The sequence below is a fragment of the Gobio gobio genome (assembly GCF_949357685.1).
Source record: "Gobio gobio genome assembly, chromosome: 23".
NCBI lineage: Eukaryota > Metazoa > Chordata > Actinopteri > Cypriniformes > Gobionidae > Gobio > Gobio gobio.
The window spans coordinates 23,005,989-23,127,884 of NC_137119.1; the positions used below are offsets into that span (position 1 = coordinate 23,005,989).

At 36.6% G+C, this 121,896-nt stretch overlaps 5 protein-coding genes across 8 annotated transcripts; 2 read left to right on the forward strand and 3 right to left on the reverse strand.

Annotated features, from left to right (window-relative positions):
• Positions 1-43,571: 43,571 nt before the first annotated feature.
• On the reverse strand, positions 43,572-75,473 carry mtrr (5-methyltetrahydrofolate-homocysteine methyltransferase reductase). The gene is made up of 15 exons (XM_079805773.1): positions 75,369-75,473; positions 72,735-72,888; positions 72,481-72,634; positions 72,291-72,408; positions 71,824-72,202; positions 71,515-71,628; positions 68,785-68,938; positions 67,797-67,885; positions 67,412-67,592; positions 65,043-65,085; positions 64,356-64,542; positions 63,915-64,033; positions 49,466-49,558; positions 44,644-44,829; positions 43,572-44,553 (listed from the first exon to the last, which is right to left on the reverse strand). The coding sequence occupies exons 2-15, from the start codon at positions 72,876-72,878 to the stop codon at positions 44,409-44,411; spliced, it is 2,106 nt and encodes a 701-aa protein (XP_079661899.1). The 5' UTR covers positions 72,879-72,888; positions 75,369-75,473; the 3' UTR covers positions 43,572-44,408.
• A 323-nt stretch (positions 75,474-75,796) lies between these two features.
• Positions 75,797-86,220, forward strand: cct5 (chaperonin containing TCP1, subunit 5 (epsilon)). Its single transcript, XM_079805747.1, has 11 exons — positions 75,797-76,034; positions 76,516-76,576; positions 76,648-76,812; positions 82,326-82,524; positions 82,627-82,819; positions 82,915-83,064; positions 83,579-83,698; positions 84,569-84,754; positions 84,869-85,006; positions 85,084-85,264; positions 85,961-86,220. The coding sequence occupies exons 1-11, from the start codon at positions 75,930-75,932 to the stop codon at positions 86,086-86,088; spliced, it is 1,626 nt and encodes a 541-aa protein (XP_079661873.1). The 5' UTR covers positions 75,797-75,929; the 3' UTR covers positions 86,089-86,220.
• Positions 86,219-89,965, reverse strand: cmbl (carboxymethylenebutenolidase homolog (Pseudomonas)). The gene is made up of 6 exons (XM_079805748.1): positions 89,831-89,965; positions 88,662-88,873; positions 88,473-88,580; positions 88,242-88,384; positions 88,048-88,139; positions 86,219-86,585 (listed from the first exon to the last, which is right to left on the reverse strand). Exons 2-6 carry the CDS (start codon positions 88,871-88,873, stop codon positions 86,406-86,408), a joined length of 735 nt encoding a protein of 244 aa, XP_079661874.1. The 5' UTR covers positions 89,831-89,965; the 3' UTR covers positions 86,219-86,405.
• A 2,721-nt stretch (positions 89,966-92,686) lies between these two features.
• On the reverse strand, positions 92,687-106,915 carry klhl15 (kelch-like family member 15). 4 transcript variants are annotated; one of them, XM_079806666.1, is made up of 4 exons: positions 106,674-106,915; positions 101,534-101,615; positions 99,218-99,929; positions 92,687-95,965 (listed from the first exon to the last, which is right to left on the reverse strand). In XM_079806666.1, the coding sequence occupies exons 1-4, from the start codon at positions 106,732-106,734 to the stop codon at positions 94,856-94,858; spliced, it is 1,965 nt and encodes a 654-aa protein (XP_079662792.1). In that variant the 5' UTR covers positions 106,735-106,915; the 3' UTR covers positions 92,687-94,855. The 4 variants fall into 4 exon arrangements, with proteins under 4 accessions (XP_079662792.1, XP_079662793.1, XP_079662794.1 ...); XM_079806667.1 differs by lacking the exon at positions 106,674-106,915 and adding an exon at positions 101,072-101,168 and having other exon boundaries at positions 101,534-101,668; XM_079806668.1 differs by lacking the exons at positions 101,534-101,615; positions 106,674-106,915 and adding exons at positions 101,072-101,168; positions 101,484-101,508.
• On the forward strand, positions 106,498-121,572 carry eif2s3 (eukaryotic translation initiation factor 2, subunit 3 gamma). Its single transcript, XM_079806670.1, has 13 exons — positions 106,498-106,597; positions 107,661-107,729; positions 108,503-108,566; positions 109,943-110,070; positions 110,342-110,463; positions 111,131-111,225; positions 111,323-111,481; positions 113,861-113,995; positions 114,081-114,175; positions 119,274-119,418; positions 119,543-119,712; positions 120,860-121,032; positions 121,228-121,572. Exons 1-13 carry the CDS (start codon positions 106,583-106,585, stop codon positions 121,289-121,291), a joined length of 1,434 nt encoding a protein of 477 aa, XP_079662796.1. The 5' UTR covers positions 106,498-106,582; the 3' UTR covers positions 121,292-121,572.
• Positions 121,573-121,896: the final 324 nt, after the last annotated feature.

Genomic DNA, 121,896 nt, shown 5'->3' on the forward strand with positions numbered 1-121,896 from the left:
GGGTTTCCATGGCCGAGCAGCTGCATCCAAGCCTTACATCACCAAGTGCAATGCAAAGCGTCGGATGCATTGGTGTAAAGCACGCCGCCACTGAACTCTAGAGCAGTGGAGATGTGTTCACTGGAGTGACCAATCACGCTTCTCTGTCTGGCAATCCGATGGATGAGTCTGGGCTTGGCGCAGGAGAACGGTACTTGCCTGACTGCATTGTGCCAAGTGTAAAGTTTGGTGGAGGGGGGATTATGGTGTGGGGGTTGTTTTTCAGGGGTTGGGCTTGGCCCCTTAGTTCAAGTGAAAGGAACTCTTAACGCTTCAGCATACCAAGACATTTTGGACAATTTCATGCTCCCAACTTTGTGGGAACAGTTTGGGGATGGCCCCTTCCTGTTCCAACATGAGGGCGTGTTCACACTTGACGTCTTTTTTGACAAGAAAAAGTACTCTTTTGGTAAAAAAATAGCAGCCGAGGGCGTCTTTTTTTAACAACAGCCGCAACATGAGTGCTGTGTGGTGCAGAGATACAAATTGTCTTGATGACAAACCCTGCGTAATTTAAAGATACTACTGTTAATGTGTGACGAAATGTAGTTTTAAGACTTTTTCAGGCGATAATGTACTTGTGTAAAGCTCAAATCTGTGGTTTATTTATAAAGTGAGTGTTTTTGGAATTGTGAGATCCAGTCGATCAGCGGGCGCTCAGCGCTCGTTAACCCCCCGAGAGCAGCCTTTCCTCGGCTAGTCTTTCTGACATTTGCCGCTGGCTCTGATGTCCTGTGGTGGTTAAACACGAGATATAATTCGTATTGTGTATATGTAACGGGCGATCTTTGGTCTCATGGATATATAATTTGTTCCCTGCCAAATCGTTTAGGCTGAGGGTAAAGTGAAGTTTCATTACTTTATATTTTTAGGCTATTTAACTTTACGTTACCGCTGTAGCCTTCTAGCGCTGACTTTGTATGTTTGACTGAATTGTTTGCTTAATTTCTTGTATAGCTTCTTATACCTTTTACTTGGATATTTATAATGGCTATTATTGATCATACATAAACTTACATTTAAAAAAAAGAGACTGGATTGTGTTTTATGTCATATTTAATTTTATTACAGTGATAATCATATATGCACACTTGTCTGAACCCCATATTAATATATGTAATATTGTTTTAAATGTAAACGAAAAGAGGCAGGGTTTTGTTTTTATCACATATTTCGTTTTATTGTAGACTAAAATATACATACAGAGATAACCGGCCCTTCTCCACTTTCAGGTCTTGCTACTCGCTTGTCATTGGTCAGCTGTCAAAAAGGCTCTTGACGTAGGGCGTTTTTATCAGCAAAGTTGAACTTTTGTCAACTTGAAAAGACGCGCTGAGCTGCAGAATAAGACGTTGGCATGACTTTTTTGAAAACACGGTTTACTCCATAGGATTATAATGTAAAACAAATGTTGGCAGCTTCAAAAAAGACGTCAAGTGTGGACATGTCCTGACTGTGCACTAGTGCACAAAGCAAGGTCCATAAAGACATGGATGAGCGAGTTTGGTGTGGAGGAACTTGACTGGCCTGCACAGAGTCCTGACCTCAACCCAATAGAACATATTTGGGATGAATTCGAGCGGAGACTGCGAGCCAGTCCTTCTCATTCAACATCTGTGCCTGACCTCACAAATGACCTCGCTTCTAGAAGAATGGTCAAAAATTCCCATAACATAAACCTTGTGGAAAGCCTTCCCAGAAGAGTTGAAGCTGTTATTGCTGCAAAGGGTGGGCCAACTCCATATTAAACCCTACAGATTAAGAATGGGATGTCATTAAAGATCATGTGCAAGTAAAGGCAGGCATCCCAAAACTTTTGGCAGTATAGTGGATGTTTGCGTGATGGTTAGATTTAGATTTAGTATCTTCACTGTATAAAAAATATTGCTTCTATAAAGGTGTCCTTGCTAATTCAGTGAAATGTGTGCGTGTGCATGTTATCCATTCATTATTCTGTGCATCTTTTTGTACTTGAAAGCCCTACAATTAAATGCATCTAAAAAAAATAACCTAATTTAAACCTGTGCGGACCGGCCCACTGCTGTGATTATGCTATAGAGGAATTTTTAATTAGGGTCTTATTAAGAGCTTGACAACAAACATGATTCGATTTAGAATCTGCATGTGGATGGTAATTATAGCTCACACTTCTGCATAAACTTGATTGAGTCAAGGACTTTTCTGAAGGGACCTTGAAATATCCTTTTGCCTGCATGAGCTGCATGTGAAACTTAACCGTCCGTTGACAAACATCCAAGAACTTCAAAGAGGTTGTATACATGTGAAAGGGTCATTTCTAGTGTTGGGTAGTTAGTTGTCAAGTCACATATATTTATATAGAGCTTCCCCAGCTAACAAAAACATTCTAAACTTTTGCTAACGTTCCCATTAAATTATTAAAACATAATTTCTGAATTTTCTTAAAGTTTTTTCTTGGTTATACGAATGTTAATAAAACGTTCAATTTGATCCTTTTGCAGATATTAACGTTTAGAATGTTTTCTAGTTTGAAAATGTTAGACAAATATCCAACTAAAATGTTTTAGTACATATTTATAAATAATGTTTTTGTGCTGACGTTTTAAATTTAACATTATTAAAGACCACATACCTTTGAACGAACGTTTTATTAATGTTGGAATAATGTCATTGTCATTGTTTTTTCATTAAATATATATATATATATATATATATATATATATATATATATATATATATATATATATATATATATATATATATATATATATATATATATATATATATATATATATATATATATATATATATATATATATATATATATATATATATATATATATATATATATATTATTTTAATAAATTGTTAATCATTGTCATGGATCACAAGATGTTACAGGCCATAACAATATAATATTTTCTGTAAAAAAAGCAGTATAGCTACATTTTCAGCTTATATGAAAAAACTTGATTTCTTGTTGTCCGAATTAGTCAGTGTATTGTTTTATATCATGTATCATTGAGTAATCAAAATAGTTTCTTTTACTTTTACTTTTATTTTTATAATACAAATATTTGATTGATTTTATTTATAAAAGCGCCAAATAGTAATTTTCCTAATTCTACAACATTAAGTTGTTTAAAAATAACTTTTATTTTAGAAAAACGTGTCCATAAACACGTCAATTCTGTTACTGTTCCATACTTTTCCTTTAAATTGGTGGAATTATCTCCCACAACTATGTAAGATACAGCACTGTATCCCTCATCTGAAGCACTGAAAGGTATGTGTGCTCTCTCTATCAAAATATTTGGAGTTATTTTGTAAAATGTCAAAATTGTTACCACAATATCAAAAAGAAAACAGAAATGATCACTGATCACACAGTGGGTTGTTTAAAAGTCTTTTAATCATGATTTCATTCTTGTCATGTGCTCTTATCGTTTATGCTAGCAAGTGGAGTTTTTGGCTAAAAAAGTTACCGGCGTCAACCTCTGTTACCAAGGTAGAGTAACAATGTTGCCTAATTTGTCTGTAACAGAGTTGACAAACAATACTATAAAGAATTATTTTATTTTTCAAGGGAAAAATTATTAAAATGTAATGTTTTCAATAAGCTGGAAAGAATTTAAAAAGGTTAATTTCCTTAACCTTTTAAAACGCAAAATGTATCTCCAATTATAGAATCACTCACCTAAACATTAATAAAATTAGGAAATAACTGTTAATATTTTGAAATGTATCAGTTATGAAACAAAATCAATTTTGGCTGTAAAGCAGTTCTACAGAAGACAATGGTGTCATTATTCAGCTCAATTTAGTTCAGTGTTGTTCCAATTCAGTTCAATAACTGTGTTAATGTTGCAAAGATCATCAATTATGGAGCTATAATTCAGCTATATAAGCAGCTCTACAGAAGGCTATAGTGTCGTTGTTCAGTTCAAGTCAGTTCAGTGTTAATTCAATTCAGCAAAATTGTCAATGTTACAAATTTAGTGTCATTATCCAGTTCATTTTTTTGTTTCATCCAATAGTGTCTCTGTACAGCTATATCAATAATACTGAATATTAATTGTCTTTTAAAACCCCCAAAGAAATGAGTGAAGAATATCTTTGTAATGAGGTTTTTATCCATCTTTTTTATCTTTTATAAACATAATCATTGTGAATAAAAATCTAAAACAAACATGTCAGCTTGTTCCTTGGCCGTTCTCTTTAAGAGTGTCAGTGAGATTGAAGACGTGCATTTTGCACATCTGACGTGCTCTAACCCCTGCCTGGTGATTTATTGAAATATGCGGCTAATGTTCATTTATAGGGCAACCCAAAGGTCATGTTCATAAATCTGCCTCCTGATTAGCTACTTACTTTCAATTAACAAACTTTAATCACTTAAAAGTATGCCCCAATGAGAATGTTACGTTCTTTGCACTACATTAAGTATTCGTTTTTATGATGTGTTATGGGTGTTCATCTTATTATATTTTCTGGTGTTGATCAGAAAGTAGCATTTTACATTTACGTGTATTCATTGAAGAGAGTGTTTTTAAATCATCAAAAAATTGTCATAAGAGTAAACAATATAGTACACAATGCCAAGATTAGTCAAAATTATATATATATTAGTGCTGGGCATCGATTAAAAAAATTAACTAATTAATCGCATTTTTTTCTGTAATTAATCGCGATTAATCGCAAGTTTTTAATATTTTAAGTTTTTAATATTTTGATATTGTAATAATTTCAGTTACTCTCCAAATTAATGTATAAACAATTTAAAGACAGCATATTTTAAATATGTGTTGTATTGTCATCTTTTTATGAATGAAGGCCAGTATCACTGATACTAAAGTCTCTATGAAACATTAATGACGTTACATTACAGTATAACTGAAAGCTCCCAATTTCAACATTTATTAGTCTTTAAAAAACAACTTTTAATTTAAGTGAACTTAAAACAATCTTTACATAAATCCAAAATAATAAATGTTATATTTACCCATGGCCTTCCCTGTTATATATACAGAAATGTAATAGTTATCAAACCTTCCTTAACTGCATAAATAATAAATTAAATATAGATGAATCATCATTAAAGCTACAATTTTCTCTGTTCCCGTTGTTCTTTGATGAACATTAATGACAGGCATTTGATTTGTAGGCATATGTATTCCTCCAGTTGCGAGCCTGTGCGCTTTACCTGACGTTGGTTAGGCCCGGCAGTTGCGCACGGACTGGGACTGAAAATAATTCAGACTGACAAAATAATAAAAATGAAATTCTTCTTCTTTTAAATAATAATAATAAAATAAATAATAATAACGACATTCTTCTTCTAAATAACAATAAGCGTCATTAATAATAAAAATCATAATAATAACAAGAAGAATCTTACAAATTGTCATGCAATTATTAATGTGAATGAATGGTAGGCTACTCCACATCACATCATCATCATCACTATTGTACAACCCAATACATGTGACGTGATACGAAATTAAATGCTAATTTATTTCAAAACACTTGCTGTAAAATAATGCAGGTAATTTCTCATCCAAACAGCCATTTAAACTGGATTTCCACCGTAGGCTACACCAATTGTCAATGATGGCTGACTCTGGCTCCTCTTCAGTGCCGAGACGTGCCTCTTTGTGGCGATCTTTATATCTGACCACTTTTTTTCACCTACAATAAACAAGAAAACTCATACTTAACTTGATCACTATTGGTCTATATGAAGCAATAAAACATTACCTCTGCTGGAGTGCGCTTCTCAACCCCCACACTATTAACAGTACTCGTAATTTGGGTCCATATTTTGTTTTTGTGGGCGCCTTTAATCCCACTCTTTAAACTCCCAAATAAAACAATTTTGTTTTTTTCCACTTCCCTGGTGATGGTCTCGATCTCCACGTCGGAGAAGTTTCGCTTCTTTGCCGTCTTCCGTGTGTCCATGGCGTAAAATGAGGGCGTGGGGGAGGCAGAGACTTGAATATATAGGGGCGTGTTAATCTAATGACGATCGTTTTCAGCCGCGGCATTTAATCAAGGGCAGGTTTTGCGTACACCTGGATTTCAGAGGTGCGCACAGCTTCATAAATCAGGCGGTGAGAGGAGTGTAAGCATAATCTTACGCCAACATATACGCCCGTTTCTACGCAAGATTGTGTAGCAACAATGAGTTTTGGGGAATAATTAATTCAAATGGTATGAATATTCATGAGTCTATGAATATTATTTGCTTGTTGTACAGACAAAATTTACGTATAACGGAACCTTTAATCATTTAAAAGTAACCTTTATCCAAATTGATTTCTTCATCAATTATCAATCTTACAAACCTTAAGAAACATTGATCTGTTTGATCAGGACAAATAATATCTCTTATGTTTGTACCATTTGTATCACTGAAGGAGTAATACAAGAAAATCAAGCTTAAATGGGTAGCTAAAATCTTACGTCTCATTGACTTTGATATCTGTGAGCAAAACAATACGGATTCAATTTAATGCAATCATTGGGTTTTAATAAAACAACTACAGTTTACAAAGCTACGATTCATATGGGGAAATATGCATATATATGTAGGAGAAAACAAACAATATGGTACAAACAAGGAAACATGAAACTTAACGAATAATAAAAAGGGAGGAAGAATTAACAAGAGAGACAGAGAGAGAGAGACAGAGAGATGCTTCACAGTCCTTTCGCAAGAGCCCACAAGAAATTCATATAAATTCATAATTCAGACAACCTTTTCCAAGCAGTTTGATTGTGAAATAGAATACTTGCATTACTACGGCTTCTCGTGTAAGTGTCTGAGTTCGAATCGTCTGGGAAGTTCGCTAAGGATTTGCGAGTCCCAGGTGAACTTCTTTGAAGTTTAGGAAAGTCCAGAAGTCTGCCGGTTTCTCTCTCCGTGCGGGAAGGCCTTCTCTCAGGATTGGGAAGACCAGGGTTGGTCTTCCCCTTCAAGGCGAAATGCCAAGAGGTCCGTTCCTTGTGGTGGCGGAAATGCAAAGAGCTGATGGTCGGTTCCAGTTTTTATAGAGGGGAAGGCCGACGCCCAAAGAGTTCAACTCTCCAATCTCTTGCGGCTACATGATGCGGTTCGGATCTAATCAGCGTAACACACAGGCCCTTTGTTTAAGTATGATTTGATTAGACAAGTCACAAGGGCTGTGAGGTGTTCAGACTTTGGTCTATCCTGCCACATGACTGATTGAATCATTACTGTTACAATTGATAAATGAGGGCCAATGAGCATACTGTTTCAGGTAATGGAACAGCAGAGAGAGATGCTTCCTCAACAACAAGATAACTTCAAGTGCTTTGTCCAGCAGATAGTAGATGGAACAAAAAAAAGATTGGATGGAGTGATCAAAGATATGTGAAAACCAGGTTGGAATTTACACAAAATAAAGTGGATGGATTGGTGACTGATATAAGAACATTGAGTTAAAGGCAGATTAAAAAGGATGTCAGTAAATCCAAGGAAGAATTGGATGGACTTTTTGTCAAATTGAATTATGTTGAAAATCAGATGAGGAGAACAAATATTATTGTGGATGGGATCAACAAACACGATCCCATTAAAGATAAACAGACTATCGTGTCCTCAGCCAAGAAGTTGAAGGGCACAAACATTTTTATTAATGAAGATTTTTCTGAGGCTCTTCAGTTGAGAAGAAGGGAACTCCTGCCCAAATTAAGAGCTGCCCAGGGGGAAAAAGCCTGTATTATGACAAGTTAGGGCTTGTTCACACAGAATGCGTTTTTGCTTGGAAAAACGTGAGACGAGGGTAGTGAAATGGGGAAAAAACACAAGGTCTCAAGGCAGGTTTTTAAAAAAAGTTTAACTGATTTTAACTTGAGCGCCACGTTTTTAGAATGCCGTGTCATGTGCGATACGATGCAAAAGACACTAGACTCAAGCGCAATGGTTATACACATCCGTCTAGCACGTGTTAACATAGGAAAAACAATGGAAAAGTAGTGCATTGGAATGGAAATACGCATATGTAAACTCCCCCTCAGTCAAATTCAGTGCAACATTGGAATTATGTGACTGTTATTTCTCATTTTGCTCACTGTTTATAAATGTTTTATGAATCAGGATAATATTACATCCTCTTTTTTTAATTGCACATTTAAATATATGTAGCCTTAGAAATAAAATTCATGAGGTGGCGAGAATATGTATTGCAGATAAAATTCAAGTCTTAGCATTGTGAGAAACACATCTTGATACAATTATGAGTAATTCTGAGCTTATGATTAATGGATATAAATTCTATAGGAAAGATTGGGATAAATGTGGTGGAGTATAGCGTTTTATATTAAGGAACACTTTGGAGTGATTTTAAGGAAAGACTTAATGAACAATTACATTGAATATATAGGTACAGATTTCTGTTCCATATTGTAGACCAATTTTAGTTGGTTGTCGTTATCGGCCTCCTATAGTGCTCATGTGCAGTACCGGTATTTGGACAGCATTTGTGGAAGTATGGAGTAACAGATGAAAACAAGAATATGTTGAATTAATATTGATTGGTTTTCAAAAAAACCTGCTCATTAACAAAGTCAAAATCATATGGCTAATTATTTTAACACTTTTTTTTATAATAAAGTGAATAATTTATGATCTAGCATGTATGGCAATGATTTAAAATTAGTGTGTAATCCTGTTGTTAAAATGATGACAGATAAAACATGCTGTTTTTATTTTAGGCCTGTTGATCACAAGACAGTGGAGCAGATGTTGCTCTCAATTCCAGATGATAAACCCTGTGGAGTTGATCATTTAGATGGTAAATTGCAAAAAAATGGTAGCTAGTCAGCTTTCTCATCCAATCTGTCATATTTTTAATAGATGTTTGCTTAGTGGTGTATATCCAAATCTTTGGAAAGAATCCAAAATCATACCACCACTTAAAAAGGGGAAAATTGACTTTTCAGGTTCTAACTGTGACAATTAGTATACGTATAGCTTTTGGAGAAGATTACTTTTAAGCAAATATTATATTATTGTAGTATAAGAGGATTGCTTGCTAATGCACAACATGCTTATAGACCAGGACACTCTACTTGTACTGCTCTTATACACATGACAGATGAATTGTTAACGGATTATAGGAAATTGGTGGATGCTGTTCTTTTAGGTTTTACTGCAACTTTTGATGTTATTTACCATGATATTCTTGTTGCCAAACTGAACTGTTATGGTTTTTCACTCACGGCCCTTGACTGTCTGGATCAGAAGTTATTGTTCTAATAGAAATCGGAGAGTATTTTATAATGGCTCTTTTTCTGAGGCCATGCAGAATACTTACTGTGGTGTTCCACAAGCACGTTTTAATAAACAAGTTACCATAATTATGTTGTATAATGCTAATATAGTTATGTATGCAGATGATTCTACAATGTTTTCTGCAGCACAGTAGCTTCAGAAGAACTTAAGTGAGGAACTTAGAACTAATACATTCATTTTAAAACTACATTTATCATTTTTAGAAACAAAAATAATATCGCTAAGGTTGCTGTTGCAGTATAGTGAACGCGCATTTAGAGAGAAATGCAAATTTCATATGGATTACATAATTAGAGAGTTTTTAAAAAGTAGACATTTCAAGCTTTTACTATATATTTCTTATGTCTGTGAGGACATAAGACAAGAATGTGCTGAGTTTCGGTTCATTTATGTGACGCGCTGCAAGTTCACCAAGACAGCAGAAAGCACATCCTGTTTGTTTTCTTTATTTTACAAAAGCACGTTTTGTTGTTATTGTGAGTGTTTATTGTGAGTGTTATTGTGAGTGTTAATGTGAAATTTAAGAACACAATTAGATGATGCCAATTTAGGTCAACCAATTAAGCAATGCTTAATTTAGTTCAGTATGTGTGTAAAAGTTTGCATTAGATTAAAGAAAAAACACTGAAGGCAAAACATGTTCAGGTCAAAGTGTCTGAATAATTGAGGTCCCAAATTTGTATCAATTTAACTGGTAGTCCACTGTATGAAGAATTATTGGGTATAATATGTCAGTTTAATTTATTTTGCTATCCTCACTAACATAAATTAACTAGTGTCCTGCACCCACTAGTAAAAAATTATATCTGGTGTCTGAATCATTTTTGGTTTGACTGTATGTATTTTAACTGTGTTGTTCTATAAAACCATAAGCTTATATGATTACCATTGCCTAGATAACCATATGATTTCTGTGAATAACCGACTAATAAAATCTTGGTCGACCAAGCTTCTTCTCGTCAACTAACGTTTAGTCATTTTTAAAATTTTCACTATTGGGGGCAACCCTAAAAAATAAATACATTCAAGAATTAACTAAATTATACATTTTGATAATAATAAAAAAAGACACTCTGTTATACAGAAACCATAATGTGCTGGGGGTTTTTTCAGTTTAGTGATTTATGAAAATACTTTTCAGAAAGGAATTGATCAAAAGTGACAGTAAAGGTGTTTCTATTTCAAATAAATTCTATTCTTTTGAACTTTCTATTCATCACATAATCCTGAAAAAAATATATATTGGCCAGCACCAAATATTAGAATGATTTCTGAAGGATCATGTGACACTGAAGACTAGATTAATACTGAAAATTCAACAGGAATACATTACATTTTAAAACATATTGAAATAGAAAATAGTTATTTTAAATTATAATAATATTTCACAGTTTTACTGTTTTTACTTTAGCTTTGTTTCAATAAACGCAGCCTTGGTGAGCTTAAAAGGCTTCTTTCAAAAACATTAAACTTACTAATTTCAAATGTATCCTATTTCATGTGATGAATGATTGATTGATTTGTACAGATAAGACATACGTCCTGATTGAAATTAACAGTAGTAGAATTTAACAGTATTTGTTAGGGCTGCCCCTAATGGTATAAACTTTCAAATGCAACAGTTATAATGTAGCTTATCTTCCATTGTGTATTTATCATTACTCTGCTGTTATCTCCGATTTCCTCTAATGGAGATAAAGTGTTTCATCCCCTACAAAACCAAAATACTATGCTTTAGTACAATTACCAGATGATTTATTAAACTGCTGTTGTCCACTTTGCGTGTAGATAACAATCATTAATCCAATTAGTGATGAGCCACTAGCCTGGACGACTCTGGAGAACAGGTTTCGTCATTAAAATGATTAAGCCCACATATAAGTGTCTCTTACGCACATTTAACTGTGATGATTAAGGGAGTAGATAAGATGAAACTTGTTTCAGAGAGTTTTTAGGTGGTTGATTAGACGTTTAAAAATATAGATGCTCATTGCGGATAGTTATAGCTGTTACAAACGGAGAGTACATAAGTGCCTCTCAAGCTATTTCTGTTTCACCTAAGCACTCAAAGAACAAAATGCAGCTGAAATAGCTGTTAGCTATTTTCCTGCTGTAAGTGCAAACTTTTTTAAGTACAAAAGCAAGGTGAAGTCTTTTTGATAGTATACATCTTTATAATCTCTACATCAAAGGTAAACTGGACAATTGGTAAACGGGACCAGACACAGAATTCACTGTAAAAAAATTTTTGGAAGATTACTGGATTACGTTTTACAAGAAAATTCTAGGTCCCACTTTATATTAAGTGTCTTTATTAACATATTAATAAATTGATAATTTGATGCAATGCACTTATTGTGTATATTTTACATTGTACTTACATTGTAATTACTTGCATTCTATCTATAAATTATATATAATTACACTGTTGAACCTTCCCTTACACCTTAACCCACCCTTTAACCTATAACCATACCACTAAACCTGTTCCTAACCACATCCATATCCCACCTCAATAGCAGCAAAAGTGTTTTGCAATACAACATGAACACAATAAGACATAGAAGTCACCAAATTATATTTAAGCATTTTACTTCAAAATTTCACACTTAGTTCAGTGTGTTACTTGTCGTTTCTTTGTAGTTAATTATGCAATTTATAAGCAATTTCTGAGTGAATTGTTTTTAGTGTACTTCTCAAACAAGGTCGTAATAAACCACTAATATTGATGTATTCTACCAGACCAAAGACAATCATGATTCAAAAATGTTCAATAAAGACTGCTTTACTATAAATCTACAGAATGATTTAAACGTACGTTTAACAGTGTTTACCCTGTATGAGAGGTGCACACATTTTAAAAGGGACCTATTATGCCCCTTTTTACAAGAGGTAAAATAAGCCTCTGATGCCCCAGTGTGTGTATGTGAAGTTTTAGCTCAAAATACCCCACAGATAATTTTTTATATCATGTTTAAATTGCCATTATTTTGGAGTGAGCAAAAATGCAGCGTTTTTGTATGTGTCCCTTTAAATGCAAATGAGCTGATGCTCCTGGCTCCCTTTCAAGAAGAGGGCGGAGCTTCAAGAGCTCATGCTCCAGCATACCGGCAACAACAAAACAGGACAATATCACACACTGACATGTCAGAAACTGTCAGTAGCAGTGTTCAGCTTTATATTTTCGAACCGAAGTCAGACAATGATGGAGAGACTCAAGAAGAAGTGACATAGAATGCAACAGGACGTTTCTGAATGGTTAATTGATGATGTGGAGCTAACTATCTTCAAGTCATTGATTAGCATTTTCCGTCATGATTAACTATAAATCGCTGTGCAGGTGCTCGTGTGGGAACTGTTGCAAGATGCAAATATATTCTGCATGGAGATGGAATAAAGATTGTTTAGTTTAATTACGGTTATAATTTGTGTTGTCATTTTGCTTTTATGACACGCTATTGCATTTGTGTTTCGAACTGTATTGCAACAGGTAAATAGACGGAAGCGACAACTTGGGCAGACTCCCAAATGTATGATTGAACATCCTGGACTGGAGCCTGTTTGTTTAAATATGTATTTTCTTCAGATCGCATGTTCAGCGAGGACAGGGCCGTTTCTAGCCATTTTGACGCCCTAGGTGAAATCCTTATTGGCACCCCCCAGCCAAATCTTAAAAAGCAACATGGTATTACTGGTATTAATTTTAAGCCTTATTAACAAATACATACACACATACCATTTTGGAACTGTAATCTTTATTAACAAATATATACAAATACAATGTGGAAACTACGTTTCCTAAAAGCTTGACCAGTCACATGAAAGTAACAAGAATAAATATTGATTCAGTGTGGTCTTTGTTTCTCATTGATGCTTGAACTTCCCCTTTAAATAACGCAACGCTATGCCCTGTACGACTCTATTAGAACTGAATGAATCGTTTCAGCATTCAAAACCATCCGTAAAGATGCATTAAATTCGACAAAGCGGTTTAATAAAGGATGTAATAAATATTGTGAATTAGCACATTTTATTATACTATTTTTAAATTGGCCGTTAAAGTTTTATATGGGACAATTACACACTGATCCTTTAACAATGCATTAGCGCAAAAACACACACCTTTTGGAGATGCAAGTAAGAGAAGAAAGCTTCATAGAGTCAAAATATAATAATATAATGAAATGCTAAAGTGAGTGTGGTTAGCCTATATCTTGCCTCTATAATACACACCGAGCAATATTACACTATCTGCCCATTTCACAGCGTGATTTCTCGACTGCCATAAAAAAACGGCCCTAACAAAATATAGATTTGTTCACTTTTTATTGTACCTGTTTTTTTAATTGGCCTTTGAATTTAGCTTTATTGTGTGGTTAAAAAAAGCGTTACCTTGCCAAAGCTTTCACCGAGCTCTTTGATCTAATGGTGTTGAGCGCTCCAAATGCAAACTTTACATGCAACATTCAGACAGTAATTGACAGTACTCTGATCCAATATAGGAATCGTCTGATTGACAGTCCTCTATTCCAGTGTTTCCCAACCTTTTTTCAGTCATGGCACCCTTTGAAAATGTTCTCCATTTTGTGGCACCCCCTTGCATACGTTACGCTAGGGGTATAACGGTACAGATTGCTCACGGTTCGGTTTGTATCACGGTTTTAGGTTCACGGCTTCAGTCCGGTTCAGTATTTGCTATGTTCAGGGAAAAAAGGACTACTGTCAAATAAAAATAAAGAAAATAATAAGAACAAATAATTTAAATACAAGCAGCAGCACAAATAAATACTATTGAGCAAAGATGCTAATAAAATAAACTATGCTTTTTAGGTTTTTCAGGTAGCCTACGTCTAACATTAGTTTTCAGGTACAGAAATTGATCAAATGTAAAATAACATTGCATATTTGACTGTATAATTTAAAGATTAATCCTATTAAACTTACAAAAGCATTTAAATGAAGAGCAGTGAGGGATGTCCTTGTCTTTTGTTGTTTGACATTAAACAGACAGCAGTAAAGGCTACTGCCCCTTTAAGACCTAACGCATGGATATGCGTCGTCTTTCTCGACTGTATAAAGTTTACTTAAGGCATATACAGACTATGGGCCCTATTCTAACGATCTGAAACGCAAGTGTCAAAGCGCGAAGCGCAAGTAACTTTGTGGGCGGGTCTCGGCGCTGTTGCTATTTTCCCGGCGGGATAAATGGCTCTTGCGCCCGGCGCAAATCTAAAATGGGTTGGTCTGAAGTAGCTTCATTATTCATAGGTGTGGTTTGGGCGTAACGTGAATAAACCAATCAGAGCGTCATCCAACATTCCCTTTAAAAGCAGGTGCGCAAGTTCCATTATGGATTGCTATTATTATGGCGTATTTACCAAGCGCACGCCAGGAGCAGTTCACAGCCGAGGAGATTTCACAACTGATTTCACAGTCTTTTTTTTTTCAGTCTTTCAGTTTTTTCAGTTTTTCAGTCGATTTTTTTTCCTGGTTCTTGACGGACAAACCAATTTGTCAGATGTCCTTATATACATATATGTCTTGCCACTATATTGGGCAAACAGGTCTTATCCTTAATTATTACAATTAGCCTGAATAATTTGTAAGCTAGATTTATGCCTATTTTTTCACATCTTCGTGGCACACCACAATGATTTCCGTCATCTCATGTGTTAATATTTTTTTAGTGTAACAATTTATGATTTGCAAAAATAACTGTTGCATCTGTGTAGATTACATGAGCAAAGTGTATGCGCGTTGTGCACGCTATACATTATGGTCAAGCATGCGCCCTTAAAATAGCATAATGAACAACGCGCAACGCGCCACTGACTTTAGACTAGGTTTTTTCTGGTCAGTGGCGCAATTGTTTAATGGAACAGCAAAATAGCACCAGGGATTGTTTGCGCCGGAACACGCCTCCTTTTTTGCGCTGAACCGCCCAGGGAGCGCAAGTTCATTCACTAGTTTAGCGACGTGCTTCTGTGGAGGGAAAAGCGCGATTTGCGCGGGTGCAAAATAGGAATGACACATGCGTCGGTGTACAAAGTCAATTGCGCTGGGTGCAAGATAGGGCCCCATGTCTGCTAGAATACTAATCAAGATGGACATGTTGACATACTTTTTGTGTGAGTTTGTCCGTTCAAGAGCGAGACTTGAAAGAGAACTCAATATTTGCGCGCTGTGAGACGTGTACGCGCTTTCGGATGAGTGCACAGAGACACATTTTCTCACAGCGCGTGCGACTTCTCATTCGCGTCTTCTGGCACTACACCCGGGTGATGTTGGCGAAAATGACTGGTCATATTCGAACATACGGCAGCACTCGCATGCATTGAACAAAGTTTACAAAGAGAGAATTATTTGAAAAATTTGAACAAAAAAATTTATTTGAAGGACATTTACACGGCACCCCTGCTATCGTCAGACGGCTCCCCGGTTGGGAAACACTGCTCTATTCCAATAGTGTTAGGGGAACCAGTGGGGTCGGCAATCATATTTCAGGGTGGCCGTGACACCCTTTACACACACCCCTGATATGCGTTCATTGGCGCCCCTTCAGCTGATGGCGCCCTAGGCGACCGCCTAGTTCGCCTATACCTAAAACGGCCCTGAGCGAGGATACAGAAATGGCGGACTCTGTGCTTCTCACTCAGGACTGTGTCTATGCTAATAGGGCAGATCATCACTGGCTGCGGGCGGGGCTTCTCCCAATGACGTCATTGTAGGGGGGAATCTGAATCAGCTCATTCAAAGAGGCTGCTTTTGATTTATGCGAAAAAGGAGTGAGTGGATTCTTACCGGCTGGTTGTTCTTACACACTGAGGACACATCAGTGTTCAAACCTTATAAAAGTGAATTTTGCATAATAGGTCCCTTTTAAAGCAAATATATTATGCTCATTATTTTAAATAATGTTAGGGAACTATGCGTTTTCCTGTTTGTTGTGTATGTACTTGCTTCAAAAGTTTCTGTTGTGTCAACATATCTTTTTTTGCCCTAAAGCCTCAAGTCCAGTTGGGGTCAAGGTGGCCTATAGCCCATGGAAAGCGGGTCACAGAGAGTAATTAAAGTACCCTGTAATCTGTAATGGCTTTACCAACTGATGGTGTTTGTGGCATTTCTGCTGTCCAGACTAATCTCTTTCCTAGTAATTTTTTTTTTGTCTGTCAAATTGCGGGTCAGAGACATGAATGTGTGAGATGAGGTTAATGTTCTGACCTCTAAATGGCATCTAAAAGGATTTATTGGGCTGACAGGCTTTCTTAGCACCTGCTAAAAGGACAAGAACAGCTGGGCAAAGAGGGAACATTATATAATTTGCTAGCAGAGAGAGTGCAACATTAAAGGGGTTCATATCATGAGAATTTTCCTTGATGATTTGAAATAAGAGCTTGATGTATTATGAAAACATAATGTAAAAACTTCCTAGTTCATTATGAAGTTCTGTAAATGACTGATGTCAGACAGATGAATACATTGATTGACACATGAGCAGCATTATTATAGTTAACTGAAAGGAAATAAAATCAACAAAAGGCAAATTGAATTTGTTTATTTATGGCAACTAGCTGAAATATAATACGTTTATATATATAACTTATTTGTTATACAATATTAAACTTATTTTATTTCAGCTAGTTGCCAAGGCATTTGCAATTTCTAAATTTAATGCAATTTAAAAATTATTAAAAACTTAAGGCATATTTTAGAAAAACAAACTTATAAAAATGACAAAAACACAACAACATTTCTAAAACTTCAACTAAAATGTAAATGCAAAATATAAAAACTATTTCAAAATACTAATAAATATAATGGCATATAAGACCGCCACTCACATTTGATCCACATTGAAATGATTTATTTAAATTGAAAGAACAAATTATTTAAGAAATAAAAAATATATATTTTATGTAATGTACTCTAATTGAATGTGGTTGAGGCTAATTGAGTGAGGTTGCCTGGAGAGGAGAGGAATCCCAAGCACATCAACTGACCACGGGGGTTCCTCAGGGCTCAGTGCTTGGACCTCTCCTTTTCTCCATTTACACTACTTCATTAGGTCCCATCATACAGGCACATGGCTTCTCATATCACTGCTATGCTGATGACACTCAGCTCTACCTTTCATTCCAACCAGACGACCCCACAGTAGCTGCACGAATCTCCGGCTGTCTGGCTGACATCTCTGCATGGATGAGTAAAAATCACCTACAGCTCAACCTGGCAAAGACTGAGTTCCTCATCTTTCCCGCCAGTCCCACTATGCAACATGACTTCACCATCCAGCTAGGTGCATCCCTGATCTCCCCTTCAAAATCAGTCAGAAATCTTGGAGTTACATTTGATGACCAGTTGTCCTTCAGAGAACACATTGCTAAGACAGCTCGCTCTTGCAGGTTTGCGCTCTACAACATCAGGAAGATCAGACCGTTCCTAACAGAACACGCAACACAGCTTCTTGTCCAGGCCCTGGTTATTTCTAGACTGGACTACTGCAATGCGCTTCTGGCTGGTCTCCCCTCTTGTGCGATCCAAACACTTCGAATGATCCAGAATGCAGCGGCACGTCTGGTCTTCAACGAGCCCAAAAGGACCCACGTCACACCACTCTTCATCTCTCTGCACTGGCTACCACTCGCTGCTCGCATCAAGTTTAAGTCGCTGACGCTTGCCTACAGAGCCACCACGCACTCAGCTCCTGCATACTTTGACTCGATTCTACGTCGCCACACCCCCACCAGAAGCCTTCGTTCAACCAAGGAGCGAAGGCTTGTGGTACCTTCACAGAGAGGCAAAAAATCCCTCTCCAGAACATTCTCATTCAACGTTCCCTGCTGGTGGAACGATCTGCCCACCGCCATCCGAAATGCGGATTCATTGACAACATTCAAAAGTCAACTAAAAACTCCGTGAACACTTAACCCTTAACACTTAAACACTTATTTAAAAAAAAAAAAAAAAAAAACTTTCCTTTCCTCTTTTCCTCCTCTTTCCCGCCCTACTCTAGCCTGTGCTACACTGAGAAATGTACACGGACTAAGTATTTCAGGCACTTGTTGCGCTCACTCGACTCTTCACGACCAATCGCTTATTGTACCCCCAAGTTGTAAGTCGCTTTGGATAAAAGCGTCTGCTAAATGCATAAATGTAAATGTAAATGTAAATGAATGTTCTCTAGAATATCTCCCTAAAATGCCAATGCCTTTACCCTCTTTACATATCAATACTTTCCAGAAATGCATCATGTGAGGTATCTTTTTGGCAAAAGGGTAATTAATGCTATTTTTCTTGTCTAGACTGGTCTTATAAATAACGTTATGGAAGGAATAGTTTTTATTGAGCAAAAGAATAGAAGTCGTGCACAGTGCCCTTTTCTTTTCCTAGCTGGCAATAAATGGTTTTGCAATGTTATCAATATTTCATTGTGGAAGTTACAAATCTTCTCAGACACAATGCTTCACTGATCTGCTCTCTCACGCTCTCTCTTCCTCCATTCTTTATTTTTCTTGCTGTAAATATAACAAGGACCGTATGAATCAAGGAGTCTCTGAGTCCCAGGCCTTAATTAAAGCTGTTTGTTTTGTTTTCATCACATTCCATCATTATGCTGTGAGCAGAAATAGCCGCAGAAATGGATAAAAGAGATTCCTGTATGCATTATGGGAGTTCATGCTAAGCTGGATTTCATTTTAACACAAGTATAATTGGCTCACTTATCAATCTTTGATAATCAATCATATATGAAAACCCATTGTTTCATATCAGTTTTTATAAGGTTGAAAAAGACCATATGCTTCAAATTGCTGCCTTTGTTTAACCGTAATTTGTCTATCTGAATGATTTTTGAGAAGTTCAATGTTCTAGAGCTAACTATGTTTAATTGTTTTCATTTGAGTGAGATTGAAGTAATTGTCTTGAAATGATCCATGTGATGTTTTTCTTTTCGTTTTATATATCAGTGGAGAAATTTGACATGTCTAGATACAAAGGGAATGACTGATGGGAGATTCAGCATAGATTTAATTATCAAAGTTACCTCAACTTCCATATGTTTTTGAAATAGTAAACAAAAATATTAAATATAAAAAAGGGTGGACACCAGGCTTGTGCGTCATACAGAAATCAATTGAGATGAGGTAGCAAACAGGCTTAAGGAGTGTAATTTGAATAAAAGTAAAAGTAAATATTTTGTTTTCTTTTTTTTATTATTATTTAATTTCATTATATTTAATTAATTAACTTGTATTAAAGATGACATATTATGCCCTTTTACAGTCTTGGTTTTGTTTTTGGGGGCTACTCGAAAAGGTTTTCATGATTGAATGTTCAAAAACAAATTATTATTCATTTTCACATATTTTATATTGTTGCAGCACCTCTTTTCCCAGCCTGTCAGTAACACACTGTTTAGTTCCGGTCTCTATGAAGCCCCTCCAGCCGAAAAGCGAACGTGCTCTGATTGGTTGGCTGGACTAGTGTGGTTGTGATTGGTCAACCGCTTCAAGTGTGTTTCGGAAATGTCATGCCCCTTAGTATAATCGCAAGTTTCCACATACTACTAACGCAACTCAACCAGTCTTCACCTGGTTTATTTGGCATGCCTTGCATTGGGATTATTTAAATGAGGAATATTGCGAAGTGTACATTCCTGAAAGAAAACTCAACATTAAAATCGAGGCGTTTCAAAGTGCTTTGTGCTCATTGAACTTTTTGCTTTGTAACTTTTGTTCATGCTCAAACAGCAACATGTCATATTAAAGAAAGTTGGAAAAGTTAAAAAGCATTATAGGTCCTCTTTAAAATGTATGACTATAGTGGAAGAAAGATGTTAAGCAGCTTGCATGATGGAAAATAAAACAACGTTCTTGCCCATTTTGTCATTCTGAACTAATGAATCTCCTCAGTAGACTGGTGTTGGATTTCTTTGAATTGCACTTTAGTCAATTCTTTCTCCAACTCAACTTTGTCTGAAATGTGGCCAATTCAATTGAAATTCATATCATGAATGGAAAAACTGACATTTTATTTATTCTGAATTTTGCAGACCACTGTTAAACACCATCCAAGGTAAAAATGATCAATGCTCAAACTATCTCAGTATTGAAGAGCATGAAGTGATGGAAAGTCGACATATGACCCAAAAGGTCACAGCTCACCCACTCTACAGCCTCTCTCTGATAAAATAAATTCTGCTCTTATCAGTACTAAGAGACAAATTCTTCTCAAACATCTGTCTGCATAATGAGGTGTTTGAGACGGTTTCATCGTGGCCCAGTTTCTGTCTGGCCTGCCCGCTTAATGACTTGCAGAAACATGAAGAGGGGAAAAAAAGAAAGGACCATGGAAATGAATAGAAGTGGAACCTCTCAGACTCCTCCAGGCTTGCATTTGAAATGTGTGAATAATTTTGGGGGGAAAATCAGACTTAAAAGAATTGGTTGGAACTACACTTTAATTTAATGTCACCTTTCACCCTAAAAAATATATCTACTCTCTATAAATATCTACTCTCCAGCACCAGCAGTTAATGTATAGGGAAGTATGTTCTATAAAAAAATATTATTTGTATTATCATTAAAGTCCGGCCCGTTTATGGCAGGCATAATTAGACTTTCCACATAATTATCCTTGGTAAAAACAAATTTTAGTGAGCATAACTGAAAATACAGTCATAACACCCCAGAATATGCTCTTTTAATTTACTACTACTACTAATAATAATAGCAACAATAATTTTATACACACACACGGTCCAAATAATTGGCACCCTTGGTAAATATGAACAAAGAAGCCTGTAAAAATAAATCAGCATTGTTAATCCTTTTGATCACAAAAATTAAAAAGTAAAACAATTGAAAATGTGGGGAAAATCTCTTTATGAATAAATATTTTTCTCCAAAACACATTGGCCACAATTATTGGCACACATTTATTAAATGTTTTGCAACCTCCTTTAGCCAAGATAACAGCTCTGACTTTTCTCCTATAATGGCTGATTCCTCTATACAGAATCTCTCCAGATCCTTTAGATTCCAAGATCCATGTTTGTGCTTCTTCTCTTCAGTTTACCCCACTCATCTTCTATAGGGTTTAGGTCACAAGACTGGGACGGCCATGGCAGAAGCTTCATTTTGTGCTCATTTAACACATTTTTGTGTTGATTTTGATGTTTGTTTTGGATCATTGTCCTGATGGATGATCCAACCTCTTTTATCTGTTGGTATTTGATAGAATCCATGATGCCATGTATCTGAACAAGAAGTCCAGGACCTCCAGCAAAAAAATAGGCTGACAACATTAAATATCCAGCGCTATATTTAATCGTGGACATGGGGTTCTTTTTTATCCCTGATTGCACCAAACCCATCTGATGGGTTTTCTGCCAAAAAGCTCTTTTTTTTGTTTCATGATGAAACTTTCATCTGACCACAGAATCTGGACCCTTTCGAAGTTCCAGAGTTTGTTTGAGAAGCTGGAGTGAGGAGGATTTTTCTTTAAACCCTCCCAAACAACAAATGGTGATGTAGGGCCAGATTTACTAAACAGGGCAAATCAGTATGAGAGCGCAATTCCAAAAAATTGTTGATGGGAATGGAAAGTTCTGCATGTGATCTACTGACGACACGCAAATTAAAAAAACACATACACAGCTGGATCATTTCCATAATAGCAACACAATCTACCAAGAGCAGCACAAATTAGCGTCTGGTTTAAGACCTGCTTTTATTGGCCAGTAAATAATGAAACAAACACCAGTAAATTAACGAGCGCAAACCTTAGTAAATTACCTTGCATGATTCATTTAAATACTCTCCTCCCATAAATTTTGCATCTGAAAGGGAGACTCCTACAAATGCAATAAGGGCAGCCACAAAAATAACTCTGTCTACGCCTTTTCAGCGCAAATTTTTCACTGCGTGTCTTTAGTAAATCCTGACAGTAGTTTCACGCCAAAAGAGGGTTTGCGTAAGCTGTTGTGATCCTTGGAGAGTCTTTGGCCACTTAAACTCTCCTCCTCGCCATGCATTAGGACGATAAAGAGAAGACACATGTCCTCTTCCAGGCAGATTCGTAACATCTTTAGTTGATTCAATCTTCTTAATCCTGATGGTGAAAATGGGGGTTTTCAATGCTTTAGCTATTTTCTTGCAGCCACTTTCTATTTTGTGAGGCTCAACAATCTTTTGCTGCACATCAGAACGATATTCTTTGGTTTTACTCATTGTGATGAATGATTAAGGGAATTTGGCCTTTGTGTTTCCTCATTTTATACTTCTGAAACAAAAAGTCAATTTCATCTTCACCCTGGTGTGCTAAAAAAATGTAAATACACAGAACAAAAAAGGTTCTATATGGCACCAAAAATGGTTCTTCGTCGTAATCATAGAGGTACCACTTTTGGTGCTATATAGCACCAAATCTTAACATGTTCTGTATATGGTAGCGATGCTATATAGCACCTTAGTCAAATAACCGGTGAAGAACCGGTGAAGAACCACTGAAGCACCAAAATTGGTCCTAGGTCCCCCTATGATTACGGGCCAAGAATAATTTTTGGTGCCATATAGAACCTTTTTTTTTTTTTTTATAGAGTGTACGTGAATATACTTCAGATAAAGTAGTAGTCTTTTTATTAGTAAAAGATCAAATATATTGAAATTACAGCATTGTAAATATTAAAAACTACAATCACTCCATGTACAGTTTAACTTTAGTTAAATAAAAGCCCTTTATTGCAGCTTTGACCTTGAAGACCCCCCTCATGCTGTGCTGTAAGAAGCTTGAAGTTCATCTTAATTAGCACTATTAGATGAGTTGTCTATCTAATCCTCCTCAATCCCCAAAGAATGTTCTACACAATATGCTCAAAACACCATAATTAGATCTTCCTATAGAGTAGCCATATATATATGATTAAGGCGCAGGAACTTTATTGCTTAATACTTTATTGATAGTGACAGGTATAATTAAATCATGTCAAACATATCCTGAACATGTCCATGAACCCTTCCAAGTAGATTAACATAACTTACACTTTATTATGGTTTATAAACTTTCAGGGACCCTCTAATGATATTTTAGGGATATCCTAAATGGTCAAAAAGAGTTCCTTGAAATCAACCAATATTTACTTTGTTTTCTGAACTGAATTTTATCATCTTTCTTGCATAGATGCTGTAAAAAATAAAATACACCGATTTTTTTGGGTCACAGATATTAAGAAATATGGATCTACATAAAAACAAATGCTAGACCAACATTTCACCAAATGCTGTCCAAAAACAGCTGCTTGAACAAACGTTTTATTGAATAATCTTGCATTTTAGGGTGTGCAAGACTGCAACATAAATTTTGCTGGCTTTTTAAGTATTAGTTTTGTGCTGAAAAGCACATTTTGATCTTGTTCTTTGTAGAGTAATTTTATATTAAAAAGTCACATATATACTATAGAATAAAATAAAGTTGTTTTGCTAGATGATAAAATTGATTTAAAAAAAAGACAAAAATAATTATTGGTTGAATGTAGCATTCTGCATTCAGTGAAACAAATATAAAATTGTAATTAAAAAAACGTCATTGGCTAAACAAAGTGTTACTGAAATGTATTAATGCACTATACTATTATACACTCTTAAAAATAAAGGTTCTTTATTGGCATTGATGGTTCCATGAAGAACCTTTAACAGTCATGAAGCCATTCCAATTCACAAAAGGTTCTTTTTAGTTTTTCAGTTCTTTAGGGAACCAAAAATCCTTCTATGGCACCACTGCGAAAACCCCTGACAAAAGTGAAAGTGTAGGGGAGAACCGGGGCGAAAGTAACACGGGACGAAAGTAACAACGCGATTTTCTCCGAGCCCTGAATACATTTGCATTTCAAGCTATGACAGCATGTTCAGCACACAACCCTTGACGGATCTGCCAAATATCATGTGATTCCGCCATCGTTTCCCACGGTTAGGTCCGAAATGCAGTTTTCAAGTACATCAAGTAAATAAATGAAGCGGTAGTTTTTTTTCACAAGTTGTGTTTCTTGTTTTATGTGTCACAGTAATGATCAATCTACAGGTTATTTAGTGCTGTTACACACCCTGAAGGTTTGTCTTTTCAAGGTTTTTCAGTATAAAAGTAAATCGTGTTTAAATGTCAGGACTTCCTGTCGGGACGAAAGTAACACTTGTTACTTTTGTCCTGCTATTATATATATAATGCATATTATGCACATTTAATTTAATTAAATGTTTATATTGTTCATACTGTTGAAGAAAAAACGTATCATATAGATTGACATTGCAAATAAAAAATATTCTAAACAATTCAAGTTTGTAGGGGAGACCGGGGATGGTTGTAACACGGGTCAGTTTTAACAACTCCAATCTGTCCAATCAGGAACTAGTTACAAATCACCTGATTCACTTCGCACATGCTCAGTTTAGTCCTTATTCCACATGTGAAAAAGTAGTGCTCTGTGGCAGACATAGCAGATGCTAGTGAGAAAGAAAAAAAATTGAGCTAAGAAAGTTACTTTTTTTACTTTTTTTATTTTTGTTATGGGAATTTCTGCTTTGTAGTTAAACTCATCAAATGTAAATTATGTTTATTGTGTGTCTGTGTAGATATTTTTCATGCAAATTGTTAGTGCTAATGTTTTAGCTGTTAGCTGTAAGGTGAGCTAGTTCATGGCTACATGACTCTGGGTTAGTTGTAACAACAAGACTCGGGGTTAGTTGTAACAATAATGAAATGTTACAACCTACCCCAAGAAAATTTTGTTGAATCTATTTATTTTTTATTCGAATTTCAGTATGCCTAAAGTCTATAAGATCTGTGGCAAAGTTGTATGGCATTTGCCATGTAACCTTGTACAGATTCTGTAGAAAGAGGAGGATGTCAGAAGAGAAGGGTTCAGCTGAACTTCCAAGAGTAGGCTACCACAGTGGAAAGAGGGTCTAACACATAGATGGGGACTAACACCTTACACACACACACACACACACACGTTCAAGTGGTCAATTTCAATATTTTACTATGGCCAATACTATGACTTACAGTAACAAACGTGCTTACACACAATGTTTGTGTTCAAGTTCAATTTATTATGGTCAATTACTATGACTGAGATGACTGACAGTTATATTGTCAGTCAGTGTTGAATAAAAAGCTTTCAAAATATTTTTTTTGTCATAATCCTTATTTCATTGTGTTACATATCACCCCGGTGGATATCATAATGTTACATCTCACCCCAGGGTATGTTACAACTAACCCAGGCTATGGGGTGAATTGTAACATTTCACTCCTCGTGTTTAAAACTAAACCATGCATTTTCTGTTTGTGTTGAGAAAATAATAGCTATGTAATTTAATAGCAGACACTTGTAACTAGTTTAAATCACATTTTGAACACACTAGCTTAAAAGTACTATAAGATATAGACAGAAAGGTAAAAAATGTTACAACCATCCCCGGTCTCCCCTACTGTCATAATACATTTGAAACATTTGATGAACTTTAACATATAAAATGAAAATGTAATTTAATATTTTATTTGCAAAGATAAAGGACAAAATATGTTTGCAGTTACATATTAACAAGGTCATAGTCAGGTATGTTTAATAAAAACAAGAGTAGCACCAAAAAATCTAGCTTGTATTGTTGTGTTACTTTTGACCCACCTGTGTGTTACTTTCGTCCCACCTGAAAGTAACAATGTGCAGCTTATGTTCAAAGTGAAATTATACTGTAGTCGTTCTACATTTGTACAAAATACCACCTGCTATTGATAGACCACACTTGTGAGTTATTGGCAACAGCAAAAACATATCTCGGTCTAAAACATTATCTTTTAAAATTACGATTTTCTGAAAAATGGTACTTTCGTCCCTGCTCTCCCCTACTGACCTTGAAAGTTTTTCAACATACAGTTTTATACAATGTGTGTAGCAGGTGGTACTAAAGCAACGACATACAAATGAATACTGAGTGGATATGTTTTTTCTTCAGCAAATCAGTGAAATGGAAACTCAATATAAAGTCATTTATATGAATAATATTTTCAGTGTAACATATGAAGGTAGAGACCACTATGCAGGGCTACATGTTCCTTCTTCTTTTTTTTACAATGATTGCATTAACCTGCAGAAAGAGAGAGTCGGTGAGGTGTACATTTTACATCTTATTATGTAGGTCAGCCCGTCCGCTGAGGGAAAGTGAATTTACCTGTTTTCCGAACCTGTGGAAAACAATAGTATGTCGATCAACATGAGCCACAAAACAATATATGCTGTAGTGATCCTTACAGTTTGCTTACAGTTCATGCCTCTTTTGCATTGAAAAGTCCAGCAGCACTTGTGCACGATTAAAAAAACCTTCTCATACTCAAGGGCCGGCTTTCTCCATTTCACTGTCCTCTGATGATTTCATTTGACCTCATCTGCTGAGATGGCAATGTCCTTGCATGAGGGAATGATTGGTCAATCCATCTTATTTTGACTGAATGGTGACCAATGAATGATGGCAGAGCTGATATTATTCCAAAATGAGGAAGCAGGGCTCCTCTGAACGTCAGCAATTACAGTGTTATCATCACCTGCCCAGACGGTATAAGGACTTATGGCCATAATCGCAACCGATGCTCTGAGTGAGTCTAACCAGGGGCTATTTTCCACACTTCTTCACCAAATGCTTTATAGCCATATTGAACAATGAAGTGCTTAAGCCTAGGTCTAATGACCACATCACACATGGAGAAAAGGAAGGTTTAATATCTCCATTTCTTTTCTTTTCCTGTCACATTTTATAAAGCTGTTCAATTTAAGAATATGACTGGGGTGTTTTGTCCCACCCGACAGTGACTCTAAAATTGAATGAGAAGATAAATATATTACGACATATATATCAAATAAAGTGTAAAGCACTCTTTTTTTTAAAGTAACACTGTAAATTTCTCTGCAGACAGCATCTCTTTTGCCTTCATTAAAGGGATAGTCAATGTGAGTATCCATCGCTGTCTGGCAGAAACCTTATCTCCATATTTCAAGTTTAATTCTTTTGAAGTGATGGTGCTTTATATAATGTTATCTAGTGTACATGATAAATCCCCTTTGATATTTGTATTTGCTACTGCATACAGGCTACCTGGGCACCACACAGACTTTTTCAAAGAATTTGCTGATTTTTATTTATTTTTGATCTGAATTAATACTGGCGGCAGATAAAGTCTTAATTGTTGGTGATTTTAATATCTATGTAGATAATGAAAAAAAAAAAAACTTAATCAATCTCGAATCTCCTTTTTCTGTCAAAAAGGCAGTATCCTGTTCCTTTTAGAATTAAATGGTATCTCTCTATTGGTGTTATCTTAGTGCTGTGTTTGATACCATCGACCATCATCAACATAAACATTCTTTTGAATATATTTGAAAATAACATTGGCATTAGTAGAATTGCATTGGTATGGTTCAAATCATACTTATCTGATCATTATTATTTTTAGCAGTAAATGAAGAGGTATCATATCGATCACAAGTTCAGAATGGTGTACTGCAAGGCTCAGTACAAGGACCCTTTCTTTTCACCCTGTTTATGATACCCTTGGGATATATCATTAGGAAACATGTTATTTTTTACTGTTACACTAAAGATACTTAGCTCTATGCTGCTTCGCAGCCTGACGAAACATAACAATTCACAAAAATAGAGAGAAAGGCATCTGTATTAGAGGTCCTCAATTTCTTTGTCTGAAGGAAACATAAACAGGCAGGCCCGATGGCAAAGAGATGCAGTGTCTCGTTCCCTTTCTTAGGGAACCGTGGTTACATGCGTAACCTGAGATGTTCCCTATCCAATGGGAACTCGCACTGCATCCTATAGACTTGGTCAGTATTACTGGGAATGCTCACAAAACGTCATATTCGCCATATGCCGTGGGGGAAAACAAGCCATTAGAATGAATGCACGTAGATCTTGTTAGACGCTTTATCTTTACTCTTTGTAATGATTACGATTTATTTTTGCTTGATGCAGTCCTGAAAAGTTGCCATGTGGCGTTCTGCACTTTAGTAAGTTAAAAAACACTGATCTGAAGTTTTATACTGCTAAATAAACAGACGGAGCAATTCCGAAAGCCTGCATTGATTCCGTTGGGTTGTTTATCAGTTACAGATACTGTACAGACAATCTGACCCAATATGGCTCAGTTTTTCTATATCAAAAGTGATTCTACACAGGCTAAACTGGGTTAACCCCATGCATTTACATTATGGGGGAATGGACTGGTTTCTCTGGGGAGCTGAGGAATCAGCAGAATGACCCTTTGAATGAGGGGAGTCCAATGCTCCAAGACGGTGATCCCCAACCTTGACTAGGCTAGAACCAGTGATGCTAGACCCTTTAAAACAAACCCCCATAAGGGGAAGGGTAAACTACTGTCCCTTGACTAGTAAAGAGCTTTCAAAGTGTTAGCTGTGCTAGAGTCTCTGAAGTCTACCTGAGTCAGAACAGAGCGTGGGGGACTGTATACCAGTAATGGGGATAGCCTCTGCAGTCTGGGGATCACCTCGTCGCTTCAAAACAAAGAGTCTCCTGAAGACAAAAAAGATGATGACGTCTAATACAGGTACCCTTTTATACTCACGGTCGCATCGGTAGTGACGTCATGGACTGGTGTCGGCCAATGAAATTGTCAATTTTAAATGCATGCTTCAGACACTGGTCTGGAGTATTCTGGTACAAACAAGTATGGTTGTGCAAAAAATTGCATATTGTCTAGTGTTGCATCAAAATCATCAGCCATTGGTATGGCTGGTACTTTTAAACAGCTTTAGACATTTGTATTGCTGGTGAACACGCCATCCCACCCTATAGTAAACAAACCAACATCGTCGCCTCGCATGTGCCAAGGCTGTGGATTAGACATAATAATGTTGTAAATAATGTTCAATTTCTTGCACAGACCGAATGTTTCACTTCTTAAGACCTCAATGTATCGTCAGGAGCCACGGGTATTAATTTAGTTTTGTTGGCATATGTTTTGTTTTGTTTTTTCAAAGTGAAGTCATTGACATCCATATTCTATAATATAAATCACAGAGGAGAGGACCACGGTTATTGCTACTCTTCCTGCTCTTATCCATGCTAGCCTGCATGGATGTGCAGGGGAGTTCTTGCCCAGAACAAACTGTATGCTAATCGTCAATCATCCTTGACGTTAGTGGTCCTGACAGAATCTTCTTTACTGTTCTACTGGAGAAAAAAAGGTCAGCTACATCTTGGAGGAGAGTAAATTAACTGCTAATTTAAATTTGTGGGTGTACTATCCCATTAAGTCTTTGTCGTCAGTTAGGAACCTGGGTGTGCTCTTCGATTGCAATCTTTCATTTGAAAGCCACATTTTTCCATCTTAAAGGGGTGATTCCGTGTTTTTTTTTCTAGGCTTGGTTGTGTTTATGGGGCGCAGTATAACATGTCTTAATACTTCTTTTTTTTTTAAACGCCGTATTTTTCTTATATTTTACCTTTATTCCACACTGCCGTCTCCACTGTCCTTTGAACGGGTCGTTTGCTTTCTGCTTCTATGAAGCCCATCCCTCCGAAAAACGCAATGGTCTTAGATTGGTTAGATGGCCTAATGTAGTTTGTAGTTCTGCAACAGCTCTCTCTCTATTGTAATGACTGCGACGTGGCCTCGCTCACTTTGTTGCGTGTTCGCGGGGGCAGTGTTTATGTTAATAGCAAGGGTTTATGATGTCACCAACCTGGGAAGAAGCTTGTTGTAGTCCAAACCGGCCGTTTTTGTAGGCAATAAACTGCCATAACTTTAAAAGACAATATCTCCTTTGCATTGAACTTTCAGCGCTGTAACTTCGCAGATACTGTTTATGCTCAAGCAGCAACATTACACACTAACTAAAGTTAAAAAAGTGAAATCGCATGCAAACCATCCCTTTAAAAAATATCTAAATTACGACATATGCACTCAATGACAGAACAGTTAATGCGTTTCTGACCTCAAGACTAGATTATTGTAATGCTCTACTGGGTGGTTGCCCTGCATGCTTAATAAACAAACTCTGGTCCAAAATGCAGCAGCTAGAGTTCTTACTAGAACCAGAAAGTGTGACCATATTATCCCGTATTATGCAATGGCTCCCTATTAACACTGCATACATTTTTCCTACATCTTGCATCTTTGCTAATTACTTACAAAGCTCTAAATGGTATATTATAGTCCTTCAAGCTTATCGTAAAAGGAATGGCATCTAATTGGCTAATATTAGTTTATCTGCCTCATCCTAACATCTCAATGTTACCGTAGGCAGTCGGATCCGGGCCATATCCAGATCAGATGGTGGACCTGCACTAGGACACGACCAAATGCAGCCCTGAATGTGATTTTGGCTTGCTTAGTTGGGGACACTCAATATTTAAAAATATTATTGAGTTTGATTGCACTGACACTATCGGATGAGAACTGAACTGAGCTGAATGATGACATCACTGTTTTCTGCAGAGCTGCTTTATAGCTGAAATTAACTCATTTCATAATTGATGTCCACCCGTTTTTTGAATGCAACTGAATCAACACCGAACTGACTTCAGCTAAACAATAGCACCATTTGATGAGAACTGAACTGATCTAGATGATGACAACAAAGAAGAGTTTTCTGAGGAGCTGATTTATAGCTGAATTGAACACATTTAATAATTGGTGATCTTTACAACAAAACTGAACTGACTTCAGCTGAACAATGACACTATTGACCCCATTCCTTTTCATCATATGAGCAAAAGCAGTTCAAATATCTTCTTTTATCTTCCACCAGAGTAAGTCATACTGGTTTGAAACAACATGAGGCTTCATTTCAGAAGTCCAAATATGGTTATTCACAGAGCCAGCCTAATACAACCAAACATTTTTTTAAACCATTCATTTATTTATTCCAATGGTGGGATAAATACATTAATATATGCTCTGAGTTTTTGAAAACATCAACAGTTGGTCTGGTAATTGCACCAGAAGAGTGCCCAGAGACAAAACCAACACTAGCTCTCTGCAAACAGTCAATAACGCATAATTATTTATTTGGAGCTTCCTGCACTTGTGTGAACCCCAGAAGCATAATGATGTAATGTCCATCTTCTGTACGTTCAGAATATAAACCCTGTATACTAATCTCTAGCCTCTGAGCGTTAGACCCAGAGTCAACAACTAATTAAACACATCTCTAAATAGAAACTCCATTGCCTCTCTCCACGGAAGGAGATGTTTTTCCTCTTCTCATATTCATATCATTAAAGACATTAAATGCATTGGGAAGGATGCTGATATTATTCAGGACCAGTCTCTGCAGACTACTCGTCAAAGAAGAGGATGTTTTAGGGAGGTGTTTTAGTCCCAGTTCGTGCAGATCGGTCTGAATGTGTGTCAGATAAGATGAAAACCTGAGGCTGTTCAAAAACCTGCAAGTAAATGGCGGGATTAAAGCCAACTGGAAAGGCACGGCGTCATAAATCACAGTCTCGCTGATGGAGTGCCACAGTGCCGAGACAGGAGTAATGCATTCTTTACATGCATGTGCAGCAGAGCCAGTGGATTAGAGTTGAACATAGTGCCGGATCCAATTCAATACAAGCCACATGACTAGCTGCACTGCACTGCAGCTCCACTTGACAGAATTTACAACCCCCATATTTTCTAAGCCCACTAATATTTTTAATATAAAAAATTGACTGGACTGGTTTTCATGATTGGTGAATCATGAATGTTGTAAAATAATACTTTTTATTTTAACCTCAAAAATATAAATACAAATATTTATAAATAATTGTATAAATATATCACAAATTACTGTGTTGTGGTGATGGTGGTGGAATAAACTTCTTGAATAAAGTGACCAACTCCACCTTGATAAAAAATTATTTCATAGCTAGCAATGTATGCATCCTAAATACAGGCAATAAAATAATATTTTCTCACTTTTTGCATAATTGAAAAAAACAATACTGCTTGATTGGAGATTATGCATTACAAATATCCTGTTCACAAACTAAACAAGTACACAAATCCTTGACAACTTTATTTGTATCAAGGGCAGAATTGTGTTTTATTATAAATAATATTATAACATATAATGTAAATACACTATCGTTCAAACATTTGGTTTCAAAAAGATTTTATTTTTTGAAAGAAATTGATACATTTAGCAAGGAGGCAATACATTGATCATAAGTGACATTAAAGATATTTATAATATCACAAAAGATTTCAAATACTGTAAATGCTGTTTTTTTTTTTTTTACTTTCTGTTCATCAAAGAATCCTACAAAATGTATCACTGTATCCACTAAAATGTTTTCAACATTCATAAGAAATCAGCATCAACAACAAAATCAGCATATTAGATTTCTGACGAATCATGTGAAAATTGAGCTGACATCACAGGAATAAATTACATTTTAAAATATATTTTAATAGAAAACATTTATTTTACATTGTAACATTTCAAGTTTAAAAAATGTCATAATATTACTGTTTTTACTGTATTTTTATCAAATAAATGCAGTCTTGAGATTTTAAATGACAGTCCAAATGACTGTCTATAAACACAATAAATATTGATATCGTTGTGGTATTACTTTGTTCTTTGTTTAGATTGTCAACATATAAGAATACAACATATTTTTATAATGTATTATATTTTAAGATTTAAAAACTGGGTTTATAAGATGCAATTGTTTGTGTCCTAAAACTTTACATTTGTTTAACTAATAACTACTCAGCTTTCTAACATCAATAAATCCAGCAATTTGTGCATGCTGTTGCCCCAGCTCTGGTTTTACATCAATAAAGGTGTTCTGTTTTTAGGCTTGACTACAATTCACATGTATCAAGTGAAAATTAGGTTACAGCATTAGAAAGATGGAGTGTGTCTCACAAGTGCATTTATTTATGTGACATGACCTACCTTGAGATTGCAAATTAAATATTAAATGAGAAGTTGAGAAAAATCTGTTTTCATCAACAGACCTAAACGTCAGATTAAAAATAAACATATAACAATAAAAAGGCATTTGTGTATTCCAAACTCATTTACTCGTTTTTTAAATGAGTACATACAGACTTCTATCATTTTAGAAAGCTAATTAGAATTACTAGTGATTAGCTTTACGCCTAAAATTGTCACTTTCAACCTGTTATCACAAAATAACAGATTTCCCAAAATAATTTTAATAGTCACAGTGTACAATAATGATATTATATAGTTTACTTCACACAACAGCAAAAGCAATGGCTTAAACCTGCAAACATCTGCATTATCAAATACCTGGATTTAAAAGGCTTGCATAAGGGTTTAGCTCTCAATTTTACTTCTGTTTCAGTTTGTGCCATAAAATCGTTAAATGGATGGTGGGAAGGTCTGATAGCTCTCTCCTCCTCGGTGAAAACTATGCTTTTACACAAGACGAATGATGAGAGCATTAACCCAAACCCCCTCAAAAACATTCTGTCCTCTTGGTTTCTTTATATGAAGCTTACAACCACCATTTCAGGGTCATTACCACTGCACTCATTAAATGGAAAATCAATTAGCTTTGTACTGAAGGCCTTTTAGTAATTATGAGGACTAATTGACTCCCCTATCGCCCTTTTTACACTGCAATACCTGAGATGGATGTGTTGTATATTTCATCTACTGAGATTTTAAAAAAAAAAAAATGCTTTAGAATTTGTTTGCTTTCAAGCTATTTGCCTTTGATGAGAAACTTTAACCAGTTGATTAGTTTTTTTTCTCCTGTTCTGGTTTTAAATTGAATCAATCTGCTGGAAAATGTCACATTGACACAGAAAACTGCTTGTTTCTCATGGTATGAAGTCAACTATCCATGGATATCAACAGTCAAAGCTTAAGCCATTAATTTTATAAGCTTATGTGGCAAAGAAAAAAATCAGTATTTCTGTGTTTTGTCTTGTTTTCCAGTAAATTTAATCAAAAAATCCTTAAAACAACATATGTGACCCTGGACCACACACTGTACAAAATAATCGTGATAAAAGATAAAAGACTGTAAAAATGCTAAGGTTAAAAACAGTTAACTGGTTAACAGAAAGTTTCCATACGGTGAGTAACTGTAATAGATCTAACCTTGCTTTTAATTTAACAGTAAAATACCATTATATTTACCGTTTTTGGAAGTGAAAAAGACAAAACATTGTGTAATTTACAGTGAAAAACAGTAAATTGACATTCCCAGAATTCCCTGCGTGACACTTCACATTTGATGTATTTTCGTTGAAATAACTGTTTCTTCTTAGTTTTTTTCTAATCAGTTAGTACATTGGGGCTTTATGTTACATCTAATGTTTATTGCATTTTTAAAATGTCATGTGTGTTACCTTGATGGTGTTTAGTGTTTGTGTGAATGACACCTTTCATATATTGGTATTGTCTTCCTAAAAGCTGCTTGTGATGAGCTTTGATTCATCATGTGACTCTCATCTCCACTGTGATTGGTGGTTGTCAGTATATATCAATGGTACACAACAGATATTAGTATTTCAATAGGTTTGTAATTTAACATTATTTCAGTTAATGAAATGTTTTTTTACCGTAAATTTATTATACTGTACACGTAATTATTACAATATAAACCTTTAAATTTTATGGGTTTGAACTGTAAAATAAACAGTTCGTAACTGTAAATATTACATTATAAACCTTTACATTATGCTGTCCCGTAAAACCACAGCTGCCATTTTTTTTACAGTGCAAAACCATGTCATAGGGGTCAAATTGTTTTTCATTAAGATTTAAATATCATCTGAAAACTGAATAAATTAGGTTGGTTTATTAGGATATGACAATATTCGGCCGATACACAACTATTTGAAAATCTGTAATCTGAGGGTGCAAAAAAATCGAAATATTGAGAAAATCGCCTTTAAAGTTGTCCAAATGAAGTCCTTAGCAATGCATATTACTACTAATAATACATTTTGTATATATTTATGGCAGGACATTTACAAAATATCTTCATGGAACTTAATATATTTACTTAATATCATAATGATGTTTGGCTTAAAAGAAACATTTATAATTTTGACCCATACAATGTATTGTTGGCTACTGCCACCAATATACCCGTGCGACATATGACTGGTTTTGTTGTCCAGAGTCACATATATATTTATTTAAGTTGTAAATAATACGATTGACATGAATATGTGTTCAGATTTGATTTAAGAGAATATTTATTTTACTTACCATTTACTTGTTTTAAGAATAAACCTCCCTAGATTTTATTAGATTTATGCTTAAAATAATGCATTAAAATATTTGGTAATAAATATATGATATATCATCTTAAAACTATAATATTAATTAATAATATATATTCATATTTTATGTGATCATAACGATACTCAAAAATAATGATTAAAATAAATTGTTGCTGTCTAGGATGATTGGATTAATAACTGGGAAGTAACAGGTAAGCTGCAGCCCTTTTCTTTGTAAAATTGGAGGCTAGTCTTAGTGGAGTATTTTACTTTTGACCTCTTTTATACAAAAAAGCTCATTAATAGTTATAATTATTGGGTAACCTACAACTGAGAAATCTCTACTGAAATTATTTTTGTATATGGTCTATAGAGATCATCAAAACCCTCTTCAACTCTTGGCAGACTTGATGATGTAATTACCCTTCCCCTTACAGTGGTGATAAAATGTCAAATCTAACCATATAATTTCCCAGAAACGGTCAACTATGGACATGGACATACTATGATAGAAACTGTGCTGGGCTGAAGCAGAGGTTCCTCTAATGATAATCATTACCTCTAGCACACATCTTTCTGCTTCATTTAAGCCATTCTTAACAGGGAGATCTATCATATCCACCAGCACGCTGCAAGTTTGTGGCCTTTGTGATTTATTCAGATTACCATTTCACTTCTATGCACCACAGTCATAAAGGCACCTTGAACCATTTTAATTAAGAGCATCTAATTTAGAAGTAAACCCATCATTAAAGCAGCACATTCATTATGGGATTCATTTATGTGCCTTTGCAGCGCTGTCCTGAGAGCTATTCCCCAGTACAGACGCAAATAATACTCGTAAACAAGCAGAGAGGCTCATGGGATAGAATAGAAGGAAATTAAAATCAGACAAAAATCTGATGATTCAATATCCCCTCGCTCTTTTGGCTTTGTCCGTTTTTTAACAGGGTCAGCTAAATCAAACTTCACTTTTTTACGGTGTTTGTACAGAAAACACCTAGGAATGCTGTTTACAAAGAGTTCATCATGTCGTTCTAAACCTGCATGACTTTCTTCTGTGAAACACAAAATATTTTTTTTTTCTTCTATAGAGTGCAAGTCAACACTGGCCCCATTGACTTGCAATGTATGGATGAAAAAAAGAAAGTACATAAATATAGATATATGATCGAAGATGGCTAAAAATAAAAATAAATCTGCATTGTGTATCCTTTTGATCTTTCATGCAAAAACCTTTCATTGAAGTAAAAGAACGTGAAAATGTGAAATAAATGTTTTTCTCCAAAACACATTGGACATAATTGTTGGCAGCCCTAGAATATTTTATGAGTAAAATATCCTATTTTTAGCACACCAGGGTGACGAGGAACATGAAATGGTCTAGCCATGACCACCTGTTTCACAGAAGTATAAAAAGAGGAAACACAAAGGCCAAATTCCCATAATCATTCATCACAATGAGTAAAACCAAAGAATATAGTTCAGGGGCCGTATTCACAAAACATCTTAAGGCTAAAAGTAGCTCCTTACTTGCTGATTTAGGAGAAACTTTTAAAAATAATGTCAGTCCTAATTTTAGGACTCCTAAACTTCTGCTCTAAGAGTATTTCACAAAGCATTTTAGTGCTAAAACTAGCTCCTAAATCTGTGAAACGTTAGGAGTAGTCAAGAAGACTCCTGAGTCACTAAGACCAAATCACAAACAATCCTAATGGCTGTTGCGGACATTTGCTCCCCTTTCTAACTTCCTCTTCGCTTCCTGTCTTCTCACTGTCCTGTCATAATAAAAAGTCAAGTTCAGAGTTCTCCCCGAATCTCCGGCTGGGCCGAGAGTGAGGAGTCGGGGTGGCGGAGGGATGCAGAAAGCTGTCGAGGTAAGGTGAGCCAGCTGTGTATATACTCGAGCTGATTAGATAGTGCTCCTCCCGAACTTTGTTTATAAAACATCATTTGTCGCTTGAATTCTGCAATCTCTCGAGATGAAGACATGTAAGAGGCTGACAATTAGCTGAACATATACTTGTTTAATTAGTGACACTTAGCCTACTTTTTAAAATCTTTATTTGAATATGGTAAACATTTTATTTAAAAATCTTTATTTGAATATGGCAACATTCTTATTTTAAAACCTTTATTTGAATATGGTAAAATGATACCTCATTATACAATATTTTTTATAATTAAATCACTGACAGAGACCCCTCCACTTTCAGCCAATCACTATGGCCATAGTTTGGAAGCATGATGACATCATCCATAGCAACGAGGTCAACCCTGCCCTTACTCTTAGCCTTAGACTTCTCTCTATTCCTTAGTAAAAGTTGGTCTCAGCAGCTTTGTGAATAGGTTTTAAGCGAAAACCCTTAACTTTTACAGCTATTTAGGAGAACTTGTTGTGGTAAGATAAAATGTTTTGTGAATACGGCCCCTGATGTGCAGCAAAAGATTGTTGAGCTTCACAAAATAGAAAGTGGCTGTAAGAAAAAAGCTAAAGGATTGAAAATTCCCATTTCCACCATCAGGGCAATAATTAAGAAGATTCAATCAACTAAAGACGTTAAGAATCTGCCTGGAAGAGGACATGTGTCTTTATCGTCCTAATGCATGGCGAGGAGGAGAGTTTGCGTCTCTCAAAGGATCATAGCTGGATAATTGCAGGGATTAGTTGAGTCTTGGGGTCAGAAAGACAAAAAAAAAAAAAAAAACAGCCCCTACAGCACCACGTTGTTTGGGAGGGTTTCAAGAAAATCGTCCTTGCTCATCCAAAAACAAACTCCAGCATATTCAGTTGTCAAACATGACTGAAACTTCTAGGGACTGGGTCTGGGACCATGGATGGCTTTTTTGGCAGCAAACCCACAAGATGGCTTTGGTGCAAATAGTGGTAAAAAGAACCCCATGTCCACAGTTAAATATAGCGCTGGATCTTTAATGTTGTGGGCCTATTTTTTTGCTGGAGGTCCTGGACTTCTTGTTCAGATAAACAGCATCATGGATTCTATCAAATACCAAAAGAAAGAAAATCCAAACCTGACGGCCTCGGCAAGAAATCTTATAATGGGCCGAGGTTGGATCTTCCATCAGGACAATTATCCAAAACAAACATCAGAATCAACACAAAAACGTGTCACTGATCACAAAATGAAGATTCCCAGTCCCCTGACCTGAACCCTTTAGAAAATGAGTGGGGTGAACTGAAGAGAAGAAGCACCAACATAGGACCTGGGAATCTGAAGGACCTGGAAAGATTCTGTATGGAGGAATGTCAGGTGAATGTCACTTGTCAGATGTTCTCCAAACTCAGCAGACATTTTAGAAGAAGACTCAGAGCTGTTATCTTGGCAAAAGGAGGTTGCAAAAAGTATTTTTTTTTAAAAAAAGGCTGCCATTAATTGTGGCCAACTGTTCCCCACATTTTCAATTGTTTTACTTCAGTGAAAGGTTAGATTTTTGTGAATTGTTTTGAATAAAATATCAAAAGGATTAACAAAGCAGATTTATTTTTACAGGCTTGTTTGTTCATATAACTCAATAATTATGACCAGTTTCTTTTCCTTTTATGAACATGATACCATACTTTTGTTTGCATTTTTCTGTGTAGAAACATAATTCACTGCTTCTATGCAATGTCATTGTTCCCATAAAATTCCAAGCGCTTGTTTTAAATTTTAAGTGCCACACGTATAAATTCATGACCCTACCAAATCACTGCGCCATCATTACTCATCGCTGTTAAGTCTGAAAGCTTGGAAACCCTCTTCCCGCTCTGAGAAAACATTTATAATCCCTAGGATTCCTAAATTCACAACTGATCCTAAAGGGGTTGTGTTCATAACTTCATAACCTCATGAGGTGATGGATTCTGTAATTATTCTTCCATGATTACACTGCCTCATTAGCCTGCTGACCCTCCGGAGTGTTGACGTGAATCATCTCCTTCAAGAGTCCTCGTGCACAATCAGTGTTTACCAGACACAGATCCACAACAGTCAGAAAACTCTTAAGTCTGTTCTTTATGCAATAACACTTGAGACAAAAGTGGTCTGAGACGCATGTAAAAAAAGGTCATGAAGATGATTAATGCCACCTAGGGAGTACAGAAAGAAAACTGAAATGGAACTGATGTTTAGCCATAGAAAGCTTTCAAAAAGAACGTTACGATTTTTGCTGTTGTACCGAGTTCTTTTTTTTTTCTCTCTCTGGAGAAATCGCGTGTAAATTGTTGATGCTTATACGGTTGTGGCTCACATTGTGTGAGAGGAATTACAAGCCGAGCCGAGTAGTTTACAAACACCTCCTGACCTCTGGATAATTTTTAAATATATAAAAAATATTCAGGGAGGCAACCTGATTTTGACCAGTTTATAGGTTGTTCCTTATTGCCAAATCATACAAAAACAACGTCACGTAGGCTAGATCTATGAATTTTATTATAGCTCAGTGGCTTCAACTCTACAGTGTGCGCATACACTAACAAACACACACACACACACACACACACACACACACACACACACACACACACACACACACACACACACACACACACACACACACACACACACACACACACACACACACACACACACACACACACACACACACACACACACACACACACACACACACACACACACACACACACACACACACACACACACACACACACACACACACACACACACACACACACACACACACACAAACAGACACATGCTAGTTGTTTTGTTGAAAGGAATGGCCATGTTGTTCTTTGCTTTTTAATTGTTTGCACACTCTTTCTTTCTTTCTTTTCCATCTGAAGCTTTAGCAGCAACATCGAAAGCTCCAGTCTCATGAGATTGCAGCCGACTCGTCGTGCAGTACGTTTGTGCACGCAATAGGATAGCGTTACAACCAACCAGAGCAACGAAGAAGGTGAAGCGGAGCTAGTTGAGAGATTAAACATTCGCCGTATCCGGTCGGCAAAACTCTGAACACATCTTCCTTTCTTAAGAATGACTTCAGTGCCGTTCTTTGTTCTTTTCTCAAAGAGAAGCTTAACTCCAAGTCTTCCAGAGTCACGGCCAAAGCCGATTCGAAAGACCTCTGTTAGCCAGCTTCTTTGTTTACGAGTAGCACCCGGACCCATCACAACTCTGCAGTCATTATGTTAAGCCCGCCCACCGACTCTATACACGATGTGATTGGCCTGACCAGAGTTTGGTTTTTCCTCGCAAACCAACGAAGAGTTGTTAAACTACCCTGGCTGCAAATAAGATTTGCTCCCGCTAGGGTGCGTCTAGATTTCTAGGCTACCAGACAGCTGTATAAACAAAATAATTATATTTTAAAATATTTTTTATGAGAAAATATACACCTAATAAAACTGAGGAAAAACAATTCAGCTAAACTTCAAACTTATATTTTTTGTGGAACAAAAATAGACATAAACGACAGTCCATTAAAGGGATAGTTCACCCAAAAACGAAAATGTGATGTTTTTCTGTTGATGTAGGTGAAGATTTTTAACTCCAACCGTTGCCGTCTTTCAGTCGTATAATGCATGTGAATGGTGTCCAATTCTAAAAAAAAGCTTTAAAAAAAAAAAAAAAAGAGTAAAAAAGACATGCACAGACAACTTCAAATTAAACCCTGCGGCTCTTGACGACACATTGATGTCTTAAGACCAGTGTTGGGCACGTTACTTTAAAAAAGTAATTAGTTATAGTTACTAGTTACTTCTTACAAATAGTAACTGAGTTAGTAACTGAGTTACATCATTATAAAAGTAACTAATTACCAGGGAAAGTAATTACTGCGTTACTTTTTTTTTTTTTTTTCCCAAATGTTCAAATATGTCAAATAACTTGGATGCCCCCAATATTAGATATGTTAATTGAATGAATTGGACACTAAATAGAATAAATTATTATTATAAAACATTGTACATTAATGTACACTTTTGTAATGTTGCTGTGGGACAATGTAAGAGACACCTATCAAATTCAATGCATTATTGTAAATATTATCAGTAGGCCTACTATAGTGTAAATATTGTGTAAATATTATCAGTACTATACTTTTCTTTGGTAGTGGACCTCACGTTTTCACCTGGGTTTTTAGCCACTAATTTTGTGGCATATGATGATGTGAGGCGCTTCAGAATCACTTGCCACCGGCGTGGAGAGACTCTTTCTTCCTGGGCATAAGTTGCATGTTACATAAATATTCTTACCTTTCACCTCAACGAGGGAAAAGTAGCGCTTAAACTTCCAGTTTGCGAAAGCTACCTTTGAAGTCGTTGGACCATCGCTATGTGAATATGCATGTGCGTCATTGGTGTGTGTGTGTGTGTGTGTGTGTGTGAACCATAGACCGTGAAAAAAATAGGTGTGAACTCAACCTATCAACTTCAACCTTGTCTCCCACCCACCAATCATCATCAGTTATGTGTACCACCGCACCCACCCCCAACACGCATGGCTGGTGCACGCGCACGCGCACACACCCACACACACACACACACACGTTGCAGGTCCGACTGACAGAGAGCCTGTTCGGATGAAAAGCGCTTCAGTGAGCTCAATTATAGTAACGCGACTAACGCCGCTTTTTTTCCCTCAGTAACGCTAACGGCGTTGTAACGGGCGGAACAGTAATTCATTTGATTACTTGTTACTGAAAAAAATTATTCCGTTAGTAACGCCGTTTATCTGTAACGCCGTTATTCCCATCACTGCTTAAGACACGAAACGATCGGTTTCTGTGAGAAACCGAATGGTATTTATGCTATTATTTCACCTCATATCAGACGAATGTCATCAGCTCTCCAGACCGCCATAACTTCCTGCGAGTAAGGTCAAAATACCAGCACGATCATAGAATTATATACGTAGATTCCTCATTCGAGGCACTAATGAGGCATCTATGTATATATCTATGACCACGCCGGGATTTTGACCTTATTCGCAGGAAGTTAACACGGTCTGGAGAGCTGATGACATTCGTCTGATAATAGGTGAAATAATAGCATAAATACTGCTCGGTTTCTCGCAGAACTTAAGACATCAATGTGTCGCCACGAGCCGCAGGGTTTAATTTGAAGTTGTCTGTGCATGTTTTTTTTACTCTAATAGAATTGGACCCTATTCACATGCATTATACGACTGACAGACAGCAACGGTTGGAGTTAAAAATCTTAATTGTGTTCTACTGAAGAAATAAAGACACCTTCATCTTGGATGCCTTGGGGGTAAGCAGAAAAACATCACATTTTCGTTTTTGGGTGAACTATCCCTTTAAAGTCAGCATGAAACGGAAGTTACAATAGTCTTTGCTTCCCTATTGTGACGTATATCCCATGAAAAGGCTTCTGGAATAAAAATGTAGGGCGGGGCTTGATTTCATCCTTCAAAAATGTATTTGATCATATAGGAAGTTGGGCATTTCTAAGGGTACGTTAACACGACAAGTAAGTACTAAAAACACATTTTTGTCCTTTGTTTTTTTCTAGTACAATTGACAACGTTATCAAAACATTCCCCGTTTATACGGATCTTCCAAAACATTTTAAAAAGCTGTATTATCCTGCCCGGCCAGTAGTTGGCGATGTCAATTTTGTAAAGAAAAATGATGTGCCTATAAACTGAACACGTAAAGCGCATACGCATCACCATTTTCACACATTCACGTTTTTGTAATTTACACGGAGACGATAACGATATCGCTTTCAAAAGTTTGCATTTTCAGGCCCCCAAAATGCCATTGTCGTGTAAATAAACGGCCAAAACGCATTCAAAGTTTTCCATTTTAAAAGGGCCCCTAAATGGAAGCAGATCTGAATGGCAGTTTGCAGTCGGTTATGGATATTTAGTCCCAACCCTCCACCGAGACACATCATGAAGAGATGTCGTTTTGGGGGAGGTTAACGTTTTTTTTTATTAAAAAAAATGTAAAAAATAAATGATGTGCAGGGATAAATCATTTATTTAAAAAACACATTGCACATAGCATTTCTTATTTTTTTACATTCTGTAAAAAAATAAGAAGAAGAATGGTCAAATTTGATTTCATGGTGACGTTAAATACCCAAATACTCCATCACATTTTTCGTATGCATTTTATTTGTGTGTACTTAAATACAGATATTGTGATATCGACAATTAATTAACATGTTTGACAGATTCAACAAAATATTGGGTTGCAACATTAGATTCACAGACTCTGTAGACTGGTATAATTGCTGTGGATGCCTGAGATGAATTTCAATCCTAAATGGCAAAATGTTTGTCGGGAAGAAAATTGATGATTCTATACTCTCTAATCTTACAAAAAAAAAAACAGTTGAAATTGGGAAAAACGGAAATGCTGCAGATGATCCTGGATTTGGCAGCTTCTGACAGTTTTTCCATTCAGTCTGTCATGTTTTGGTTTCTCGTGTCTAGCATCCTCCTGCCTTCTGATACTGATGCATTATGCATTTTTGACCAGAGCTGTATCTAAACCCAACACAAACGGTCCACAAAGAATGAAACAGTCCTCTTTAATAATGGCATAAAAGGCACAGTTAAAACGTTTTGACCAAACATATCTGATCTAAGTGTGTTTCCCTGTCCCGTCAGATTATTCTCTAAAAGCTTTTATAAAGCCTTGAGACTTAAGGCAGTTGAAAAGCAGTTTGTTAATAAGTTCAGCTATCACTCAATGGCACCTGTGGTGCAGATTTGAAATGAAACGGCCAAAAAGTAGCTTGCACATCTGTCTGTGAATAAGATTTTATTTGTTTGTGTATAGGGTGAATTCTCTCTTAGCTCCATATGTCCTGTAGATATCGCTTCTCCTCACGAAGTCCTGCTACTATCTTCATAGCATCCAGTTTATCGAGTTGAAGTTCATTTCCTATGATCTCCAGTAATGTGTCATTCACATCTTTTGCCATGTTCTTGGCATCCCTGTAAAACGTGAGATATTGTTTCATTCCTGGTGAACAAAATGGGGCAGTACGCAATAATAAATTGTGAACAATGGTATTTTGTACCCACCCACAGACATAAAGACAGCCTTTGTCTTTAAGAAGGATGCCGGCAACATTTTTAGCATGGAGAAGCAAGTTATGCTGGACATATGTTGGTCTGTTAACGGTTCCCGCTGCATCGGGCTCATCTCTGGAGAAGCACACGATCAGATGGCTCAGGGTTCCATTATGCACAAATCTCTCCAACTCCTCTCTGGAAAAAAAAAAGCAGTAATGTGCTTATTACAGTGTTTCATCAGTCAGTGGTTGTTTTTGCGGTGGTTAAACTAAAATTATGCATTAAAACATACAAATGGTACAAATGGCAAATTAGATTCTCTCAGATTTTGCCGTGGTTAAGTAACAACAATGGAGCTCATTAGTGTGCTGCATTTGAAACTCAAATTTTCATCTTCTTCATCCATCTGGCAAGAAAGTTTTTAAAACCTCAAGGCTGCTGTTGTAAATCGTTTCTGTAACAGCTTTTATTTCAGCTCTGAATAAATGTTTGGGTGCCATTTCAACAAAAAGGAGAGATGGAAAAATGTGAAGTTAAAGGATAGGGTCAAGCTCAAGATTTGAGCCTCTTTTCCAATTGATTGCTCTGCTTGTCTGTTACCTCGAATGTTCACTTGCCAAAGCCAAGCACTTCGATTTTTTTTTAAATTGCCTTAAAGGAACAGTTCATCCAAAAAATTATATTGTGTCATTATTTACTCACTCTTCACAAAAGGAGAAAGTATCATAAATGTGGACTTGTTCATTAAAAAGACTTGGTAGTGCACAAGTCATAACCACTGTGACCAGATCATTGAGTCAGTAGCTGGGTTTCCATCCAAACTTGAAGCAAATCTTTAAAAAAAAAAAAAAAATGCGAGTTAGGTGCATTTCCATCAAGTTGTTCGAGCGGATGACGGTGGTATTGGTAACCTAGTAATCAATAGTAAATAAAACACTATCAGCGGAAACAGCCGATTAGTCACGTGGGTTTAATGTTCGCTACGTCGAACGAATTTATTGGACAAATACGTTAGCAAAACTATAGCAAAAAATAGTTGTTGTACAACTTTTCAGGTATCTACTATAAATCTCAACTAAAGCTACAGAGAACAGGAGGATTGAGTGAAATTTAAACAGATGGATGATGGATGAAGCAAGCGTTTGCACACATCTGAAAATAGCTGTTTAAATAGATCACAAAAACCTGAGTATTGGCACGTACTTTGAATAAGACCACCACTTAAACAGAGTTTCCAAATATCTGAATGCAAAGAACTTCGCAGTGACCTTAGAAATGTAATAGCACACCTCTGCTACACTCCCACACACATATACAATGATAATTTTGTATGTATTTTAATTTGCTATTTATTCCGGTGATGACAAAGCTGAATTTTCAGCATCATTACTCCAGTCTTCAGTGTCATATTTTTTCAGGATTTTTTGAAGAATAGAAAGTTCAAAGAAACATATTTTTGTAGAAAAAAACTTTGTATATATTTATTTATATTCTGTAAGAAAGCTGCTTCATACATCAAACTTTAAGATTACTGCAGGGTCCCGTTTCAATAAGGAGGTTCAACCAACTCTGAGTTTAAACTTGAACTCTGAGCTTTGGGTTTCAGAACAGCTGAATTGAGTAAGCGCGTACACCACGGCTATGAAAAGCCATGATCAATGGAGCTCCGAAATTATGATTCACCATGGCAACAGCACCTGACAAAAGACATCTGCATACTTCTGGGTCAACATGTAAGTTTAATTTTTAATTAAGTTTAATTTTCATGGCATCCCACAGGCAGCTGCAAAAAATGAAGTATAAAAACATAATTGAATCAGGTGAAGATTTAAGCATAAAAGGTTCATGGGTGAGGGTTTCATGACTTTACAATCATTTGACATATTAAATAAATATCATTCAGTGTCTATTTCAATGTGCAGCAGCTTTTCCCACATAGTCTAATGCTATTTTCACATAATTAAATGTTCTATGATCCCACCTGGTACATTTATTAATTAGGGTAATGAAATTGCCATTTGACTTCTACTCAGGCCAGCCAAACACCAGCACCACTGACAGATGAAGAGGAGATGGAGGAAGAATATTAAAATCCAACAGGAAAAAGAATAAAGTATTTGTAGGAAATAAAGATGAGCATAAAATTGTGAATAATTTGTATTTATTAAACAGCTGTGGTGGTGGTTACAGCATATATCTCAGACTACCCATCCATCTGATATCCTTCCATTCCATACAATAATCGGTTTCCGGAAAGTGTGATGCTGGGAATATACATCAATGTCAAATACGTCATCAAATATGCATCCAACCACTGGAAATCCTAAAGGAAATTCAAATTATTAGGTTACGTCTAGAGGTGTATCAAGTGAACGTCGGATCCTGTATAAAAGGACATGCCATTTTTTTGTCACTTTGACCGCGTCCTCATGATGAAATATGCGCAATGAATGAATGTACCTGCACTGCAAAGAATGCTTTTCTTACTTTGTATTTTTGTCTTCTTGTTTCCAGTCAAAATATCTAAAGATTCTTAAATCAAGATGAAGTTTCTACATAAGAAAAAAGACAAGGTATTGTTTCCTGGGGGGGGGGACTAATTTAAGTGCATTGTTCTTATTTTGCTAATTATCTGTGGGGTAAGAAAAATAATCGCGTTTCTGTTTGCGTAAGGATTGTTTTTCTTATCCCAGTGGAAGATAATTTTACTTGTTTTAAGTAAAATGCGCTTACTTTAGATTTAGATTGAATTGATAATTTTTAGATATTTGTACTTGAAATAAGACAAAAATACTCAGTAAGAAAAGCATTTGTGCAGTGTGAGTGAATGAATTAAGTATTTAAACACCACTGATGCTTTAAAAATGGGGAGGAGAACGAAAGAAACTGAGTTTACGAAAGAAAACCTGCTACAGACCAGGTTAGGTTCACATAGTAAGTTACCATGGTCACTCTGAGAATAAGTTACCTCTCTTTCAGAAACTGGCTCGACTTACCCTGCTTTCTGGGGTTTGACATACCTCGCATTCTGAAACAGAAAACTTAACCTCCTTTCTGAAACGGGCCCCAGGTTAACTAAGCAAAGCCAGGAATTCAGCATCTAAATTATGAAACTACTTGTCATTAACAATCAGGTATTTTTATTGTACATTCTTCATGGTTTTTGAGCTTACGGGGTCCATCTGGGAGCCACATCCATCCAAACTGGTCCAGGCGAGCTAACTTTCTGGTCCCAGATATCATGTTTTTTTAAAATAGGACTTAAGTGATCCTTTGTCATTTTTCCAGAATATAAACCACCCACTACCCCTCCTTTTGTAATCCAAATCCATAAAAACAAAGAGAATCGTTGGTGATGGATGGGCTAAGACAAGTGTTCTTTGTTTCAACAACAATGATTGAAGCTGATTTCACCCTTTTAACACTCATATAAGTATCATGTTTGATTAGAATTGATTGCAGACGCCTTGTTTTCTTTAGCAGGCTGCCTGATGGCTAGCCGGTTTGCTTTTTGTGTTTCAGTGAGTGTTGAGTTTTGCAAGCCAGGTTCAGTCACTTTCTCATCTCAAATGCCACCGGCACTTTCTACTTTGCTCATTAAAGCATAGCAGACAATGAGGGTGTTACACTGAACAACACAAAACTCATTTCATTGATTGGCTTAATCAATGCAGAGGGGGAAAATGATAAATGAAACTAGTACGCGTTTCATTCATTCAAACGTGAATAAGAAATGTTAATAAACAATCCTTTGATGTTCGGGACCAGTGAAGGCAAAGATAGATTGAAATGGCGTGTCAGGACCTTGACTTTGAATCTTGTTTTTATTAGCTCTTGTGTCAAGTATAGCCAAACACTGATACAACGTTGTGTGCCGCCCCTCGGTCACAACACACTTAATACTCACCAATCCAGACACCAATGTCATTACTCAGGACCTTGCGCGTGAATTATGACTGTGTGCCTATGGGACAGCCAGACCCCAATCATCTTATATAATGTCTCGTATCATATGGCCCATACTCTCAGAGGGAGCACTTTAATTTCATTGCTTTCCCAATCATTACTCTCAAGGACAGTGCAACAGGAGCCTCTGGCTGATAGCAACCAAGAGAAGACAAGACGCCAAGAGCCTGTGTAAAGCTGGCAGATCGAGTGAATAATACTCTCAGGTTATGGAGATAACATACGATCAGGTTGCAAAGGGGGCAAGGAGGAAGAATTGTTGTGTGTCTGTCTGCACTGCGAAAAGTCATTTTCTAAATCAGTATATACATTTTTTTTCCCGATTAAAAATATCTGAACATACTTAAAACAAAAACACTTCAGAAATAAGGCTTTTTAGAGAATATCTTAAAAATAAATTAATTTTTCTTAGCTTTTCTGTTTTATTTTTAGCTTATATCTCGTATATATAGTTCACCCAAAAAATATATATATTCTGTCATAATTTACTCACCCTCATGTTGATCCAAACCTGTACGGGTTTCTTTCTTCTGATGAACACAAAACAAGATATTTTGAAGAATGTTTGTAACCAAACAATTGTGGGGCCCCATTGACTTCCATTGTATTTTTTTCCCCTACTATGGAAGTCAATGGGGTCCATCAACTGTCTGATTACCATTATTCTTCAAAATATTTTCTTTTGTGTTCAGCAGAGCAAAGAAATTCATACAGGTTTGGAACAACTTGAGGGTGAGTAAATGATGACAGAATTTTCATCCCTTTATGTACATTTATATCTTATTAAGGCTTTTTTAATGTTTATTCTGGAAAATAAGACAGACAACAGATTAAGTTTCCAGTGTTTCGTTGCAAATACACTCACCTGAACAGAAAGTCTTTGTCTTTGTGGCGGCATCCAAAAAAGAGCCATGTCTCTCCGAAAATTGCTTCCTGGTTCGTCTCATGTTCTTTCTCTCTGTCAGGTCAAAACAGTTTTGCAAAATTTAATATAATGTCTCAGTGAAATTAAGTGTTATAACTAACATTGAATACTATACTAAGCACTTAAAAATAAGGTCTATTTAAAATTACTTGTTGATGATGTCTATAAACCTGGCCAATGGCTAAAATAATACAAATTAAGGATGTTAAAATGACCTTCTTTTTCCAAATCAATACAAAAAACAAAAAAAAAGCAACATAAGCCTTTCTGTCGGTTTGGTAATACAGAGTGCAGACTCAATTCAGTAGCCAAGGGCTGTCTGACTGACAGGCGGCTGCTCTCTAATGCTCACATGCATATTTATGTGTTCATGCCTCACGGTAATATGTGCAAATGGTCAAATGTTCTTCTTATTTAAAATGTCTCTTGGTGAGTTATTAATGTAAATAAGTGAATGTAAACAGTTGGGTGGGGTCTGGTTTGTGTCAAAATATGAAATCATGCATTAAGTCATGTATTAAGCCTATTAGATCTGCCACTATCTATTGTGTTTATGATAATAATAATAAAACTACTGTATCGACAATAATTAGAGGAAAACACTCTCTGCTCTAAATCCATCTATGTTTGTTCTTTATAACTGAAAAATCACTTTTTAAACTGTAAGCAACATTTATTTATTAAGTAAAATAACGGTAAAATACTGGCAGCAGAGTCACCAGCAATTTACTGTAATTCTATTTCTTTGAATACTGTGAAATTGCTTTACAGCGTATTACCGTAAAAATGAAATACAGTATTTTCCAGTATTTTTTGTAAAAATGTTACTGCAATTCTATGGTACTGATACTGTGAAATTACTATACAGCCATTTACTGTAAAAAAAAAAAATAAATAAATGCAGTAGCCTGCATTCCTGGGATTGTTTCAATTTTACAATACACTAAAAATGGTGAGGTCAAAATAACCCAATTTGGGTCTTTTTGGCAACACAGCTCTAGGTCAAAACGGGAACCCCCCCAAAAAACAGTAATAGGCTAATAAAAGGTGAACATTTATATATAAGCAATAACAACCAAAACGGACGAAAAATATAGTAAAAGCATTCTTAAAAAAAAGCATATTACCTGAACATTTGTAAGAAAAAGTGCACAAAAGAATTCAAACTCAAACTCTGCTGTATAGCTTATACAGTTAAACAACACTGCATTGTAAATTAAAATTGTAATAATCAATAATGTTTCAAACCAAATTTGACCAGTTATTTCGTTTATTTTTTTCTCCCGCCAACAAGCACTTGACGGCCAAAACCATCAGGCTGACTGCCACCAAGGAATACACAGTCTGAAAGCCTTAATAAACACTGACATTTGGGAATAAATTATGTATTACAGTGAATCGACAGGATTTTACACTCTCTGTTTAATGCATTTATAATCACTCACTTCACTCTTAAGCACTATTTCAGCTTGTTCAGTTCCAGCTCAGTCACCGTTTGAGTGATTTGGATGTGAGAGAAAACACTCCGACCAAAACCCCCAGTTTTAAAAGAGCACGCTCCTCGCTGCAGTCAGTTTCAAAGTTCTCTCGATTCGAATAAGTGCCACAAACAAGTTTGTTTCAGGCGCCGTTTCAATTCCAAAAATAATTTTTCAGGTCAAGTCTTCGGTGTCACATGATCCTCAGAAATCATTCTAATATTTGGAAACATTTTTATTATTATCAATGTTGAAAACTGTTGTGCTGCCTAATATTTTTCTAAAAACTTTTCTTTGATGAATAGACAGTGTAAAAGTGACAGTAAAGACATTTAGAATGTTACAGAAGATTTCTATTTCAAATAAATGGTGTTCTTATGAACTCCTATATTATCTCATGGCAACCCATCATGCCAATATACAGGGAGTGCAGAATTATTAGGCACGTTGATTTTCTGATCATATTTTTTTTCTAGGCACATTTGACCAATTCCAAACCACAGTAATCCTAATAACTACTATTGATTTAGTATTTAATAATGTATAAGTGATATATAATTGTTCATGAAGGCTGGAAATGAAAATCACCTTATATTCAGGTGTGTAGAATTATTAGGCATGTTTTCTTTTACAGATAAATTGAGCTAAAAAAGAGATTTAACTCAGACTGAAAAGTCAAAAAGTATTAAATGCCCATGAGAAGGATGCAATACTAATGCAATACTAGACATTGCAGTTAAGGCATGACCATTGGACAGTGAAATGCTCGTTGGGTCAGCAGGATCTGACAAAAACAGGTGGTGAAGAAAAGACACCTGTTAACTGCAAAAGAATTAAGAATTAAGGTGAAGAATTAAGGGTGAAACCATCAGGAACCCTTTAGTCTCCAGTGCCACCATTTTCCAAAGCTGCAACCTACCTGGAGTCTCCAGAAGTGCAAGGTGTCAGGATCTCAGAGACTTCAGTTAGGTAAAGAATCCTAAAAAATGACCCCCACTAGATAAGAATCACAAGCTGAAGTGGTGTAAAATACATGAAGAAGGTTTTTTTATAGGCTTTATGGACAGATAGGTTGAGAGTGACTCTTGAAGGACCAGCACCACATCCTCTAGTACCACTGTTTGAAGAATTCATCTTCCAGAATCTGGCAGTACGTTTTGGGAGTTCATTTTAGTCCATCCTGAAGTCCGTTTTGCAGAGATGGACTAAAAATGAACTCCCAAAACGTACTGCCAGATTCTGGAAGATGAATTCTTCAATTTTAGTCCATCCTGAAGTCCGTTTTGCAGAGATGGACTAAAAATGAACTCCCAAAACGTACTGCCAGATGGAGACTAAAGGGTTCCTGATGGTTTCACCCTTAATTCTTCACCTTAATTGTTAATTCTTTTGCAGTTAACAGGTGTCTTTTCTTCACCACCTGTTTTTGTCAGATCCTGCTGACCCAACGAGCATTTCACTGTCCAATGGTCATGCCTTAACTGCAATGTCTAGTATTGCATTAGTATTGCATCCTTCTCATGGGCATTTAATACTTTTTGACTTTTCAGTCTGAGTTAAATCTCTTTTTTGGCTCAATTTATCTGTAAAAGAAAACATGCCTAATAATTCTGCACACCTGAATATAAGGTGATTTTCATTTCCAGCCTTCATGAACAATTATATATCACTTATACATTATTAAATACTAAATCAATAGTAGTTATTAGGATTACTGTGGTTTGGAATTGGTCAAATGTGCCTGGAAAAAAAATATGATCAGAAAATCAACGTGCCTAATAATTCTGCACTCCCTGTATATATAAAACTACTTAATAATGGCAAAGACCCACATTTATTCAAATTCATTAAAAAAAAAACTGACATGTTTATTATTCATAGACAGTCAGTATATTTTGGAAATATAATTCCAAAATGTATATACATTTAATCCAATTCAGTTTCACTATGAAACCATAAAGTGGCATGTGGCCTTTAAATACTCTTTTAACTGCTGTGTTACCACAAAATCACTCTTTGTAGAGAGAGGACCTTGATATTTATCTGGATGGGTTCTTTGAGAGCAAGTCCACCAAAAGATCTGGCTGTGTTCCCAGAATTCCCTACACTAAGGTGACATACAGGTACCAGGCACTATCTGTACACTGCACCTGCTAAAGGTTGACAGACTTCTCCATAGATATAAAAGAGAAGGTGTAGCACAAACACAATCTAAACAGTCTTCGGGCCCTGGAAAGAAAAAAAAACAGCACACTGTCTACTCCACTGCATCTTTACTCCAACATGATAATAGAGGAAGAGATCTGTTAGAGACGCATTACACAGACCAGGAGCGAACTCCACTGTGTCTATGCCTTTAGCCATCTCAGCCAACCTAAATAAAGCATTCAGAAATAGAACACATGGTCTGAAACTTCCAGAGAAATTAAAAAAGTGGAATGTTGAAACCCCCAAAGGACTTTCAGGGTGAGATGCCCTCCATCATGCTGATATCACTCGAAACACTGCAGTGAGCAGAGTTTCAGACACTAAGCTCTCCCCATCTGCTGAACGTACAGTTTAATTGCGATTAGAATACTAATGAGCCATAGTGTGGACAAGATGACCACAGGAAAACAGAACAGAGCTTCTCTTCAAACATCTACAATCTGCTCTTTCTCATTTCATGTCCTTGCTTCAGTGACCCATCACATGAAATGAACAACTGGCAAGCAGAGCAAAACACTCACTTTTGAGTCGTGCTGTCAGACAGTTGTTATTGTGATGCATTTATATTTAATTAAGTGGTATATAGAGGCAATAGAATACTAATGGTTTGTTTACCGACTGATGTTAATGAAATAAAACATGCATCTTTTTATACTCCAGGTATATGGATGTTTTATGAGTTGCGTGACATTAATAAACAAAATGATGGCTATAAATTAGTTGCACATAAATCACGTCCCTTGAAGCAAGTCAGTTGTACTTAGCAATCATCTTGGTAGGCAAGTACTCAAGTACTTGAATGCATAAAAGACCAAAATATACCTTTCTTACAATTTCTCACAATTGTGAATTTATGCCTTACAATTGCGAAAATTGCACATTTATACCTCACATTTGTGACTATCAAAATCACAACTTTATACCTCACAACTGTGACTATTACTGAAAATTGTAACTTTTATATCTCTCAGTTGCGACTCCTCGCAATTGCGATCATCTCTCAAAATCGTGATCGGCTCCATTCACACAAACTGTTATCATTTACATTTGTGGAGCTCCATCTCTGCTTATGCTGAGAGTTTGGTTGGCTTATAACATTCATCTGGGAACGCAATGTGCGCCATTTCAATAGATTTGTAAAGTAAATTGTTTATAAACCTATGCCAACAGCAGAATACATCAATATGTTTCTATGTTATGTCGTCCTCTGCAGGCATTTGTTAAAATATGTAATGTACATAAGTGTATTGTTTATATTATTTATATTACAGTGTTGTTCAATAAAAGCATATGATTACTTGCTTTTGATACTTTATTTGAACCAATTATTATTGCCTTGTTGTATTTTAAGTAATTTTAAAGGCTATTGTTTGTTTAGGTTTGTTTATTACTAAACAAAATAATCGACAGATTACTCGATTACCAAAATAATCGTTAGTGACAGCCCTAATTGCAATTTTCTACCGCACATATGCGACTATTTCTTAAAATCGTAACTTTATACCTCACAGTTGTGATTATTTGTCAAAATCATTACTTTACACTTCCATCATGATTATTTCTCACATTTGCAACTTTCTCAAAATCACGACTTAATACCTCAGTGTTGTAGTTATTCCTCAAAATTGTGACTTTACACTATTCCACAAAATGATGTGGCGTCCACACAAAATCAGCAACAAAATCTGACAAAAATGATATTCACAAACAAATTATAGAGCAAATAAACTACCAAAAAGGCAACTGGCTCTGTTAACTGACCCTTGAATTTCATAGACTTCCTAAAATACTTTCTCAGTGTTACACAAAAAATTACAGCCACTAATTAAAGGGTAAATGAAACAGACAATACATGGGTAATGTTTTTCATTGAGATTAATCACTTTATGCATCGTTTTGATTTGAAATTGAAATAAACATAACCAAACACAGCCTGTCACATCCATTTCTCTGCTGTCCCACTCTGCAGGAAATTATATTTTGTGAGGGTTAAAGTTTTGGATGCTTCTTTTGGTCACGCCCACCTGCTCAAAGCTTGGCTCAACTGAGTTTGGCATTTGAACAAACAGAGGGTCCACAGCAGAGCCATTAGCATCTGGGAGTTCAATATCCAATCTGGAAATGGGCTTCAATAAACTAGCTTTAGTGGGGCTTTATGCTGCCCCAGAGGGGCCGGTACCAATATGAAAAACCTGGATTCCATTTTGTAACACCATGCAGACCAGCTCCCATCCTGAATACAAATCACCTATACTGCGACATCGAAGACGACATATCCACATCCCCAAAAAAATTACAGCCTGCAGTTGGGTAGAATAGGAGCTAACACAATAGCTGGTACCTTTTCATACAATGAAAGTGAGTCAGTGGCCTGCTCTGAACATTCACCTTTATAAATCATACAATGTAATCCTCCTCCTCACTCTCCTCTGAGATTATGCGCTGCATTGTGAAGGCAAGGGACATACGTGATAGCAGTACGAACAAAGAAATGGATGTGCAAAAGTATTTTATGCCCCTTTATAACATTTAACGTTTGACTTTTTCTACAGATCATGCGAGTGAACTCTGTGATAGGGTGTTTGGGGTGATTGCCAGGATGGTGGAATGTTGTCCTGACAATCACCCCAAACAACCACTAAGGTGTTCCAAGTTATATTTATTTGGTGCATTGCTATTCTGGATGGTTGCCAAAGTGCTGCTAACAAATTGCTACAGTGTTCTGTGAACATTTATGCGTTGCTTTGCAGTTGCTACAGTGTTCTGAATGGTTGCCAGAGTGTTGCTAACCAATTGCTACAGTGTTCTGAGGACATTTAGTGCGTTGCTATGCAGTTGCTACAGTGTTCTAGATGGTTGCTAGAATGTTGCTAACCAATTGTTACACTGTTCTGAGGACATTTTGTGCGTTGCTATGCAGTTGCTACAGTGTTCTGTGGACATTTAGTGTGTTGCTATGTGGTTGCTACAGTGTTCTGGGGGGTTGCCAGAGTGTTGCTAACCAATTGCTACACTCTTCTGTGGACATTTAGTGCGTTGCTATGCAGTAGGGATGGAACGATTACCGGTTTCACGATAAAATGTACTAAGGGTTAGTAATATAGTTTAAAATTGAATTATATATTATATAATAATATAATTATAATTAAAACCGCGTTTGATTATCACGAATTCGAAAACTCTCTGTAAATCCTATCCAGCCAGCGTCGGGCTGGTGCAGGCGCAGTGCGCAACATTGTTTTTTGAATGAGAAGAAATGGCAGAAGGCAGTGACAGCACCGGGAGATTTTTCAGCCTTCTAAAAGGACCAAATCTGAGGTGTGGTCATATTTTGGCTTTTACAAAAGTCCTGAGGGAAACTTAATCGAAGATGGTCACTCTGCCTGCAGAACATGCCAGAAGAAAGTCACTGCTATAGGGGGAAACACTTCAAATCTGCGAACGCAAGGCAAGTGGACTTTGACCTCAGTACTAAAACTACGTCTGGGAAATAATATCGTGAAGATTGAGCCAAAGACGAACGAACAAGTTCAGACAAGACTAGGTTGACATTTAAGGGATGATAATGTATATTCTAAGTACACTTATTATACAGATTTTCTTAAATAATTACGGGACATATTGAATTGAGATTAATGTTTTAAATCATACCTGTTTATAAATAAATCTTCACAATAAAAAAAGTGATTTAAAAAAATCATGTCCTTTTAAGGTGAAGTATGTAAGGTTTTTTTACATTAAAATGCATTCTCTTAACTCTTTATTGTTCATTGACTGACTATTAGTATGTCATTCTTGGGTTTATTACCCCTGTGATGGAGAGCCTTTGAAGTTGTCTTCCATCACTGTTTTTAGTGTGTTCTTACTGTTAAAATGCATTTTATAATATTGCGAGGTGAATCACAACACTAAAAATTTTTCATTGAAGCAAAAAAAGTGAATCGGACAAAGGGAGGGAACGTGAGGGAAAGAACTACAATCCCATGAAGCATCACAAACAGCATAATCAAATTAAAAACTATGGAGGAATATAAAACTGCCCATTTAAGAACATTGATTATATGTATAAAAACCATATATTTTAGATACTGTATATAGCAAAATATGCATATCTATACAACATTTCAGTATTTTGAGACCGTAAGGAGATCGACTCGATTACGTCATTTGCAATGCTTTTGGGGGGTGGACGAAACTAAAGAGCTATTTTGGAGAGTGTTGATTTTTTCGACTATGATTGGTGTAACTTTCTGTACAGCATCATAGGTTATGTAGTTTTTCACCAGAAATTCCACTGTTAAACATGATTACTTTAAAAATAAGCTGAAATAATGTGGACTGACAGCTTTAGCAGAAGCAAATACCATGGATTAACAGCCTTGTAGCTCACAGTAGATCTCTCTTTAAAGGTTTATAAATTATTGTTAAAAATCAATTTCCTATGTGAGTTTGAATGTGAGTTTTTACCCTCAAAACCTGACTGTTACACTCTATAGACTAGTGGATCTCAAACTGTTTTGGTCATGCCTACTATGGAAGTCAATGGCTACCATTAACTGTTTGTTTACCAACATTCTTTCAAATATCTTCTTTTATGTTCAACAGAAGAAAGAAACTCATACAGGTTTGGCACAACATGAGGGTGAGTAAATTATGACAAATTTAACATTTTTGGGTGAACTATCCCTTTAAATAAACAAAAAAATGTAATTATCTGTTTTTTCTTTTGTATTCCACTGCAACAATATAGAAAAAGGCAACCCATATCACTTTCCAGGTTTTTTTTTACATGAAAGCTTTAAAATGTAATTGTCTCCCCTTTTCACTTCTAATCCTGATTAGAATGGAATGTTTCTAAAGCAGGTAAATACAATATTTGTTATCCATCCAAATGACTGAAATATTATTACTCCATGTTAATTTTATTGAATTATTTTGATTTAGGCAATGTATGTTGCATAATATATACATATATTACTACAATGTTATTTTACACATCTGAAATTATTGCAAGGAAAATCAAGCTTTTGGGGTTATTCATGGTCTGTTGTAGCAATTTGTTAATGCCTTTACATTTTTTTTATTTCCTTTTAATGCTCGATTGCTGTAAAGTGAGAAGAACAATGTCACATCATTGTATACATTTTAAAAATGCTTATTGTGTTCAGAACAAACATTTCGCTGATTGCTACCATAATTTGCGCATAATTCATGCGGGTTTATTGTAAACGGACACGGTTTAATCTAATCAACTGCTTACTTATGATGCATAGTACAGCTAAAAGTATGTGTTGGACCTTTTATTGAACGTAGCCTACTTTTACCTGTTGAGACATGCCTTTATAAACGCCGTCGGTAGGGTTCCCACCTGTCCCGTGAAATACAGAATCGTCCTGTATTTACAGGCAAAATGACGCGTCCCGTTTCAAATCAATACGGGACGCAATTTGTCCCGTATTTTACATAGGTCAGCCCATAGTTGAATAAACACATAAGGATTGTGCAGTGTGGAGAATACTAATAGCAAATATTTTTTTAAAAATCTATTTCACAATAAGTAGTACAGAAGCTCATTTGCATTGTTTGCATTTTAGCAGCTTTGTTACCATAGTGACAGTCTCGAGAACATGCGCTGTCATATAAAGTTTATGACATTTAAAAATATATATATTTAGATAAAAATGGGACAAATAAAAGCCAAATAAGTAAATTCATTTAAAAAAATCTAACATTTTTGAATTTCAGAATTGTCAAAAAAGTGATTACTGGTTCAGAATTACTGCTTAAAGGGACAATGCACCCAAAAATGAAAATTGTCATCATTTACTCACCCTTAAGTTGTTTCAAACCTGTATAAATGGCTTTGTTATGTTGAACACATAGGAACATACATTCCTACCATGGAAGTCAATGGTGCCCCAAAGCAGCCTGGGTACAAACTTTCTTCAAAATATCTTCTTTTGTGTTCAGCAGAACAAAGAAACAAACACAGGTTTGGAACAACTTGAGGTTGAGTAAATGATGACAGAATTTTCATTTTTTGGGTGAACTATCCCTTTAAAGTGCACCAAATAGGCTACTAAAGAGTTCTTTAGAAATAAAAAATAAAGTCCCTTCTAACATACAAACCGAAATAACTAACTGTTCTCATGTCATGTAACACTGTAGGTCAAAAACACAAAGGTCTACATTTCAGTGCCTCTCCATATTAAACTTGTTATATGTAAATTAATTTAATTTTAGATATGTTTAAGGTCTACATTATCTGTCTTATAAGGAGGACTCCTATTTTGATGGGTATTATAGTCTACGGCAAGTGAAAGGAAGAGCTCACACGCAGTTTATCGGAGTTGTTTTGCAGATACAAAGTTTACCAATTATTAACTGCACCCTCGAAAAGGCATACGGTCTGTATATGTTTGTTTACTGTTAATGTTAATGTTATGTTAGTGTTTTTATGTAATTTGCTGTGTATGTTAATGGTAATGCAACGGAGAGAGATAGTTTGTGAATGAGACGTTAATGCGCACTTCTTATGCTTTGTTTGTTCAGCTCTTACAATGTTTTTTTTGGAGTGAAAAAGGACATAATAAACTTCATAAACCATCAGTAAAGTTTGGCCATCATTCGGACGGGGTATACGCTACATTCTGTGTCCAAAAACATCTTGGGATAAGGTTTTCACACTGACAGCTGTCATTGTAAGATATAGCAACTCCGTTTGTTTGTCCGAGTTAGCAACAGTAACTAAGGGGGGCGGGGCTTACCGATAGGTCAATTGTTTTTGTGTTTTGTTTTTTGTTTGGGTGTCGTGAATGGTTGTCCCTTATTTTGCCACACTGAAGGTGGCAACCCTAGCCGTCGGAGCTGTGTTTGTGATGTTTGAGTTGGGGGAGGCGTGACGTGTGAAAGGGGCATTTGCAAGGTTGTTTGAAAATATGCTTTATTTTTGTTTTGAAGGCAGTCTTATAGTTTTGTTAAATTATTTCTGTAGATGTCAAATCCTTTCCTCCTAAAGCTCAGCCTGCAAACCGATGAATTGGCTTTGACCTTTTGTGAGATTCTTACCCAGTCTCACTCATTCTCCACAGCACAATACATTTCCGGCTGTCTGTCTGCTGCCATTGATTTACAGATGAGGAAAATCGAAGCATCCCATGCTGTTTGCTCCTAAAGAGGAAACGCTGAGCTTTGTGACACAAACAATGTCCTGCTGACAGAATGGTGATTGTTATCTTTAATTGAAAGCTGGCATTAGGTGTAGCTGTATTTAGGAGAATCTCAAGTTAAGAACCGCATGGAAACAAAGTTCGACAGCACGCATTGATGGTAAACCTGCATGTCCAGGTGTAATGTAATCGGTCTCATATTCTTGCACAATTGCAAATGCTTGTGTCGAAGGAAATGCTTTTGTGCTTGAGAATGGAAATGTGTAAATTACTGCCATATCATTATCTTTCAACTGAGAAGGTTATTACTTATGTAATAACTGTTATAGAACAAAACATTTTGTTAACAGACAGTTCAGTGACCAATGATTTCAGTTTGACACACACTGAATATGAGAGCTGAACTGGAGGTAATATTCTTCCCTAATATGTAGGGATACATTGAAATGAATGAAGATGAATACAGATTGTAATATACATGTTGTGATTCTTGGTTCCAATGCATCACAAAATCATAATTAGCTTTAAATTTGCTGTAGTTTCGTCCAGTAATCAAACAGTACGCTCAAAATAATGAATTGGTTTGAGTAGAGCCAACTCAAATTAAACAAATTAGTTAAAAAAAAATTACTTTTATAAGCATTTAGAACTTTATTTTTCTTTTGAGTTCTCAAAACTGACACATTTCAAGTAATCTGAATTGTTTAATTGTTTTGAGTTTTATGAACTTGTTTCTTTTAATTTAGACAAACTTAAATTTAATCAAAACTGGGCTGGGATTTCTATTTCCCAGCATGCTTTGCCACGGCACTCAAAGGGGACAGTAAATGCCAAAATTAAGTGTTATATCATGTTTTTAGTGCAAGATTAACATTAAGTGGGAGATTTAGTAGCGTTTAATGTTTATGCTAGTTTAGAAGAATTTCTGTTATGTTACCATCATGGTGACGAGTGCAGTATGAGCTTAGTTTAAGAACAGATATATGTTAAATGTATTATATTTCTGTCCTCATTCAGCAAGTGCTATGCTAGGGCTACCAAAGCATTGTGTAACCAATTAGCATGGTGGCATTTTTTGAATTGCTAGTCAAGTTTCCACTACTAAAAATTTGAGATTACATGATATTTTAAGTGAAATGTATAAATTAGCTTACATTCAATTTCTTAACTTGAACAATTTGAGGTAACTTATTGCCTCAAAAAAAAAAGTGTCTTGCCAACTTATTTGGGTTTATAGTGTAATAATAAAAAATAATTATGCTACTTTTATTATTACTATACAGAAAATACTACAACTATGAATAACATTAATACTAATAATTAATGCATGAAAAGAGAAAATACTCTTACTACTACCACTACTACTAATATTATTATTATTATTATTATACATTAAATGCACAAATATATTTAAAAAAAATATTAATAAAAAATTAAAAAATATAAAATTTAAAAAAACGAATCTGTAATCTGTTATTGGTCCATGGCTTGGGGCCAAACCAAACACACTCTGCTGCATGACTGCCTCGACCTTGACGTTTTGGAAGGTGATGTGGACAACTTTTGTCATTCATCATTAATGTCTCATCCCACTCTCACCATCCCCCAGACATGTCTGAAACATTCATCAACCGCGTTCGGCTCGGACACTAGCCCCTGTGATTACCTGTGACCCTTGTGTCATTTACAAACTATTCGTGTGCACACACAGCAGGCATCACATCACCAACCGTCCCTGCACCAGGGCAGACGGCTTCATTCATATGTAGTCCTGGTGTGTCACTCTTCATGGGCCCCTGGCACAGAGTATAAATCACACACGCTGAGATGACAGGCCGCCACAAGACACCTTTACAGCCAAATCCTGAATTTATGCCCTTCTTTATTGTAACACCAGGGTCTTCAGAAACACTATTAGGCATCACAGATAATGTGGCAGGAAGCAGGTCAATAGCACATTTACACTTTCTCTTCCTCCTTCAATCTTTTTAGATTTATCATTACCCTAGAGGTGTTTTTATGTTACTTTTACACTTGAGGATCAATACTACGAAACTTCCTTCCTCTTTTAAAACCTGAAGATGTGTGATAAAAGGTTGTTTTGTAACACTTACTGCTCTGTGGAGCATGGAGTGCTTCCTCAAATAAAAGACTTTTATTTTTGTACTGACAGCTATGTTTGTGTCTTTGCAATGTGTAAAAGGTACAAATTAATTGATTATTTTAAGACCTAATGTAATGAAAACTCAGTCTGTTCACTATTTTGCTTAACATCATTACTCCAGTGTCACATGATCCGTCAGAAAGCATTCTAATATGCTGATTTGGTGCTCAATTAACATTTCTGATTATTATACAATGTTGAAAACAGCTGCATTGCGTAATATTTTATCAAAATAGCATAATTTATTAATATAGTTAAAGCAAAATTGAATAGAGAACTGGCGTGATGTCATTTAAAAAAAAAAAGATCATTTTGGGAGTTCGAAACAGCTCACCAAAGTGAACTTCACAGAAATGACTCTTGGTCCATAATGATTATGTAATCTGGGGCTCCACCTTCTTTGACGTGTAAAATCACCTCTGGTTCCAGTCCGTCAAGGTCAGACATGAGTTAAAACATGAACTTACTGCAGAGCTGCTTTACAGTTGAAACTGAAGTTCCTTGAAAGTGACATTGACGCGGTTTTTTTCATGTTTAATACTGTAAAACGTCTTGCTTTAAAGCAAACTATTGTATAAAGTGCTATATAAATACACTTGACAATAGAGATGCTCTGATTGATTGGCTGCAGATCAGTATCGGCCGGTAATCACATTCTATGACTCTGTAGTCACAAAATTTGTCTAATCTCATTAACCGATCCCAATTTGATGACGTAAAACATACGATGACATCAAACTTTAGCACTGCAGTCACATCCTGTTCTAAAGAAATATCCTGTGGAGGAACATTGGCTAAAGGATTTAATACAATGAACCTGATTCGCTGCCTCTGTCACCTCTGTCTGCTCTCGGTGTCTGAGCCAAACACACACACACACACAGAGCAGACAGGGAAACTGAGCGTGTGTGATTACCTGTGTCTGTCCTTCTTCAGGTCAAGACATAAATTCATGAAAAAATCAGTTTGCCATAATTTTTCAGAAGAAGAAATATCTTTGTCATAGTATCCTTTCACACGTAAGTTTAAAATATTCTAGCTGACCATCCAGAGTTTAAGGCGACCATTATTTTAGAATGTATCACCTTATTATTATTATAATTCTTTAAAATGATTGTGTCAGCTGATCTATAACGCACGATGGGCGCCGCCATGTTAGTTTGCAACGCATTTCAGAGAATCGGACCTGATGGATTTACAACACGTCAATTCATCCAGATAGATTATAATATTGCCATTATATGAACACCATATCAGCCCAAATTTTGGAATCCGTGCAAAAATGTTGTATAGCATTTCACACTGCTCTACAATATATCAGAAAAACGAAAGGGTGGAAAAAAGCATTATGATAAACCTTCTGGATGTACCTTTGTTGAAGAAATCCAATGAAGGGGGCCACACCTGTTCCAGGGCCCACCATCACTACAGGAACAGAGGGGTCGGATGGTAAGTGGAAGGTGCTGCTGGGGCGAGGTCTGACATGTACCTGGACATGACATTTAGATCTAATCAATTCTAGGCGGTGATGGAATGCCTATACTCTGTAATCCTCCTCACACAGCATCTATTTAACCTTAACAAACCCAGTATCATATATTTTGTAGATAGCATCTAAATCAAAAGCTTTTATATGTTGTTGGCGTTGTTGTATTCTGCTGCAAGGATCAGCACACTTTCTCCAGAGCTTATTTCTGCCCAGCTTTTACCTCAATCAAACAACCCAATTCAGCCCAAATCCTCCCAGGGACTGTGAAAAGCTAATTTGTAGGTGAAGGGGTTTGCTAATGTGTAATGCCTACAGTGCTAACCTTCGGCAGGGCTGATGTGCCTAGACACTCTGAAGCCGGTACCGTCCCAAGGGGCTGCAAGATTGAGGAGACGTGATCAACCAGCCAGCCTGTGCACAACCCCGTCCTCGCTGGATGCTCAGAACATGCAGGGACCTCCACAACATTGAACACGAAATGAACTTTCCCAGGGTGCTGAAGGCTGGAGCTGAGGAACGAGACAAAAATAAGAGAGTAAGTGCTAACAATCCAGAACCAACCCTGAACATGAGCAAGCCGGTGGACCTCATTATCTCTCTCTTAATGGCCTGCCTGTATCGGGCCCTGGGGACCCCTGCTGACCGGACTTTAATATTTCATAGCCCTAATGTTTCTGTGTATTCTACCAGCATCAGTGCACTGAACATAAGACATTAGTGTAGATGCCCGACCACTTACAATCTGAAGGAGCTGGGCAGAAAACAAATGAAAGTGGCAGGCGGTTCTGAAAGGCATGTCCTTTGCATCCAATGTTTGACTTTGATCACAACAAATAGAGCATCATCAAGCAAGAGTAAGTGACACATTGAATTCGTGTCTGTCTATAATAAACCACACAACATCAAAGGAGGATAGAGACAGAAATAATGACCTAAAACCTGGATATGTCTCTGCTTTAATCTGTGTGTCCAAATATAAAACACAGGTGTTTCAAACAAGGTCTCTTACCTGGCAGCAGAATAGGCTCTGGGTTGAAGCTTCGGCAAATGTTCTGTAATAAAGCAGAGGAGAAATCAGAGGAGATGGCATTGTGACCTTGAGGCTATTCGACCGTGTCTTGAGTTTCTCTTTTAGGGCATCCCCTCTCTAGATGTTACCCAAGCCTCTTGAGTTTACCTATAGAGGGCCAATTTCTCAGAATAGCTAAATTCACAATGCAGTGTTTCATTTTGTATACCTTTTTAGGACAAGCTTGATGTTAAAAGCAAGTTCAGTACATATAATCAATGAAAAATTAAGTTGATTTTTTAAAACATACTACTAAAACTACTTACAAACCGAAATTTCAGCTAGGCCAATAATTGCACTATAGGCGATGCCAATAATTGATCATTTTGCTACTTGCATTCATTTGGTTTCCAAAATGTCCTTAAAGCCAATGGATTTTGAACATATATCGTAATATTCAGTAAAGATTCTATTTAAACAAATCTATAAAAAAAGGATTAACATTGATAATAATAAGAAATGGGCCTTTGACTTCTATAGTTTTTTTTTCCTTACTATAGAAGCCATCAACTGTTTGGTTACCCATATTCTTCAAAATATCTTTTGTGTTCAGCAGAAGAAAGAAATTCATACAGGTTTGGAACAACTTGAGCGTGAGTAAATGACAGTATTTTCATTTTTGGGTGAACTATTCCTTCAAAAGCACAGAGGTAGTTGTTTCTAAGCTCAAATAAAGTGTTTTGCCACAAAAACTGCCATACCATTTTCTCCAATCCACTGAAATGATGAATCAATTCGAAAATATTCATTTCAAGCACACCATATGTGGATGCTGAAGGTCCACAATATTATCCATTAATTACAATCAAACATTCAATACAGTGAGCAGCTGTTGCAATTACAGCTTCTCGTCAGCGCAAACAAATGCATCAAAAAGGCACATGGTGTTTTGCTGGAAAAACTCTGCACTTTAATGTCGGAAAAGCCTGAAAGTCAGGAGAGAAACTGTTTGACTGATGACAATGATCTTACTGTCAGAACACAGCAGTGCAGAGTGATTTTGGAAATAAAATGAATGTGCCGTCAGACGCTGCTCAACCAGCATCTTTTGCCATGAGGAATGACCATGTTAATCCTTAATTTGCCAAAGTCGCAGTAATATTTGCGCAGATTAAAACTTTACATGTATACGCATCCAATGCAACAATCCACTGGCCAGCCACATCCGCATAAATCAGTGAGGGTCACTGCATTATGATTATCCTGCAGTTCTCTATATCTACAGTATGGTATGCATAAATAATTTCAGCTATACCAGCTTTTTCTCAAAATCAAGGTGACTGCACATTTCTTACCTTGATGGAGAATTTTATTGCATTTCACAGCAGAGGCTTACTTTACAACAAAGGAAAAAAAATCTCCAAAACAACATATCCCACCAAATATTGTTCAAAAGATTAAATAAGGTTTATTATTAGAAAATATAATATTTGTATTGACAAAGCCAATTACATGGCACATTGATTTTGTGTACAGTGTGCTAAACCTACACTACCGGACAGCAAATATTTTTTCTCGTAAAGGATGCATTAAACTGACCATTAAAGTAACAGCAAGGACACCATTAATGTTGCAATTCATATTTAAAAAGTAAATGCTACTCTTTTGAATGTCCTATTAAATCAAAGAATCCTGAAAAAATTGATCATGTTTCCACAAAAATATTAAGCAGCACAACTGATAATAAGAAAGGTTTCTTGAGCACCAAATCAGCATATTAGAATGATTTCTGAAAGATCATGTGACACTGAAGACTGGAGTAATGGCTGATTTGACATTACAGGAATAAATTGCATTTTAAAATAGAAAACATTTAATTTAAATTGGAATAGTATTTTGCAATAGTACTGTTTTTACCCTATGTGTATCAAATAAACACAACCTTGGTGAGCATAAGAGACTAAAACATTTAAAAAAAATATTATGAAATCATGATAATTTATCTTAATTGACTGACAGCCTTCATTTTTTCGTTTATATGTCCTAAATGTATCATCATTCTCCTTGTGTGCCCTGATATGCTTTGGTAAGACTTTCAATACAGCTATTGCAAAGTTTAAAATGTATTTTTTCAGAGGGTAAACTTGCAGTTAGAGAACAGTATTTTGCCTTTAAAAGGAGAGCAAAAAAAACAGAGCTGGACCTCTGATCTGATGTTGTTTTACTGCCACCTGGTGGTACCACTGCAAATACTAGCAAACATCGGGCACATTTACCATGCAAACTGCATATACTGATAGGAAATGTATGAAATGCAGAAAACATCCCCATTCCAGTGAATTCAAAGCAGATCACGCGTGTTTACTGACCAAACAGGAGGCTGAGCGGAGGTAGGCAGGATGGGAAGGCCTGAAGGAGATCCAGCACACATATGTTGGTGTCCCTGATAAAGCTGTTGTAGTCTGCTGAGCCTTGTTTGCTACACAGTTCCAGAAGCCTTCTTTTCTCTGAACTGCTCTGAGTGAAGTCCGCCAACGCTCGCACAAACGCCTGAAAGCACAAGAGAACAGCATACAGGGTCTGTCCAGGAACTTCAGACTACAGATCACAGACCATGAAAGCTAAACAAATCCTTCTCACGGTACATCAAAAGCACCGTTGCGTATAAAGTAAGCGCTAATGCTAAATCAAAGGTTCAGAACTTCAACAGCACTGAAACTATAACATTAAATGCAGTTAATAACACAAAATTACTTTTTTTGGAATGCTCCTTATCTCCAAACACCAGGTGAGAATAAACTGCAAAGAGCCGTTCTGTGGGAAGTGAAGTGGAACCTTTGCTGCTGTAAAAGAAAAAAAAACTGGCTATGTATTTATTCAACATTTCAGGTTGTCCAATCTTAATCTAGTTCTCTGACTTGTGGGCAGAATACATTATTTTATCTCTGTACTAGCACAGTTTGAGGAGAATGTTCCTGGGGCATGTACCATGAAGCCAGTTTCGCAGGCTAGCCCGGTAAGTTTCAGTTTAGATTGCGCCAATCCTGGGTTTTAGGTACCATGAAAGTGGTTTGGCTTTTAGCTGTGTTCATCATCATAGTAACTAAAACTCCACAGCTAACCAGCTCTGGAGCAGGTTATGTTCTGGATAAGAGATCTCACACTGAAATTGGACCAATCAGCTGTGAGCAAATTGACATGTCTGATGCAATAAAGTCACTCCCCCAGTTTCTCGTGCTCCAAATTAAAGGTCACTATATGATTTAAAAAAAATTATTGTCTGGCTTTAATGATAATTACTTAATATAACTTTAAATTATTTATAATTGATTGATATAATGAAATATATATAATTCATATACACTTAATCCATTACACACAAGCAATTTTAATTCATAAATGATTAAGCATTTCGTTTTTAAATTCTTAACTTCAATCTCTTAATCTTCTGCAAAAGAGTTTTGAATCATGTTGGCTCTCTCGCGAGAAGTAAATCACTTTCTCTGTGTTGAAAGGCATGTGATTGGCTGTTCAGTACTGATGTCACACTTTCATGAACCACAAACTCAGGATCAAAGCCTGAGTTGACAGAGAAAGTTGATGATCAGCATCAAGGAACCAACAAAGCCAGATTGGATTGGTTTGGTTTTGTCAACTCAAAACTAATCCTGTAACCCTTTGTTCAGCTACCATCATGGTACAGGCCTCTGGTGTTAATGTGTGTCAACAATGGCTGCAGTACCTTTCTTGCTGCTGTTTTTAAGCAAGGTGACCTGAACAGCAAAATTCTTTTGCATTTGCAGATCCAGTCTGAGCAGCAACTCTTCAACTTCACTAGCTCTGTTTGGACAGCGAATTTCAAAGGAGTCTCCAGGCTGATAAGCAACATCCTGCTCCTGGAGAGACAACATTTATGTGAACTCTTACACATATAGAACAAGACATATATATGACTGATCCAAAAATACATTCTAAGTCTCTTAAGCTCATCAATGCTCCATTTAATTGATGAAAAAAAACTGTAATATTATGTAATATTATTATAATTTAAATTAATTGCCATCACATATTTCTGTGATGGCTAGCTGAATTTTCAGCATAATTACTCCAGTCTTCAGCGTCACATGATCCTTCAGAAATCATTCTAATATGCTGATTTATTATCAATGTTGGAAACAGTTGTGCTGATAATTTTTTTTGGAGCCTGTGATACTTTTTTCAGAATTCTTTGATGAATAAAAAGTTAGGAAGAACAGCATTTATTCAAAATATAAATCTTTTCTAACAATATAAATCTTTACTATCACTTTTTATCAATTTAACACATCCTTGCTGAATAAAGTATTAATCTTTTTTTATTATTATTGCTTTTGAATGCTATATTGTTACAAAAGATTTCTATTTTAAATAAATGCTGTTCTTTTTTTACTTTTCTTTTTTTACTTTTTATTCATCAAAGTATCCTGAAAAACAACAAAGGTTCCAAAAAACATTAAGCAGTACAACTGTTTCCAACATTGATAATAAATCAGCATATTAGAATGATTTCTGAAGGATCATGTGACGCTGAAGACTGGAGTAATGATGCTGAAAATTCAGCTTTGCCATCACAGAAATAAATTATATTTTAATGTATATTAAAATAGAAAACCATAATATTTCACACACACAAACACACATATATATACACACACACACACACACACATATATATTATATATATATATACATATATATATATATATATATATATATATATATATATATATATATATATATATATATATATTTTTTTTTTTTTTTTTTTTTTTTTTTTTTTTTTTTTTTTTTTCATATATACCTCATTTCCCCCAATTTTGTTTAGATTGCCTTTGTCGTCATCTAACACTCAATGAAATGTATATTTTAATAAGACTGTTAAATGTAATCTTTAGCAAATTCCAATAATTAATAATAATAGTGTTGTGATGACTAAATTCCCTTGTAGCATTTAAAGTGATTGATTTGAGTTTTTAGGGTATTTTTTGGGCAACTTATTTAGGCAATAATGTATTCTCTACATTTACTTGTTCAGGGTTCCTACACAATTTTCATTTCAAAATTCCATACTTTTCCAGACTCAAATTTCCAGACTTCCCTACAGATTTTTCCGACCATATTCAACTTGTTCTGATAAATTTAAAATTCAACTGCTAACAAGTATGTTACATTCTAAAGATTTAGTATTGGCGGTTTTGCCTTTTATTAGGATAGGATAGAAAGTAGCTAGACAGGAAGTAAGGAGGGAGAGAGAGGGGGGCGGGATTGGGAAAAGTCCATGAGGCAGGACTCGAACTCGGATCTCCCGAAGCACAATGCCCACAATGCTATCGGCTCCGAGTCAAAACCTCTATGTAGGTTATCATGTTAAATTTGTAAATTTTAAAATTGTAGCTACTGTTGCTTGTACAAGTCAATTTAACACCAAACCCAGTCAAGTTCAAAGCTCTAAATCAATACAATGTTATTCATATTTGTAATTTTGTACATTTAAATTAGAGATGCACCGATTGATCGGCCAGGGATCGGAATTGGTCGATTTTCTGCATGTTCAGTCTCACGTGTCTCTAATTTTGAGCCGATCCGTCTACATGCGGCTGTGAGCACGAGCGCGGCTGCGACGTTGATGTCATGAACGAACGAAATGACTTGAAAAAAGATTTGTTCATTTTGCTGAATGAGATTCAAAGAGCCGAGTCAATAAATTGATCCGAACTTCCCACTACTATTTTGGCCTAGCATATGGCTTACAATTGCCGCCTCCCCCATGTTGGAGATGTCAAATGATTTGACATAAAGTTTGCAAATAGCTTTCTTTGTAAATTTGAATTCTTTGGCTAACCAGGCTTTATATTTAGGATCGGCAAGCCAGCCCTCGGAAAACTTGCATTTTCCCATTTTGTTTGCCGTGAAGTCCACACTCAAATGAAAAAATCAAGCACAACGTTCCAGGTGTTTTTAGTCAAGCAGTTTGAGGTAGGGGCGTTGTGATGGCAACTGCCGCCTAACAACCTAACAACCAATCACTGCAGACCTAAACTCCAGCAGATCAAGTGTAAAAAATGATCGGCAGCGCTGGCAGACTGATCCAAACGCCATGAAAAAAAAAACAATTGTATATATTATATATTTATTATATACATTTAGAAATTCTTAATTTTATTTTTAGAAAACTAAATAGGGACAATAGTCTGGAAACATAAATATTTTTCCATTCTCTGATTAATTTTTTCCATACTTTTCCAGACCTGGAAATTACTGAAATCAAATTCCATACTTTTCCATACTTTTCCAAACCCCGTAGGAACCCTGCTTGTTATTGGTCATAACAATTATATACAAATAATTTGTTTAGTATTAAAATAATTATCGGCTCATTTATATTATCCAGAATTATAATATTGGAGCATCCTACTTAAGAAAATATGCTTACCGAAATATCAAGCTCCAGTAAGATGGCGGATTTCACTGCATCATCTTGAGTTAATTTAACTGCTTTTGAAATGGGAACTTCACAATAACCGTCTTTACCAGATGGGACCGCCTCCTGTGAACGGAGTATGTTAATTGGTAGATTAATAGACATCATTTTAAAAATTACATTTGATCCCATACTATCTATACCAGTGGTTGTCAACCTTTTTGACTCCAATGCCCCCATTGTCCAACACATTTATTCAAAGCCCAAAATTAAGATTAATCTCTATACTTTATAAATGTTGATTTTCCAGGAAGTCCATACCCCTTCAGTTGATGCCTGTTCCAAAACGACCTCTAGATACGAAGGGGGAAGAGCAGGAACATTAAGAACACACTCTGACAACGGTGGTAAAGATTTCTTCAGGGATGCAACCAATGTGGTAGAGCGAGTCTCGGCATCACTGCTGTCAGATGTAACGGTTTTGCCATTTTCCGAGTCTATTTCACTCAGCTTTAAAAGATGAAAATCAACTTCTAGATCTGACTTGTTTTTTTCCTGGCCGGATGCATTTTTATGATTATTGTCTTGTGTACAGTCACTTCGGGCAGCTTCCTGTTGATTTGAAGCGGACATGTTAGAGAATGTTTTTTTCAGAGCGTCCCAGAGTCCCTCAATCCAAGGATCTACCACAACTTCAAGTCTGAAAAGAAAAGTGTCCCAGAGTTTGACAAGGCAATATATCAGAAAATCAGATTTTTTTTATATTGTTATTTAACATGCATGCTTACCCGGTGCCATCATCTGCATGCCCAGTGGCATAGAAATGTTTTCCACCAAGTTGCTGCAGACGCCTGTCAATGGTCTTGCCCCCGTTGCAGAAATTTGCATAGTTTGTGTCTCCCAGAGCTGCATATATAACAGCATGAAAAAGTGCTCATGGGAAGAGCGCACGCTTGCATAACAGAAAGATCATCTTACCTAAAAGTGCATAACGCAGATGGGACAGGTGGTCGTGCGGCAGAGATTTATTCTTGATCTTTCTCACAAACTTCTGAGCAGTGTCTGGAGGATCACCATCACCGGTTGTGGAAACCACAAAAACAACTGGGCGGATTTCTCTGTCAACGTTGTACTGGGGATGCATGGGAATGCACAAGTTACTACATCAGTCAGTTCTGATATGTGACTGTCCAAGATTTGATATCCACAAAAGTAATGATAAAGAAACAAACCTTGTCCTGGTTGCTCAGACAGTTGATGTCAGCTGTAAATCCATGTTCAGCTGCTTGTTCGCAGATCTCTTCAGCTATTGACTGAGCCTGACCGCGCTGAGATCCATACAGTATCAAGAAGCGAGCAGCAACTTCACACGGCATATTATCATAGCTGGACAAAGGGAGTTCAAATGTATTTTATGTAGGTACAAAAGCTGTCACTGGGGCAGTACACTTTCAAAAGGTATACCTTTGTACCTGATTTACCACTAATGTGTGCATATAAAGTACCTAAAAAGTACATATTAGTATCTTTTGAAAGGATACCGTCTCAGTAACAGCTTTTGTGCCTTTTTTTCTGAGAGCGAAGCATTAAAAAAAAAGTTTTATATTATGTAACATAATTTAACAAACAAAATATGATATATTGTGTATACATTTATAAATTATTATTTGTTTTAATAAAATAAGTATAAATATTATTTAATAAACAATGAATTAAAACAGTTGGGTAAAATAAAACTTTGTATAAAATAAATACATTTATCAGTTTGGATTCCTCAAACCTGGTTTCAAACCAGGGTGTTGTAATAATAATTTATATAAGCATTTATATTTAATTTACATATTTTTTTCTTTTAACTGTAATGTGAATTAGTATTTTGCTTATTCTAAAATAAGGTTCGGTATTTATATTTTTTAACAATGTGTTTACATGGCTTGTGATCATGATTTATGAGAGAGCAATCTTACATTCACAAAACAAGCATTATATACTATAATGGAGTGGACAACACATATACAGTCATGTGAAAAAGAACACCCTTTTGAATTCTATGGTTTTACGTATCAGGTCATCTGGTCATTAGCAGGTCTTAAAATCATGTAAATACCACCTCAGATGAAGAACAACACGACATATTACACTGTAATTATTTATTTAACAAAAATAAAGCCAAAATGGAGAAGACATATGTGACAAACTGCTTGTAGAGACACTTTTAGCAGCAATAACTTGAAGTAATAGTTTTCTGTATGACTTAATCAGTCTATCACATCGTTCTGGAGGAATTTTGGCCCGCTCTTCTTTAAAAAGGAGCAAATCGTTTATAATAGTTTGCAGGCATTTGTTTATGCACAGCTCTCTTAAGGTCCCGGCACAGAATTTCAGTCGAGGTCTGGTTGAGGTCTGGACTTTGACTGGGCCAGTGCAACACCTCGACTCTTTTCTTTCAGCCGTTCTGTTGTATATTTGCTGGTGTGTTTGAGATCATTGTGCTGTTGCATGATCCAATTTAGACCAAGCTTTAGCTGTCAGACAGATGGCCTCACATTTGACTCTAGAATACTTCGGTATACAGAGGAGTTCATGGTCGACTCAAAGACTGCAAGATGCCCAGGTCCTGTGGCAAATCATCAACCCTCCACCAGCGTGCTTGATCGTTGGTATGAGGTGTTTGTGGTGATATTCTGTGTTTAGTTTTCATCAAACGTGGAGCTGTGCATTATGGACAAACATCTCCACTTTGGTCTCATCTGTCCAAAGGACATTGTTCCAGAAGTCTTGAGGTTTGTTCAAATGAAACTTTGCAAACCTAAGCCGTGCTGCCCTGTTCGTTTTAGAGAGAAGAAGCTTTCTCCTGGCAACCCTTCCAAACATGCCATGTGTGTCCTGTCTTTTCTAATTGTACTGTCATGAACTTTAATATTTAACATGTTGAGGCCTGTGGAGTCTGAGGTGTAGCTCTTACGTGTTTTGCAATTTCTCTGATCATTGCACGGTCTGATCTTGGGGTGAATTTACTGGGACGTCCACTCCTGGGAAGATAGGCAACTGTCTTGAATGCTTTCTACTTGTGTATAATATTTCTCACTGTAGAATAATGGACTTCAAATGGTTTGGATGGCTGTATAACCCTTCTCAGATTGATGGCAGCAACAATTGCTTCCCTAAGATCATTGCTGATGTCTTTCCTCCTTGGCATTGTGTTAACAGACACTTGAATACTCCAGACCAGCAAACTTCTGCTTTTATAGAGGTGATCACACTTGCTGATGATCAGTTAATCAAAGACTTTTGATTAGCAGTGCCTGACAGCTACTTACCCTCTTATTTCCTATGTTAACAATAAGGGTGTACTTAGTTTGTCACCAATGGCTTCTCCATTTTAGCCTAGTTTTAGTTAAATATATAATGACACAGTATGTAAGATGTTGTTCATCTGAGGTTGTATTTATCTAATTTTATGTCCTGCCAAGGACCAGCTGATTTTTTTATTATGTCCTGAATCTGACACGTAAAACCATAGAATTCAATAGGCTGTCCTTTCATTGTCAAATGACTGAATACTAATTGCTATACATACTGTATATACTTTTATTTAAATATGATCTGTATGATGTTTATGGAGCAAAAACATAATTTTTCATATGTGTAAATTGGAATTTAACAGCTCCGATCATGTGACTATTTACATAAGCCATGTAAACATGCCAAATAAAACAAAAAAGTCAGCAGTTTCATTTAGTTGACAGTCCTGCGTTAAATACATCAACAACTCTATTTAGACTATCCAAACTTCAAAACAAATGTCGGTCACAAATGTAAAATGTAAGCGGTGGGGTTGAATTGATTAAATTAATAAAATTTACCTTGATTTTATAAATGATAACTCCAACCACGTCTTCGGCCGAGACACATACTGAATTCCTCACTAGCATGCTTTCATAAGTATGAACTGTTGGAATAGGTAACCGGATACACATGGCCTTGCAGAAATAAACAACTTGTAAATTAATTGATACACTAGTCAATGACAGACCTCAATATGTCTAGTCAATTTGCATGGAATATAAATCTGTGGCTGAACTCGCGTTAATTGTTGGAGTTATCGCGATAGTAGGATAAACCATTAATAAACTTCAATTTTTCAAATCGGTAGATATGTTTCTTTCTTTCTCTTTCCTAAATAATTGTATTATTTAAATTGTTTTATATGTTTTCTTTAATTAATGACTCTATGACACTAATACATTTACCCCAAAATGCCGCGGATGTTATGACACACTCCACTTGGTTTGATCCGTCCCGCCCCAAGATTCTTCCAGAACTAGCCGGCAGATCCGCGCGGCGAGGTGCACGCAAGAGGATTAAAGTCTCTTATATAAAATCATTTTATATTGCTGTGCATTTCACTGGGCTGGAGATTAAACATGTCCGCACTTGGGACCCTTGCCTTCGATGAATATGGAAGGCCTTTCCTCATCATTAAGGACCAGGACAAGAAATCTCGCTTGACTGGCCTGGAAGCGCTGAAGGTACAAAAGCTAACGGGCTAGCGGCTCTCAGAGCTTTTTTAACAGTTCATTTAATCATATCTGTAATCCCGAAAAGTTCAACCGTTTTCATGTTTTAAACGGTCACTTATAGTAATGTGCTTTTGTAGTCTGACATAGAGAGAATTACTTCCTTTATTGCGTATTTTATTGTCTAATGCGACAAATAATCAATGCGCCTCATGTCAAGCAGCGGATGGTCCATGTGCTTCCTCTAGCGGCGTTGAGTCATGATGCGCAAACAGCGAGACATACAACAAGAAATATAGTTTTTATTCATTAGAAAGCTATAATTGTCTCTTGACTTTATTTTCATGCAAACTACTTATTGTTCTTATTGTCAAGAATCACATCAAGAGTATTGTTGTTTGTGACGCAGCGTACTGTCTGTCAGAACAATGAGATCTGTTCTTTACGTTATGTGCATATATTTGTATTGTAATGTTATTCTTGTCCGTTTCAGTCTCACATCATGGCTGCAAAAGCAGTTGCAGGCACCCTGAAAACATCACTGGGGCCAAATGGTAAGTCCTCAGTTCTGCATGTTGTCTTGCTAGTCCATTCCTTGCTGTTTCTTAATGAATGCTGTTTACAGGACTTGACAAGATGATGGTGGATAGGGATGGTGAGGTGACCGTGACCAATGATGGTGCAACGATCCTCAGCATGATGGATGTCGAACATCAGATTGCCAAGCTCATGGTTGAACTCTCCAAGTCTCAAGATGATGAAATTGGAGATGGAACCACTGGTGTTGTTGGTGAGTTTGCTTTTCTTTGACACCTCCCTTTTCCTGACTAAACTTAATAACCAGCTAACTGCACATGGGGTGCAGAATGTGGCTTTTTAATGCTTGTCATTGATCAAACTCCACACATTTCTCCCCTGCATGTTTGTTTATTAAATATTTTGGTTTATTACCTTAACTTCCTTAAATCCTTTCAGGTACCATTAAATTGTATCAGGGTCAGAAATGACATGGGGCTCAACTAAAATGACAAAAAAAATTATTTGAATAAAATATATATGACCATATATATATATATACTACCCTTCAAAAGTTTAGGGGTCAGTAAAATCTTAAAAAAAAAATATATATATATATATATATATATATATATATATATATATATATATATATATATATATATATATATATATATATATATATATATATATAAATTAGTGATGGCACAATAGTATAGCTATAAAAAGCTAAATCCGCTCTATTAATGAAATGTGTACAATGATTGCAAATCAATAACCGCATTGCCATCTCTGCGCGTCTCTACGAAATCAGCCTGCCAGGAGAAATATCAATTAAAATGCTGCATCGTACACATTTCCTGCAATTTGAAATGTACATTTAGACTTTTTTTTTAAACCTTGTACAATATGATGCATGAATGACTGATTGTAAACTATGAATAAAATGAGCACAGCATGGTCATTATTAAAAAGCTGTGTTGCTGTCTCAGTATTTCACAAGAAATAAGAGCTCGATAAGAGTAATGGGCATATCAACTAAAATACTGAATCATACACATGTTCTACTACTTGACACGTGTATTTAAATATTTTAAATCTTGAACGATATGATACAAAATTCAGTGGGTCACAGAATTCGTCAAGCATTTTGTATTCTTCATAATTTGTTCAGATTTACATTTGTATGCATAGTAAAAGTTTTTTTATTTTTAGCAGTTTTCAGCCTCTCAATATTTTCTTTCAATGTCCATGTTCTCTAATCAGCTATTTTATATAGAATCCTCTTATTTGAGGTTGTGGATGATGGTCTTTTCTTCCCTATTTGCGACGTATACCGAGCGAAACGGCTTCTCAAGCATTCTTTGCTATTGCTGTGGTGTCATGTGAGTGACAGGTGGTCTCACCATTGCGCCAGTGAACACGTCATCAGAACAAAAGAGATGTCACTGCAAGAGGAAGGGGAAGTTATTTTAAAAAAAGATTAAGAGGGCAAAAAGATGTGCACAGATAAATATATGCTGTATAATAAATACTGCAAATAAAAATAAGAGTGGTCAATTTTGATTGCATGGTGATTTTAGTACTTTTATTCTGCAAGGATGCATTAAAGGGATAGTTCACACAAAAATGAAAATTGTCATTTACTCACCCTCAAGTTGTTCCAAACCTGTATGAGTTTCTTTGTTCTGTTGAACACAATATATGATATTTTGAAGAATGTTTGTAACCAAGCAGATAGAGCAACCATTGACTACCATAGTAGGGGGAAAATACTATGGTAGTCAATGGTTGCTCTATCTGCTTTGTTACAAACATTCTTCAAAATATCATATTTTGTGTTCAACAGAACAAAGAAGCTCATTAGGGTTTGGAACAACTTGAGGGTGAGTAAATGATGGCAGAAGTTTCATTTTTGGGTGAACTATCCCTTTAAATTGATCAAAAGTGACAGTAAATACATATGTTACAAAATATTTCCATTTCAAATAAATGCTGTTCTTTCAAACTTTATATTCATCAAAGGAATCATGAAAAAGTTTCCACAAAAATAGTGATCAGCACAACTGTATTCACAGTTGATAATAATAAGAAATGTTTCTTGAGTAGCAAATCCGCATATTAGAATGATCATGTGACACTGGACTGGACTGGAGTAATGGCTTTTGAAAATTCAGCTTTGCCATCATAGGAATACATTGTCTTGAAAGTAATTGAAAATAATAATAAAAAATAGTTTTTTAAATGTTATTTTTCACAATTGTACTGTTTATACTGTATTTTGATCAAATAAATACAGCATTCGGAGAATTAGGGGTGTCGCAATATACCGGTATTGACGATAACCGTGATATTCAAAGCACAAAATATCGACATCGTGTTAATTTTGGGTGTGGCAATATACCGGTAATGGCGATAACCACAATATTTAAAATGAACAGGACTGGTCTGATAACATGATGCGTAAATACTCCGGTGTCCCGAGTCTGACTGTAGCCGTGTTTTTTCCTCCCTCTCTATTACACACTGTTGCAGCCATAAAAATAGTTCAGCTTTGTTTATAATGTCAAATTTGTTATATTTTGTTTCGTTTCTTTATTAAGTTATTTTAGAAAAAATGTATGGGGCAATTTTCGTTAGTTAAATTAAAGTTTTTGTTTTTTTCCTAATGACCAAGCGGTCCGCGGCCGACAGTGAGTTAACCGCATGTTTAATCAATTTATCCTCTCAAATCAACACTTGACTTGTCTTGCCTATAATAAAATCCATATATATAAAACACTTCAAGCATATCACAATGTAAGTTTATATGTTTACTATCACCACCACAGTAAAAATGCATTTTTGACAAGCTAAGGCAGGCTCGCACGCAACGGCGCCTGCAAACGAAACGGGCTACATCTAAACTATAAAAATAAAAACATGCATGGTCTTACCTTATACCTCTCCGCAAAATGAATATAAATCCAATCTTCAATTTCCACTCTATTGGCTATGCAAATTCAGTTCACGACAACGAAACAGAGTTGTAGGCTATTTTATTTATCGGCTCATTTCAAGATCAAAGGCTGTAATAGGAGAACGAGCGACCTAAGCACTGGTAAGAGCATTTAGTGTCATTCGTTTTAATGGAGATTATTGTGTTTTTGAGCATCTGATTCTGAGCCTTGGGCTACTTTCAGTTTCACTGGCGGCCGTTTGCGTCTTTTCTTGCATCTTCTTGTCCCATCAGCACTCGGTGCCCTGCGCGCAGCGCGTGGTGGGAGCGGTGGATCTGCACGATCGGATTTAAATCCGCCTCGAAAGAATTTCGGAAGACATTTACTCCTGATCTCTTCACAATATGATAGATATATGATCAGAGAAAACGAAGTGAATGAAGTGAGCAGGTGTAAAAAGGCCATAACTCTTGAAGCTGCGCTGAAGGAACACGGCGGTCAGTCACCACTCACCAGTCAGAGCCAGTCGACGGTCGCGGGCTCAGTTCTTTTAAAGGTCCCATGGCATTAAATTTTCATTTTATGAGGTTTTTCAACATTAATATGAGTTCCCCTAGCCTGAATATTGTCCCCAAGTGGATAGAAATGTTGATCGGTGTAAACCCGACTTCTGGCTGTCTCTCTCTGCCTTTGAGAAAATGACAGGCCAGACGAGCCAATCCTGAAGTCTCCTGGTTTGACGTCCAAGCAGGAACAGTTACCTCCCTTTCCTCCGCCCAGAGAATCTGGCACGCCCATGCAAACGCTTGCGAGATCATGGGTTGTGAACGCTGGCAGTTTCTCAGTGTTTGGATGTACAAATGAAAACAAAAGTCTTTTTTCAGTTCCTTCTGATCTGTGATCAGTGATTTCTGATGTGTAGCTAATTATTTATTATTCGTGCACACGCTGCTTCTCTCTCTCCAGACAGAACGGTGTTTTCGTGTTTTCTATCTTGTGAGTCAGTGTTTTTGTACGTCCTCGTCGCGTCTATCGGTTCTAAAATGTGCATACAGTCATGAGTTTCTGCTCAACATCGGCCTCACACACGCCGAAGCTCGGGCTGCACTGGCCGGTTGGCCTTCAACATCCCCGACCCCCAGTACTGCATCTGGCCCACAGCGGAGGCACCAAACGCGGCGTGAGATTAAGCAGACGGGGGGTAAGCGTGAGCATATTCAGGCTAGCCAGCCTAGCCCCACAATAAACTGGATTACATTCGATTACTGCTGTTGTCTTTGTTTGCGCTGTGTACTCAACGCGCTGACGCTTTTATTTTAATTTAAAAATAATGCTATTATCAACACTTACTTTTAACTCGTTCATCTCGACAGCTGTAATGGTACTTTGCATGTGTTACAAAGTTGGTAATAATGATGAAGATGGACTCGGTGTGACTGGGACTCGTGTTTATTCAGAACTCTCAGATACAAACACAGTAAACTCGCGCTGACTGACAGCGCTCTCATAACTCAGTAGTTACTATAAATAACTTTGTTAGCAATCGCTGAGCTCCGTCTCTGGTACATTAGTGATGTCCGGTTCGCGAACGATCTTTCTTTTGAACCAGTTCTTTTTAGTGAACCGAATCAGTTCACCAAATCGGACTGAATCGTTCTAAACGGTTTGCGTCTCCAGTCAGCGCTGATCCATAATTTACTAAAGTTACTACTAACTTTCTGACATGAGTGACAGTCCCTCCGACTAGAAATAGACTAATAACCTGAAGTATATGCTGTAACTACAACAGTTCCCTGAACTGAGACTGACAGAACTGATGTGAAGTGAACTCAGGTCCATCCGTCTCTCTGGCAGCAGCTCGTGCCTCGTAGACCTCGTTAAACCACGCCCCCTCCGCTCATTTAAAATGCAAAGATGTCAGCCAATCACAACAGTGGGCGTTTTTACTGAAGTCTCACAGCAGACACGCCTCTTGAAGCAGGGCATTCAGCCACAGGGCAAACAGCAGTATAGAAAAAATGCCTTTTATTTCTAAATTATGACATTTTATGATGTAAAAGTCATACTAACAATATAAGTACACCTCAGGAAACATTATAAAATAATAGAAAAATGCCATGCCATGGGACCTTTAATGAATGAATAATGTCTATTCTTGTATTTTTATTTGCAATCTAGTCATGGCCAATAACATTTATGTTAATATTTATTCATCATCATACTGTTGAACTTGACAGTATTTTCTCTCTTGTTATTTCATAGGGAGCTTCAAAGACAATTTATCAGTAACAGAGTAGGCTTTTACCCTGTGTTTATCATTATCCAATTGTTTGTTGGGTAAAAAATAAAACTAAATAAACAAAGTAAAGATTAATTGGTAACACTTTACAATAAGGCTCCTTAATTAACATTAGTTACATTAGTTAACATGAACTAATAATGAACTGCACTTATTAATCTTTGTTAATGTTAATTTCAACATTTACTAATGCATTATTAAAATCTTGCTAAAATACACTGTGAACTAACATGAACAAACCATGAACAGCTCTATATTAACTAACATTAACAAAGAAGATTAACTAATGCTGAACAGCTGTTGTTCATGGTTAGTTCGTTAACTAATGTCAACTAATACAACCTTATTGTAAAGTGTTACCAATTCATTTAACTTTCTCCCCCAAGGGTCTATAGATATCGCGATATATCAATATCGTGATTTTTTTTTTTTTGGCCACAATAACCGTGGTGTGAAAAATCTGATATCGTGACAGCCCTAGTAAGAATAAGAGACTTAAAAAACATTGAAAAAAATCTTACAGAATCTTGCCCCTGTTTGCCCCTGTAGTCTTGGCAGGAGCTCTTCTGGAACAGGCTGAGCAGCTGTTAGACAGAGGCATTCACCCCATCAGGATCGCCGATGGTTATGACCAAGCCGCAAAGATTGCAATCATGGAGCTCGACAAAATTGGTGACAGTTTCCCAGTGGATCCTAACAACACAGAGTCTCTTATTCAGACGGCCATGACCACGCTAGGGTCCAAAGTGTGAGTGTCTCTGTTACTAGTTGTTTGAAATTTGAAAACCGTTTATTATGGAGATTATTGTAAGAGATTATCATCAAAGTAATCCCTTTTTTTGGTTTGTAGGATCAACCGGTGCCACAGACAGATGGCAGAGATTGCAGTCAATGCCATCCTGACAGTTGCAGACATGGAAAGGAAGGATGTGGACTTTGAGCTCATTAAAGTGGAAGGGAAAGTTGGTGGTAAACTAGAGGACACTCAGCTCATCAAAGGTGTCATTGTGGACAAAGAGTTCAGTCACCCTCAGATGCCCAAGGTTTGTGTTTACTGTTAATATTCATTCCTGGTTGCACATGCATGACCTCATGTGTAAGGTCTTGATTAATAAGTATGCTTTATATATTCCTCCAGGTACTGAAAGACACAAAAATCGCCATCCTCACCTGCCCATTTGAGCCACCCAAGCCCAAAACCAAGCATAAGCTTGACGTGACCTCAGTGGAGGACTATAAAGCTCTGCAGAAGTATGAGAAGGATAAGTTTCAGGAAATGATTCGTCAGGTCTGTATATTGCTTGTTCTGTTTGCGTACTTTCCTAAGAGATATTGTTTTAATTCATTATTTTTGTAAGAATATTTAATATTGCACATTTATTTAATATGTATTTTAGAATTTGTATTTCAGTGAATTTTTCTAAAGCTAAAAAAGAGGGAATTTGTCTGAAAAATATATTGGTGCAAGAAAAACAGGGAAATTTAATAGCAGTTTTATTTTACATTGACAGATTAAGTGCATTAAATATATATTATCAGTTTCTTTGTTTTTAAGGTCTTTTGACATTTTATATAATTGTTAAAAATACAAAAATTAGCTATAATGATGTTTTCTCAATCTGCATGACGGCCCTTATATTCCTATATTCTGGAAAGCTACAAATATTCTGGAATAATGAGGGCAGATTTAATTAAATTTATTGCATCCTCAGTTTGATTTTTAATGATAAATGAATATCACTGATCATAGAAATTACATTTATTTTATTTATTTTCTTCCTGTTCCAACACTTCTCCTAAAGGTCAAGGATACTGGGGCGAATCTTGCCATTTGCCAGTGGGGATTTGACGACGAGGCCAATCACTTACTCCTGCAGAATGAGCTTCCTGCCGTCCGCTGGGTCGGTGGACCTGAGATTGAGGTTTGTTAACTACATTGCAATACACAACTGTTTAAAAGTTTGGGGTCTTTTGTTTGGTTGTTTTTTTTGCAAGAAGTCTCATGCTCACCAGCCATTTATTTGATCAAAAATACATAAAAAAATTTGATATTGAGAAATATAACTATTGGAACACATTTTAAAATGTTATCTATTCCGGTGCTTTTTCAGAATCATTACTCCAGTCTGCAGTGTCACATGATCCTTTATAAATGATAACATTTTATATTATCAATGGTAAAAACAATTGTGCTGCTTAAAGTCGGCATGAGGTCAAAATTGACCCTATTTACTTTGTTAACACCCATTACTAGTTTTGTGATAAACAGTTCTTCCGTGCAAGTAAAAAAAAATCTAAATCTGAAATTGTACTTCCCCTCTGGAGAATGGCCTTCCTTCTCTGATGACGTCAGTTTGACAGCTTGGTTAGAACCAGAGCCAATGGCTTTGGGTAGAGCATCCCTTCCAACTGCAGTCTGTTGTGAGCTTTGACCGTGAACTGAACGGAACACCTACTTTTTTCATCCAAACAATTGCCAGTGGAAAAAAAAGCCACGCCCTCCATTTTTCTCATTCAGTATTCGGTTTCACTCTGAAAATACGTCACATTACTGAAGCAGCATTTCTTTACAACAAATCTTTTGTAACATTATAAATGTATTTTAGAGTCACTTTTGCTAAATAAAAGTACAGTATTGGGTATGAAAAGTATTCCTTTTAAAGAAAAACTTCTAGACCCCAGACTTTTGAACACTAGGTTGTCTCACAACATTGTCTTCAGCTTTAGCTCTGATGGGTTACTAATGTCTGTTGAGAGTGTAAACAAACTGACATTTTATACAAACATTCCAGCTCATCGCCATTGCTACTGGAGGACGTATCGTACCCCGATTCAGTGAGCTGACCCCAGAAAAGTTGGGTGCCGCTGGGTTGGTGAAGGAAATTTGCTTTGGGACCACTAAAGACAGAATGCTGGTTATTGAGGAGTGCAAGAACTCCAGAGCCGTGACAATCTTCATCCGTGGAGGGAACAAAATGGTAAAGAGATTTAAATGCTAAATTGGGATTTTGCCCCCTCAAGATATAACATTTGTTTTTGTATCATGGTTACAATTTTGTCATCTCCATCGCCTATTCATCTGAATCATTTAGATTATCGAAGAGGCTAAGAGAGCGCTTCATGATGCTCTGTGCGTCATCCGTAACCTTGTAAAGGATAACCGTATCGTGTATGGTGGCGGTGCCTCAGAGATCGCCTGTGCTCTTGCGGTCAACCTGGCAGCTGATAAGGTATTTTTACCGCCATCTGTACTCTACATTTTTGAGGTTTTTAAGCATATTTCTAAAACGCTGTACTTCTATTCCAGTGCCCCTCTCTGGAACAGTATGCTATGAGAGCGTTTGCTGACGCTCTGGAGGTCATCCCTATGGCACTTGCAGAGAACAGTGGTTTGAACCCCATTCAGACGATGACTGAGGTCAGAGCCCGACAAGTCAAGGAAAACAACACTGCACTTGGAATTGACTGCTTACATTTATCAACAAATGGTATGGACTTCTTTAATATACTTCTTCAAATATAATTCTTTAAAATACTCAACAGAATAGACAAATGTATGAAAATCAGAAAGGTAAAGAATTATATTCTTAGTAGTGCTTGCTTGTGTAAAAAGCAAATTAGAATTTTTTTTTTATATAAGATTTTAAAATGTTTTAGAAGTCTTTTAAGCTAACCAAGGCTACATTTAATTGATTAAAAAAAATACAATAGAAACGTTAATATTATAAAATAAAACATTTTATTTTAAAATGGAACTTGTGATGGAAAAGGTGAATTTTCAGTATGATTACTCCCGTCTTCAGTGTCACATGATCCTTCAGAAATCATTCTAATATGCTAATTTTCTGCTCAAACATATCTTATCAATATTGAAAACGATTATGCCACTTATTTTTGTGGAAATCGTGATACATATTCCCCAGGATTCATTGATTAGAAAGTTTAAAAGGGCATTGATTTATTTATTTTTTATTGAATGACATTTTAATGCATCTGCTGAATAAAAGTATTAGTTTACAAGTATTAAAAAATCGTATTTATCCCAAACTTTTGAACTGTAGTATAGTTTTTTTTTTTTTAAATGTATTATTATTATTATTATTATTATTATATGTAATGAGTTCAGTCTTAGACTGATACTCATAAAATATATTTGGCCTTATATTGGACTTAAATCTTTGCAGACATGAAGAAACAGCATGTGATCGAGACCCTCATTGGAAAGAAACAGCAGATTTCTCTGGCCACTCAAGTAGTCAAGATGATTCTGAAGATTGATGACGTCAGGGGCCCCGGCGAGCCTGAAGAATAAGCCACGTGTTGCTGTGTTGAAATGAACGGTCTCAAGCACTTCTAACGGAATGTGTTGTCGAACCTGTACTGTTATTTATCATTTGATGCAGTTCAATGTAGTACCGAAGTGATCATTAAACTTTTGTTTTCAGATTTGTCTCTTGGTTGTCATTGACATGTACATTTATTTTTTTAATGTTGAGTTGAAAAAAGTGGCATCATTTAAAAATACACATGCAGAATTGCAAACGCTTTCAGATTGACTGCTTTTTATCATTACACTTTGTCATTAGAAAATGTTTAACCTTCACTTCAATCATTTTAACCTGTTGCAGTTTACATGTACTTATTCAACCAGTTGATCATATCTCTCCTGGCTTCCTCTATGTAGGGTTTATCATCTGGGTTGATGTCTTCTCTCTTGCGATGGACAAACCCATGTGTCTGGTTAGGGAAGATTTTCACTTGGAAGTCAGCAGTGCACTTTTCCTTCAGTCTTGTCTCTAGTGTGGTCACCTTTGTTAAAAGTTAGAGAACAATAAACATCATTAAATTATTGTGCACAGTTTATGGCCATGATATTGATACGAGTTTATTTAATACGGTGGGGTCATGATTACATTTACCCCATTTATTGTTTCTCATTCTTAAGAGCTGAAATTAGACCTAACCATTTTAAAGAGAATTGTGATCTGATTAAACTTAAATTGAGCTGTTTGGCCTGAAAACATTTGTTGGGTATAAATCAAATAAAGCTAATCCATGTCACATCATCCTTATTGTGGCAGCAATATATCAGAACTATGATGGAATATATATTTCAAAATGCATAGTTATGTATATACACCATTCAAAAGTTGAGTCTTTATTGTTATTTAAAAGTGTCTTATGCTCACCAAGGCTGCATTTATTGATCAAAATAACTTTAATATATTTAGTTTTCTATTCTCATATATTTGAAAATGTAAATTACTCCTGTCATACAAAGCTTAATTTGCAGAAATCATTCTAATATGTTGATTTGGTGCTCAGGAAACATTTCTTATCAATGGTGTAAACCGTTGTGCTGCTTTATATGTTTGTGGAAACCATAACGCATTTTTTTTCAGGATTCTTAAAAAATAGAATGCTTATTTGAAACATTTATTTGAAATTCATTTCTATTAAAAAAAACATACTGACCCCAAACCTTTGAACGCAATTTAAGTCTTAAAAAGAGATGTGCTCTTGAGAGAGATAGATATATATATACACACACTGATCAGGCATAACATAGTCCTAATTTTGTGTTGGTCCCCCTCTTGCTGCCAAAACAGCCCTGACCCGTCGAGCTATAGACTCCCCTAGACCCCTGAAGGTGTGCTGTGGTATCTGGCACCAAGACGTTAGTAGCGGATCCTTTAAGTCCTGTAAGTTGCGAGGTGGGGCCTCCATGGATCGGACTTGTTAGTTCAGCACATCCCACAGATGCTCGATTGGACTGAGATCTGGGGAATTTTGGGGGCCAAGACAACACCTCAAACTTGTGCTCCTCAAACCATTCCTAAACCATTTTTTGCTTCGTAGAAGGGCGCACTATCCTGCTGAAAGTGGCCACAGTCACCAGTGAATACCGTTTTCATGAAAGGGTGTACATGGTCTGCAACAATGCTTAGGTAGATGGTACGTGTCAAAGTAACATCCACATGGATGGCAGGACCCAAGGTTTCCCGTTTTCCTGCTTCTAACACATCGACTTTGAGGACAAAATGTTCACTTGCTGCCTAATATATCCCACCCACTAACAGGTGCCGTGATGAAGTGTTAATCAGTGTTATTCACTTCACCTTTCATAATGTTATGCCTGATCAGTGTGTATGTATATGTATATGTGTATATATATGTGTATATATATATATATATATATATATATATATATATATATATATATATATATATATATATATATATATAAAATCTTGAAATGACTTCAGCTTACCTGATCAAGTGGAATGACTGCATCATTTTCCGCAAATATGAAGAGGGTTGGACTCTTGAGATCAAACCTGTCTTCCCGCTCTCTAACGATACCTGGGTTAAAATAATGTATGTACAGTTGCTTGGATTGCAGACAGCATATTGGCACATATGTTCTGTATCCTTGACTGTTCATAAATGCAACCAATACATTACCATAGACTGAGACGCCAGCTTTAATTTCTTGATACTGAAGAGCAATGTAGTGTGTCGCAACACCACCCCAACAGAAACCCACAACACCTATATGCTTTGCACCACACTGCTCCTTCAGGTACGTCAATACAACATCCACTTCCCTGGGAAAACAACAAGATTGTTCAGTCTCTCCTTTGAAGGCATGGTCAAGTGCATCAAATAAGAACATTGAGTTTATTGAACTTGTACTTTTTGATGTCTGTAGGCTTTTTGTCCTCAAGCCACTGCTGAAATGTTGACCAGTCTTGAGATGGGCTCCATGCCTCTTTTCCGACAAAGAAATCTGGACATATAGCACTGCAAATGCAACATAATCAAGAAAGAACAGGGATATCTGAACTATTTTAATATTTATAACCATACAAACCAGATATTTACATGTATCCATTGGCTGAGAGCATGTCAGCCATGTATCTAGTGTTTGGAAGCTGCCATCCATAAATATCTTGAATTACAATAATGGCCTTCTCTGATGCTTGAGGCTTAACCACATAAGCTTTAATGTGCTCGATCTGAACTTCCTCTCCAAGACCTCCATATTCAATCGTATCCCCGATATCACATGGACACGGTTTTGCTTCATTTGCCATCTGTTCATAAAAGGAAAGCAGGGAATCAACCTATTTAATCCCACATTTCCCAGCAATGTATTCCATCCATCGAAACAAACTTTTTTAAATGTTTGTAACAGTATGTGGGATATTCTATTATAAACAATACAGTTAAATAAACAATACAATAAACAATTAGTAGCAAGTCTAAAAGGCAATTGTGAGGACAAAAGAAATGATAAACGCAAAAAAAAAAAATATCCATATATATATATTGCTTATTTAAAACAAATGTTCATTGACATCCTGTGATCATGGTGGGGAGATGGAGTAGCCTAATCTTAATAATACATTAATAATATACCCCTTAGATAATATCTATATCAAATATGGTAACTGATTTTGCTTCCTTTTGTGGAACTTTGACAAAGATAGAATCTTACAGATGTGCAAACTGGAATTACCCAGCTGAGCTAGCCATGTTTGATACCCAGGACGTTCTGGTAACTTACGTTTTTGGTTATAAAATATATCCCAAAAATAACCATTGCGTTCACTTTTGGTTCTCTTTAGATACCAAAAGTTAGTTTTTGGCTACAAAAAAAACACAGAGAACATTTCTAGTGTTATTAGTATTTGGTTCCCCAAAAAACAGCCAAACGAGAAATATGCTAACATTCTTGCTGAGTTAAAACGAAACTCTTTTACAGTTGACCGACTCCGTGCAAAATAAATCAATACATCTTTTTAGACTCTTCAAAAGAACAAATTGGCCACAAATGTTACGTTATTAAATATGTTAAACTAGATTTGGAATTACTGGAATGCGCCACATTCTGACAAAACAAATAAGTGAATGAATCACGTGATTCAACTATGTAACTCCATTCAGTGTTCAAAGCAAAATGACTCACGACAAACATTCGCTACTGCTACCGACAACAACACACGCCGCATTCCACGTGGTTTGTGCTTTGCATTGTGAAATGCACTTACCGCACCGCTGAACCTCGAATTTATTTCGCTGTGATGAAATGATAAATATAAGGTTGGAATCTGGTTCGTTATATCGGTGAACACAGACTGCAGAATTCAGTGTTTGTCCCTTTTAGCAACGCCCACTATAAACGCGCTGGCGTCTGGTGACTCTGGTCTGTTCATCATGAGTTAGCAAAATTATTTCCGTTAAAAGTAAATGGATTCATAGTAGATAGCTTTATAGTGTTATATATTATAACTTATATGTATTACATATTGTGCACCGAGGACATATGCCTAGATATTTAGCCTACAGTCCCGGCTATCATCATTAGATAGCATGTTCTCTGCGATATCTTTATGTCAAGTGAACGTTTTTTTAATGAAACAGGAATATACGGCCTTCAGTAGTTTTGACAAGAAAAATTGGTAGGCTAGTTAATTAATTTTATAGGATCAAGATGTGTGTTTTAACAAGATGTAGCTTAATAACAGCCAGCTTGAAAGTTTTTGGGACATAATGACAATGATGGGTCTAACATACAGTAGGCTATCTTGTTGATTTTGATGACTTAACAAATTTAGACAATTGCAGAATTAATATAGGGGTCCATCTTGGAGTTGGTCATTTCCACCTGGTTGTTAGAGTTGAGGAAGTAAATGTTTTTTTTCTTCTTTTTTTTCCCCTAATGGTTAATTGCATTCGTTTTGTTCCAAATCAACCCATGCATCATAAACCAGGTATTATTGTTACCCCTAGAAAGTAATGAGTATGGGACCTGTAATGAAGGGTTCCATGAGTTAGCTGATCACAGCCTATCTATAAGGTTGAAAAGCCTTCTTACATTACTTGAAGAGTGGCAGCCTTTGGTGAATCCAGTTTGATCATTATGGATAATTGGGGAAATTAGCCTATTGTGTCTAATTGGGATGCAACAGCTTTAGGTGATCATTTTAATGTCTGTGTTTATTAAATATAGTAGCCGATAGCTAGAAGGCAACGTTTCAGTAATAGGCTAATTAAAGCAGTATTCAAGTGAGGCAAGATCACTTTGGCTTTTATTTCTGTAACCACACAACAACAACAAAAAAACAGTGAAGCCATTATATTCCACTTGTTTAAAATAAATTCTACCACGAGAAACCCATCTGACCCTGGTGTTTTATTATTTTATATTTGTATTAATGCATTCCGATAAAGTTAAAGGCTTGTTATTTTGTTAAGCTTGGAAAATTTTGTTTATCTTAAAAATAACTGGATATATGTTAAATCTGGGTTCTTTTTTGAGGAATATAAATCGCAATAAAATTATTGAAAGTCTGTTTTACTTCCTCTGATGACTGCACTTCCCAGTGGAATCAATAGTAGCAGTTATAATTGATTTTTCTCTTTTGTATTTAAGTTGATTTGCTAAAAATGTACCTTATTTGTAATTATATTCTGTATATCTAAGCCGTGGCATCATAAGCATGTAGAACATGCTGACTATTAATCACCTTTTCAATTGTTCTGTGGTATGACAAATTAATTTATAAAATATTTGATGAATTATCTCAGTTGCATGCATAACTATAAATGAAACAACGTCTCTATTGTTGGTTTGCCACCAGAGGGCGTACTGTAACCCTTTTTGTGAAGTTTACCATAAATTCAGTTTTATTTGGTAAGGGTAAACGATATGATAATGGTAGTAATTATAATAGTAATAGTAATTATATTATAATATTATATGTAATATAATACAATGATTTATTATAATACAATATTAAAGCTATTAATTAAATGTACTAATTAATTTGTATTCTAAAAACAGTATTACCATTGTTGCTGTTTTATTCATTGTTTTTTTTTTTTTTTACCCTTTGGATTTTGCAGACAAGTAGGCTATGCTAATGTAGGCTAATGGAAGAATGTGCCTAAACAGAAGGTAAAATAACGTAACCTGAGAAATATTGAATAGCTAAATATATTAATAAATTATCATTAATATTAGGGCGGTGTAATAGCAAAAGCTTTACGCTATATCCCTTACGAGTGAATGATATGCACTCAAAAGGCACCGCTGGGATTCGAACCCAGGATCTCCTGTTTACTAGACAGGCGCTTTAACCATCTAAGCCACGGCGCCACGTGCGCAGTTGGGCAACTACAGGTCTTTTTTCCTACACGGAAATCAATTATATTAAGCTTTCAGGATTTATTCGGCAAACATTTTGTGTAACGTAGCTAATCACCTAACAAATAATATTTATCTTGTCTAAAAGAGCCGATGCATACATTTTCTCTTTCCTTGATGTGTGATGTTCTGACCAAACCAACGGTTTACAAGTAGGCAAACCTGACATAAGTTTAAAAGTTTTATTTTACGGCGTTTACAGACAGCCATAATCTTCCAGTCAAGTGTTGAATGCGTCATAGAAAAATCAAAATCGAAATGTTTCAGAAGAACAATTCACTATCTAATATTTGAAAAGTGAACTAACGATGGGTCTCGCAAAAAAACTTTAAAAGTCATAAAAAATTCCAGAATTCAGTTCAATTGAGCTGAAAAAAGTTTGTATGAATTGAATGGTCGCTTTCCACCTCAAATAATTATTAGATATAAAGTCACAATTACAAGACATTATGTAATTATGAGATATGAAATTACAACGTGAGATACAATTGTGAAATTAGGTTGAGAATTGAGAAGTGAGGTTCTCACAATTGTGAGAAATAATGCTGCAATTAGCCTACCCTTTTTTACTCTGAGGCGGAAAGTATTGCAATGAAGAATGGGCCAAAAAAAACACTCAAAAGGACAATATTTAGAAGAGGAAAAAAAGTCTGTCATTCTGGCAAAATTAATATTCTGGATTCAAATTATTCTAAGTGTGGAGAATTGGTGTTTATTGATGGAAACAAGAATATTTCACTTGAGGCTTAATTCTACAAACAAAAAAAGCTTCAATATCAATCCAATCCGGTTGCTGCAAAGCACTATGGTCATAACTTATTTTTTAAGAGTAGGCTATACTTAAAAAGGACCAAGAGACCAAAAATCCCCCCGTCTGGCAAATGCATAAAGTTTCTTTTAACTATCCAAAGCGACTTGCATTGCATTGAAGGTATACATATTTATCAGTTCATGTATTCCATGGGAATCGAACCCATGACCGTGGCATTGCTAGCACCATGCTTTTACAGTTTGATCTGCAGGGATGCATTTTTCTCAATATAGCGCACAATTGTGTCAGACATGGCGACACACAAGCTCAAGAACAGGCTTAGGGTCGCAGCACATCCTGCTGATGGATCCTCTTACAGGGATAAACCCACAGGATAAGATGCTAATATCTAGAGAAAACAGCATCTCAAATACACGCTAACCCAAACACATCAGCACAGCAGGTGCTTGTATTCAATTAGAAAACCCAGAGAGCTGAACAGTTTGAACATTTATTTCTGGAAATTAATTACAAAGTCTTCAAATACCAGTGAACCACCAGATTTTGGTAAACAAGTTAGCAATCTGATTATACTCCTCTCAAGAACAAGATACAGGGCTATGGATTATTATTATTATAGTGGAATAATTGTCTGTTATTCTACTGAAAAAAATAACAAGACAAGGTTATAATCTACTGCTGTGTCTGATTATTACAGTTTGACCCTTACAGACCACAGTTTGGCATCTATATGTACATGAAAATAGCATGAATTTTTGATGATAAATGTCACACGGCAGAGACAAAAGGTCAAAGTTAGTGTTTGAGAAAGTAAAAACCAACCAGGAACTCTGAGGAAACACAGCATCACATGTAGGGTCCATAATAGTAAATGACATATTGCCAAACACCTTCAAGATCTGGTTTAAAGGGATAGTTCACCAAAAAAAAAATTATGATTCTGTCATCATTTTACTCATATTTGTTGTTCCAAACCTGTGGAACACAAAAGGTGATGTTTTTTTCCCCCCATACAATGAAAACCAATGGCGTCCAAAAAACATGTTGCTTTGGGTTCCAGTGAATTTCATAGCACAGACAAACAAAAACAGATATTTAAAAATTTCAGTCATTCAGATTTGGAGTAATTGATGAATAATCCCTTTTACTGCAACTGATTTTAATACCTAATGGACGCCTAAACTCATAGAACTGCTGTTAGTGTTTCATTAGACATTAAAAACACAAGATGCATATGTGCTTTAGCCCTTTGCTGGTGAAACAAAATGTGAGACAAACACACACACACACACACACACACACACACACACACAAACAAACAGAGAAAGTAGTTCCTTACATTATACGGATTGGATCAAGGCAAGGCTTTGCCATTTTAATAAATAAGTTAAAAATAAGCATAAGCACAACTAATAAAGTTTGGAGAAGCGGGAACTACGTGTCCCCTAATCTCTGCTGTCCCCTTTTCTCCCTTTGCAGTCAGCAGTGGTGGACCGGTTATTGTAGAGCAGTAATATATGCCCTAATACGAGTGCAATGCCTGTCAACATCATCGTCAAGATTACAATCATTACAGTCATTATCGTCAAGATCCACAACAACATCACTAGTATCAGCACAAATGCATTCTTAGATTAGTAAGTGTGAAAGAAAGAAAAAAAAGGGACAGGTACTTTTCTTCATGAGTTCCTCTACTTCATTTAGTCTCCTTTTCAGTTTTCTAACCACTCCTAGACGCAGCAGACTACTTGTTGTGGAATATGCACACATAAAACATGACTTCCTGTGAACAGAACGGAGGGATATAGAAGAACGTCACAGAGAAGACAATGTGGTGAAACATGAAGAGTAGTATGTGCTCTACAGGATGATTACAGTGCAATGAGTCAGACGTATGAGCAAAAAGGTCGTCTGTATCCGTTTTTTATGAGACCGCCAATGCTCAGAACAAATAACAAACCTTCCTTTCTACAATGAAAGCCTAAAAAGGATTTTTTTTCTTCTTAAATAAGCACTGGCCTACAGTTTAAAAGCTTCAACAGTATTAGTATTACTTGTCACACCTGTAAACGTTTGTCTAGAAGGTACAAAGACTCAGCTGCAGCGTCTCACATGTTCCAGAACGTATTCTGGGAAGTGCAAACTACACACTTGCAGTCCGTCCAGTTTGCAAGGCATCCTGGGATACTCGTCCTCTTTCCATTTGTTCTCCTCAGGGTCAAAAGTGAGGATAGAGTCGCTGTAATGACCGTTGTAGCAAAGTCCCCCGAGTACCATGATCTGTTTGTCCAACACCGCCACCCCATGCCCACTGCGTCCTATAGGCATAGAGGCCAAAATAGTCCACTCGTCGGTCTCCGGGTCATACACTTCTGTCGAAGGACAGCCCTGGGATTCGAAAGAGGCACGGAGTATCACACACACCCCGCCGAATACGTACAGCTTCCCATTGTGGGAGATCATCTTATGGAAGCAACGAGCGTAGTTCATTTTCGACTTGTTCTCCCAGCAGTTGGTGAGGATGGGCGTGCGCCGCGTGCGAAGTTCGGACGTTCCTTCCCGTCCCGGGTCAAAGACGCACACTTGTTTTGAGGTGGAAGAGGAGGTGATGCCGCCAGTGATATACAGCTTCCCGTTGAGCACAGTGCCTTCGTGGCCGTACTTGTTTACAGGGTAAGGATCTACAAACTCCCACTTGTCCTCAACAATGTCATAACGCTCTGTAGAATAAAACGTCTCGTCGCGAGTGCGGCCTGCAACGGCATAAATGTACTTCCCGATGACGCCGACGGCAAACTCTGATCTGGGAACGGACATGTCAGCCATGCGTAGCCAAGAGTTCTGTCTGGGATCGTAGCGGTAGACCTTAGAAGAAGCGTGGAACTCTCCATCTGGGCCTAACTCTTCACCGCCCAACAGGAAAGCAAAGTTGTTGACGATGGCCAGGCAATCAGGGCGGAGCGGTACCTGGGGGCCTTCTAGTTCCCACCACACTTTGGGCCGGTGCAGGAGGAGGATCTTGCTATTGACCATGCTGTGGCCGATCATTCCACGGAATACAGCAGTCTGGGGTCTCACGGATCTGATTCGGTTGGACTTGGTTTCCGCCAGCGGTTGTTCGTTCACCTGATGGAAGTAGCTGAGCGCCTGGTCTACTTCTAGTCTCAGTTGGCGGGAATAGCGGTAGAACTCTGATGTCTTCACCTATGCAAGGATGAAAAGAACACATAAGGGTCAATGCAAGAAACTTCCAACATACAAGTTAAAGATACACTACATTTCAAAAGTTTGGGGTTGTTGAGAATTTTTAAAAATATTTTTTGTTCAATAAAGCTAAATTTATGCAATCCAAAATACTATAAAAACAGTAATATTGTGAAATATTAATACAAACTAAAATAACAGTTTTCTATTTTAATAGATTTTAAAATGTAATTTATTCCTGTGATGCAAAGCTGAACTTTCAGCATCATTACTGCAGACTTCAGTGTCACATGATCCTTCGGAAATCATTCTAATATGATGATTTGTTCAAAAAAACATTTATTAATGTTGTTCGGCTTAACATTATTGTGGAAACTGTAAAACTTTTATTTCTGGATTCTTTGAGCAATCTTAGGGTACGTTTACATGACAACGATGTGCTAAAATCAGAAAGTCACTTTTCTTTTGCATTTTTCGCTTTGAAATTATTTAAAAAGCTGTAATATGCATGTCAGGCCAGTAGTTGCAATTTTGTAAAGAAAAATGTTTTCAATGTGCACTTTGAATACTGGTTTCAAAAGTTTGCGTTTTCAGGCCTGGCCCCGAAACGCTGTTGTCGTGTAAATGACCAGCAAATTGTGAAAAAGCATAAAACGTTTTTAGTTGAATTTAGTTCACTTGTGAACGGTAGGTAAAATTCAGGTTGTACAACCAGGGCCTAAAACTAACTTTTTGCTACACCTGCCAATGGCCAGTGACTTTACCTTCCATAAATATGTTTTACCAGCCATTAAACTGTTTTTGCAAAAACATGCAGTCATGACACCAAAATGTTAGATACCAGTGAAAATTCATAATACCAATTTTGATACCACAGCTTGCTACTAGCTTAAAGGGATAGTTCACCCAAAAATGAAAATTAGCCCATGATTTACTCACCCTCAAGTCATCCTAGGTGTATGTGACCTTCTTCTTTCAGACGAATAAAATCGGAGTTATATTACAAAAGTCCAGGCTAATCCAAGCATTAGAATTGGATTTATAGTTGCTCTGTTTTTGAAGTCCATAAAAAGCGAATATAATATAGAATAGAATATAAATTCAAATAACGTGCTCCACGCGGCTCTGGGGTGTTAATAAAGGCCTTCTGAAGCGAATTGATGCGTTTGTGTAAGAAAAATATCCATTATTAAAAGTTTATAAAGTAAACTTTCGGCCGACCGCCTTCGACCGTTCAATTTATGGAAAAATTGTTGAAAGTTCCCCTGCCGATCGAAAGACTAACGTGACCAGGTAGGCTCGTCATGACGTCACGATGAGTTTCACTTTCAACACCTTTCCATGGAAGGCGATCGGCTGGAACTTTACTTGATAAAGTTTTAAATATGGATATTTTTCTTACACAAACGCATCGATTCACTTCATGTTATTCGATGGACAGGTGCATTTTTTATGGACTTCAAAAACAGAGCAACTATTATTGCAATTCTAATGTTTGGATTAGCCAGGACTTTTGTAATATAACTCTGATTGTGTTCGTGAGAAGAATGTCATATACACCTAGGATGACTTGAGGGTGAGTAAATCATGGGCTAATTTTCATTTTTGGGTGAACTTTCCCTTTAACTCATATCAATTTACACATGAAAGACGAGTAAACAGTCAGTAGTAAAATAAAAACAAATAGTCAAATTACAAGCAAAAAGCACAAATAAATACAATACAACAAAAAATGCAAATTAAATAAACTGATTTTCAGGTACAGAAATGTAATAAAGTAAGCAAATGTAAAATAAATAGTCTTCATTGTATGAGTTAAACATCCTTATTAATGAATCCTTATTAAAGTTATTCAGTCAAGAGCCGTGAGTGATTTTTTCTTTGTCCTTCATTGCAGTTGTCACTTTAAGAGCGAATGCATGATTTAAAGGTGCAGTGTGTGAATTTTAGCAGCATCTAGGGGGGAGGTTGTGAATTGCAAAAACACACCGCTCACCCCTCCCTTTCGAAGCACAAAGAAGACAAAAATGTTGTCGTCGGAGAGAGCAGAGAGTGACTAGCGCTCTGTAGAGTAGTGATGGGAAGTTGGGGTCTTTTCCGCGAACCAGTTCTTTCGGACAATTCGTTTCAATGATCCGGTTCAAAAAAACGGTTCACCGGTTCTTTTACGTCCTCACGTAATGACGTAATTTCTATCATCCCGGCGGATGAAAATACATTAAAACACATTCATATAAAGTAATTTGTAATCATAACTTAGTATAATAATAATAATAAGTATCGTCATCATCATCTTACATTTAGATAAGTTCTTACATTTACGTTTTGCAAAAGCACTCAATACAGCCACTGTGGTGCAAACGTCGCTCATGTCAGAAAGTTATTAACTTATGGATCAGCGCTAACTCGAGACGCGAACCGTTTAGAACGATTCAGTCCGATTTGGTGAACTGGTTCGACCGGTTCCCTAAAAAGAACTGGTTCAAAAGAACGATTCGTTTGCGAACCGAACATCACTACTGTAGAGCAGTTTGTCCGTTTAGGGCTACTCTAGAAACATGACGGCGCAAAATGTCAATTTCACTGTAAGGGGACCCGCGGTGTATGTAGATGAAATGGCTCATTCTAAGGTAATAAAAACATAACGGTATATTAAGTGAGGTCTTTATACACCACTGAAAACATAGTTATGTATATTATATTGCATTTCTGTCAATAGATCCTCATAAATACTACACACTGCACCTTTAATATACTGATACTGTACACATGCGTTTACTTTCTCAACTGTTTACGTCCACATTAGACATATTCTTGACATAATTTTGTGTGAATTTGTCATGTGTAAGAAGATTTGAATGAGAGCTCAGCGTTTGCACGCTGTCTGAGACGCAGCTTCCAGGGCGTGCACTTCAGATGTTTGCACACACAAAACTTTCCACACAGCATGCAAGTAACGAAATTAGTGCGGCCCGTCAACTGTCCTGAGCGTCGTTCACGTTTGTTCATGTTCATGCATTGTTAAAATTCATAAAAATGTTACTGGCCAAACTGGTGAGTGACACCGTTTCATGCACTCGCCAACATCGATTGCTACTCGCATTTGGCACTTGGCGAGTGTTAATTTTAGGCCTTGGGTACAGCTCTCAAAAAACGTAATGATATTTATGAATTCGATTTTCAAATGATTTTTCCCTTTTTCCTACTTGTTTATTTTATGTTTAAGGCTCAGTGACAAGGAAGCATTGTTACCTTCTCAAAGATATTGGCAGGAGTCATGAGGCAAAAGCGCAGGTTCTGCACCACAGCATCCGTATGTCTCCATCGTCGCCGGTCATGTCTCAGCCAAGCCTGCACCGCCTCATACAGCTCAATTTCCGGAAATCGACTCAGCTGGTCACTATCTAGATATGCCATCAACTTCTCCAAGCTCAAATAGGACAGGAAGTCCGGTCGCGCCATCAGGGGCACAAAGTTCTCCAGTAGAAACGCATCAAGCTGCTCCTGAACGCCTTCCACGCCGACGCTGAAGTCTTCCAGCAGGCGCATGACCTCAGCACAGTTCTCCAAGCAGATCTTGGCCAGCAGGAAGGAGCAGCAGAACTCTACAGCCTCTGTGAGTTGCACGTACATGGCGGCCTGCAGGATCTCTTGCACCGTGAGCATGCTTAACTCCAATGAACCATAATACATGAAGCGAAGGACGTGACCAAACCCAGCTGCCGTCAACCCCTTCATGTGAATCTTATCCTGGTCACGTTCCCGCATATCGGCCGTGAACATGACTCGGAAATAGTCGCTTTGCGTTGCTAACAGAGCCTTGTGCGCCTGGAAGTGGTGCTCCTCGATGAGCAGAGTGACATCGAGCAGCAGTCGCTCCTCATACAAGGCTCGGAAGCCCGACGACACGCTGCCATCATGCACTTGGGAAAGGTACACCTCCACATCCCCCGCCATTAGGCACCTGCAGAGACACAAACACTCTTATAAATGACGCGTCAAGGCAAGTCGATATGTCCCAATTTAGCTGGTCATCTGCAAGGTTGGGAAGACCATAACTGTGATGGAGAGACAGACATTAACCATTTTCTAAAGTATTTGATAGAAATAAGACTGATTTGTCTCGTCTCAGAGCTCAATATCAATCAACAAGATGGGAATGGCCTGTTAAAAGAGTAATTCAATCAAAATGAATATTCTGTTATCATTTACTGACCCTGTGGAACACAAAAGACGGTACAATGAAAGTCAATGGGGTCCAATGTTGTTTTTTTCCCCATTTCTTTGAATAGACAAAAACAGAAGAAACAAAATCAAAGAGTTTTAGGGTAAATAACATACACAGAAAAAGAAATTAATAATCTTAATCAGCAAGCACACATTTAATTGATCAAAATGGACAGTAATGACATTTATAATGTTGACAAAAGATTTATATTTCAAGTAAATTCTGTTCTTTTGTACTTTCATCAAATAATGCTGAAAAAAGACAGTTTTCACAGAAAATATTAAGCAGCACAACTGTTTTTAACATTCATAATAATAAGAAATGTTTCTTGAGCACCAAATTAGCATATTAGAATGATTTCAAAAGGATCATGTGACACTGAAGACTGGAGTAATGATGCCGACAATGCCAAGCTTTGCCATTACAGGAATTTTTTAAAACATATATTAAAATAGAAAACAGTTATTTAAAATTGTAATTAATATTTCACAAAACAACTGTTATAACTGTAATTTTAATCAAATAAATGCAGGTGAGCATAAGAGACTTTGTTCAAAAACATTTTAAACGGTTGCATACATTTTTGGGTGAACTATCTATTTAAGTCAAGATAAAATTATGCAAATCTTTAACTAAGTGTTTGTTGAACTAAACAGCCCTTCCTCAAGTTCTTTATCAGCCAAATCATCTGAACTATTTGTAGTTTAGTGGATAATAGATGGTGAAAAAAACATGCCAGAGTTTAATAAAGCCTCTGGAAGGACTTCAAGAACTTTCACACCTCAGCACTTCAGTTTCTGCTGCTGAAAGCCAAACTCTCTCAAAGCTCCCCCACACACTCCCCCTCTACTGCACACATACACACACAGCACACTCACCTCTGATTGGCCACGGGCATGTCACAGGGGGGTGTCCGAGCCAATCAGAGGACAGTACCTCTGTGTCCGTAGGAAATTAAATTCGGAAGATTTTCACCTAAATGACAAATCGAACAAGCCCCAATCATTACAATTACGTGAAAATTACCAACAGACTGAAATGCTAAAGATGCACCAACAATTGAATGTCCCACTGTGTGCAAACAGGAGACCTGAATGCATGAGATAGACATGAGACATGATTTCATTACATGAGACATGAATGGAGGTAGAAGATGACAGAATACTTTGACAAAATATCCCTGCTTGCACATTGAAACTGGACCATAATAACTGTGCAAAACAGAAGCCTCTTATAGTTAAACAATTATTTTTAAAATAAAACTGAGATGAGAAACACTGTATACTTAACTGGTTAGGTGGCTTGGAGAAAAGTAGAGGGTGATGACTTTGTGACATTACCTTTTAGAGGCCTCCTGGCCAACGGTCGGCTTCAGAGCGCTGAAGGGACGTTCACATTTCCTCTGCTTGTACTTGCCCTGCTCTAAAAAGAGATGACATCCAGATGATGGTAAATAGACAGATTAAGAATGAAAGTTGCTAATCTTTTATTACGGTGTTATTATTCATTATAAAACGGATAGTTCTGGTCCTTGATTATGATTGGTTAGGCTGCGTTCAAAGCCGTTGTAAATTACTATGCGTGTTGTTGTTGTTGCTTGGAAAGACGACCATTCAGCTTCTGAAGATCTACATTGTTTGGCGGAGGAATATGTTTTTTTATCAATAGCATTTTTGTGTCTGTGTTCATTTTATGAAACCTTGGTATGTGGACTAACCGTTTTATAAAAGCAAAAATACCTGTGAAGCCGTGATTTACAGTGAATTTAGAGCAGCTCCGTGTCGTGCCCAATAACTGGTCGCCCCTTAGCTGTTCTTAATTCACTGTAAATCATAACTTCACTGGGTTTATTGCTTTAATTTACCCATTGTTAATTAGTAATTACCCATTGTTACCCATGTTTTCATGGACACAAGAGCAACATCTGATTATTATTCTACGGTTGAGTAAGTGTGTGGGCCATATGAAATAAACAGTACTTTTCATTTCAAATTTCAAATGTAAAATATATTGTTCATTATATAAATGAAATATACATTAATCCTCATTAAAAGTACATGTCTTTTGTTGTTTGATTAACATTAAGACAGCAGCGCAGCAGGAATATTAGGTTGCTGTCACATTAAAAGCTGCACCGATCCAAAATACTGGTAAACAAGCATTTTTATTTCAATGTTCATTTAAGACATAAGTGACAATGTTTACAAAAATACCCGCCAAGATGGGCATTTTGATATCATTTCAGAGAACTCAATTCAGTATTTACGGACTGTCTAAAACGCAGATTTAAAAAATACGCTTTTTTAATGCTAATTTAAAGAGCACCTATCATGGAATTTTTAAATGTACCTTTCATGTAGTGTGTAACATAGATCTAAGTGAACAAAAACATCCTGTGATAGCTTGAAATATGACAGTGCACCGTATATATAGTTATTTTCTTTCAAAAGTAAGAGTCGACTCGGAGTCATTTTTAAGAATCGTTAGAAGACCGAAGCTTTTTCTCTGACTAGATGACGTCAACTTGTCAAGTTATTTGAATACGATACGCCCACTTATTGCGCTCCAAGACGCCAGTGAAAACTAGAAAACATCATGGCGACGAGACGCTGTGTTCTGAAGTGAGACTCAAAAGCAAACTTCTTTCATCTGCCCAAGGATGAGCATTTGAAGACTAAGTGGCTTGAAGACAAACCATACATCGTCGCGATTGTGTGTTTATTAGTCGTCAAATGTATGTTTCGCGATCTCAGGAAGCTTTTATTATGGACTTCTATTATGGCACATGGTTCTTCTTCGTCTGTCTGTACCATACATGGACTACATGTGCACAGAGCGCCCTCCGGCTGCCAGTATGAATTGAAAACAACACATAAGAGACTCGATCGCTCATGATTAGGCTATAACTGCCCATTTTGAGGAATAAAAAATACTCCTCTGTTTAGAAATTTGACACAGACATATGAGAATCTATCAATATGTCTCCTCATCTGCACACTTTTGAACTAAAAGCCCTGAGGGATGTTGATTTGTCGCGAGTCTTCGTGAGGAGAATAGAGGAGGTTTTTTTTAATGAGATCAGCTGAGGCTCATATTACAATCAAACAGTACCGACGCGGTTTTCATATTCATAACTCCTGACACATATTAACAAATTACTGTCACTATAAGACTTTGATGGGCGTTCCGTTTCCGAAAATATCTGCACAGACTAAACCAATCACAACTGACTGGGTCATCGGACCAATCACCGCAGATTAGCGTCACGTAAAGGCGGGGTTTTGAAAAGTGAATCACTAAAGGAATCATTTGAGAATCGCTGTCAAAACAGGTAAAAATAAATGCATATTATAAGAAAACTAAAGTCTTTTTTGTCATTGCATGCATGCAAAACTGTTGTTGGGGACTTCTAAAACAATATTTGGAACATTTTAAATGCCATGATAGGTGCTCTTTAACATAAGAAACCACATTTATGATGATTTTTGGTGATTTGGACCCCCCCCCCCCCCCCATTCAAAGAGATAGGAGCTGCACTTGCATGACTGAAACAGCTGGTATTTCAAAAGATGGCCGTAGAGTGAAATTACTTGTCTTAAAAGGGTCATGAACTGAGATGGTCATCATACTATAAGAATTCCCTGTCAGTTTCAGAACTGAACCTCCTTGTTAGTCCAAAAACAGCTTTCATTGTAACCAAGCCCAGATAACGACTCATTGTAGAATGTGCCCATCTATGATAGGTGAAAGACCACCTCTGCAGAATAAAACCAACACCTACTTCATCATTGCAAATTTGGCCCCGCCCACTGGTGTGTTAGTGAGATGACGAGAGAAGAAGAGCAATACAGGATCACAGGACTAAAAATAACATTACCTTCCAAAGGATCCTAATGTTAGGAATGTGGTTATTTATTTTCAACAATGTGAATGTTACAGTTGTGCATTATTTATTTGTATACGGTCATGGGCGCCGGAAGCAAAAAAAAATGTGGGGGGGGTCCTCTCTCAGAAAATTTTTACTGGAGTAGATGCCATTTACATTAAGTACAAATATACCGCCTTGTTTACTAAACGTCTGGTTGGGAAAGACAAAATTAAGGAAATCATCGTATCATTGAGAGCGGCAATAGTGTAGGGGTAAGACGCATGGCATCAAGTTGACGCAAATCGACCCGAGGTTCGAATCCGCTTTTTACCGAACTCTCTCTACTCCCCTTTCCCATCACATATCAGATCGGAAAGACATTTATTTTCAATAAAAATTAAGATATTAGAAAAGTGAAAATAAAGCGCCCAACGCGTTTACCGGTTAGGGGTAGGTAAACAGATGTGCTGAATTAGAGACGATAAAAGTGAGTGGGTCCAACATCATTGATCGTAAAAAGTGGGTGGGTCTTGTCCCACATACAATGGTTCCGACGCCCATGTACAGTATGCGGTACATTTCACTGTGGATTCTTTGGAAAATCAGTCGCAATTTTGACGCAGGCTTTGCAAACAGACTTTTACGAAATGGACTCGACAATAATGCAACAACAAGTTCACTGTAAACCCCGACTTCCCTGGGTTTATTGCTTTAATTTACCCATTGTTAATTAGTAATTACCCATTTGAAAATATTTCGCTAACAACTGTGTTAATTCTAATGCCTGATCTGTGACCAGTGACTTCTGATATGTAATGATTCATGTACAGTCAGATGTTCTTTGTCTATGTGTTAGTAAATCAAACCAGTGAATAAACAGTTAACTTCACACTCTTATTTACATTGTGTTTGCACTGTTAGTTATGATGAAGGCATTCGTTAGTGTGCAGAAATCGAGTTTCAATGACCAAGATCACTGCATTCATGTGCTCAACATGTCTGTGATCGGTGGCTATTGCTCATCACTGCAACCTTTCATGCCAGCCACAATCTAAATGTAATGCTATAGATCTAAATATAAAGCTATAATCAACACATTTCAGTAAACACGTGCTAAAAGTTTTTGAGAGTTCCACATGTAATACTTAGCTATTTCATATGCAAAGATGTTAGCCAATCACAGTGGGCGTTGACACTGAAGTCTCACAGCAGACACACCCCTTCAAACAGATTATTCAAATCAGAGGGGTAAAATCAGGGTAGGAAAAATGCCTTTTATTTCTAAATTATGGAAACATTATAAAACAATGCAGTTCATGACCCCTTTGAAGGGACTTGGCATCTTCTTGCACTTGAATATTTAAATTGGCATGGCTTAAAAACAAGTGCAAAAGATAAACTTTGCAGTCCTTATTGTCGAGCCCTGCTGTATTTTGTACTGATTTAATTTTGTTTTAGCAAGTATTTAATTATTTACCAAGAGAAAAACGTTGGATTATGCAACATAGATTGGTGCATCTCTACTGATGAGAAAGAAGAAGAAGAAGAAGAAGAAGAAGAAGAAGAAGAAGAAGAAGAAGAAGAAGAAGAAGAAGAAGAAGAAGAAGAAGAAGAAGAAGAAGAAGAAGATTCTTTAGCTCCAAATCATCATATTAGAATTATTTCTGTAGGATCATGTGACACCAAAGACTGGAGTAGTGCTGCTGAAAATCAGCTTTGCCATTATTACATTTTAAGATATATATATATTTATATTTATATTTTTTGTATTATTTTTTTTTAATAATATTTCACAATATTACAGTATTTACTGTATGTTTGATCAAATACAGCCTGGGTGACCACAAATGAGACATCGGTGTGTGTGTGTGTGTGTGTGTGTGTGTGTGTGTGTGTGTGTGTGTGTGTGTGTGTGTGTGTGTGTGTGTGTGTCATACAACAATCAATCCCCTTTCCAGTAACCACCAGGATGCCTATGGATTTTAATTACATTTCTTTTTTTATTAATTTAACTTATTTTGACTAATGCTGTGGTAAACTGCGGTGTTTAGAGAAAACGTGTCCTTCCAGTAAATAATGAATGTTTACACTCACTGTATCTTAATGACAAATGGGACTGATTTACCAGTGTTTAACCTTTCATTAGACTCAAAGTAGTTTTATATCCTTTGAATTTCAATGACCTCGTTTTCAAATACCCAGTAAACAAGACACAAAAACAACGCTTGGCGAATTCATAGAGATGCTCATATTATAAATTCTGAATGACGTGTTTGATTTTACAGTTGTTTTGATTCTAAAAATAAAAAGTACATGAAAGCGACCGGATATAAACACTGACGGTGTCTTGAAACCTAATGAGCTGTCTATCCAGAGACAGTCACCGAGTCTTGACGCGCATATGATGCCCAAACATGCTGTCTACCTAGGGAGCTCACTGGGTCAATATCAGAGGCACAGCCAGTAATTACCGTTGACACGTCCCGACGAATGTCAGCCCACGACATATTAAACAATTATAATGTTTTCGGCTACAGTAAGTTAAAACGAGCACGTTATTAAGCAGGACAACGTTGTGTGTGTGAAATGAAACAATCCCAGCAGGGTTTTACCTCGGCGATGCGACTCCACGCAACCCCGCTTCGACCAGGGAGCCCGAGGTCCTTCGGACATGGAGTGCTGGTGTTAGACAAAGACCAGAGAAATTAAATATGAAATCTCATTATCGACGGAAATATGCTGCCCATTTGCGTCTTTAGGTGACAATAAGCCAGTGTTATTTAGACTGAATTGTTAAATGTTGCTTGTCTACAGCCTCCACTGCGATCGTAGACGCCATATTATTGTCTGCACTGACGTCATTTCCCGATCATTTGTCGGTCGAACGGAAATATTGGAGATTGTGTGTCAATATTTTTTTACCAACATGTACAAAATGTATTCGTTCACTGTCACAGATATGACAATTGCCATGAGCACATAAATCATGACATAGCCTATATTATGATTGACGTTTTACTTTCCTTGTGAATTAAGAGGTAAGGAAGTTTGAGCGTGGGAACCTCCTGTTTTTTATTAGCCTATATTATAATTTAATAGCCTATATTTCATAGTCCGGACATCACTTTTGGCCACTACTGTATATGAATGGTAATATAAAAACTACAAATCGCCTGACGTCATAAACCGAAGACGGACCCAGGTTTCATCCCATTGAATCCAACGTGTGTTCAAGTTTGTACGAGTTAATTACAGATTAGATAAATTATGTTGTTGGATATGTTGCTATTGTAGGTTTGTTCGTTATAAGTACAATAAAGGATGCCATTTCCGGTCTGTTTTCTCCTTTGGATTTACTGGCCCTTTCTAGAAACTGATTGCATCATCCCATGCCTACGCTAGATAGATGCGTTTATAATTATTTTCCTTGTTTTTTTTTTTTGGTGTTCTGTCGTGTAATAGGGAAAAGTAGACATTTTCTATAAGTCTACACCCAATACTACAATATAATTAAACAGGTTATGATTTGATGGCACACATGTATTTGTAAAAACGGTCAGGCGTTAACTCGGTCATACTCTCATTCCTTTTCTTTCAAGATGGCGGGCGACGAGTCTGGAACAACGTTGGGTCAGCCTCATCTGTCTAAACAAGACCTCAGTACACTAGTAAGTCTTCATATTTTGATAATTTATGTAATATTAAATGTTCTAGATGTACTGGCGTTATCGCCAGTTCGAGTTAAATGCTCGTGTGCTCTCTGACGAAGGCAGGCGTGCTTGTTAGCTGTGCCGGTGAAAACTCACCACATGATTCATTCTGGGATGGAGAAGGACCCCGTGTAGAAATTATATAAAAATGTCGTGAAACCACAGCCGGTTGTCATTACCCAAATATCATTCTATTTAATATAGTTCCCTTCATATTCTACTTTGGTCATGTGCTAATCTTACTTGCATCTGTTAGGTTATTCACCGATGCCTCATGTACTCGACAGTAGACCTTCCCTTATGACAAGCCTTATTAACATGTATTCCTTGAAAATAACCTAGTGATTATTTTTTATACTGTGACTTATTTATTAATTATTTGCAAATAATACAATAAAGCTCTAAAATAATTATTGCAAGCTACACTCTGAATCAAAAGCTAGCAATAGCAATTATTTGATTCAATTTAAGCTTGCAACAGCAAATTGCAGCTTCTCTTTTTAGGGGGAAAACTTATTTTTTTCTCTAAGAGAGGCTGTTACAAGTTTAGCAGAAATGTGAAGTATTTATTTCTGGCGGTTGTCACCCATAAACATATTGATTTGAATGTTTTGATGCACTTGTCATTACTGATATTTTGTTTTTTTCGTGTACAAGGTTACACACAAAAACAGCATGCCATACTCAGTTTTATTGATGATTAGTGTTAACCGATCTGTTTTGCTTTATAGGATGTGAGCAAACTGACTCCTCTGTCCCAAGAGATCATCAGCAGACAAGCCACAATAAACATAGGTGAGATTTGTTTGAACTGTTTTCTAAATCAAGGATGAAGTTGTCACCATGAAATCAAAATGTTTACTACTATTTTTTTATAGAATTGCATTATTTATTATAAATTATTTATCTGTGCATTTTTTATTTTTTTATTCTTGTGCTCTTGTAACCTTTAATCAAAATAACTTCCTCTCCTCTTGCATCCACATCTCTTCTCTGATGACGTGTTTACTACCATATGGGCGGTACAACCTGTCACTCACATGACATCACAGCAACAATCCAATCAGTTCCCAATGGACAAAATAAAGTCCCACTCTACATTTTCTTTCTTGTTCGGGAAGCCGTTTTCACTTCTCGATCAGACATAACATTTTGACAGGTGAAGTGAGTAACACTTATCTCTTCATCACAGCACCTGTTAGTGGGCGGGATATATTAGGCAGCAAGTGAACACTTTGTCCTCAAAGTTGATGTGTTTGAAGCAGGAAAAATGGGCAAGTTTAAGGATTTGAGCAAGTTTGACAAGGGCCAAATTGTGATGGCTAGACGCCCAAGTGCTCCAAGGAAGGAACAGTGGTGACAGGGTCATGGGCGGCCAAGGCTCATTGATGCACGTGGGGAGCGAAGGCTGGCCTGTGTGGTCCAAACAGATGAGCTACTGTAGCTCAAATTGCTCAAGAAGTTAATGCTGGTTCTACCGCCAAAAAGCGCCAAAAGTGGGCATGTGAGCATCAGAACTGGACCACGGAGCAATGGAAGAAGGTGGCCTGGTCTGATGAATCACGTTTTCTTTTACATCACATAGCACCAGGATGAACCCATGGCACCAGGATGCACTATGGGAAGAAGGCAAGCCGGCGGATGTTCTGCTGGGAAACCTTGGGTCCTGCCATCCATGTGGATGTTACTTTGACGCATACCACCTACCAAGCATTGTTGCAGAACATGTACACCCTTTCATGGAAACGGCATTCCCTGGTGGCTGTGGCCTCTTTCAGCAGGATAATGCGCCCTGCCACACAGCAAAAATGCACAACAATGAGTTTGAGGTGTTGACTTGTCCTCCAAATTCCCCAGATCTCAATCCAATCGAGCATCTGTGGGATGTGCTGAACTAACAAGTCCGATCCATGGAGGCCCCACCTCACAACTTACAGGTCTTAAAGGATCTGCTGCTAACATCTTGGTGCCAGATACCACAGCACACCTTCAGGGGTCTAGTGGAGTCCATGCCTCGACGGGTCAGGGCTGTTTTGGCAGCATAAGGGGGACCAACACAATATTCGGTCATAATATTATGCCTGAAAGGTGTTTTTCGCAATAGGGAGGAAAAGACGATTGCAACTTTAGTTCCATGCCAGCTTTAATTATACCTATCTGTTTGTCTTTAGGAACTATTGGTCATGTAGCCCATGGAAAATCAACAGTGGTGAAAGCGATCTCTGGAGTTCACACTGTCAGATTCAAAAATGAGCTGGAGAGAAACATTACAATCAAGTTGGGTTATGCTAATGCAAAGGTAATAATGATGTTTGATATAATCTCTAATTATTGCAAGCTACACTCTGAGTCAAAAGCTAGAAATAGCTATTATTTGATTCAATTTAAGCTTGCAACAACAAATTACAGCTTACGTTTTAGGCGGGGGAATTTTCCCCTCCACGAGAGGCTGTTACAAGTCAAATTTTTTTGGAACAAAAGTGAAGTGTTTTTTTTTCTGAGAGTTTTATATTTTTTGTCATGTTTGTTCCCTTAAAGTTGACATCTTTTGCATTGATTTCCTAATCTAGGTGTATAAATTGGATGATCCAAGTTGTCCACGGCCAGAGTGTTACAGGTCATGTGGCAGCAGCACACCTGATGAGTTCCTCACAGACATTCCTGGCACCAAAGGCAACTTCAAATTAGTTCGGTATGTTGTTTAATATATACATATAACAGTTGTATTTTGGGCAATGTTCTGAGCAGCAAATCGGCATATTAGAATGATTTCTGAGGGGTCATTTGACACTGAAGACTAATGATGCTGAAAATTCAGATTTGACCTCACAGGAATTAATTTCTTAAAATGTATTCCAATAGAAAACAGCTATTTTAATTTGTCGTAATATTTAGCAAATTACTGTTTTAACTGTATTTTCAATTAAATAAGTACAGCCTTGGTGAGCATAAGAGACTAACCAAACAAATACCAAAAAAAAAAAAAGTTACTTTGTACCATGGTAGTGATAGTGAGGTTCCATGCGTGTTTGTTCCTGTGATAATCATGATCTACAAATGCATGATACTTTGAAAGACCAATGGTTAATTTTAATAGAATTTGAGGTCTAACTCGTTCAAAATATTACAATTTTAACCTAAAAAAATAGGTTGAGGATTTTTTTACAGCTGTTAATGTAAGAATTTACATCTGCATCCCAATTCAAACTACTGTAAAATGTGCATTTCCAAAAGGCAAAACATGTAATCTCTTTCTGTATTAAAAGTTTGGTTAGTTTTCAGTCTAATCAATGTTTTATTTACAAGCCCTTCTGAATTCAGTCTTTATATTCAGTTTATATAATAATTTTTTTTTTTAGACATGTCTCATTTGTGGATTGCCCGGGTCACGACATCTTGATGGCCACCATGTTAAACGGTGCCGCTGTAATGGATGCTGCGCTACTCTTAATTGGTGAGTATTTACCTCTCAACTTTTTTGTCTGGCAAGTAATGACTAAAAACCTTTAATGTGTTGTATGAGTGGCTAAAGACCGTATTTACTCTTTCAGCTGGCAATGAATCATGCCCTCAGCCACAGACGTCAGAGCATTTGGCAGCCATTGAGATCATGAAGCTCAAGCACATACTGATTCTGCAGAATAAAATCGACTTGGTGAAAGAGAGTCAGGCCAAAGAGCAGTATGAACAGATCCTGGCTTTTGTGCAGGGTGAGTTTTGGCTTGATGCTCTTCTGAAATTATATATTCTGCTGGTAGCCAAACAGGAAACCATCATTGTCTTTGTGCACAATACCATCATTCTTCCTTTAGAAATCATTCTAAAATGCTGATTTGGTGTTTAAGAAACATTCCTGAGTTTTCAGGATTCTATGATAATTAGAAAGTTCAAAAGAACAGCTTTCATTTGAAATGAATATCTTCTGTAACATTAGAAATGTCTTTACTGTAATACTTTTGAATAATTTAATGCTTCCTTGCTGAATAAACGTATCAATTTTATTGAAAAAAATCTTCCTGACCCCAAAATTATGAAAGGTAGTGTATGTAGACTTCTATAAACAGAACGCTGTCTGTACAAAGTAATTATTTCCCAGACATAACTAAGAAAAAAGAGCAGTAATATAGTTCTGCTTGTGGGTATCTTGTTTATTTGAATATTTTAATTCCAAACATATTTTCAAAGATTTGATACCTCAAACCTGACAAATACAATGATTACTTTTTCACAAAGTTAAAACTGGAAAGGGATAGTTCATCCAAAAATGAAAATTTGTCATTTACTCGCCCTCATATTTGAAACTTGTATGACCTTATTTTGTCTGTGGAACACAATGGGTTTTTTTAGGGCTGTCAGTGGATTAATTGTAATCAATTACCTATCTTGAAAATTAAGCATACACCATTTATCATTTTTAGGGATGCACCGGTATTGAAATTTTGCCCGAAACGGATAATTATTTATATTTGAACGCCTATAACCGATATTTTGGCTTATAAATCTAAATCCAAATTTTGATCAACTTTAAAATCCTGATTACAAAAACAAAAGGTTGAGCATTACAAACCATGTTCGAAACACTTCAACATATACAGTACAGTAGCCTATTGTGAACCAGTGTAAGATTCCTTAACTTTTAATTTTACACTCCTTTTGTCAACTTTCTTTATAAAAAAAAAACTGGTAACACTTTACAATAAGGTTTCATTTTGTTAGCATTAGTTAATATAAACCAACAATGAATGAACAATACTTCTACAGGATTTATTCATCTCAGTTAATTTTAATCTCAACATTTTGTAAGACATTTGCAAAGTTGTATCTGTTAACATTTAGTTAATGCACTGTGAACTAACACGAACACACATACCCAGAGTGTTTTCATTATAACGTTATGTATATGACAGTCCCAATCATAGTTATTAATGTGCATTGCTGTTTGAGCTGCACGCGCTGAAGCTAAAGATGATCAACGGTACAATGAAATGCGTAACTGCATTAATTGGTTCAACCAAACGCATCCTATATGAGATTAATCAGATCTATACACGCACACACAAGATAAACATATTACAACTTACAATGTCACAAAAAGCTGCGAATGCACAAGCAAACTGCTCTTTCCACAATGTGCTGAAACACAGGTGCACAAAGAATTCACCTTTTTTTTTTTTTTTTACAGACGTGTTCTAATTATGATTTTATGTAGTATATATGACAGTGCTGCACATGTTGCACTTAAGTGTATCTTCCTTTTCAAAGTGATTCTAATCATATCAAGCAATTCAGAACCATCATGGCCGAACAGCGCGCATCTGAAGTGTGTATACTTCACCGCAATCATCTTTGCCTTGATTACAATTCGCATCCATCAAAACTTTACTAGCTTGAAGCTGGTTTGATTTTATCCTGCCGAGAAACGTAGTTTGCTTATCATCTGGCCTTACAGCAGTGGGATGTTTTTTGACGTTCAGTCTGTATTTCACACAGCGTGATGTGTGAGGACTCATGCTCTTCAGGAACAATCACAGAATATGACAGCTCGTGTTTTAAAGCGAAACATACTGGAGTGAATAATTAACTGAAAATGCAACGCAAGTCTCTATTCTCTCTGCTGATGTAATCAGTCTGGACTTCTAAGTTCATCTAACTGCATGACGTAAATTACATTTATGCTGTAATTTTATTTGCGTTAAATTATTTTAATGTGTTAAAGATTTTGAATGAATTGTATGCGTTAACATATTAACGTTGACAGCCCTAATTCTTTTACATTTTAATTTTACGTTAATAATTTTTTTTCTCCTCCATATAATGAAAGTGATTAGGGGCTGAGTCTCTCAGGCTCCAAAAAATGCTCCAAATTGCATTTCAGACTCATTCAAATCTATGACATGAGGGTGAGTAGATGATGATGATAGAATGGTAATATTGGGTGAACAGTTCATTTAACATGGAGTCTTCCTATTGCTCTCTTATCTTTGTAGGTTGTTTCCTCTAAATACCTTGGATGAGTTGTGCAGACTGATGTGTAAACTATGGCTTTATAATAGGATGGTTTTACTTTTCATTCACTTATTTTCCTACAGGAACAGTAGCAGAGGGAGCTCCAATCATCCCAATCTCAGCCCAGCTCAAGTACAACATAGAGGTTGTCTGCGAGTACATTGTAAATAAGATCCCCGTGCCTGTCCGTGACTTCACCTCTGAGCCTCGCCTTATTGGTAAGTGACTGTTTTCATTTGAATGCAACTAAAGAGGACTCCTTGTGCTCAATGTCAAAGATGAGTGATTGTGTTTTTCCCACAGTAATCAGGTCATTTGATGTCAATAAGCCTGGCTGTGAAGTAGATGATCTGAAAGGTGGTGTAGCTGGAGGAAGTATCCTCAAAGGAGTCCTGAAGGTAATTTTTGATCTAATTTAAGCTTTTTTCCCCCGTTACACAATTCCTGAAACCAGGTCCCTGTGGGTCCTTAAAAAGTGCTAAATTCCGTTTTATCACATTTGAGGCTGTAAGAAAAAAGAGTCTTAACTTCTTAACCCGCACCGGTTCGTGGACGGGGGGGTTGACGGAAGTGGGGGGGGTGTGTACTTTTATTTACTTTTGTTTTATACAAAATATTCAATCAACTATCACAAACTATGCATCATTTGAAAGCTAAAACACTCAAGATTCATGTTCTGAACTTGTTTTTGCAATAAATACACCAGAGAGGAAAGGGTTAAATGAAACGCTAAAGGACCGTCCATGTAAACATTAGCATAATATCAGCGTTACTCATCTTTCATCTCCTGTCGTTCAGATCAGATCGGACGAATCCAATAAACACCCGCATACATCTCTGTGTAAGAGTCCACTCTTCAAAATGCATCCCACTTTTTAATCCAAAACAACGAAAAAATAGGGAAAAAACTAAAAATCCTCCGTTGTTTGCAAGAGAGTTTTGAGTTAGCGTGATCAATCATGTCCATTTTCAATGAAATATCGATTCTTATCCGTGTCTGGCAAACTCCCCCTGCTAGAATAGTTTCTCCCACGTGCAATGCTTCAACCCTCGTCTCTCTCCTTCAATCAGAGACTCTTCTGGGATGCATCATATAGAGGAAGTGCCTTACAGGCTTGGTGAGCTGTCAATCATTGCGCCCATGGTTTTCGTTGGATAAAGGCACTCGGTGCCCAGCCAATGCCTTTTCAACAAAGGTTTGATTGATGGACTTAGTAACCAATCAAAAGGCATTATCTTGCGCAGTTTGCGTAAGTAGGCTTTGGTGAATACTGTTTGTGCGCTGGCTGCGCGTTCTCAATGGCGCAACTGCAGTGGAGCGCGCTGTCTCTCACTGACGCTTCCCATCAGCTAAATGAGTTTTTTACACTTTGTAATCTCTGTAAATAGTTGCTTTAGTTTTTCAGTAACTGTTTATCCATTATAATTAGTAGTATATTGCAGTTTATTGCAGATTTATTTGAATGAAAAACTACTCTTTACAATAGCAAATGTTCTGAAATAAATGGCCTTTTTGAAATGACGCCTAGACTTTTCTTGACATAAAAGCTCACAGAAGCTACATTACTGAGAGAATCATCCTCATATTTGAATCATGACATGATTAGACATTCAGTTTTATATTTAAGTTATTTTCAGGCTCTTAACATTAAATTATAATATTTTTTTCCCTAAGTGAAAACAAAAAACGTGAGTCACTTACATGTATATTTACATGTATATTACTCTGTTCCCATATTACTTTGAGTTATTATGACTCTTGGGTAGCAATATTTCAAGTGTCTAGTTTAAAATAAGACCAGGTTTATGAATATAGACCATAGGGTTTAAGAGCTGCAGACATTTTCATTTGGGTATATCGTTTTCAAAAAATTCCACAAAAATGGGGCGCTTGTTAAGAGGTTAAAACACCTTTAAATGGTCTAAGAAAAGTCTTATATTATATATAATAAAATAAGATTATAATTTATATTTTCATATGATTTGACAGTTTATTTTATTAAATATTCAAAATGTAAAAGGTGTGCACTTTACAGTCAGTTTTATGACTAAGTCATTCTCTTCAAATGCTATTGAAGTTAGAAACGTGTATACCAATGTTGTATGTAACTTTAGAGACGGTCCCTAAATTCGCGAATCTCGAACGTCAAGCCAACTTTACGCCAGTCATATCAGATGCACTGTGGTTCTGCTGTGTTTGTTTGAAACTATTTTCGCAGCTGAAATAGAACAAGAACAGTCAACCACTGTATGATGAATGAATCTCCTGCATACATTGCATGTTCATCTCTGCTTTGAGTGCAGATTTCAAGGAGTGAGAGCGCGCTCTGAACAACAGTGTGAACAGTGTGAGTGACTGTGTTACACACCACAGCCGAAATACACCCGCAAATGGCGAGCCCTGATTATTATTTCTTAAATGTCACCCTAGTCTGTCTGAACTTGTTCGTTCGTCTTTTGCTCAAGCTTCACGTTTTTATTTCCCAGACGTAGTTTTGGTATTGAGGTCAAAGTCCACTTGCCTTGTGATCGTAGTTTTGAAGTGTTTCCCCCTATAGCAGCGACTTTCTTCTGGCATGTTCTGCAGACAGGGTGAACATCTTTGATAAAGTTTCCCTCAGGACTTTTGTAAAATCCAAATATGACCACCACAGATTTGGTCCGTTTAGAAGGATGAAAAATCTTCCGGCTCTGTCACTGCCATCTGCCATTTCTTCTCGTTAAAAAAAAAAAAGTGCTGCGCCTGCACCAGACTGACGCTAACTGGACAGGATTTACCGCAAGTTTTCACAATCGTGATAATCACACGCGGTTTTAATGATAATTCAATTTTAAACGATATTACTAACCGTCAGTACATTTTATCGTGAAACCGGTAATCGTTCCATCCCCAGTAACAGTCAGTATGTGGTGTCCACCAGCTACTACAGTGCTTCTTGTCTTCATGGACTGCACCAGATTTGCCAGATCTTGCTGTGAGATGTTACCACACTCTTCCAGCAAGACACGTGAAATTCTCGATGTGCGTGTAATCAATGTACATAAACAATGTTGGAGAACTTGCATTGCAATATTTCATTTTTCTGTGGTTTTTATATATTTATATATTATGATTTATAAAAAAAATTCACCTGATGATTTGAATGGCTCAATTTGAAAATAATTAGTCGTTCTAGAATAATTGGGGTGATTTTGTTGGGGAGTGAATCTGCATAGAAAAAATAAACAAATAACAAGCATAGATAATATTGAAAAAGCAGTGCTTACAGCTGTGGGTATATTAGACTGCGGTCCCTTTAAAGGGCACCTATTATGCCCCTTACATTAAGATGTAATATAAGTCTCAGGTGTCCCCAGAGTGTGTCTGTGAAGTTTCAGATCAAAATTCCTAACAGATCATTTAATATACAATTTTGAAAATGCCAATTTTTGGGTTTGAGGAAAAATTAGCTGTTTTCTGTGTCTCCTTTAAATGCAAATGAGCTGCTGCTCCCCTTCCCAGAGGGCGGAGCCTTCACAGCTCGTGAACACTGGAATGAAAACTGGATCATGAAAACAAACAGATGTATTATGTTTATCTCTATCGCAGACATGCTCACGGGACATTGCAGTTCTTCAACATGAAATTTTATCATCTGCATGTGTTTTAAAGCCTTATCACTCTTAACTTGAGCACACTCGATGCATGCGCACAGAGCGCTGGATGTCGGTGCGTCCGTAGGCTATTAAACTAGTCTAAACTTGTTCTCTTTCATGTGTTATTGCGATTTAAACTGCCAAATGCACTCAAGGTTATGTCAGAAACACACAAAGTTCACATGAAAACAGTTGATTATGTCTGTGCACATGCAGCAAGCACAGATATCCTGTGTCCATCAACACTCGTGGGCGGGGCCTGTGAAATGTGACGTCACTTTACCAGGATTCTGCAAACGGCTTGTTCTGAGACAATGCTTATGATTTATGGGGATAAAAAAAAAAGAGTGGGTGGATTTTTACCAATATAGGGTGGTATAATAGGTGCCCTTTGAGGCAAATGCATGTACCCAATAAAAATGACACGCATCCATTTCCTTTCTCAATTGTTTACATCACATAACCGTCTGTTTACGAGGATACTCGCAGAGACAGACATTTTGACTTTGTTTTGCGTGCACATGTCCGTTTAAGCTATTTAAAAAAAAGTAAATGCCCACACTTTTTTTTCACATAAAACCGCGCAAGTCCTCTTGTGCTTGATGCCTGACTCGACTTAAAAACTTTATGATAGTTAAACTTTGTAATTAATCTGCAAATCACATGCGCTCTGAACCAGGGTGCAGCTGTCCGGATCAACTACGATCCCTATACTTGACATCGCACATCCTGCGATGGGACTATCGCAGATGCACACATTGCGATATCGATGCTAATACTGATATAGTTTAAAGGTTGAAATGAGGTTTATCATTTTATAATAAGTCTTTTTGTTTTTGTCAACCTGTAGTTGAACTGTAAAGTTGTTTAAAGAGCCCCTATTATGCTTTTTCTAATTATAAACTTTCATGCATTGTGTAATTTTAGCTGTTTGTGAATGTCTGCAAAGTTTTAAAAAGTGTGTATTGTACAACAAAGTTGAGACCTAAAAGAAAGCATTGATTCTGAACTACCGAAACGAGTGGTCCGCAATTCCAGTTCTACTTCCCGTTACATACCTACGGAACATTGTAACAAATTTGCATAATGCCAGTCTATGGTCTTCATTGGCTGCCCGTAAACAACATCCGTTTTGACCTGCCCTGAAACACTGCAGTTGTAGCTGAAACTGGAAAAGTTTGCTTCATGTTGTCGACATATCGAGAAGATGCTATTTTCTGCGCTGCGAATCCACTTTGCATGCACTTCAAAAGAATGAGGATTCGTGCTGGAACTGATACAGAAAAAAAATCATGCAATCGTTCCTTTTTATATTACTGCGTATACAAGTGCTGAGGAAGCCTCTGCAGCTGAAATTCAGATATGGTAATAGTCGTTTAGTTTCTGACACAAGCTGTAATTGGTAGACCAATCACAACAGACTGGGCCATCTGACCAAACAGAGCAGAGTAGGCTCATGGAGAGGGGTTTAGAGACCCTAAATCTTCAAACAAAGTTTTCAGACTCTTTAAGAAATTAGGTGATGTGCAATGTATATTATTAGAATTTTTTTTGTTGTTCTACCTTGGATGCATGTAAACCTATTGTAGGAGAATAGCATAATAGGAGCACTTTAAATCATGTTTTTTTTACAGTCATTTTTCGGCTTAGTGTGTTACCATAGACATTGTCCTACCCCGCTTGTATGGTATTACTTTTATTTGTGCATGTCTTACAAAAAAGGTCTTAAAAAGCTTTAGATTAGAATTGGGTTTTTTTAAACGGCAAGTTCCCTGTGAAGTTCTTTCACTGTCTGTTTTACTGTTGCTATTCCTGTTCCTCATTTCATGCTGTTCTCCTCTGTGTTTATTTTGGTTCAAGGTTGGACAGGAGATTGAGGTCAGACCAGGTATTGTTTCTAAGGACCATGAAGGGAAACTAATGTGCAAACCTATCTTCTCCAAAATTGTCTCGCTGTTTGCCGAACACAATGACCTCCAGTATGCTGCTCCTGGTGGCCTTATTGGTATGCAGACTTCTGCATTACTGAAATAATGTAATATTTGTTAATTGTTGGTGGTTGTTGTTTCTTTTGTAGAATTAAAGTGGATGATTTATTTAATATTTGCTATGCACATTCTCTGTGGCAGGTGTTGGCACCAAGATCGACCCTACACTGTGCAGAGCGGACCGTATGGTGGGTCAGGTCCTCGGTGCTGTGGGGGCTCTTCCTGAGATCTTCACAGAGCTTGAGATCTCCTACTTCCTTTTAAGAAGGCTGCTTGGTGTGCGCACTGAGGGTGACAAGAAAGCAGCCAAGGTAAAGCATTTATAGTAAAGATGAGCAAAGCAAAATATTTTTGTATTTTTTATCAAACGTACATTAAAAACAGTAATATTGTCAAATATTATAAAAAAATGTAAAGTATCTTTTTGAAGTGAACAAACAAGTCTATTCTGACTAATTGTTTTAGTCACTCAGTATGTATTTTTTCATGTTTAAAATGGTTTAACATTTATTAATTTGATTATGTACTTATCCATTTTGTTGCAAGTGTAATGCGCTTGCAGAGAGCCTGCTCCTCTGATTGGCTGTGATTTGATTTTGTCACACCTGGTGGGTTGCTTGTAGCTGGAATCTTATCAAATTGTGTCTGGTTAGGACACAGTGTTATAGGTTTTTTTTTTTGGATAATGAATGGAAAATCTTTACTGTCACTTTTGATCTAAATCGTATCCTGTCTTTTTTAATTAATGTATCTTAGCTGAATAAAAGTATTGATTTCTTTAAAGGGTTAGTACACCCAAAAATGAAAATTCTATCATTAATTGTTTGTGTTGTTCCAAACCCGTAAGACTTTCATTAATCTTCGAAAACACAAATTAAAATATTTTAATGAAATCAGAGACAATTCTGCCCCTCCATTGACAGTCTATGCAACTACCACTTTGATGCTTCAAAAAGTTCATAAAGAAATCATAAAACTAATCCATATGAATCGAGCGTAACAAATTAACAATTTAATTTTAGGCTTTTATTCACACATAAACATTGATCAGGGAACATAAACAGAAGCTCAACAGAACCTGCTTGATGTGCATGAACAAACCTCCTTGGTTCTCACACGTCAAGGGAACATGCTTGAGCTTCTGTTTACCCTAACTGATGTGTGGGTTTGATGAAAGTTTGTATATGCGAATAAAAGCCTAAATTCAATCTGTTCATCATATAAAGCGATCGAGTCTCTTCAGACAATTTGGACTAAACCGCTCGATTCATATGGATTAGTTTTACAATCTCTTTATGAACTTATTGAAGCGTCAAAGTGGTAGTTGCATAGCTGTCAACAGAGGGACCGAAATCTCACATATTCCATTAAAAAATTTCTTAATTTGTGTTGTACCCTTCTCCTTTTTTGAATGCTATTACGGTTTCTGATTTTTTTTCTTACTGATTTGGCTTACAGGTTCAGAAACTGTCGAAGAATGAGGTGCTGATGGTAAACATCGGCTCACTGTCGACAGGAGGTCGTGTCAGTGCAGTGAAAGCTGATTTGGCCAAGATTGTGCTCACTAACCCTGTGTGCACCGAGGTGGGGGAGAAGATCGCCTTGAGTCGCAGAGTGGAGAAACATTGGCGGTGAGCAAAATTGAATTCCAGACCTGTTGTTTTGTAAAATAATGTGCATCGATGAATCATGCACAATGAGACCTGAAACTTGTTTTGAAGTAAATTTCATGTTGGTTGTGACTTCCAAAGACTTGGTAGTTTATATATTTTCCACATTTCATGAATGCAGTTTGAACAGTCATTGACCTCTTTCTCTTCCTCTAGTTTGATCGGATGGGGGCAGATCAGGAGAGGGGTAACCATCACACCCACAGTTGATGACGATTGAGGAGTTGACCCTATTCTGTCAATGGCTCGCACTGTCTCTCTGCCGGACATAATTATTAAACCATTTTCACACACTCTTGTGCACAGGTCAGCGCAAAGTGAAGGGAAGGCTCTTTTTGAGTGGAACGCACTGGCCCTGTATTTTAAGATGTTCACCATCCTCTGTGAAAGGAATTGGTGTCATTTATATGAGAATTGCAATGAAAACATTATTCCTTGGCTTGACAAAGAAATTGTCAACATCTTTCAGTGATGACAAATAAAAACCTTTTGGATCAAACCATTTGTGTGCTGTATTTTCCTGAAAATGGTGCTTCATTTCAACCACAACAAGGCTTTGCTATTAACCTTATTCTCAAGAACAATATTTGCAGTTAAGATAATATTTTTATAGCTGGGGAAGGGGGGGAATGCAGACCAAGCTGTTTTTTGGTAACATTGCACCCAAAATATTTTAGTATAGCATGCAGGGTTATTAATAGTGTTTAAAGGCATTTGATTGTGTGCAGTTATATTTTTTTACATCCTGTATTAAATTAAAATATTACTGTATATTAAAATCATGATTAAGTTTATCTAGAAGTATGTAGTAAGAGGCTTTTGAAT

Bases quoted from the DNA above. Each gene is read 5' to 3' on its own strand.
- cct5 (XM_079805747.1), top strand. From the start codon at position 75,930: ATGTCCGCACTTGGGACCCTTGCCTTCGATGAATATGGAAGGCCTTTC. The intron at 76,577-76,647 runs GTAAGTCCTCAG...TGCTGTTTACAG, and splicing joins AACATCACTGGGGCCAAATG to GACTTGACAAGATGATGGTG. The intron at 85,007-85,083 runs GTATTTTTACCG...CTTCTATTCCAG, and splicing joins TCAACCTGGCAGCTGATAAG to TGCCCCTCTCTGGAACAGTA.
- klhl15 (XM_079806666.1), bottom strand. From the start codon at position 106,734: ATGTCCGAAGGACCTCGGGCTCCCTGGTCGAAGCGGGGTTGCGTGGAG. The intron at 99,930-101,533 runs GTAATGTCACAA...GTGTCTCTGCAG, and splicing joins GGCCAGGAGGCCTCTAAAAG to GTGCCTAATGGCGGGGGATG. The intron at 95,966-99,217 runs GTAACAATGCTT...ATCCTTGCATAG, and splicing joins CTGCCAATATCTTTGAGAAG to GTGAAGACATCAGAGTTCTA.
- eif2s3 (XM_079806670.1), top strand. The intron at 111,482-113,860 runs GTGAGTTTTGGC...ATTTTCCTACAG, and splicing joins GATCCTGGCTTTTGTGCAGG to GAACAGTAGCAGAGGGAGCT. The intron at 119,419-119,542 runs GTATGCAGACTT...TCTCTGTGGCAG, and splicing joins TGCTCCTGGTGGCCTTATTG to GTGTTGGCACCAAGATCGAC.
- mtrr (XM_079805773.1), bottom strand. From the start codon at position 72,878: ATGCCGTGTGAAGTTGCTGCTCGCTTCTTGATACTGTATGGATCTCAG. The intron at 65,086-67,411 runs GTCAGTAAACAC...GCTTTATTACAG, and splicing joins TCCGCTCAGCCTCCTGTTTG to AACATTTGCCGAAGCTTCAA. The intron at 64,034-64,355 runs GTTAGCACTGTA...TGTCATGTCCAG, and splicing joins GCACATCAGCCCTGCCGAAG to GTACATGTCAGACCTCGCCC.
- cmbl (XM_079805748.1), bottom strand. From the start codon at position 88,873: ATGGCAAATGAAGCAAAACCGTGTCCATGTGATATCGGGGATACGATT. The intron at 88,581-88,661 runs GTAAATATCTGG...TTGCATTTGCAG, and splicing joins CTCTCAGCCAATGGATACAT to TGCTATATGTCCAGATTTCT. The intron at 88,140-88,241 runs GTAATGTATTGG...ATTTTAACCCAG, and splicing joins AGCTGGCGTCTCAGTCTATG to GTATCGTTAGAGAGCGGGAA.